At 37.2% G+C, this 144,179-nt stretch overlaps 2 protein-coding genes and 2 long non-coding RNA genes across 4 annotated transcripts; 2 read left to right on the top strand and 2 right to left on the bottom strand.

Moving 5' to 3' along the window:
• Positions 1 to 19,623: 19,623 nt before the first annotated feature.
• Positions 19,624 to 20,295, bottom strand: LOC119690532. The gene is made up of 2 exons (XR_007267533.1): positions 20,199 to 20,295; positions 19,624 to 19,759 (listed from the first exon to the last, which is right to left on the bottom strand). It is a non-coding gene; the product is annotated as an uncharacterized LOC119690532 (long non-coding RNA).
• Positions 20,296 to 39,342: 19,047 nt separating this feature from the next.
• On the bottom strand, positions 39,343 to 142,431 carry LOC105388952 (hemicentin-2). Its single transcript, XM_011559999.3, has 7 exons — positions 142,208 to 142,431; positions 116,986 to 117,133; positions 76,570 to 76,748; positions 57,279 to 57,489; positions 52,052 to 52,151; positions 45,328 to 45,485; positions 39,343 to 39,862 (listed from the first exon to the last, which is right to left on the bottom strand). Exons 2-7 carry the CDS (start codon positions 117,023 to 117,025, stop codon positions 39,627 to 39,629), a joined length of 924 nt encoding a protein of 307 aa, XP_011558301.2. The 5' UTR covers positions 117,026 to 117,133; positions 142,208 to 142,431; the 3' UTR covers positions 39,343 to 39,626.
• LOC119693818 lies at positions 53,775 to 55,933 on the top strand. Its single transcript, XM_038118484.2, has 2 exons — positions 53,775 to 54,731; positions 54,768 to 55,933. Exons 1-2 carry the CDS (start codon positions 54,221 to 54,223, stop codon positions 55,430 to 55,432), a joined length of 1,176 nt encoding a protein of 391 aa, XP_037974412.1. The 5' UTR covers positions 53,775 to 54,220; the 3' UTR covers positions 55,433 to 55,933.
• LOC125490240 lies at positions 66,040 to 66,798 on the top strand. Its single transcript, XR_007267563.1, has 2 exons — positions 66,040 to 66,210; positions 66,544 to 66,798. It is a non-coding gene; the product is annotated as an uncharacterized LOC125490240 (long non-coding RNA).
• Positions 142,432 to 144,179: the final 1,748 nt, after the last annotated feature.

The raw sequence follows: 144,179 nt of genomic DNA, 5'->3' as shown, positions 1-144,179 counted from the left end.
TTTTGGATTGAGCTATCTCAAAAGACATCATCAGCCAATAAGTATCCACTGCTGGACATAGGCCTCTCCCAAGGAGCGCCACAACACTCGATTCTCGGCCTTCCTCATCCAACCACTACCGGCTACCCGCCTAAGGTCGTTTGAAAAGACAGTAGATATTTATGTAGCATATAAGTAATGAGTGAAACAACAGAGACACATAGGTACACCCACATCTTAAAACACCTCTATTGCCTCCTAACCTATCCTAAACACGCCAATTGTATCATCTATGTTTTGTATTTCCTCGTGTAATTTCTGTGTTTGTGTGCAATAAAGAATTATCTATCTATCTCTATTTTCCGTCCGAGATTATCATTTAGAACTATTTAAGTACCAAATTAAGAGCATATCACACCAAACACAATCAATCGTACAGCGCTCCCAATAATCGGAAATAGCGCTGCATTTAGTCACCCGTGAGACGTGAATAGTGAGCACATCCAGATTGAACCTTCATTGAAAACCCGACTCTAGTGAAAGGTATTACGATTGTAATCGCGAATAATGGGTGTCGGGATCATAACCATACCCGGAACCAAAGACTCATCACCTCGTTACGAGCTTGTTATCGGCTCTCCAATTTTACAAGCTCCAATATTGAGGGAGTTACAGCAGTAACTTGAACAGATGTGGGGGATTTCAGGAGAGGTGAACATCGTATGGATTTAATTTAGTTTAATTTGTATTTTAAACTGAATTGAAATTGGTAGAGTAAGTTTTTAGATAATTATAATATTTTCGAGGCTGTAATCCCTGAAGGGGCAACCGTGCCATTTTCAATACATTTTCGTGATAAATAGGGTGCTGGTACCTTATCGTCATTAAGGGATGAGTGATCATGATCTCTTACGAAAGAGATTCAAAAGTCATATCGGCCTTACATATTATGCATACATATTTATAATGCAGGCACATTTCTTGTATCCGATACTGCTTTTGAAAATAAAATCAACAAGTAGGTAGGTATATTTTTTGTTCAGATGTGTTTTCAGACAAAGTCAAACTGTGTTACTGAAATACCACCAGCACCAATAGCACCAGTCCAATAATTGTCAATTTCCGATAACAAATGCCAACAGTAGCAGTCGCAGACAGAATCAACTTATTATTTGTAAAACATCGGAAAATACAAACTTGAATATTTATGGAGGCGGTGCTTGATCAGCTCACTTTGCTCCAGAAGCAATCGTTTTCCAGTCATTTCACATATCGAGGAACAATATTTTCTTTGCGCTACTTTCCTTCGACAAAAGCTCTCTCCTTTCATGTACTGTCTTAAGAAAATTATTAACTTGGCACCGCTTTTCTCCGAAAACCTTGAAGTTTACTTACTCGCTATGTAACTTCAAACACGTTTAACATATCTTTATTCTTTCGCGCTGAAATGGAGACATGCATTTCTGTTCCCACGGTGAAATATTTCATGGGACAATTCGCACATAGCGTCACACAGGGCTGCAGAGTGTAATACGACTCCGATTTATATTCGTGTAATTTCGGGACAATTGCCGTAGAGCAGAACGACTCTGAGCATTCTAGACGCGTCTCCCTCTAATTTATGACATGTAATATTCCCGCACGGGCCAACTGTGTAAAATTTCGTGCCAATTTCAAACTCATTGTGAGTGTGTAATACTAATAATATCGCTGTCTAACTATGCTCTGGTTGTAACTCGGTCAAATCTGATGATTAACTTGATGAAGTATGTGAAATCTACATAAATGATTACTTATCTTATGCGTAGGTATATCTGTAGAAGTAGATGGTTGGTTAGGTTGCTTGATATTTGATGTGACGGTAAGCTACAGAGTACTACCGCCATTTCACCTGTTCAAGTGCTGGTTTAGAGGACATAATCTTTATCTCTCGCGTCGAGATCTTTTATTTTATTCGTCCTTACATTGTGCGTCCTAACTTACAGGTATATTAAATGCGGGGCAAATTCTGTGAAGAGAAACAGATTTATGGCTGCGTGGTTTTTTCTGTTCTGTTCGTTTGCTTTTATGGTGTTGTGCGCTGTTCGGAGTAATGTGTACGAGTATTTATGTGGTCACGGGAAGTAATGGTCGTATTTTACCTCGTTTTTTACCCTCTGTGGCAGTGGTAGGCACGTGGTAGGAAGTACACGGTAGGTTCTTTTTCTCATAATTAAACTTTGATTCGATGATAGATTTTGATTATACTATTATTACTAGTATATATTATATTGAGTAGTTTGACCTGAAATTAATTCCTTTAGCAATAAAATAGGATATACTTATTACTTAACTTACATAACTTTTTTTTTTGAATACTCCAACTGAATTAATTTTGGTACTTATTTCTAGCAGTACCTAGTACTTATTTCTTTTGTTGTGGAATTGTAAATCTAATCTATCGGGGGCATATAAACTTTGTAATAAGCAAATTTTCATTCACAACTTCTAAGTTAAGAGGACTTTTCCATTTAATTTTCATACTTGCGCCACCATTATGAACTGGCTAAATTGACAAATTTTAGATCAATTCGACCATCTGCGTCGAAGTTTTGAACCACCTCCTACTTTGATAAAGTTGGACTTACAGTACCTTTTAAAGGTCCAATAAAAAACCAATTAGCCAAGAGGAAATGAGTTCTTTCAGATGAAAATGTTTAGGATATAATAAATACTTTTAAATAACAGCCAATAACTTCCACAGATTTTAAAAAATAGTCCGCAGCCATCCTTTTCAAAAAATATATACCTATTAGTGATCTTAGTTGCATCTTATAGTGTTCAAAGAAAGAATGAAACAAGAAAATACATTTATTTGGTACTGCAATAAATATTGATCGGCACACAACAGTATATACATGGAGGAGTATTAAGCAGCCCATTCACTTCACACACCGCACTCGAGCCCCGAGCCGTACTATTCCGTGGACAAATCCGTCATCGCCCACACACTACACAAGCCCCGAGTTGCACTCTAGTCGATTGTCAACTTTATTGAGCCTTGCACAAGGCACTTAACCTATTTGACACGTGGCGCCCGGTCGGCGAGCGCCGCGCCGTACCGCGAGCCGCACCCACCTACCCATTCACACGCTGATTTCTCCGCGCACTTGTCGCCAGCGACAAATCCCGCGGATTGGTACGGCCGTGAATGGGAGCCTTTAGACTTAAGTAGGTATATACAGAAGGCCTAGAACGGGTAGCAAGACGTGAACGTCAAGACGTGACAAAAGTTTTGCGTGGTGACATCGCCCGGCCTCGGTTGCGAGCGCAAAGGATAACTTTTGTTACGTCTTGATGAGCGTGTCTTGCACCCCGTGCTACGCTGGTAGGATGTTATAAAACTGGTTTAAAAACCGAAGGGGTCGTAGTCGTAGAATCTTAGATTACCGATATACAAACGTCTAGAACTAAATTTGTTCAGAAGGAGCTATGTTCCACCCCTTTTCGGCTGAAAACCACTATTGCAACACCCTGTAGAGTAGCCATTTGCAATTACTGTAGGTAATGCTACCAGGAAAGCAGTGATCAGCGGTGTCCTGTATTAATTAATTAACCCGCACGCCGCCAATCAGCTCTAATGGTAATAAACTTAATTATAACATAATTGGATACACAGGGAGATGGCGAAATTATAAGGTGGAAAACTGGTCATTTTGCGAGCTAACAGGAAAACATATAATTATTGATAGTAATTTTTGAGAAAATCTATTGTAAATACTTAACATGGTTCTGAAAAACTAAAGAAGTACATGATCTACTTTCTGTGAATTAATCTTTATCTAAAAAGAACAAATAAGCTCAATATCGCTAGTACTTTTATTTAAATGCAATATGTGTTCCTCTATTAATCCATAAGTCCTTAAATCCAAAGGTTGCCTGGAAGAGGTTGCTTTTAGCGATAAGGCCGTGTGCCATTGTGCTTACTCTTTCTTTGTTATGTAATGTATGTTGTGTGTTTTTCAATAAAGTTATATTGTATTGTATTTTAAGTTTATTTTCTGGTAAATGAAATTCTTTGCTTTTTTATGCTTTGGCAACAAAAAACAGACATGTCAGTCAGAGGCATAGACTTAATACTAAGTCTATGGTCAGAGGATGTAAATGTATTGAAATGTATTAATTGTATTAATATTATTATAAATTCTTTATTGCACATAAAAACATTGTACAAAGGCGAACTTAATGCTATAAAAAAAAATGCTATAAAAAAAAACAGAATGGTAGAGAAAGCTACTATAAAAAAAAATTATAGTAGCATTCTCTACCAGTTAACCTTTAAAGTGGTTGGTAGTGATAGGCTGAGAGGAGAGAAGTTTATCTACTTATTATGAACTTTATACGAGCAAAAAAAGTAGGTAAGTACCTAAGTATTACTTAGCTCAAAACGAGAAGTATTATATTCCTTGCTGAAAACGCTTCCACTCATTTAATTCTACACTCGCCTACAGACAACTCCTGCGAATTTTCTTTAATGTGTGGGCGGGAACCGAATTCTCTGTTAAACTGACCCGGTGGCCTGAAGCATGTAACTTATGAGATATCGTTGACTCTCTTTGTGTCAAGTTACTCGCTTCTTTTCCCTTTCAAAAAAGTTATCACCTAATTTCCTTTTGAAACTTTGTCAGAGGCAACGTTCAAAGACACACTTCATGTACTCATTCTGGCGCAAAATCATGCAATAATGGCCATTAAAAGGAAAAAGCGTAGTTTTATTCACATTGCCCTTTCAGAGAATCGAGTTTTGTTTGAAAATATTATTATTATTATTTAATTCATTATTTCACAAAGACTAGAAATGTCTATGTTCCTATAAATTAGTATTTTATCATCATCACGACCCATCACGTCCCCACTGCTGGGGCACGGGTCTCCTTCCCATGAAGGAAGGGGTTTAGGCCTAGTCCACCACGCTGGGCTAGTGCGGGTTGGTGTACCCCAACATAAGCGAGCCTGTGCTGATTTTACACTGCCGGGCAATGAAAAAGTTCCACTCACAAAATGCCGACAACAAACGAGCCCAGTTTTTTCAAAGATTTAATTTAAAATTGCATCATAATATTCACGATTGCAGTTCGTATTATCCTGATGCTCTGTTAAATGTACTTCAATGTTGCAGAAGACGGCGTTAAGCTATCCTTTTCCGTTTAGAAGTAATTTGGTGCTTTTCTCAGTGGAACCTTTTCATTGCCCGTGAGTGTATTTTATAATTTGAATTAATTATTAAATTATCAACAATTATGATTTAAATCGTACATCAGCTAATAAGTATGTAATTATTATTTTTGTAACAAATGCAATCGAAAACTACTCAAATGCTTTCACGGAAAAGCCAGTGAATTGCTTCAATAGGATTAAAAAGGAATATTATTAATACAACGAACGGTGACGAGCTTTCTCGTTACTAGTAATCATTAAAATCAGATTTATAAATGATTGAATCAATAAGTCATTGCATATTTTAAGTACGAGCATTTAATATCGATGCTTATTATCTTCACCGAAACTATGTTTAAAAGCGATAAGAACTGAAAATGTGGAACCGAAACCAGTGCTATTCCGAAAGTGTTTTAACACAGAAATACCTCCACGAGCCACCGCTAAGCAAGCAATTCCGGCTATAGGTAAAGTACTTGAAGCAATTTGGTGATAAGTTACACGAATTTGGCAGCCACTAGTCCCCTAATTCTAAACTTTGGCGTCACCTCCGCCGCCACCGCTGGGCCGCTTCGGCTCAAATAATTACCTCTGGGAACTGACCTGGAAATCACGTTACGTAATCGCGCCACCGAATAGATATATCCATTAATTACTTTGCGTTTATCATTGAATGTCTAATGATTGCATGCGAGTTTTATTTGGCTGTGATAGTAACTGTCGATGACGCTGGACTATATATTATAGTGTCAATAATGTACCATAATATTTATATCTACAATCTACCATCGTATCTGCTATCTCCTATAGTATATGTATGTCGCAGTAAGATAGTTATAGCCGTAATATAGTTATATCCCTAGGGATATGATAGGAAATTCATACCCTGTTTTTACCCCTTTACCCACCCTTGGGGGAGAGATAAAATTCTGAAAAAAAACAAATGGGACCACCTGGGAGCTCAACCCAATATAACAAAAAAAGATTTTTCAAAAAAAAAAAAAAGATCCCGACGAATTGAGAACCCCCTCCTTTTTTTGAAGTCGGTTAAAAAATCTACTTTGTGTTTCTGCAGTTAGTTACTTTGTGTCATTAACACGTATTAAACTAATTTTAATTGTAATTAAAACAATCATATTTTTTGGAATTTAAGCATTAACAATAAAATCAAAACTAAAATAATTTTAAAAGTCTTTTAAAGTTAATCTACAGTTTTGAGATATCTTTATCTCTTATTAATTATCAACTAAGGCGAGATCATGGTTTCATTAAAAATATTTTAAAGTTTTTTTTCGGACAAGTAGAGGAATAGTGACATCTAGAATAACATAGCACTGGATGATTCTTACAGGCACATCTTTTAGTAGAACACCTATTCGTTTTATTACAGGAACATTTTCAATAACCTTGCATCAAAGCCAAAATGTTTTATCTTTATTCATAAAAAAATCTACATTATTTATGTAGGTATCTTACAGTTACAATACTTTGTGGCATGAACAAGTTTTAAAGTAATTGAAATTATAATTAAAACGATCATATTTTTTGTAATTTAAGGCATTAACAATAAGTACAATTAAAACTAATTAAACAAATCTTTTTAAACTTTCAAATATATTTATACGATGAATAAACATAAGTAGGCACTATGTATATACACAATTAATATACATATAAAATCTATCTTAAATAAATAAAATAATCAACAGTTTTGAGATATCTTTATTTCTTATCAAGTAAGGTAAGATCTTGGTTTCACTCAAATAGCTATTTCACTAAACTTAATCTAGTAATATAAATATATCACTAAACTTGGTCCGTTTTATAGCTATATTCCTAGTGAGATAGTAATGAATCGCTTTCGTATAACTATGTTCCGGTATATAATCATATCCCTAGGGATATAACTATATTACGGCTATAACTATCTTACTGCGACATGTATATCTACAATACATAGTATATACTATCTACCATGGTTCTTACAATATACTCGATAGTTCTCAAGTCGAGATCACGGATAGTCAATTTTCGCAAGGGCAGCTGTTTGGCATTTTGGGCTGACGATATTGCACCTGTAGCCAGGAGTGGCTGAATGAGGACAGAGTATTGTATAGCCTGTACTTATATGTAGTAGAAAGGCTTAATTCCAATCAATCAATTATTTAATACGTATTTAGAGTCATTTGTATCTACAGACCGATTTACACACTGTGTAGTACCAGTGTTAAGTAGACGTACATTGCTGGGCTTGTTGTATGGTATTTGCAAAACTTTTGAATCGGCTTTACATACTCAGCTACGTCTACTTTACACTCGCACTAAACAGAAATGTGAATCAGCCTTAAGGCTGATTGTACCGTTGAGATTCATTTGTTGAAGTCATAAAGAAAGTGGTTTTGTAGGTTGCTCAAAGTACCTGAACTTCCAAATAAGCTCTACAAAGATTGAAATGCAATTTTGTCACCCGCAATGACAATCAAGTAAGTTTCACAAGTTTCTTGAACCAAGACATAGTTTAAAAGTGAAGTTTGTCGGCGGAAAACTTCCACTACCAAAAGTAAGTAGATAAAGTAACTCAATTTGTATCTCAGTCTTTCCTACTGCGATCATTATACACTCACGAGCAACGAATAAGTTCCAGTTACAATAGCAACAAATTACTCCTATAACCAAAAAACGAGCTTAATGAGCCATCTGCAATATTAAAGTACATTTAATTTAACTGTGCAACAAAATATTACCGACTAAAAACTTAAATATTTGGATCAAATTTCTAAGTATATCGTGAGTGTATCAAATATATATATCAATATCAGCGAGTTGTGGGTAAAACGAAATATCCACGTAAGCAAGCACCGCGTGAGCGCAAGTCACTTTTTGTGTGCGCAGCCGGGCAGGCAGGCGATTGAACAAGTGAATTCTAGTGAATATCTGGCCTAGCATAACGGGTTGCATGACGCGCCAAAGACGTGACAAAAGTTTTCCGTTGCACTCGCTCTCGAAGCTGCGTGATTAGAGTGAGCGACACCCGAGTCCGCGTTGTTCTATGGAGTGAGCGCCTTCTGGATCGTGTGTGCAAGAGAGTTTTGGTGTGGGGCCGAGGCGAGCTGGCGCGTGGGGACATGGCCCGGCTCGGGTGGCTGTAACTCTGAGTGTGAAGGTAAGAGAAAGAAAGAAAGAAAGAAACATTTATTTGTACGCTTTGTTGAGAGCATTTATATTTACTGTTCTCTGTATTTTATGATTGATTTGAAGTTATGCTTACATTTACCCGTTGCGACCATCTGTCCGCAGACATTCAATTGTAAAGCTATAAGGAAAAGTCGAACATTCAGTGCCAGGCAACATTCGTACTAGCGAAAAAAATGAGCTTGGGGCCACTGGGGACCTCCAAGAACATCAGTCCGTCCTTGAGAGTGATTGGAACTCACATTGTATTGAATATTTTTTTTTGTCATACATTCCATATTCAGTTAACTGCCTTGCCGTGATTAGTAGATACACACAGTTCAGATATTCGGGATTACCTATTCATTATTTTTAATGCATACGTGACAAGGTTTCTACGTGTTTCTTGAGGATAATTTTGGCACCCAAAGCTACATAATAGATAGGTGTAAAGGCAGTTTTACATGGGGATAGTAACATTTCACACTCAGATACTATATGACCAATTTAAAAAAAAAATTAATCTGTGGAAGTATTATGTTTCATGAATTGCCGCTCTGGGCCATATCACCATACAGACCATTCTCCTTTTATAAAATGCACATACAGGTCCAATGTACAAAACAAAGTAGCAAAGGAAAGGTACAATTTTGAGCAGAAATAAAGGTTTCTGTCGCCATCTTGGCCGTTCCGACGTACAGTCCGACACAAGTGACGGTGAACACAGTGAAGGCTTCCGTTGTACGTCGGATGTGGCGAAATTCTGACAGCCAGCTTTCTTCCTGTGACTAGTTCTGACGTATGATATTTTTTTAAATTTTGTTTCGTGCTGTTTGAATTTATTTTATCCCAGAATCTTTTTTTAATTATTTGGAACCGTATGTATCTAAATTATAAGATCTTTTAATTTATAAAGATCTCTCCAAAGGGTCACCACTACCACAATACTGCCTTTCTCATTCATCCACTACATTTCTTATGTTGTAGATTCAGAGGGCCAGTGATTACATGAAAAATAATATTTTTAAATTAACTAAGAGTATTTTCGAAAAGTGATTTTTAATTGTAACGAAATCGTCCGCACTGAACTTTACAGAACAATACGGTTATTGTTGTTCGCAACAACGATAAACTGAAATACGAGTTGTTAAAAAGTTTACAAATTTATGACGAAAAGTGATTGCCACTTTATTTAGACTGCGGGTCAAAAATATAAATAACACGATTCTGGAAATTCTATTTGGAAATTCACTCATATTTCAGGATTATAAGCTCTCTTACACAACAGCGTGATACTTACTTATTCGTAGTGTCGATAATAGCAAGTGTTACGAAGTCGAGAGACAAACACTGGAGAAAACTAGGGTTTGTCACCGTGGTGACAGGATTGGCTAGTCAGTCGCTGTCGGCGTGCCTGACGTATAAGATATTTTTGCCCGTGAAATCAGAAACAATTATGGATTACGAATGTCTCACCGGGAGATAAGAGGATTAACACAATTACAATTTATCTATTTTAAGATCTAACTAATTGACATCTTAGCGTATATCCTACATAGGTAATCATGTTATTTAGCGCTAACTGTAATTCCATCTACTGGCATTATTTATGTAGGTACCAGAGTTATGTACTTACATTAAATAATTCGGCATTCATCCTTCACGCCGAAATTACAAACAAACGACATAAATTGACTTGACTCGCGAACAAAATTCGTTAAAAAGAGGTAACAGCCATTTATTAAAATATATAATATCGTTACAAAAGTGTTTGTGTTCTGAATAAATTAAATCATGACTCTATGATGAGGTTTTGATGAAATCTGCTTCAGAGGAAGCAATTAATTATGTTTTTGGAAGACGCGGGTTGTGTGAGGAATAAGTAATGCGTAAGCTTCACGGCGAAACGTTACTTTAGAAGCAATTTATTAACAATACCTACTTGATATATTGCTTTGAAGAGTTACAAGAATTGCGAAAATACAAAAGTATATTTAATTATAATTAAATGTTGCGTTATATTTGTGTACCAAAGCTGATTTAATCACAATGTAACATAATTCTATATGACATAACCTATTCAGCGAATCAAAATGAGTTTTGTTTGGATAACTTTTTATAACAAACCATAACTATATTCTGATGAATATTTTTTTGTATTTTATTTGTCAAAGCCGATTATAACTTACTGAAAATATGTGAAAGTATAAAAAATACTCAGAAAGACAAAAAGCGAAATACAATCTATTGTACTTATAGTCTCCCGTCTTTCCATAAGCTTGTAGCATGTCATGTCGACTACCATTGGAAACTTTCATAATGCCATAGAACTACGCGGACTCGGGGTGTTTCATAATGGCATCGATTCCGTGTCTAAACAGCGCTTTGAATTAATTTAATTGCCAAGATTGTGAGGTTCTTTTTTACCAACAGTACACTACTTTTAGTACCATACACACACAAAACAAACTTATAATATTCCTAATGGTCTTGGTCATAGGTTAAAAATTTTGCAAACAAATAGTGAAACAAAACCGCTATGAGAAGTTGAGAACCAACAACTTATGCCCGAGCTACCTACATTGAATGAACGAACATCTTAGTCGTCGCTACAACTTCGATATTAGGTATTGTAACTAATTAACTTCGTAGTTGTACATAGCTTCTTCTCCGGCTCATAGCGAACTATGTTTCTAAGTAATAATAATAACAATCACGATATTACTTCCATAGATATTAGATAGATAAAATATTCTTAGGTATATATTAGGTACTTAGTACTCAGGATAGAAAAGATACCTAGTTGCTGCAAAAAGGTATCGTGGCGTTGAAGCTACAAAAAAACAGTACACACGACTATACAATATATTTCTTTAATTATTATTATTTTGTAATTATTGTTACACACATTGTGAAGAAAGCGACAGACAGTGCAATCAATAAGAGTGCTTAAAATATATTATACTCCCATGTACTCACTGGGATTTCATTTCAATATCTCTTTATAATTGGAGCTCTAGGTAAAAGCTTAATTGGTAGATACAATGGTGACACTATAATATCTATACTCGTGATAAAAGTTAAATTTGGATTTAATTACCTATATGCAAAGAGAGTACCTACACTATACGAAACTCGAGAATACGGGGGTTTAAATTATTCTGCTCATTTTCGTTGATAAATAATTTCCACTATTTGCTGATTGAATTCGCTGATCCCCTGTAATTAATAAGCATTTTCAGAACAAACTATAATTACACAGAATGGGAATGCATGTTATTGGGTAAATTACGAAATTAATTATTTTGTATTGAAATATTATTTACTACGATAATGGGCTAAAATGAAATAAGCACGAAAAAAACCTTCCCGATCGATATATGAACTATATCTTATACAGGATGTCCTTATGAGGATGTGTGGCTCTTTCTGATAGTAAGTAAGTAGGTCTACTTACCAATAACCCTGTATATGATAACTCTTATCGAGTTAAAAAATTATTAACAAAATATATTCTACCAAGTACCTTTCGAACAAACGTAGTTAACAAAGACTAGTTAAGCGACTTTATTAATAAATATATTACTTTTGGTCGAGGTTAGGAAATATCTTCTTATCTAAGTACCCACACAAGATAGGTAGGACAAACTACAAAAATAAAGAAACATTGCAAAATATTTTTTAATTTGTTCTCCCTCACATTGCAGCTGTAGCAAAATTACGCGAATGTACAAAAATTTTACAGTTATAACGGTGCGTTGCATGATGAGAATTTTTACAGGCATTAAGAATACTTAGCTTTTTATAGCTATGTAGGTGAAGACGTGCTTCCGCAAATCTCTCGCTTCAGGGTGAGTACTCCGGTTTTTCAATTACACAGTAAAAATATTATTTAAAAAAAACACATTGTGTGTCGTGAATTGGGAAATGATCAGTTGCGATCACTGGCTGAGCCAGCTCGACTACGTTACTAAAGCAATAAACGACGAATGGCGTAGTGGTTAGTGACCCTGACTGACTGAGCCGAAGGTCCCGGGTTCGATTCCCGGCTGGGGCAGATATTTGTTTAAACACAGATATTTGTTCTCGGGTCTTGGATGTGCCCGTAAAATGGCAATAGGCCCGCCCCCTATTACATTGGGACTAACATAACACTCTGGCGAAAAGTGGGTGCAGCAATGCACCTCTGCCTACCCCGCAAGGGAGTACATTAGTACAAGGCGTGAGTGTGTGTGTGTGTGTGTTTCAAATAGGTAAATAAATAAATAATGAAGCTTACTGCTGTAGATTTATGACCGTATTGTATACTTAAACATAGATATTATATTTTCAGTAAACCAAAGTAGGTAGTCCCAGGCTTGTCGCGGATATTCTGTGAGCATTCGGCATTCCATCGGCCGTGGCCCGGCATTGTTCGACGTTCATTGTCATTTCTCAGTGTCGTTTGGCGTTTTTAAATTAATTTTCTTCTAATAATTTAACAGTATTTAGTTGTAATACGACAAAAAGTGTGTTTGAAGACGGTTTGAAGCTGTGAGCTGGAGTGTATTAGGCAGCGCGATTTTACTTTATGTGTGAATTAGTTGTTGTTACCTAATCGGTTCATTAATTACTGAATCGACGTGCCCTTTTTGCAACAACATTTTTTTATTTTTTCATTCAGTAATTAAATTATTAAAACTTAATATTTGTACAGACGGATGGCAACTTAAATTCCGAAAAAGCCCTAAAGCCCGAAAAATCTCATACAGACAACTTTTTGGACTACCATGACTGGTAAATGGTAATATCATAAATAGTCACTAAAACCGAATACCTAACTAGGTAAAATGTATGAAATGTACAAATAGTATGAAAACAAACAACAAACATGATGATTACAACAAGCAATCAAAGTAGGCCGTTACTTGCGTCGGTCGGTTAAAAATGAAAAGAAAATGATTCGTTATTTATGTGAGCGCTTTCATTTTTCATGCCTTGTTATATTAAAAGGAAACAGCCAATGTGCTGGAAAAGATGGCACAATGAAATTTTCGTTCTTTGTCGAGATATTGTGTTTCTAGTTTCCCGCTCGGTTGACGTGGAGAGAGGAATAAAATGTTCTGCACCTGAATGTAGGGACGTTGTTTTTTTTTAGAAATAGTTTGTTTAGTGAAGACTTTTCATTTGCAAACTCACTGCAATAAGGTTTTCTAAAAAAGTAGGTCATTTTTATGTGTGAAATTCTCAAAAGCAGCTCTTGATGTACAGTCAAACTGAACATCTTTCACTATGGGATTAGGTCGAAAATCTAATAATAATATGACTACATTAACATAAATGCTAGGTACCTTCTCTGTATGACTATAGGTACTCATCTTTGACTTGGTCATGTTAACGATTTAAGTCTATATTAAAATTAAAAAATATATATTAATAAATGAGATAAAAATCTCCCGAAAATAGCAATTTAATCCTATAAAGAGGAAACGCGTCAAACAGAATCAAAGTCTTCATCCAATTACGTTACTGTCAATTTGTGTATCAGGAAAACGGGGGTTTGTTCGAGGAAATACCTCAAGTAATTCGGAGCTCCACACGCATTCACGAAAACCACAACATCAAAAACCACAAACGCACACCGTAATAAAATATGTGTGTTGCCATATCAAAATTAACTTACGGTAGGTCTTACGCTGCCTCAAAAATGATATGAAATTGTTAGTTACTTTACTTAGTCCGTCGGAATTTTTTTGTCAATTTATAACTATTTTATTAATCAACCAATACGATCTTTATTATTCTTAGATAACCAAAATAATATCTACATATTTTTCTTATTTGTTATATAAGATCTGATACGAACTGATATTTATATCGTGATGTTCTTCTTGTTTTTGCTGACGCATTTTATTTGAATGCATTTTGTCGATTACGCTTTATGATTACTTTAAAAAGAGACGGCCAACATTTGAATTTACTTATTTTATCCAACCTTTGAATAAACAGATAGGTACTTCATTCAAATTACCAAAAGTAGTAAAACAAAAGTGGTCCAGAGCAATCCCCCGAGTAAAAAACTTTTGGCTTTCAATACCGCTTTTTTAACATCCTGTATACCTACTGTATATGTCGCAGGCAACTGGTTTAATCTCCTGTTTGATTGAACCACTAGCCCGTTCATTGGATGGCACTATTCAGTTGTATGACTAAAGGACAACTCGTCAAGTCGTTGATTGTAACGTTCGACGTCTTGACTGAACGTCATTCAGCGAAGTCGTTGAATGGGATATAGTATAGCAACTTTGTAATGTCTGGTTAGGGTGAACATCACCAGACAAGAGTCAACAAAAAGACTATGTTACAAAGCTCTTATCTCACAAATTAACTAAACAATAACAATAAACGTTCCTTCATATTGTTGTTCATAATTATCCAGTTTCGCCACTTTTTTCCTTTGAAACTATCCGCCCGCGGCGTAATAATAGGTAAATCCATGTTGGCACACTATTTTAACACAAATAACGCACTTTAAAGCTAATTTATTTGCAAAAAACTAACAATATAGGTGCTTTTTGAGTCAGCTGTTAGCTGTTAGACGCCATATTTGTTTTATTCACCACCTGACTGATTTTAAGTCAGCTAACTAGTTGGACGTTTTGTGACGCTTGTAAAATCAACGTTCGGCCTAGTCATACAACTGAACAGCGCCATCCAATGAACGGGCTAGTGGTTCAATCAAACAGGAGATTAAACCAGTTGCCTGCGACATATACACGCTGACTAAGCACATATTCCTATCATGTCATTGCCTCGTTCCAATGAGCCCTACACGGGAAGACTTACTCCAGGCCAACCGGAATGCTAGCAAAGTTGCTTCTTATTGGTCAGGACAAATATAAAAATTCACATGTTCACTGACACGAAAGAATAAGAAGATGAGCCCTAGATTACGGCCCCAGCAGCTAGATACCTGGACATATTAATAGTTTAATTTAACATGCACAAAACAGTTATAATGCTTCAAGAACTTGTTATTGAGTTCGGAACTCGTATAGAACTATGAATGCTTTAACTCCTCACAATGTACCACGTAATCGTTGCGAATAAATGTTATATAGGTACATGATAGTTACTGACCATTTCTAAATACACTCCCGGGCAATGAAAAAGTTGCACTCACAAAATTTAGACTCCAAATAACCCCAATTTTTTCAAAGATTAAATTTAAAATTGGACGTTAGCTTTTTCGGTTTAGAAGAAATTTTGTGCTTTTCTCAGTGGAACGTTTTCATTGCCCGTGAGTGTAGATTACATTAGATTTCATTCTATTTTGTCTTATATTCGCGAGCAATGAAGAAGTTCCACTTATAAAATGCCGACTCCAAAATTTGTGTTTTTGAATAATATTCTGATACGCTGTAAAAATGTACTTCAATATTGCAGACGGCTTTCCGTTTAGTAGTAATTAGATTATTTTCTCACTGGAACTTTTTAATTGTTTGCAAGTGTAGGTATTTATAACCACTTAAATTAATACTTTGATAACAATACGAATGGTTTCTGGACCAGACCAGAAATTATCGTTATTACTTTCCTACAGTTTCGTATTTCGAAACCAATGAATTAAATTTCGTAGAAATAACGTGTCAAATAAAAATTATTTCATACAAATCCCTCAAATGAAAATTATTTCATGAAAATGTGTCAAATTATGTAAAAAAGTAACTGAAATAAGAAAAAAAAATCAGTTTGGTTAAAACAGCCACGTATGTTAAAATTACATTATATGTTGTGGTATAACTTTACCGGTAGGTATTTGAAGTTTTCAGATGTGTCACTCCATACCCAAAATTCCTTTATGTGACTGAACGCTGCTGAAATGAAACTATTATGACGAACTCTGGTCATTAGCAACTGTTTTCACACAAAATATTGATCTTTCCGAACCTTTCATTCATATTACCAACCCAAAATACAATGCGGAGTTAATGGGCAATGGCCGGACAAAAACCTTGCACAATAGCAGGAAAGATGATAGCCAAATAATTGTCAATTATAGCTTCGGTTATTAACCTCTAGCCTAGGTATGTAAATAGGAAACGTAATTAGCGAATAGGTCTTAGAATTGATGATCGACGACAACAATCGTGCTTTGTTATGTGAGTCAATAGGAGATGGATACGATTCAAGATATACACATATGCACACACACACATACACACACACACGTGAGATGTAAACAGCAGATGCATCCTTTAGCTACTTCTGTAAATACGGAATAAACTTCTCCTCAAGTCCTCATTCAGCCTCTGGAGGCTTTTTAACACCCTGTATGGCAAATTATGATTATGTTTGGCAATCGCTATTGAAAATAATCGAACCTTACCAAAGTGTTTGAAACTACCGACAGTGAAGATTAAAGAACACGTGGGTTTTAGAAGACTGAATAGATTTTAGAATAGAATAGAATAGAAGAAATCATTTATTTGACACACAGCAAAAAAAAGAAAAAACAAAAATACTGTTACTTTCAAAAACAGCTAAGTAAGTAAGAACTTAAGTAATAATTAAATTAAACAAAAAAAAAATTATATATATATATATATTGTAAAAATAGAATGTACCAGTACAAAACAATGCACAATATGCTGCGTGTCAAAAAGGCACATCCACTCAGCTATTGCTGCGCCTTAGAGGGACTCGAAGGACACAGCACTGGTGTTTCAGTGGATGCCCAGCGTGACGCACGAAACAAATACCTACAAATAATATTAACAAAAAAAAAAACAGTTATAGCGCGAGCGACGCCGCAGCGAGATCACGTGTACTCCTGAAAACGGGATTTCGCACCGCCAGGGCAGAGAGGCCCGCCCAGCTGCGCTCGTCGCACGCGCACAGGTGCCAAATAGATATAACAAAAAAGAAACAGAATAATTTAAAAAACAAAACATGACTTGACAATAACTTGCGATGCATTATTAATGGTGAGTGTGGATATGTATTTTCATAAAATATGCCCAAGACTTTTCTTACGGGAAAACTACTTACAAGGGGATGAAGTGTTTTTAACTGAATCATTAAAGACTAAAGATTCTACAATAGGCATTAAGTTACTCTTAGTAATACAAAGAAAACTAATCGGAATATAAAATTACACATTTAATTAAACTTGATACCTATCACAGTTTTTATAGCGCCATTTCTCTTTAGAATCTAATTGCCGAGACTTGGATTACAGAATCTGATAATAAAACAACCATTTTAGAATGTTATTAGATTCTAGATGAATTGGATATTCATCTTGCGTCCTTAAAGGGTGATCATTGATTCATAGTGGGGGTGGTTTAATAGGGAATGATTTTTTTTGTGACGTTTATCTATTACGACTCTTATGTTATTTGTTTTTAACACTATAATATATCGACTTTGTAGCGTCATAGGATCCACGCGAGGACGGTAGGTGGACCACGTGGATCATGATTATCAATTTGTCAAAATGCACGTTATCAATATTCCAACGATATAAATTGATAATTATATTGTTATTATTGCTTGCGGTTAGTCGATGGGAGCCAGCCTTATTTTCAATTTGCGGAGCTTATAGTAGAATACAGATCTGAAACCGCATATTATTAAACAATACACATATAAGTAGATATATAATAGGTTTATATACCGATATTGTGTATAAAAAACTGTTCAATATGTACATAATAAAATACACTCACGGGCAATGAAAAGCTTCCACTGAGAAAAGCACCAAATTACTTCTAAACGGAAAAGGCAAGCTCAATCCCGTCTTCTGCAACATTGAAGTACATTTAACAGAGCATCAGGATATTACCAACTAAAATCGGTAATATTTAGTTTCAATTTTAAATTTAATTTTTGAAAAATTTGGGGTCGTTTGTTGTTGGAATTTTGTGAGTGGAACTTTTTCATTGCCCGGCAGTGTATATTTAGTGAGTGCGTATTTAACTTTACTATGAAGTAGCAGGTTTCAGATTGCCCCATAGTGAAAGTCGTTCAGAATGACAGGGTCAAATACCTGCCAACGAGAATGTAAGAAATAAAATAATCATAGTAAGTACCTACCTGTATAGAAATAGCTATTAGTGATAAGATCTCTTTTTGTATATACCGTTATGTTAGAATAAGATCTATAATTGTGTCCTGTTTTTGTGCAAATATACAATATATATGTAGGTATCTGTCTTTGTATATTGAAAGTAATAAAATTAACCTATACCTAAGCGTCGTACCAAGTTGAGGTTAGCATTACATTCGCATCGCGTCGTGGATATCGGATCGGGAACAAGTTGTGCCTCGTTGACTGTGTGCTTATCTGAAACAGCTAAAACTACTTCACTCACTTATTCAGTACTAAACGTTTAAGGCAGCGGCACCGCCCCTACCGCCTTTACAAAACGACTAAGGCCGCGTCCACCACCGTGAATTTTACATAATTCTCCATCATAAAGTAAATAATACTAGTAGAGTTACATGACAAAGTACTCTGTGGTTACGTGCAATGCAATGCATTGCAATGCTTCGCCCTAAATGCCCTAAGAGGATACCTATACTTGCAATAACCGGAATACCATTTCTAGTGATGCTGTTGGTTTTGTTCTACTAAAGGTTGACTGGAAGAAATCGCGTTAAGGCGATAAGTCCGCCTTTGTGTAGTCTGTCAACTGTAATGATCTGTATGATTTTGTATGTTTCTATGTGTATGCAATAAAGTGTTCAAATAAATAAATAATAAAGCAAATTATATCAAATAATGGACTACTCACGCTACACCATGCCTGGTCCGAGAGAGTCGGCCGGGGCTCGGCCATCACTCGGTTGTCGCTCGGTATAGCATGATTGGCTCCTTACAAAATATGTCACAATAATTGACTGCATATAAAATAAAATAATATAATTTACCTAGGTGACCTTGTGACCTAGGTAAATTATTATACAGTATTAGTTGACCGAGTTACGGATGACGCTCGGCCGATTAGCTCACTATAAAAAAAACTCTCCTTTACAGTTCTTCTCCTTTAAAAGGAGTTTCAATTTCAGTAACCTCAAGTCATTCACCACTGAACTTCCATTTTGATAAGCGGAATAAGGTTCAAACAAACATGCGAACAGTACCAATGGGAGCGCTTGTGAGTTTGTTTCAAAAACGACTAGCAAACACCCCGGGATCAGAAATGTAAATGTGACTGGAGCATCCCACAGTTGTCTCGTGTAATTGTGTTTTTACGACTTATACACAGCGATGCTGTGCAATTGTGCATTCAATCAATCTTTGTTTGTGGCTGTATGCCGTGTGTGACTAACACAGCAAATTCGGCCAAAAAACGATTGTGTTAAGGTACACACTATGTAAATTGCTGTCTTTACGGTGGAGATTTAAAGATATTTACAAGGTTAATACCTGAAACAAACAGACGGACACAATTTATACAGGGACATCACAAACAGAGGGTTAGTATATTATAATGAACACAAACAAATTTATAGTTTAATATTGTTAGTTTTGAAGAATTTATACAGGATGTTAGCGATTGGGGTATGTACAAGTGTTAGTAGGTAATTGATATTTACAGGTCTTGGGATAGAGGGAGGGAGGAAATCATAGAGGGAGGTTTGAAGGTTAGGACACTCAAAGAAAAGGTGGTCGACAGATCCTTCGCTGGTGCCGCAGTCACAAACCGAACTATCACGCACCCGAATCCTAGCCAGGTGCACAGGCGTGCACGCATGACCAAGACGGAGTCTGCAGATTGTCGAGGTGGAGGTTTTATCTAGGAGTCTTGCTCTAAAAAACCATGGCCTTTTGGGAATATGAGGTTGGATTAAGGAGTAATACTTACCTTTAATATTCCTGGAAGCTTCCCAGTACTCCTTCCAGGAATTATCAAGCCTCGGTCCTGCGAGCGAGGCAAGGTCGTGAGCAAAATTATGGTAATGTGTATCCAGGCCCAAGCTAACGGCATCCTTAGCGAAGGAATCTGCACACTCATTACCAATGATGCCACTGTGGCCAGGTATCCAGGCAATAGCCACCTCTATACCCTGAGTCTTGCAACGGAAGAGAGTTTGTCTAATTTGAAGAATGATAGGAAATTTAGATTTTGATTTAAAAGGAAATGAAATAATTGAATGTAAGCAGCTAGAAGAGTCTGATAGAATAATAGTTTTGTTGAGTTTGTGAGACTCAGTGTACAGAAGTGCCTCCAGAATAGCGGTAGCCTCGCCCGTGAAGACCGAGGATTCAGGGGGGAGTTTGAAATTAAGGGTAATTTTATACTTAGGAAGCCAGACAGCTAGACCAACATTGCTCTTATCTGAAAATTTGGAGGCATCTGTGAAGACTGGGAGCCAACCAGACCACTCTGACTGGAGTTTATGAGTCAATGTTTTCTCGGCCCCTGGAGCGTTTTTCGCAATGCCCATGTCCATAACAACATTGGGCTGAAAAACCAGGGCATCATAAGGGACACTAAACAGAGGGTTCATTTTAAATTTAATTGAAGGATGAGGAAGGTTGGAAGCAAAAATGAATGATTTGAGAAGGAAGGAAAGGCCATGGGTTTCTTGAGCATGACATAACCGCTTAAGGGTATCGAGCTTGGACAATAGAGGGTGAGACTCTGATTGCCAGATCCCGAGGAAAAACCGGTCACACAAGTACTGTCTCCGCAGCGAGAGAGGGGGGTCGACACACTCAACCTGAAGGGCATTGGTGGGGGTAGATTTCATTGCACCAGACACTATTCGAAGACACTTGTACTGAACCTTATCAATTTTTTCTAATGCAGCCTTGTTACAGGGGTCCAGGATAAATGAGGCATAGTCAAAGTGGCTTCGAACAATGGCATTGTACAGTAGCTTCTGGGAGTATGGATGTGCGCCCCACCAGACACCTGACAGTGACCTGAGGACGTTGACACCCCTCTCGCACTTCTGAGCCACGTAGTTCATGTGATGGCTACCCGACAACCTGGAATCCAGAATCACACCCAAAAATTTAACTTTGTTTGACACAGTGATTGAATGCTCTCCGATAACAACATCCAGATCTGGGATGTTTCTTTTTCTAGTGAAAATCACTGCTGTGCATTTAGTGGGAGAAAGAGATAACCCATGTCTATCCAGCCAATCCGTGAGGTACCTAAGAGCCAGGTTCAGCTGGACATTTGTCTCCGCTAACGAGGGAGAAGCATAATAGAGGGCCAAGTCGTCAGCGTACTGTAGAATGTCGCAGAAGCAGTCAACGGATTTATCTAGGTCGTAAGTATACAGACTGTAAAGGAGGGGACTTAAGACCGATCCCTGGGGGAGGCCTTTCCAAACAAATTTTGGGGAATCAAGGGAAGTGGTAGGGGATTTTATGTAGATGGATCTCTCCATGAATAGGCTGCAAACCAGACGGGTAAGCTTCACTGGAATGCTCAGCTGGCGCATTTTCTGCCTGAGCACAGGAAGAAGTACATTATCATAGGCAGACGCTATGTCAAGGAAGACACCCACAAGGTATTCTTTCCTCTTGAATGCGATGTGAATATCTGTTGTAAGTATTGCAAGGCTGTCTAGAGTACTCATCCCTTTCCTAAACCCAAACTGGGTTTTGGCTAGGATTCCTCTATTCTCAATTAGCCATTCGAGCCTGCATTTAATTAAGTGCTCTAAGATTTTCGCCAAAGCAGAGGAGAGGGCGATAGGACGTCGGGAGTTAGGATCACGGGGGTCTTTTCCGGCCTTCAATATGGGAACAACTATTTGCTTACTCCAAGAGCATGGAGTAACTCCGTACTCAAGGAAGTAGTTTATCAGCTCCAAGTAGGCCTGCTTGACCTTGAGGCTTGATTTTGAAAGGAAAGAGTATGGGATGCCATCAATACCTGGAGATGAATCAGTTAAACCGGATAAAGCAGATTGGAGTTCATCCATAGAAAATGGAGAATCCAATCTATCTGAAGATGGTAGGAGAGCTGGTGGGGGACGGAGAGCACTGGAGTGTGGGACATAAGGTGGAGCCAGTTTATCGCTGAACCCTTCTAGCCATAGAGAGGGATCATTGCTCAAGATATCTTCGGCGTTAAGGGAACCGCGATATCGGCGAATGTATCTCCACACCAGAGAAGGGGGAGACCTAGGTGAAAGGTTTTCACAAAATCTGATCCAGCCCTGTTTCTTTTTTTTCTTAAGGAGCCGTTTGGTACGAGCCGCTATCCTTTTGTAGTTGATGAAGTTGTCCATGCTCATATTAGCAATGTAAACATCCTCTGCATTTTTGCGTTCGACGATAGCCACGGAGCAGTCGGAGTCCCACCAAGGAGGCGAGACTCTTTGGCCTTTACGCGATTTTCTATTTTTGGCAGAGGATGTTAGAGCTTTTTCAAACTGGTCATAGATGCAAAGAAAGTTGTCACTAGTACAGGGTTGGATCAGACTGAGTTTATCTTCCACAGAGGTGATAAAGTTGGACCACTCATTCCTGCCTATCATGTACCTTGGGAAGGCACATGTATCAGCAAGAATGCTGGTTCTGGTAGGAAGAGTAATAGAGATGGGAAAATGATCACTTCCAAAAGTATTTGGGAGGACCCTCCAGAATATTGATGTTGAAAGAAGAGGAGAAGAGAAAGTGAGATCAACAGCACTTTTCGGGTTCTGACGAGGGAGGACTCGACGGGTAGGAGACCCGTCATTTAAAATACAAACATCTAAGGTATCAAGCATGTCTAAGAGGGCGATTGCAAAAGCGTCAGTGTGGTATGAACCCCATGAGGTATGGTGGGCATTAAAGTCCCCCATGATCAGGAGAGGTTGCGGGAGAGAAGAAATTATATTATAAAAAGATGGGAGGTGAGAAGGGTGGGGATCAGGGAAATACACGGACACGAAAGTAATGTCTAAAGCCCTAAGGGCCACAACATTAAATTCCTGCCCGTGGGGAGGGGTAGGGATAGAGGAGAAGGTAAGGGAACGCTTCACAAGTAAAGCGCACCCAGCAAACCCGTCATCCCTGTCATCCCGCAGACACGAGTAGCCCGGAACTCGGAAACGAGTACCCGGCGCTAGCCATGACTCAGAGATGGCAACGATGACGGGCTTGATGTCATCTATTAAGTTGAGTACTTCATGTTTTTTACTTTTAAGGCTCTGAGCATTCCACTGAAGGACCCGGGTCGGGTTCAGAGCCATTCTGGCTGAAGGATGAAAGTTCTCTAATCTTAAGTGCAACGTGGGGCGGTATTGTGTCGCTGAATTTAGACAGCAGACTGACAACTAATGAAAGTAAGTTATCCAATAAGTTGTCATTGGGAGTAATCACATTCAGAGCACTTCCATTAGGAAGTGAGGAAGATGGTGATGAGATAATGGCCTGATGGGCAAGTCTGTCATAGCCAGGAGAAAGAGGAGACCTAGGCCTGCGTTGAGTGGTCACAGTCTTTTTGTAGGATTTTTTAGGAGATGGGCCATTAGGTTGTGAAGATGCTACTTCAGCAAATGATTTTTTGCTTTTAGGAAGTCGAGCATCGGCTTCAGCAAACGAAATACTGTCCTGAGACATAATGACTTTTATGGATTTTTGTCTAGCTTGTTCTGGACAGTTCTTATCTGTGGAAGCATGGCTTCCTGAGCAGTAAATGCAAGTGGGAGGGTCTGCATCGCAAGTCTCACCCAAGTGTGGTTGGGCACACTTGAAGCAGCAAGGCTTTGATCGGCAATTAGCCTTCACATGGCCAAACCTGCAGCAAGCATGGCACTGGATGGTTGGGTAGGTGTATCTGTCGACTTCAACAGCAGCACGGAAAGAATAAATTTTTTCTGGGAGGAATTGTCCCCTGAAAGTGATTACTACGCTTGGAGTAGGGACATATGAAACGTTTCCATTGCTGATCACTTTGCGACTAAATCTGCGAGCTTTCAAAACAATACCGCATCCATGTGGGAGGTCCAAAGAACCGACAAACTCATCCATGGAGAGATCCACTGGGACTCTCCTCGCAACACCCATACGAGTGATGTGGTAAGTTGGGATAACTGCCTTAAACTTGTTTGGGGGCAGAGCTGGGTGGTTGATAAAGTCGTTGGCCGCTCCTGCAGACTTAAATTCCACAGTAACACGGTTACGACCTGTCATTTTTACACCATCTCTGGTGATGTCATTCACTTTGTGATTGTACAAGAATTGACCAAACTTAATAGCCCTAAGCGGGGTCCCAGAAGTTGGACTTCCTGAAGAGCTATCCTGAGAAACGTGGACGATAAATGGTCCAGGGTCGCTGTCATCGTACACCTTAGTGGCGTCGAGACTCGGGTGCGTATAAATGGTTTGAATGCTTGCAGACGCGAGGTCCGGGTTTACGATAATTCTCTTACCTTGTTGAGAAGGTTTGTATATCATCCCTAGGGCGCTTTCGCGTCTCCTGGGGAGTATCCGTCAGCATTATATCCGGCGAAAGATCTGAGTGGAACTCCATTTCGGAAAGGGAAAAAGGGTTTAATGACAATCACAACACTCACCAGTTACCACCACCACAATAACAACAAAAAACAGGTATTAACTATGTAAATTGGCACAGAAAAAGGTCCGAAATCGCGATGATTGTTAGGAACACGTGGGTACCCCAGTCACGCACGAAACCCTCCCAATTGTGCATTACTTAATAGTTAAAGTAAACAAATAGGTAAGGTAATGAATCCATACACTGCGGTATTCAAAATTTAATAGCGTCCATACCATACTTATTTTCGTGATTATTACTCGTTTTAATAAATTTGGATACATTAAGATTCATCCAAAAAAAATTTGTCGTTCCATGTGCCAAACACTCCGTATCAATCGATCAATCATCACGGCCCATTACGTCCCCACTGCTGGGGCACGGGTCTCCTTCCAATGAAGGAAGGGTTTAGGCCTAGTCCACCACGCTGGCCAAGTGCGGGTTGGTGGACCCCAACACAAGCAAGCTTGTGCTGAGAGAGTTGTCGGGTAAGTGGGCAAGACTGGCAGATGTTTTCAAGCCGCCCGAAGGCCTCTAACTAGGCTTAACGACTGCTGCCGAAGCAGAGAATCGATCAATAATTTTATTTATATGCACATTACCCGAAAAAAGAAAAATTACATATTTTTTGAAAAATATATTCGATTAAACGAACAACGTACGGCTAGATCAATGAAAAAAGTACCGGTATTAAATGCCATCCGTGTGTAACACTAGCAAAACGTGGTTACACCACTGAAACTAAAAATAAAACTCATATTTTCAGCGGTACGCTAAAATGAAACAGACAAACTCAATCAATGATATTTTGTATTCAGATTTCGTTTCAGTAACAAAACATTGTATGTTTCGTCAATCTGTGAAATGTTTGTGTAAAATAATAAAATGATGATAAATATATACGTAAATATTAGTCTTGAATGGCCCTGCCCAGCGACCATGTTTTATTTTGCAATTCAATAACCAAACAAAGTAAAGTTGACTTAATAAATATGTATATGACTTAATACATTTTTTACATTATAGGTATACTAAAACGGGTGATGGACGTCGGCGTCGCGGAAGACCCAGACGGAGATGGCGGGACGACCTCGACAGGTTTTCGCCTCAATGGCCGAAAGAAGCACAGGATCGGGAACGGTGGTCATTTTATAAGAAGGCCTTTGCCCAGCAGTCGGACACGATACAGGCTATATAAAAAAACAACTAAAACGGGTTCTTTTTATATTTTGACAAGGTACAAAAGAAGATATTTATGGAGCCGACTGTACCAGCCAAAGCCCATGCACAGAATATAAATTTATTTTCTAAATGAAGAAGTAGCTTACTTGAACAAGGTGGTGAGTAGCAGCTAGACAATTTACGCAATGAAGAAGTGAGATAAAACAATAACTCTATTCTGAGGATCTCTTGCCCAGAGCGTCACAGTTACATTGTGTGACTTAAACCCCTTGAGGCCCCACGGCATTTGCATATATACGAGTACATAGGTACTACCATTTTACATAATATTTCACCAGCACTTCAGACAATAGTTCTCATTCACTTCGGCTCCTATTATGATGTACTTACTTAAAACCTAATTACAATTTAGTATAAAATAATGGTATGCCGAAACGTGGAAAAGGATAAAAGCTTTCATCGGAAATAACCGGAATTGTTACATAGAATGCTTTGTGTCCCAGACACGCGGGATCGGCACAAAGGGTGTTGTAGCTAGGGGGTCACTCTATAAATCGATGAACGAACCAACCAAAAAATTCTCGCAATCGGCACAATTTAACACCATGAGATAGAGCCATAGTACGCGCAGGTGTGTAGTGGGGCGTCTTGCAGCTACGTCTCTATGTTTCTGCCAGTCGACTCTTTAAGGCTTAAGGGTGGTAGTCACTATCAGCTGCATGCGGCCCACAATCTCTCACCAGTGGCTCCAAGTAGCTGTAGTGCATACAGCGGCCACACTCCGGCAAACCGCGTCGACTCGCGGGCTAAACCTGGTTGAGGGGACCTGATGCTTTAGCAGATGGGTTAATCCGCGGACACCTCCCGCGCTATGCACTAAGTCTGCTTCGGCGAGAAAGGCAACCCACCGCAGATATGCAAGAGGGCATGGCTGTCTCGGCGAGGTAGCAAGGCAAGGTGGATGGCCTAGGGCGACGGTAGAGGGCATTAGCAATCGTCGGCCAGACACATCATCCAAACCTCTCCCCGGTCGTAGCGGTTCTCCGTTCCATCGGATACAGAGAGGGGGGGACGAGTGTGTGCACTTGTGTTTGCGCGTACATCTGTGCACCTTAATATATCCTGCGTACCTGACTGCTTCCATATAAAAGGACTCCGTTTACGTCTGAAAGTCCTGTGGCGATGGACCGAGGTAGAGAGGTCCGGATTGATGCAAATCGGGCTTTGTCTGAAGTCTGCACACAGGCGGCTCTGGGGGTGTCTATAACGCCGTGGTCGCTTTTGCACTGCATTGGGGTGACAGTGCGAATTCGGCAGCACCCAGAGTGACAGAGCAGCCCTATTCAGGGAGGCCCTGCTCTCTCCACATGGGGAAGGGGCTAGAAAAGGTGCCCTAAAAAAGGCTTAGCCCTAAATTCAGGATGGTAGCAACCGCGGCTGCCTCCGCATCAACAAAAATCGCGGTCGAAGTAACAAAAATAAACTGTACCAAAAAAAAACACCGGTTATGACTTTTGGGGCGTGAAATGTGAGGACGCTTCTTGATCGCAATGACAACGCCTGTCCAGAGCGTAAGACCGCTATTGTAGCAAGAGAACTCCGGCGCTTCAACATCGATGTAGCGGCCCTCAGTGAAACACATCTTGCTGATGAGGGGGAGCTTACGGAACACGGCGGGGGTTACACATTCTTTTGGAAAGGTACCACAGCCGCTGAACCTAGACGGTCAGGCGTTGGATTTGCGATCAAAAATCATCTTGTCAGGAAACTGGGGCAGTTCCCAGTCCATATCTCTGACCGCATCACCACATTACGCTTGCACCTATTAAACAACAACTTCCTTAATATCATCAGTGTCTATGCACCTACGCTGGATAAAGCTGATGATATTAAGGACCAATTCTACGAGGAATTGACACAGTGTCTCAATGGCGTGCGCCCTAGAGACCAAGTCCTTCTCATGGGCGATTTCAATGCCAGAGTAGGACAGGACTACGAGGCATGGCCTGGGGTCTTGGGTAGACACGGAGTCGGTAACATGAACAACAATGGACAGTTGCTGCTGAGTCTTTGTGCCCAGTTTGACCTTGCGATAACGAACACCATGTTCAGACTTCCCGCTAAGCACAAGACTACGTGGATGCACCCAAGATCCAAGCACTGGCACCTGATTGACTACGCTATCGTTAGACGAAGCGACGTTTCCTGTGTCCACATAACTCGCGTCATGCGCAGTGCACACTGTTGGACCGACCACCGCCTGGTTGTCACCAAGATGCATATCCGTCTCTCTCCTCCACGAAGGTCTCAGAAAGCGAAATGCTCACGTCTTAACGTAGACAAACTGACCAGTCTTCAAGTGAGAAAGAGTTACAGCGAAGCCTTAGCTAAGAAACTACCGTCACCGCGTGAACAGACAGGTGACATTGATGCTGACTGGAGTGTTTTGACATCTCGTATCCTGGATTCAGCTACTACCGTCTTGGGTCTAAAGGTTCGAAAGAACGAGGATTGGTATGACGAGAACGACGGAATGCTCACAGAAGCGATCGATAAACACCGACACCTGTTGCGGAACCAAAAGGATCGAAATTCGGCGGAAATAAAAGAGAGTAGCCAGGCACTCAGAAGAATATCTCGGGAAACTAAAGATAGGTGGTGGCTCAAAAAAGCCAACTATATCCAGTGGCTTTCTGAAACAAAACAGCTCGGGGAGTTCCACGCCGAGGTACGTAAGCTGGTCGGCACATCGTCTCACATAAAGGTAGGGTAACGTAACGTACCTTGGGACGCTTGTACCTCGGGACATTGATTGTATTTTAAAAACCGGCTAAATAAACACATTAAAATTCTACCCTAGGCATAGTATTTTACTCGCTTGGCAAAACTAGTGAGTCTCGTGATCATATCAGGATCGAGTGTGTGGTGAAGACAATTTGAAGTTTTTTGGAGTCAAAAGTAGCTTTTGTATAGTTTTTTGTGTTGCTTTATCTCATTGAGGCATGCTCAAAATAAAGACATGGATGTCACGTATAACTTTTCAGTTATTTAATTTTATGACATGGCAATTATCTCAAAGATTCCTATTAATTAAAAATAAAGATATTTAAATTTTGGTTAAATATTGCTTTTTTGTACCTTAGGACACGATTAAATTTGTACCTTGGGACACTGTTTCCTATGGCTTTGTACTATGGAAAATGCAAACATCTAAATAACGCCTTATATCTCTGTTCTTATTAGTGCCAGAGTGAAACTAGACAGAAGAAAGATGCAGTAAATCAATAAGAACAGAGATATAAGGCGTTATTTAGAAGTTTGCATTTTCCATAGTACAAAGCTGTAGGAAACAGTGTCCCAAGGTACAAACGTGTAACGTACCTTGGGTCAAAACAAGCATTTTTACTTTTATCTTAATTGAATAAAATCTGGCCACACTAAAGCTTTAGCACAAATACTAGTGATAATAGATTATATATCCTACCGAATAAAGAAAATTTCGCATTAATATCTTAGTTGTACGCTGCGATAGCTTCATTCAAAGTTGGGGTAGTCGAAAATGTCCCTAGGTACGTTACGTTACCCTACCTTTGCGATCCTTAGATGGGCAACACCTTCTTACAAGTAGAGATGATGTGTTAAACAGATGGGCACAACATTTTGAAACACTGTTGAATGTAGATCGAACAGCCGATCTACGACATATTAGCTTACTGCCGCAACTTCCAGTCTGTGAGAAGCTGAATAGGCCACTGGCACGCGAGGAAGTTGTCCTTGCTATTAAACAGCTCCACAACAAGCGCGCGGTGGGCATCGACTGCATACCAGCGGAGTTGTTGAGGTACGGCGGTGAGGAGTTACACACGCAGGTATGGGAGCTCTTTGTTCGTATGTGGGAGCTGAGGCGAGTCCCAAATGACTTTCTAGTGTCACGCATCAGCACTCTCTACAAGAGCAAGGGCGATCGCTCTGACTGTGACTCTTATCGCGGTATCTCTCTTCTCTCAGTCTGTGGAAAAGTCTTTGCCCGAATACTTTTAAACCGCCTTATGACATTATCCGAACAATTCCTGCCAGAAACCCAGTTCGGCTTCCGACCAGACCGAGGGACGTGCGAGGCAATTTTTGCAATCCGCCAACTACAGGAGAAGAGCAGGGAACAGGGTCAAAACCTATACCTTTGCTTCGTAGACCTGGAGAAGGCCTTTGACAGTGTCCCTCGTGAAGCCCTCTGGCTGGTGTTGCAGAAGGTGGGATGCACGGAGGATTTCGTAGAGCTTCTCAGACTACTACATGACAACATGCAATGCTGTGTCACAGTGGATGGCGAGCAGTCAAATTTCTTTCCCGTCACCTGTGGGGTGAAACAAGGTTGTGTTATTGCACCCACACTGTTCGCCATATACTTTGCCGTAGTTGTCCAGGAGGTTCTGCGGAGTTGTTCCCAAGGTGTCCATATAAGGTTCCGCACAGACGGGAAATTGTTCAACCTGGCTAGACTCAAGGCATCTACGAAAGTGTCGTACGCTATGGTTACTGAGGTCATGTATGCAGACGATCTTAGCTTTGCAGCAGATTCCCCAGATGGCCTGCAACAACTAATGACTGCTTTCCACTCTTCGTGCAGTAAATTCGGCCTGAAAGTCAGTGTTAAAAAGACAGAAGTGATGTCCTTGGACATGCACGGTCACGAAACACTGGCAATACATATCGGCGAAGATTTGTTGAAGCAGGTCGATAAATTTCGTTATCTGGGGAGCACTATTTCATCCAAGTGCGACCTTGACGCTGAAATTAACAGTAGGATCGGGGCTGCTGCCGCAGCATTCGGCAAGCTGAGTTCCAGGGTCTTCTGCTCACATGACTTGAGACTGGCCACAAAAATTTCGGTGTACATGGCTATCGTGCTGCCGAATCTGCTGTACTCCTCCGAGACGTGGTGCGTGTATCGTCACCACATTCGCACGCTAGATCGATTCCACCTTAAATGTCTAAGAAGTATTATGAACATCCAATGGTCTGATCGCGTGCGAAACACCGAAGTACTGCGCCGAGCTAATGTTGGTGGCTTGGAGTCGTACCTAATGCGGCGACAACTTCGGTGGTGTGGCCACGTGGCACGTATGGCGGAGGAGCGGGTCGCGAAACGCATCTTGTACTCGGAGCTGAAAGAGGGCAAACGTAAGGTCGGTGGTCAGCTCTTGAGGTACAAGGATGTCCTGAAAAGGCACCTCAAAAGATGCGATATCGAACCCGCACATTGGGAGAGTTTGGCAGCACGACGTCCCGAGTGGAGACGATTGGTGAAGGCTAGGGTGGCTGGTTACGAGGAGCGCCGCAAAAAAGAATTAAATGCAAAGCGTGATGCACTGCGAGACCGGCCACCTGCGGCCATCATCTACAATTATGAACGCGGTGTTCTTACTTGTCCACACTGTGCGAGGAAGTTCACCGCCAAAATTGGCTATATTAGCCATCTTAAGGTGCACCAGCGCCAGAATTAGGTCTTGGCGCTGGTGCGCCTCAGGCGTCACAGTAAGTTAGGAGTCGATGGCAGTCGCCATGGCCGAAATCGGTCGGAAGGTCATCATCACACGCAGCGCTCCGAACCTTCGAAAAAAAAAATGGAGCGCGAACCATGACTCTATCTCGCTGTTTAATACACTCACGGGCTATGAGAAAGTTCCACTCACAAAATGACGACACCAAACAACCCATTTTTTTCAAAACATTTAATTTTAAATTTGAACAAAACATTACCGTTTTTAGTTGGCAATATCCTGATGCTCGGTAAAATATACTACAATGTTGCAGAAAGCGTCGTTAATCTAGCCTTTCCCGTTTAGGAGTAATTTAGTGAGTTCCTGAGTAGAACCTTTTCATTGCCCGTGAGTGTACCTGTTAGTTCGTTCGTCAATTGAGAGAGTGGCCCCCCTGTGTCCATCAATAACGTCACCAATTCCAACAAACTGTCTTCTCCGCATCAATACAAGCCCTAGGGAAATACCATCTTGAGCGATGGCATTGCATAGCAAATCTGCAATTCACATGATTTGCATACACTTCGCATACGAGACGTGCTGGAGCTAACTTGTAACATATTGAGTCGGATCGCGATGCGGGGACACTAATGTAATACCACATACTGGAGCACACACCAGGTGACACTGTGTGCAGCTATGTAGATGGTTCTGTTAAAAACAGCATAGTCTATGCTAGTAGCCTATGCGAGACTGTGTGTTCTATTACACACACACACACGTACTCACGCCTTGTACTAATGTACTCCCTTGCGGGGTAGGCAGAGGTGCATTGCTGCACCCACTTTTCGCCAGAGTGTTATGTTAGTCCCAATGTAATAGGGGGCGGGCCTATTGCCATTTTACGGGCACATCCAAGACCCCGAACGACGTAGTGGTTAGTGACCCTGACTACTGAGCCGATGGTCCCGGGTTCGATTCCCGGCTGGGGCAGATATTTGTTTAAACACAAATATTTGTTCTCGAGAGTCTATTCTCCTCTTTAAAAGACAGTCGCAAACAAATCTCGTTCTCCCTCAAAGTGAAAATGACAGTTTGAACCATGTAGACCTCAAATATACGCGACGTTTTCTAGGGACCGTAAAAAATGTTTATTATACTATTATGCCATTCAGTAGTTAGTGTTTGCGACATGAGAATCTAAGCTCAGGTTGATAGGTCACTCGGTAAGGATATCCTTTCCTTACTGTTATCTTTCAATGTGAAACGCTGCTATACTTACCACCACACATTAATGTAATTAAAGTACCTAATAATAATATAATTTGCACTCGCCAAATTTTGATTACCATCTCAAATTTAGCATGATGGAAACTTTGCGAAATGGAAACAAAATGTTCATATTTGATGTTTTAAATTATCTCCGGAGTATTGCTCTGGCAAAATTGAACACAAGCAAAGATCTTAAAGTTTTTAAACTCCACTTAAACTTCTTAAAATACTAATTGGGTAAACATTTAAGATTAGATGTTGACTTTTAGCGGGAAATTTGCTCTTAACAATAATCTCCTGATAATATAAAATTTTGCTTTTGTTAATATTTGATGTACCTATAGTATCTTGATGGATAGTTTCGACCGAAAAAATAATATTCTATCATTCGTAATCTAAACTCTCGAAGATATTAACTTTGGGAGTTTATTTCTATGTATTAAGAATTGATTTCTATTCTTATTGCCACTGTATTATTTTTAATATTTATAACTGTCGTCGTTTGATACATAATCAGTATTTTTTAGGGTTCCGTAGCCAAAATGGCAAAAACGGAACCCTTATAGTTTCGTCATGTCCGTCTGTCCGTCTGTCCGTCTGTCCGTCTGTCCGTCTGTCACAGCCGATTTACTCGGAAACTATAAGTACTACAGTGATGAAATTTGATGGGAATATGTGTTGTATGAACCGCTACAAAAATATGACACTAAATAGTAAAAAAAAGAATTGGGGGTGGGGCCCCCCATACATGTAACTGAGGGATGAAATTTTTTTTTTCGATGTACATACCCGTGTGAGGTATCAATGGAAAGGTCTTTTAAAATGATATAAAGTTTTCTAAAAAACATTTTTCTTAAAGTGAACGGTTTTTGAGATATCAGCTCTCAAAGTCGTAAAAAGTATGTCCCCCCCCCTCTATTTTTATAACTACGGGGTATAAAATTCTAAAAAAAATAGAGGTGATGCATGCTAATTAACTCTTTCAACGATTTTTGGTTTGATCAAAGTATCTCTTATAGTTTTTGAGATAGGTTGATTTAACCGTAAATTATATTTGCTGCTACGGAACCCTTTGTGCGCGAGCCCGACTCGCACTTGGCCGGTTTTTTGCGATTTTAATGTTGGTCTTAAAATTTAGAGATTAGTTTTGTATGTCGGGCACATCAACCTTCCATAAAGTAGTTTATGGATAAAATTCGTTACTGAATTACACTTTACTGACGGACGGATTCAATGTAGAATAGAATAGAATAGAATAGAATATATCTTTATTGAACACCACAAATTAAAATATAAAAAAAGAGAACTTATAAACTAGGAACAATGAACAATAGGCGACCTTATCGCTTAGAGCGATCTCTTACAGGTAACCTTAAACATAAAGAAATAAAACTAAAGAAAATTTGAGGGCGGTGTACCTACTACCTAACTACTTATAATATAGCTAAATAAACCATACATACTATAGCTACATAAATACTAACATAAGTTACATATTCTAACTAATATACCTACATACCATTATTTACATACATACAAACATACATACATCCTATATATATACAATAAATACCTATATTCATACAACATCTCGAAAGTAGGTAAGTAACTATTGAGACAGATAATGTTTTTTAACAGAATTTCAATGTATTTCAACTTAAATATCTGTTTCATTTCTTTGTCAAGCGAACCGCTCTACCGCCCTGCATTTAATGTGAATGTACAACACTGAACACTGCAGTTATTAAGAATACCTGGAAATGTATTCAACCGGTCTGATTGTAAAGAAAATATATTACATAAATGTAAGTAGCGTATCGAAAATAGCAATATTTCAACGGAAAATATCTTATCAAAGTTGGAAACATGTCAGAGACAGACCATGCCTTCGTACGTAAAAAATATGTTTTTTTCATCTATCAATTACTTACCTACTTTGATTTATTCCTACCACAAAAACCTGTAACATTTGCTGCTTTGATGTGCATAATTATTTATTTATAAATGATAAAAAAGTTTTATAGATTTGTGACATTCGTCTTGTGAAGCGTCGTAGGTATTTAGGCCTTGGTCTCCTATTTACGCCGTAGGTCGCGTCTAGCGTCACGCCGTAGGCCGCGTCACGATGCTCACTATAGAAATGTACTGATGCGGTCTCCCTCACACGCCGACGTTGGCGCGTAGACATAATGAGCATTGTGACGCGGCCTACGGCGGTGACACTTGACGCGACCTACGGAGTAAATAGGAGACCCCGGCCTTAATGAATATAAAGGTGATTGTGTCATGCTGGCGGTGGAATGACTTATGGCTAGGAAATGTGTTTCAAGTCATTAATTGGAAAAAACTATGGGGTAATTCGTAAGAGTACTGACGTATACGCGTGCGAGTAGCTCGGTAAGTCTGAAAGCTGAAACGTCAGTGGGCCTGTCCTCTGTCATAATTATATGCCGAATAACCAATGACGAAAAAAAATTTTCTTTCCTTTTTGCGAATAACATAGGGAAGGGGTATACTGTGTGACAATTACGGAGTGATCATGAATCAGTCAGGTTTATCCACAGACCTGTGTTTGAATAGACAACGCTTGTCTCATTCCTTGTATAGAAACCAAGCGTGCCATTATTTTTATACCTACTGTCACGTCAGTCACGTCACTTGAACGATTTAGTTTAGGAACGTCCCTAATGACACTGCGCTAAAGGAAGATAATTTCACTCCCTTTTTACACGCGAAGTACATGCACTTGCGTTGTCTACTCAAATACAGGTCTGTGGGTTTATCTAATTTTTCCACACCATAAATTTACGTACATACATACATACATATGCTCACGCCTGTCTCCCAGAGGGGTAGGCAGAGACTATGGATCTCCACGTGCCACGATCCTGACATACTTCTTTCGCTTCCTCCACATTCATAAGTCTCTTCATACACGCACGTCGGTTTCGGAAACTCCTAATTTGGCTCTTCTTGAGTATGTCGCCTATCTGGTCGACATACTTTCGCCTAGGACGTCCTCTACCGACACAACCATACATCTCCGCACAATAAATTTCTTTCGTCAATCTTCTTTCATCCATCCTTTCAATGTGACCAAACCATCTCAACATTCCCTTTTCAATTTTGGTCACTACGTCTTCTTTTACTCCAACTCGATCTCTTATAACACTATTCCTTATCCTATCATTCAGTTTCAGTCCACACATACTTCTTAGAGAGCGCATCTCAACAGCATTTACCCTACTTTCATTCTTCTTCTGCCAGACCCAGCTTTCACTTCCATACATTAGTGTAGGGACCAACACTCCCCCATGAACAGCCAAACGAGCCTTTTGAGACACGTTTTGACTCCTCATGAAAGAGTGCAAGGCCCCATTTACCATAAATTTAAGTTTGGTAAATGCTAGTAGGTATAATTTGTTTTCGGGATCAGCTACAGTAGATAGATGGTAACATCCGATTCCTCTCTGTCAGAATCCGTAATTTTAAACAAAACGAAGTTTTCAACTTTCAAGTCCATAAACACAGAGTAGCGAAGTACTAAAGTTCAGATCGGATCCTAAATAATGGATATTGTTTTAAAGTTATAACAGCATATTCTCAACTAAAGTTTATTATTGATATTTGCTATTAATCTTTCAAGTTTTGTTGTTAAGATGGTAAGGTAAGGTTGGAAACTGTTACTGTAATAATAAATACATACATAATTATATTTTCATTTAATCCGATTTGTAGGTATCATTAGTAGTTGTGTTACGCTGTTTGTAGGTGAAAACAGGTGTTCACCATTCAGGGTGGAAGTTCCTAACTGACGTTACCAATGATTTCAATTTAGCACCAACTTATGGCGAAAAAACCCAGCTATTCCATAGTACATACATACATAGTATACATATGCACTCACGACTGTACGAGTAATCCCCGAAGGGGTATTCAGAGTCACAGTCATAAGTGCATTGTACTTATTCCAAAAACGGCGATATGGTTCGCAACCTATCACGTGAGTACAAATGTGCTGCGAAAAGCGAGTGGCTCGCTTTGTGAGCCACCTCTGACTACCCCTATTCCATAGTATTTTTTCAAAATGTTGAAAAGAATTGTTTTGGAATGTCTGAGTAAATAGTCGAAACTCACAATATGGCCTAAACTCGGGTCAACCTTGAATTTATGCGTCGTAGATAAAAACCAAAGAAGATGTAGGATGGTCTGGATGATTCCTGAACAAAAGTGGTCCATATTGATGGTGACTATTATCCCTTGGAACGAGCGGCTCTCAGGGTGTCTACATTAACCCATTTTACCCCATTCGTCTCAAATTTCCTAATCCACTAAGAAATTTTCGAACTTCTGTGTTATATGAATCTTTTTATGATAACATAAATATGAGATTTTATTTGTTAAACTACCAAAAAATACTTAGCTATTAAAATGACTGAGAATAAATATATGGCTCTCTCTGTGCATTCTGAAATTAAAAATCCAAATTATCTTTATAACATTTTATTATCAAAATAACCATATTTACAAATGGAATGATAATGGTACACCCTATTCACAATACTTTGATGTTTAATGATAGTAAAGTTACGGGATAATACGTAAATTATTATTATACCTTATAGTTGCTCTAGTTTAAATATAATTATGTACAAATAGCCTGGCCTAATCTTCTAATGCCATTTTATACATGCAATCAAAATGAATGATAGTTAGGTACCTAATTTATCGACGATACATACATAAAAAACATACATACAGGTATGAACCTCCTCCTTTATTTGAAGTCGGTTAATTATATCTGTAGGCCAAATGCAAACTGCAGACTAGTTGTCAAATATTTACATAAGGTAATTTTATGTGTAGTCAATGGAAGACAAGTAAAGCAAATGTATCATGTAAAATATATGAAACATTGATCGAGAAAACATATAAGTATTTGAATAAGCTAATGGTTTTTATCAGAGTAATGTCTCACTTATAAATTAAACTGGTTCAGTACTTTAGTACCTACATCAAGATCATAATATATTGAAGAGACACATTGGAAAATTCCATTGAAAAAACATGTTTGTACATAGAATTGACCGACATTTATAAGTCATCTGAAGAAGCCGGCGTCATGGAAACGGTAGTAAAGGAATTTATTCATTTCAATATGTAATGAAAGTCGTTTTCCTTTTATAAGCACGTTTATGTAAGTATCACGTTCAAAATATATTTGTGATGTTAGGTACTTATGTGCGTAAGAAACATTTACACTCGACTGATGTTTTTAAATCCAAATATATTCCGATATAGAATTCCGAATAGAATTGAAAACAAAAAGAAGACTTATTTTTTCTTCTTAAAAACTTTATTAACTGCTAAATGTGTTCAAATTATATGTATAAGTCACACAAGGTATCGGACAGCTGATAATATCTACACAGAATAGATACATTGATACATATTACACCCAAAACCTGAGCACAAAATATACATAATGCATATATTATTATGTTCTTTAAATACCGGTGTTCATTTTTTACTTTATACTTAGATAGATAGATAGGTAGAATAGAATACGCTTTATTTGCACACCAACAAAGAATCATATTAATAACAAATTACAACTTAATTAGGGTACAAAAGGCGGTCTTATCACTAAAAGTGATCTCTGCCAGACCACCTTTACTTAATTGAGATTCTGATTCGGCCTCGTTTATAATTGTTATAATAATATGAGCTTTTGTACAATTATATGTAATGAAAACAGACTGATATTAATCTACGTAAAATAAGTATCATAATACATATAGATATGATAAAGACAAACTGAAGAATGTAGAGGTCGATAGGTTCAATTTAACGTTGAAAAATTGAATCTAATTTTATCTGACACTAGCTGCTGCCGTCAAAGTAAATAATCAATATTGGCAGAGCAATCTTTTCGAAGCAATTAAATTTTGATTACCTCTCTTTGAAGTAAGTCACACACAATTTATTTGAAAAGTACAGTGCAGCGAGCACATGATTCGATACTATTTTCGAATCTACACGAAGGGTCACTTTTACCAAACGCTAAACGTATTTAAATCAAATTTCAAATACATTTTGTACTAACTGACAGACGTATGACAGGCTACTAAATACGTTTAGCGATTGGTGAAATTCCACCTAACATATGGAAAAAGCAAATGTCACTTTTGGAACAAACTTTGCCTTACATTTTGACAGTGACAGTTGACGATACGCAACGTTAACGGAGGTTCGAAACTTGTGCTCGCGACTCAGGTCTTCAGACTAGATGAATAAATACAAGTTTTTATTAGCAACCCCTCTTATTTTTTTTAGACAAAGTATGTATAAGTACTTACATAATGCTTCGTCTAGAACACAATTCCTTTACTAGTAATCTCCTTTTGAATACAATAAATCAGGCTCGTTCTCTATTTTTAAATGTTTTTTGTAAGTAGGTTCTATAAACACGAACTGAATTTAATTCATGCTGTTACGATATTTCCATTAATACTGAATTACATTTGCGAGCAAGAAATGTAAAGCAATGAAAAAGTCAAGTTGCTATGTCACAGGATTTTTTTCATGGCTAACGTATCATAGCCCATTTCTTTTTAAGCCACCAAATTGTAATCATACTCATTGTTTTTATCGACACATATATTAAATAAGTATGTACATATATGTAGGTAAGTAGGTACTATTTACATTCACGAAGAAAATCTCCTAGACCCTTAAACTATTAATTCGTTTTAAAATGTAAACACAATGATATCTTACACACATAACATCAATTACGTATTAGCATTTAATGCCTCTTTACAAATACATAAAAGACTTAATTTTCTGGTCATCTATTTTGGCACAAGGATTTCTTGAGAGCATTCAAATTAAAATTACTGATGAGTTCGAAGAATGGCACGAGTAAGTACCATAGGAACGTGTTGAGAGGGAGAGTGATAGAAGATTGACTGGTGGTGCTGAGAAGTAGGATGAGTGAGAGGGATGGCGCTAGTTTCGTTGTGTCGCTCTGCATTGCAGCCGGTCTCTCGCCGCTGACTACGTGTACCACCACCGATGCTGAATCTGCTTGCAAAGAAAATGGCAAGGTTAGTGCTGCCTGTATCTGAAAGACAGACACTGGAATTACAGCTAATATTATGTTGTACGTTTGGGGAGGTTCCAAGATAATATGGCTGATTTCTCATAAAAGTTGTCAAAGTTTACATTTGATGCGCTGTAAAGTTGTTAGAAAAACATACTGACGTTCAATTGCCTATAACTTAAGTATCCCTGGCTATTTCAAAAATAACGTAGTGTTTTATTTAACACAGTTATGTAAAGTACCTGAAAACATACAATAGGAGCAGACAGAATTCCAGATTGAATGAATGTACCTTTTAAGGTAAACAACGTTATCAAACGAGCGCGAATCGCTGCAAAGTTAGCCGGGCTGCAGATGGCTTAACTTTATTTTCCTTTTCTTTATTTCATTTATTTCCTGCAGCGCTAGCACTACTAATAACTGGATTAGCATAAAAAAGGGGACGGGCGGCGTGACTTTATGAAGTTGTTTTAAACCAGGATTTCAAAACTCGATTAAGCGCTGCAATATAATTATTTTTTGCTTGAGACAAGTTAGAAACGTGAAGCAGACTCGAGGGACATTTCATGAGTACACGACATTATTAGTACGCTTCATCTGACTCGAGGCCTTAGATGTTTTCTTTAGACGGCATTAATTACGTTAGGATTGCTCTGGTATATTGGCACAGGTTCCTCGTCACACACACAAATAATCAAACTTTCCGCTCCACTGCTCCCACCAGCCGATGTATCGATTCTCCAAGGACCGTGCTTGAGCTGAACAGTAAAAGATGGTGGCAATTCTACTCTTTCGGTGGTCTTCTATTTTTATCGCTGAATAAGGTAGGCGTGTTATAGGTTTGATGAGTGTATCTATGTTTAAACACTCTAATCTAAACCATTCATGCAATGCATTTTTTAGAAATGACTTGTTTGATCAGGAATTAATAGCTTTCAATCAGTTAGGTTATAATAACAGCGCCACACTAATTATCTAGCATGATACAAAAAAATACATATGGTATCATTTTGGATTTTGAATTAAAAAATAGTCTCAATAGTTTATGACACCTACAACTCAAAAGGTACATCCATATGCCATTGTGTGGCTTATTTAGTAGACTTGCCTCCGAGCGTGGCAGAAATCAAACATAACATGCCCAATTAACGAGCAGACGCTCGCGGTATCGGGTATTATTTACCAATTTCTAGGTTAGGACGAACATGCCGTATCGAGAGATTCTTGTTTGCTCGAATAAGCCTTTACAAATATGGCTGGAGATGTTTGTTTGAGGTCCTTGGCATTGCTTATATTGCGCGGTTATTAATATAACGTACAGGTTCGTCGTATTTTGCTGTATTTTATTGAATGTACATAGGACCCAGGTCTGGAAGTTACGATTATGATACATAAATGATGAAGTTTGACATGTTTATTATTCAGCTCGGCAGTTCCTTACTTGCACGCGCCGATACGATCATACGAACCCTCTATAAAAGCTCTTGATCGCTCATAGACAGTTCGCTTTTTGGCAGAAAAATGTTTATTTCAACTCTAGCAGGTAAAGTAATGGATTTTCGAAATTCAATTTCACATTTGAATAGACCCTAACGAGGCTCGAGCCAAGGTGTGCTGGCTATAGGAGTTACGCCGAAGTTTTTGCGCTTTACCTAAGTTTCGATTTGACTCATATAACGAATATCTCACTAGACTTGGCAAGTGATTGATGTATCTTCTTCCACTTTCGTATTCTTTGATAAAATGCTAAGCAATTTCATACAAGTTTAGGGACAAAAGTAATTGATATGCCGATAGTTTTTCTTCTGCACAATGTTTCTTTTCTTGTGTTTAATGTTGGTCATTTCGCAACAATATAGGTGTATCATCTTTCCTTATATTTAGCCAATCTAGCAAAGTGACTTCCGACCTTTGCTGCTACAGGATGATCTATATTATGTTTGCTGGAATGTTAGGCGCTGTTTCCGAAAGTCATGGTAAGTGTCAGGGATGCTATCTGTAAGATAAGTGCGCTAACTACAGTGTGAGTCTTCATAAAGTGCACATATGAATTGACGTGATATTAAAACTCATTTTATCGATAAAAAAAATATTTAAAAAAATCCTAGATTTTTAGTTTTTTTTATATTCATTGTTAAACCTTTTTTTTCAGGCACTTTGACCTTTGGTTAAAAATACTTAATAACTTTTAAACCAACGACCCTATTTTAACAAAAAAAAACACTTAAACAATCTCAAATTATTGGCAATACTGATAAGTGTCAAAAATACGCAATAATATACAGAAAAACTGGAATAATAAAAGAAAGAAATAAATAAATTCATATTTTATTGTGATTTTTTCCATTGATTGCCTATTATTTACAAAATATCATAGATATTTTATCTTATTTTATATTTATTTATTAATTTACAGTTAATTACGATTCAAAAACAAAAAATTCTACGTTTCTAACTCTGATACAACGTTTGCTATGAGCGGTTAAAGAATGTGGGCGCACGTGCTACGCTGGTCCCAGGTAGAGTCAGTTCTTGTTCCAGGTAAAGACCTTTGTTCAATGGTTCAGACTAGTTCAGAGTACTTACCTATATCGTTTTTTTGCTATTGTTAAGATGGTCATTGCTATTGTTAAGACCAAATTGCGGCTCCGAAAAGAGATGGATGTGTCACTAAATAAAGAGGTGAGAGTTTTTGTAAGATAATAAATTTTTAATAATACATTTCTGTATTTTTATGTACTTCTGAAAAGATACCCATTGTTAAATAATGGCCCATCATAACGTGCTGTTAGTTTCCATTTACAAAACTTTATACCATACGCATAACGTTTAAGAGTTAGAAACGTAGAAATATTAATATTATGGAATAGAAATAGTAGTATTTTTGTTTTTGAAAGGTAATTAAATGTAGATAAATAAATAAATATAAAATAAGATAAAATATTGTTGGTATTTTGTAGGTAGTAGTCACTAACTCTAATGCTGCCTTGTTTTTTTAACAGACGTTAAATTTATTATAATCCCACTCTCACCCCTTTATTTAGTGACACATCCATCTCTTTTCGGAGCCGCAATTTGGTCTTAACAATAGCAATGACCATCTTAACAATAGCAAAAAAACGATATAGGTAAGTACTCTGAACTAGTCTGAACCATTGAACAAAGGTCTTTACCTGGAACAAGAACTGACTCTACCTGGGACCAGCGTAGCACGTGCGCCCACATTCTTTAACCGCTCATAGCAAACGTTGTATTAGAGTTAGAAACGTAGAATTTTTTGTTTTTGAAACGTAATTAACTGTAAATTAATAAATAAATATAAAATAAGATAAAATATCTATGATATTCTGTAAATAATAGGCAATCAATGGAAAAAATCACAATAAAATATGAATTTATTTATTTCTTTATTTTATTATTCCAGTTTTTCTGTATATTATTGCGTATTTTTGACACTTATCAGTATTGCCAATAATTTGAGATTGTTTTAGTGATTTTTTTGTTAAAATAGGGTCGTTGGTTTAAAAGTTATTAAGTATTTTTAACCAAAGGTCAAAGTGCCTGAAAAAAAAGTTTAACAATGAATATAAAAAAAACTAAAAATCTAGGATTTTTTAAAATATTTTTTTTATCGATAAAATGAGTTTTAATATCACGTCAATTCATATGTGCACTTTATGAAGACTCACACTGTATACCATAATGCAAGTACTTAGATAGTCCGCTAATTTATTTATAGAATTTCAATGAAAATCATTGAAAAATTAATGGTTTAAAATTCTCGAATACATATTTTATATGAAATATCAATATTTGAGCAAATGCTAAGCGAATACCATTTGAAATAGTCATCATTTTGCTGTGTATATGCTGTGTGTACATACAGTCATACATGCAGTTATCATTTCAGCTATCAATTTTTTTAAAGCCACGGATGTAAAAAGGATCACAAACATTGTAACAGTCTGTAACTTGAGATATCTGAAAGTCCATGTTCATAAATTAAAATTAACCTTTAATTCCATGAGTAAACTTTGTATATCCTATTAGGTACTTTAGACTAAGACTCAAATCGATATTGGCTTAATTGTTACAATTGTATAATAACATTATTTTCTGAAATTAGAACATTAATTTCTAGGTTTTCTGTGCAAATTTTATGCTGTTTCAAAAGTCGAAATTATAATTCAAAAATACTCTAGAATTATAACTGGAATAATAGTTAATACATAAATAATTAATGCAACCGTGTATGTAAACAAACTTTATGTACAAGTTATACCTATGTACTCACTATGTATGTACATACATGAATAGTTGAGCCATTGCTTTAGCATGAAATTTTATTTTTGTAACTTTCCCTGAGTCCTGGCCCTTCATGCATACAGAAATGAGAGCATTTGGTATGCATAGCTTAAAAAGGTTCTCTTTTAGAGACTTAATAGGAATTGGGTGTTTGGTGTAAACGTACTTTTAAACATAATATTGTGTAAAGTTATTCAAGCCACGACGATGAGGTATACCAAACTAAGAGAAGAGATATTCAAAAACAGTTTCTCACTTCATTCTTTCATCTTCACACAAGATTGCTTGATTATAATTTTTCAAGTTTTACCCGAGTTAAGTGTAATCGCAGCGATACCGCGACACTGGAGATTGTCTCCGTACACCTTCGGTCCAAACAACTTGATAGTACTGAACTTAGCTGCGATTACTCTTTTGTGCTTTGACAAACTGACCAACCAACCAATCTTTGAAACAATGTAGTGGTTTGTTAGTTTGTCAAGGTGCAAAAGTGTACCACTGAAATCGAGCTGCAGTGGGCCAAACTTACCAGGAGCTTATGACAACAAAAGAGAGTGTCCAACTGTTCAATATGCCTGAGCTACTGGGCGCGCAGGTTTAGTTGGCCGAGCTGCAGTGGGCCTAACTTACCAGGAGCTCATGACTACGAAAGAGTGTGTACAACTGTTCAATATACCTGAGCTACTAGGCGCACAGGTGTAGTTGCCCGAGTCCCGCGGCAACTCCCTGGCTATGAGCAGCCGGCTGGTGTGGGTCCGCTGCTCGGTCTCCACACTGATGTGACCAGCAGCTCATGAGAACAATAGAGAGTGTCCAACTGTTCAATATACCTGAGCTACTAGGCGCGCAGGTGTAGTTGCCCGAGTCCCGCGGTGACGCCCGTGCTATGAGCAGCCGGCTGGTCTGAGTTCTCTGCTCAGCCTCTAAACTGATGCGACCAGGAGCTTATGACTACGCAAGAGTGTTCAACTGTTCAATATACCTTGAGCTATACTCGGCGCGCAGGTGTAGTTGCCCGAGCTGCAGTGGGCCAAACTTAGCAGAAGCTACCTGAGCTACTAGGGGCGCAGGTGTAGTTGCCCGAGCTGCAGTGGACCACACTTACCAGGAGCTCATAACTAAAAAAGAGTGTTCAATATACCTGAGCTACTAGGCGCGCAGGTGTAGTTGCCCGAGTCCCGCGGCGAAGCGCGTGCTATCAACAGCCGGCTGGTGCGGGTCCGCTGCTCCGTCTCCACGCTGATGCCGCCGCGCTGCGCGTAATTCACCACGTTGGTGCCTCGGTACCAGTAGATGAAGCTGTTGAAGATAGAGAGGTAAGGTTCAGTTATTGCTAGGGGTATTGTAGACTAGTCGCTGGTTGTGGTTGAGGAAGACCGAGGACAGAGTGTGGTGTTACAGCCAAAAGTTGATTAAGTTTAATAATTTCCTGCAAATATACCTACCCGCGAGCAATGAAAAAGTACCAGTGTTATAACACCATGTCAATGGCAGGTGGAACATTGTCATTTCTCGCGTGTGTATTTTTATTATAATTCATTTTATTTAATGTTTTTAATTTAGTGGGATTTTATTTATAATGTTAGCAGTGGGTCACTATCCAGGCTACATAAAAAATACTTATATAGAAATAGTGGTTTATTTCAAAATACATATTTAATCCTCAATAATTATGAACACCATTATCCTCGTTAAATGTCTTCATTACACCGCCGTATTCCATTAAAAAGGTCCACACTCCACAGGTAAGGGCGACACTTGATTTCTTACTTCCGCTTGGGTTTCGCCAATCTGAATCCCTCTTTATATAGTTGAGTAGGCTTTAGTACCCCTTCATCGATTGATCATGCTGCCCAAGGGTCTCATGCGGTTGAAAAGGCTCGAGGATATAAGGGTTCGCGGTAAGGCGGAACGGGTAAGGCCTGATTTTGTACATCCAAAATGGCAATAGGTGTAAATCTTAACGACCGATTTACCTCGTATTGTTGTGTTCGTTTTAAATGTGTGGTGAAATTTATATTCTCATAGGCCTGTACTGGGTGTTTACATTTGTATACCTACTTACATACATATAAAAGGATTTGTAAAAGGTACGTAAGCCGGCTTGAAACACACGAATTTTGAGCTGATATAGGTTTGGTCAGTAGTCACCGTGGTGATTTTAGTAATATCTATACTACGCGATAGTTTGACTGATACATACTCGTAGATACAAAACGGTAGTAGATTGAAAAGACAAATCATACACACATAATAATTAAGCCCTAGGCAATGCAATAGTGGTATTCATTTAGCCATTACTTATCTCGTTAACTTAATAACCGCCAGCATGGTTAATGTTCAAAGCAACGATGCTATGCTAATTACCAGAGCAAGCCTTGTACCTAAAACCATTAATTTATAATTCTGTGCCATGTTGACTTTCCTGATTGGATTATCTGACCGCTAAGTGCTAGTTACAGATTGTCGATGTTATTGTATTGTATGTGGGTATGTTAAATATTTGTTGTGTGCATTGTGTGTCTCAAGAAGTTATATTATTGTTAGTACCTATGTAACTTCTGTATATAACTCATTATATGTAACACCCTATCAAGTTAAAACTGAATCAAAATGTAATACCTTAGCAGAAATTAGAAGTATTATAAAAATACATTACTATTGTATTATTATTAGAAACCCCAGTAAAATTATTGAGTCGCAAGAAATCGCGACACTAAAAGTCTCTCGAAAGTAATGCTTCTAGGTATTGGGCGGGCGACACGAGCCTGAAACTTTTTTTTAAGTCAGACATAAGATTGACACGACTGGCACAAAAAGGCAATATCTACTCAGATTTACTGGACACGTAAGAAAGTAATATAGGATTACGCAACTATCCGTAATACCCAAAGGTCAAATTGACCAGTTATATAACAGACACGGACCCAATACCTACTCAATAACTTTTTAGCTTTATTGAACGGCGGCGACGGTTGTAATATTATTACTTTCCAAATTTACTGGCACCCTGTGAGTGTGTTACTTTTAGGTCTTCATATATACTCCCAAAGTTAGGTACTGGTTCTTTCGATGAAAAAGGGACATGATTTTAAATAATACTGTGTTTAGGTGCAACATTTAGTCTCGTGCAAAATTACACGTATAAAACGGAAAACTAATTTTCATGAAACATAACCGAACTTGTAAGGGTATCATGAGCACAAATGTGTACATTATACCTATTCTATTCTATTCTCTGTGGGGGAGTAAGTACCTGCACCTGGCTCTCTCGAGTGGAACCTTTGTGCATATCCCCAAGGTCTAAACTGCCTTCCTAAGCTTGGACCATTTCCCACCACGCTGGTCCACTGCGAGTTAGTGGGTTCACATATCTAGATGTGCTAGATCTAGATATGCAGGTTTCCTCACGATGTTTTCCTTCACCGTAAGAGCGATGGTATACATTGTACTTAAGTTAAAAGAACTCATTGGTACATGTCAGCGCCGGGATCAAACCCGCATCTCTGGCGTGAGAAGCGAGCGCTTACCCGACTGAGCTACCACCGCTCGCTCGACCATTACATTACATTATACCTAATTAGTTAATACATCCTTAATATAAATAGACTGTAGAGTAGTCTTACATGATAATTCATAATATAATCTGAAAAATCATTACGTATAGACCTTTAAGATCTAACAAATTACGTCAAAGTAAATACAAGAAAATCTTATAACAATCTAGAGCATTGGCCAGGTAAGTTTACAGAAGCATAGAGGCACTGAGCAAACTCGGTTAGACTGTTGACTTAGGTGATTGGACAGTCCTTCGGCCATATGTGCCCAGGGACAGGGTACTCGCTTATACAGCTATGAAATGCTCTTATACAGCTTGTTTATAAGGGAAAACATAAGCCTGTACTGTACTACTTAGTAACCAATTGTCGAGTTATCAAGTAGTTTAAAAAAAGGTTTGACCATTTTGACCTTTCAATTTTGGTTAGTAGACTCTCAAGCTGTCAAGTTAGTGTAAAAAAAAGCACAGCGGGTTCAAATCCTGACCTGTACAGATGAATTATTTAGTACCTAATAAGGATAATCCATTGCCTACAGTTATGGACACCACCTTGTAAGCCGGTGAGTGGGAGATATTCCACTTTATGTGCCTACAAAGTTAAATGTGAAAAAGCAATTATTTACGAAAAAAATACTAAAACAAGTAACAAATGCAACACTGACTTCCGCGAATAAATCAACTCGAGAACATTCCCATTTACGAAGGTGCAAACGTTTTCAACAGCTTATTGAATTTTACCGGAGTTTCTGAAGGAGACTACTTCTCGAAGATTCCACGGAAATAATGCCCATTCACTTTGAACAGTATTTGCATCCCTAATTGGCTGCGAAGATATTTCCCAAAGTCAACAGCGGCAGATGCCGGTGCAGTTGAATCTGATATCTCACTGACAATTTCTTCGCTTGTTGGCTACGATTACTTTACTTTGCAATTATTTGTTTATTTAAGAATTCAACAGCGTCATGATGAAATAATACAATATTGCTAGGTATACCTACACATAATATTAAATAATAATCTCGGTGGTGTCGTACTTAAGGCCTTGCGAGCATTATACTCGTATACCTACTTGTAAATAAAAATAATACTTTTATCTTTATTCTAATAGGAACAGAGAAACGAAAGTGTATTTTTTGCTCGTTACCAACATCGTAACGCGTTCCTATTGTGTGACTGCTCCTTGAAAACCAAGCACCAATCAAAGCTGATTAATGGTGGCACTCAACGCAACTACTAAATTTCTCTTCGTGTTTTTGCCTTGTAAACATTAAGCCTAAGCAAAGTAGAAGTTAACACGCGAAAAAAACAATTAAAACAAAGTGTTGGACTCAAAATTTAATCTTAAAGTTGGGACTTGACCTAGTTGAGGTTCCAAATACCTACATTACTCTAGCTGCAGTCAGCCAAAAGTAAAATATTATACATGTTTATGTTTAGCCCTCAAGCAAACTCTTTAATTTTATGATACTGGTAAGTGGGACAACACGCCTCGGCCGTGGTTTATGTCTAGCAGTGGGCGAATATGGGTCGGTGATGAATACTCTTAATAACCTAACTAATACTCACAGGGTTGTCACCGAGCACGCACACACATGCAAAACTCTTAATCAATAGTATCTACAACTAATAGCATATATCGTATTACTAATATATTATTTGATTCATTCATACCTTCCACCTAAGATTCTCAGGATCAAACTGTTTATTTATTTTTTTATTTTATTTTATTTATTAGGGACAACAAACAATTGTACACATACATTATGTAACACGTATATATAAGAAGAGTAATTAGGTGTACAATCCACACCGTTATCCACAGATTAAGTTTTTAAATACAATTGCAAGTACTTACAAAGAGTGACTAAATTAAACACAAAGACTAAACACTAAACAACCCAAGGGAAGGGACGGGGAGGGGGAGAGGAAAGAGGATTGAAGTGACATTTAAGTAGTATGTGTGTGTGTATGAGTTACTACATGTGTAAGTTATTGAGTGTTTCAGTTATTTATATACACTATTTATTTATATACACTTTATTGTACACATACACAAGCAAACATAAAAGAGAACAGTTACAAATCAAAACACAAGACGTATACAAAGGCGGGCTTATTGCCAAAAAGCAATTTCTTCCAGCCAACCTACGACTGGGTGAAAGATAAATGACATTAGATCCTTTAACTAATTTGAGTAGGTACAATTAATAATTATCAAACAGAAATTAGCCTATGGTTTAAATCTAACCTTAAATTAACAGTGCATGATTACAACATAAAATAAACATAATATTATAACATATAACTTATATAAAAATATATAACTTATAAAAATTACATCATACTTATATAAATAATACTACATAAATATAAATATATATACCTATATATCTATTTTACCTGCCAACCTAATGATTCAAAATAGTGATGTTTAACTTATATGTTTCTTATAACAATAGGGAGTAAGAGTGAACACGTCCGCGTCATTAAAGAGTTGATTATAAGTTGCTACAAGGCGATGCAGTGGCGCGCGCTTGCCGGCGTTGGTGCGGCAGCTGGAGGACGCGAACAGCTGGTGCGGGTTCGCAGCTCGCTGCCGGCCGCCTCGCCGCGGCACGCGATAACTAATGGAGTTAATTAGTTCCATGGAATCGAACCGATGTCTACAAAGATTATATAGCATCATGGCTCCGAGAAGTATCCGCCTAGATTTAAGTGTAGGCATTTTAAATTTATCAAGTAAGGTAATTTTGATTTGAAAATTTTATAAAAGGTTGAACGAAGGAATTTATGTTTAAGCTGGGGGTGGGAGGTTATCGCTATTTTTAGTTGGGTATCAAATATCAATGATTTAGCATATTTTTCCTAAGAGAAGCTGACGCAGGTTATGAGAAGTTGTCAGCCTCAATTAATCTCTAGTGAAAACTTTTATGTTAGTCATCCATTCACTAGATTTTTATCTTCATCGTAAATATTTTTATCAGAACTTAAATGTCAAAAACATACAGTGTCGATAAATGATATTTGTGATTAATTATTAAATTAACAAAATATGAGTAAAGATGTAGGTATTTACTTATAATTTTTAATATACATATTTGGTATCATCTTAGTCTAGTATTCTGAATTATTCTTATTAAACGAGTCTTGTAGCAAACAATATGGCGGCCACCTCGTTGACAAATAATTCAGTTGCTAAATGAAGTAAGCAGCATCACCAATACAGAATGTGAGCAAATAGCGACCTAATCAGCAAGCTATTTCATTATTGGATCGTTAATTTAGTGTAGTTGTAGAAAAATGGTAAAAACATATGGACTTGGTATGAAGCTTATTTATTTTCATCTAACCCTTAGGAAAATCGCTATAATTTATGTAGGTATGCAATGTTTCTATCATGAAAGGCTATGGACGAACCGAGCATTCGCTACTGTTTCCGAGAAACAATACACCGAGTACAGGCGCACACTAAATAATTGTAGTATGTGCAGTATTTATTCAGACATACCTTGTTTTTTTCGTAACAAAATATTGATAATAAATAATATAATGAAGTTATAATTTACATTTCAAGAATTCAAGAAAAGCTGACGGCAACGTCATGAAGGCTAACGAAAATAGAACTACCAGTACAGAAAACTGCAAACTTCTCGCAATATGAAGCACTTGGACATATTAAAGAAACAAGATTTGTACCTTTTAAAGCTATTTCTTTTTCCAAGAATCGTAATATATTGAAATAATATACCTAAGTATCACGAGTACTAACTACTGCATAAAGATAAATGTAATGTTTACTTCATATAAACTGCGTATCCTTTACAGTTGAATTTCTATATTATTCAGTACAATAATTCATAATGTAAGTACTTACTTAATTAGTTTGTGCCAGGATCTATTGTAAGTATACGGTAGGTAATGTTATTGCTCCCCAGAGAAAACGATCGATTCGAACACATTCATTCTTAAGAATTACACACATCGAAAATCTACAAATGAAATGCAGTTAATTTCAGACTATTTTCTCTGATTATTTCATGATGAGTACGGTTTTATACAATAGTGAGCTGTAGAAGCGCATATCCTAATTAATTATTATTTTTCTAACTATCCTCACCGATACGAATGAACCTTTACGGTCAAAGGTCCCGACAGACTACATACTAGTTGCCGGACGGAAGAACGGCACATACCTTAGACAGCATCCACATTCATTTAGACAGATAAGCTTCACCGTTCAAAGTGCATTCACGTCGTCACTGCAGGCGTTGTCTCAAAGACTATTAATCTAGATAAACAGACGTACCTAGGCGGGTCCGGGGCGTGCCGCGCGATGCACGTCAGGTTTATGTCGGATCCGGCGCGTACGAACAGCTCGGGGCCCGAGAGAATCTCCGCCTTCGATACTGTAACAAATAGAAACGGTTAGTGACGTTATTTATTACTGTTGTTTGGACTGTTGAGAATAGAATGAAATAGTTTATTGTGCACTCAAAACTCGGGCTACAGGATAAAGGTGCGTTTCCACTAGAGATGAGCTATGCAGGTAGGTATGCTGCGAATGTCTGTAATACTAAGCTTTGTTGTAGTACTAGAAAGATCATGCGACTTTGCGCTGCCGAAAAGTAGTTAAAAACGGCGCTACAATACTCGCGACGACCTAAATCACACATAGAAAACATCCTTCTATGTATGTTGCTAGCTATGTGTATCAATGAAAATGATTGGTGAATATCAAACGCATCAACAGAAACTTAGCATAGCACTTCTCTGGTGGAAAAGCACCCTAACAGACTCTAGGTTTAATATCTACCTGTTTTAAACCACAGACTTCATATTAATCTGTCCATCCCAGTACTAAACCCAGAACTATCTTTAGACTACGCTATGTAATGAGAGGGACTGGGTAGAATTTCATTAACTTTAGCAATGTTTTGAATCTCTTGTTAGCAGATATTGCACGGTTGCAGAGAGCTACAAATGGGACTTTAAAAATTAAATGATGTTGTTATTGTTATCTCTTTTATGTAAAAGCTTTCAGAGTGTGCCTTTTTCAAATCTGTGCTATAAATACTTGAGCATAGTTAAGTATTTTTGGTTATAAACAATACAGTAAAATTACTGGCTTTGGAAATTATTTTATACATATTATTAAATATAGATAGATACATAGAAAATATACTTAAATAAAACGCACGAATTATCGTTATTAAGGGTCTGTTCCACAATGTCTGGTTAGTGGCTACCTGACGGATAAAATACATGCTGTCACTTTCTGTTATTATTTTTTAGACAGTGACAGCATGTATTTTATCCGACAGGTAGCGACTAACCAGACATTGTGGAACAGGGGCTAAATCTTCTAAGACAGCCAATTGGCATTGGGAGTCGTGACATTATTGGTTTAGCCAAAGAGTTAATAAAATCACACAACCATACGCAAAGAAATATGAAATCCAAGCTCATCGTTCAAAGCAACAAAAATGGTAGTCATAAAACTGACATGCAATTACTAAGCTGTTGAAATATCACAGTTAACAATCGGTTGGTGAAAAATACGGAGTTTCACAGTTACAATAGTCAGCGAAAAGAACATCCAAAAACAACAGTCTGGAGTTTGAATAGTGGTTGTAGAGATGGGGAGAGGTGTTTCCACCAGCGTTTAACTGTAACTACTCGTATTGTATGCTATCCTTACTGTTGAAAACAAGATACATACATAGGTCCTTGGCTTTATAGTAGGTACCTACATGCTAGCAGGACTAAGGGGCGTAATCCGTGGATTGAGTCCAAAAGCCACCTATCAGTGCAGAAAATGCCGTCTATTTAATATTATGCAGCATGAGCCTATTTGTATTAAACGAATAGAAGCGTTCGCCTGCAGGCTAGTTTAATAGCTTCAACTTGGGCCATGTCAATGGCTGATAAACAATACTTAACTCCATCGAAAGTGATATCAAATATTGGGAGACGGATAATACAAAAGTGTTATTAAAGTAGAGTACAGTATGAAAAAAAACATGTATAAGTGTAGGAGTAGGAACATAGAGTAATAGATTATAGAATTATTATTGGTTATGGTGTTCCCTTTATAAACTGTCTCTGGTAAATATGGCGTCTAGCACGAAAGATTGTTCTCTGTTTCTTGGGTGTAAATAAATTAAATAAAGATTGTTTAAGTGCATCGGCGGCTTTAATTTTCATCCCACAACTTTTGGGGGCTCGTCCGGGATGGAAATAAGCCAAAGGTGCTGAAGATGTACATAAAGGTGTAAATAACGTTGTAAATACGGGTTCATGTTGGTGAGGGATTTCACACACGGAAAAGATGGCGGCGCGCACTAAAGCGAAATTATGGTGAAAATTAAAAATTAATAATGGTGAATTAAATTAAGGTGAAAACATAGAAGGTGATAATAATGTAAATACGGTGAAGGTGAAAAGAAAAAGGTGAAAAATTTATTACTAAGACGACATGATGATGGCGGCAGCGACAATCCCACGGTTCTCGGGAGCAGACCCGACATACCCGGCGGCAAGGTGGGTGGAGGAGATCACCGACAATGCGGAGGTGTTCGGCTGGTCACCTTCACAAAAGCTGCTGATGGCGCGACGGGCACTGACTGGTGTGGCAGGTCTGTGGCTCCGTACGGAGAATACATTCAAGACCTTTGAAGAACTGCAGCGGGCTCTGCTGGAGGAGTTTCCCTACGATGTCAACCCGAAGGTGATCCACGAGCTCATGACTAACCGCAAGAAGAAGCGCGAGGAGAGCTGTTATGAGTACATGCTGGTGATGAAGGAGCTGGGGAAGCGCGGTGGATTTGAAGACTACGTGGCCATACAATATATAGTCGATGGTATCGAAGACTGTGTGTTACACAAAGCCATGCTGTATGGTGTCACCACATATCCGGACCTGAAGGAAAAGCTGAAAATTTACGAATATATGAAAAGAAAGATGGAGATGAGTGCACGAACGAGAAGAGAAAGCCCAGCTAGATGGTGTTACAGCTGCACAGGAGGCGAACGACCGATAGACGACGTGTCGGTAAAGCAGGACCCCGAACAGCAACAGAGCAGCGGATGCGGAGACAAGTCGGTGGTGTCGGTAAAACAGCACTCGAGTATGTTCGAAGTCAGGATGGACGAGGCCAACAAATGGAATAATGATTATTCGAAGGAAACAGAAGTGACAGCGATAAAGAACGAATACGAGAAATGTCAACGTCAGACGGAAGTTGTAAATAATGTAAATAATAAGCAAGTTTTACAGAATAAAAAGGAGAAAAGTAGCAAAGAAGTACCAATAGAGCTGGAGAGTATTAAGGAGGAAAAGATTGTTGAACATAAAGTTGAAGAGGTATGTGAGACAAAGATTGTGGAAGAACAAGTTGAAAAGGTGGAAGAAAAAGTTGAAAAGGTAGTTAAAAAGGAGCATTTTTCAGGCGAGTTTCCTAGTTTGGTGAAGGAGAAAGATGGCTCGACAAGGAGATATATCGATAATAGGATAATGAATACGAAGGTGTATACTGAAATAAACGGTATAAGACAGCCAATCGAGAAGGAAGTCATGGTGGCAAGAGCTATGGAGATAGAAAGAGCAAGGAGAGTGGGCGAGAATTGTAATTTCTCTGATAGGATTATGAAAGACGCAATGGAAAAAGATTACCATGTACTACGCTGAGTACATGAAGCCATTGCCTAGATATGACACTGAGGAAGGTCTAGGTGATTTTTATAAGTTTTTATTTGTGTGATGATGATGACGATGAATGAATGACGAGGAATGAGTATATTTTTATTGAAGTTGTATTTTAGTCTGGGGCACATTTTTATTTTCAAAGAAGTTATGTAAGTTGTTGTTTGCGTTAGTTTCGGTGTTGTAATGTTATGTATATTTGTTTGTTCTGAAGTTTACATTATAGAGTTGTTATATTGTCTTAAGAATGTAGTTAGTAAAGATTTTTATGTTGTTAAATTTTCGATCTTTGTAATAGTCTGAGGGCAGACTATCTGCAGGATGGCCGGGTTGTAGGAGTAGGAACATAGAGTAATAGATTATAGAATTATTATTGGTTATGGTGTTCCCTTTATAAACTGTCTCTGGTAAATATGGCGTCTAGCACGAAAGATTGTTCTCTGTTTCTTGGGTGTAAATAAATTAAATAAAGATTGTTTAAGTGCATCGGCGGCTTTAATTTTCATCCCACATAAGTACTTGTTCATACAATTTCCTTGAGGCAGTCGCTTGTATTTCTCATGCGAATGCGTTCAAACTAAGCACATCCCTAGCAAAAGCACTAGGATTTACGTGAGCACTGACACCGCGACTGTGCACAATAAAAATAATTGGATAATTTATGCTTTTGCTTTCATATTCGCGAGAACAGCAAATCGAGAATATTTTACGAGAGTCCCCGAAAACAAAGATGCTGGCTGATATTAATCAGTTTTATTGACGTCCCAATAAAATTTATGTCTAAGTATGAGACAGAAATTGCACTACTATAATTCGAAAAAAGGAGGTTCTTAATTTGTCTGTATACATGTATCTTATCAGCTAGCATTTGAAAATCTTTATAGACAAAGTGTCAATCATTCATACTCGCTATGCACGATTCTACTGCATTCGTAGAGTGAAACTTCCACTAAGCCTTCAGGTTTAGCTGTCCCTTACAATTTTACAATAATTAACGTAACTAGCGCTGACAAAAGCATTCCTAGTTGCAAATGTTACAATTCGAACATTTGAGCGATGCGACAATCGACAAGTTTGCAAACGAGCTCTGGACATTGTCCCTGTTTTGGGAAATCCCTTTTTTCATCCACATACGTGAGTTTATTTTTCAAGTGGAAACTAACACAACAGTTGCCATGTATAGATCTGCAGAAAAACTAGAATAAAATTTTCTATTTTAACAAAATAAAAGTATCTGTGTAATAATTTTTCAAAAGTTAAAACTATCACTTTCAATCCAGAGAATGTACAATATCGCAATGAATTGTAACAAAGTGGATGCGAACAGTTGGTTTTATTGGCTCGTAAATATTTAAACAGCTATAAATTGCAGAAGCACCACACTCGAGAATACATGCATTCGTCGGCACATAACTTAATATTGCAGAACATCTATGTTACACTGCATTTATTGCCATTTAATATGTACAAAGCTGGGCACCAGTGTATCTCCGCTTCTGTGAAGTGCTGACTACACACGAGTAAATATGATACATAGGTTGTTTATTAATGGGAATATTAAATACTATTTAATAGAGGTAAAATGAATATTGCAGTAATCGCTGGTAGCATTTCCGGCTTTGGCAATTAAGATAGCTAAGTGTGCGTAGAACATCAATAAGTTTTTTTAAATACTATTGTGGGGTAGATACTAGAATCTGAGTTTTTTGTGCCTTCTGAAACAAACCCGTGCTAGACAGATTCAAACAGCTCTTTATTTCAGTCCTAAACACAACGGGCACCGGCACAATCATATGAATTTACATAGAAACTATAGCGGCCAATCACTTACCAACAACAGTGAGCCGGAACGACAGGCTGATCTTCGGCTCAGTCGACACCTGGCACTCGTAAGCACCAGAGTCCCTCGGCTGCGCCGGAGCAACGCGCATGGTCCACACGTCGGAGCCGTCCGTGTGGAGCGCCGCGAACCGCGCGTCGCTGCTGTACGTGTGCACCCCGACTGTGAGGATGTGCAGGTCACGCTTGCGGATCCAGGATACCTGGGGGAGAAAGTCAAATCAGCTTTTATACATCGTATAAAATTTCATATTTATAGTATAAATATGAAATTTTTAAAGAACGTTATTTTTTAAATGCTACGAGTCCTTTCCTTCGAAAAAGGGACTCGAGAAGAAGGGTTTATAAAGGCCAGTGGGGTTACTACCACCGAGCATTAGTAATTAATAGTTGACAATCCATAAGCAGCGTCGCTTACCTGTCAATTCTGAGGTAACTTGGATCTGACAGATGTTTGACAGCCGAGCGACACTGCTTAAGGCAATGATTTCAAAAGGAAGGATAGGCCCTTCAGAACATTTTACTCAAACCTTCTTCATACAAGCAAAATAACTGTTATCTGTCATAATTTGTTTGAACTATGTCAGTGCCTAGCAACTATCTTGACGACGTAACCTTGTACTTACGTGCGTTAATAATTTACTATCCCGGACATTGTTTTATTATTTGCAGGCGCCATATCAATAATTTAAGACAAATCCAACTACTAAAATTAAAACTGTTTTGGGCTGTAGACCTGTATTAGAGCGTCCCGTACAAATGGACTAAAAATCACGCTCCAAAACGTAAGTGTGTGCAACAAGAAAATGTTCTCGGAGGATAGTCAACAAAAAATGACGTCCGCACAAGGTTACAGCACGCGGCCACTGTAGACTTTGGTAGTAAAATAATTATCACTTTATAATGTGTTTATTACTTAATTTAATGGTAATTACCGATGATACGATATTCGATGTTTCTTTTTGACCTTCGTATAATTGTTTTTGCAGCCTTTCACAACACAACTACATATTTATCACAAGATTCACAAGACCATCTCTCGGCCACAGACAATTGTCGACTGAGGAGCGTTGGCCCTAAAATTACGATTTTAGGGCCAACGCGCGGGTGCCATTTTTTTGAGTGGGAGGCCCTGTCCTTACGCTAGTAATATATATGTCAATGGCTTAAGGATTGTTAAAATAATTGCTAATGTGTCGGTGGTGGTTGCGGTAGCTATTTCACTATGCCTGAATAATGGACACCTGTGGGATAAAATATAAAATATAGCACACACTAAAAATATTGATTTCAATGAAACGAATAGCTACAAAACCATTTACCAACACAATAACAAGTAGGTAGGTACCTCCTTATGACAACATTTTCATTGGTTTTCAGCACGGATTGAAAATATTGGTGATGCAATAAACTGCCGAAGTCAGCCTTTATAATAGCTTCTAATAATTCTAATGCTGACTGTTATTACTTACTTCTCCCATACACATGAAAGTTATAGCCTTTTTTACAATTCCATTATTGACGTTGAAATAAAAGCTATAAATATTTGATATTGCTTTGAAAAATCGACTGACCCAAAAGTAATGGGCGCTCGCTCTAAATGACTTTCAAAATTGAATATGAAATACTTGGCATTGGACAATATGAAAACAGTTTATTCTGTACTAGCACTTCACTGTGTCAATATAGAGTATCAGCCTCCCTATGTACAAAATTAGATAAAAATTAGTGCATCAATGTAACATCAATATATCCCTACTTACAATCTTTTGGGTTTTTAGGATTACTACCAATATTATAAAAACAGTAAAAAAGGGTAAATACCTACGTATTCAGTAGATGTATACTATACATAGAGTATTTGACAGAGCTAAACGTTGTTAACTTATTGGTTTTTGGTGGTTTAAAAAATAAAACATAATAGAATTGTACCTTGGTTCACAAAAAATAGGTTATTTATAGCGTCACCGCTAGACTCAACTTTACTTCACAACTCGTTGATATAATATTCTTGCCCACTTATTAATAAATAGCAATTTACGACAGAGTTACAGCAAAACTGTATTCAAAGTTTGCTTTTCATTTATAATTGAGATTTCCCTGGCGTCTGAGGTCACGCAAGTTTATATTTCAGCACAAGATTTACTTCTGAAAGTACTCACGTAGGGAGCTAAGCTCCGGGGAAATACTCGCTGCTCATTTAGGATTAGATTTGAATTATGATAAGTATGACTTTGTTATTCCGAAACGTTTTCGACGTTGACACAGTACAGATTCTTTGTTAACTCACAGCGGGCAAAGTGATTCTAACTTATCTATCCATGCATAACAACCATAATCACAAAATCCCCAGGATTCACCTAAATCGAGCCACAACACTATCGATTTCATAGCCATGTCAAATAAACGGGGCCGTTATGTACCCGTCTTCACTATAGATAAAGAGGCCCTTACCGCTTACCCGACGATCGTAAATTCAACCACCGTCCAAACTTGGTGAATACGCTAAAGTCATAAAGTTTTAGTTAACCGAACTATAAAAGTTGCACTACACTGTGATAGTTACTTGTTACGGGGGATTTAGTACTTACGAGGTTTAGGTCTTGTTGTACCGGTATCACTATAAACATAATGTAAACTTACAACATACTAAAATATATAGATGTGTAACGAAGTCGTTACAACAACGGCCACACACCTACCCGCATCTCCGAGCCAACAACAAGAACGCCGCGGGGTGGGGCACCGCACAGACCACTCCGGGTGACCAGAGGGGAAGCGGGACGGCACGGCCGCCGCACCTATAAAGCACCGCAAGACCGCCGCTCCGGCACCATTCGTCAACTCCAGCTCCGGCGTCTGATCAGCTCCCATCCCGTGCTTCCTTCCCACTCACCCTTATTGTATTTATGTATCTATAGCCTGCGTCGCGACGATCTGGTCTCGATAGGCGCAGCTTGGTTACCCCCTCGTTGTGACTGAGGCTTCGAGCGCGGCGCGGCTGCAATTATTAGCCCAAGATCCTGTACCCTTTATCCTTTCCTACTATTTGCTATAAATCCGCGTTTGCCCCTTCAGGGCCCTGTTTAAATACTTAGATACTTAATAGATATCCTTATTTGTGCATTTGTGTGGTGGATATATAGTTACAAGCTGTAAGTACTAGACATATAAGTTATTATTGTAAATAAAGCGGAGCCAGTCCCGCCTAATTGTTGTATATTGTAATCCGTGTTATTCATTTCCATCCCGTACACCTACCGAGGTTATTTCTCTCCAGGGGCCTCAGGAATAAGGATAGAATAGCTAGGACCGCTTCACGGTCATATTATAATCCCCCAGGGTGACCGGAGACTCCTTCAGAGGCCCGGCACCGACTTGAGCTAGCCTAGGACCGCTTCCCGGTATACACCATTCGAGAGACATTCAGTACCAGCCCTAAGCACTAGGAAACCAGTAGTCATTAGGGTAAGTACATATTTAATATAGCATCCAACCCCTACTCTCGGGGGAGGCCAGAGAGGTCGATTCACCCAGGGGTCGCTCCCCGGTGGTCCAGACCCGCTCCAGCTGAACTGCTACATTACATTGGCGCCCAACTTAAAATCCACTTACTTTCATCACTATTTAATATTATTTAGCCCCCCGTAATAACACGTAATTACCAATAGAAATAACCAACCGACCGACTTACCGTTCAATTTAACTACCTACCCGCAATCATTCTAAAAATAGACCGGCAACCGACCGACCGACCGACCCCGTTTAACAAAAATTACAATTCCAAAGTAAAGAGCAAATAAATTTTTGTTGGTCATTTTTATAAAAAGAATATTAACCGATCGTAAACTGGCCCCGTTTTATAATAGAGAAATATACTTGTATAAAATCAAATGCCAACTTCTTGGATTTATAACCTTAGTAAAGAGGAATTAATAAGGGAGAGCAAGGAAAGGAAGCTACCGACCGTAAATTTAACCGTAGACAAACTAAGAAAACAGCTAGCCGACCACACCAGAGAAGAAGAGGAGGAGACCTTCGAGATGACATCCGAAGACCAGACCAAAACCACGAGCCAGCTGAACCTGTCGTCCATCGTGAGGGAATGGAATATATCGTTCGACACCGCATGCGACCCGGTTGAGTTCATCGAGCGTTTGGATGAACTGACGTCATCAGGTGACGTTCCGCAGGACCGATTACTCCAGGTACTACCGAAAGTGCTGAGAGGAAAACCGTTATTATGGTATAGAAACAATTCCGACACCTGGGACAAGTGGGAAGACTTCCTAAAAGACTTCAAACTATTCTACTACCCGGCGGGATACGAGAAGAACCTGCTCGAGATGATCATCGCACGCAAACAACACCACCGTGAATCTTTCGTCGATTACCTGACCGACATACAAACCCTGATGAGAAGATATGGGAAAATGACCAAAACAGAAAAAGAAGAAAGAATATACGAGAACATGAACGCGAGTTACAAGTACTACATCAAGAAGCAAGACTTCACCAGCCTCGGGGAACTAATAAGACAGGCAGCCGAGTACGAGCAGATCACAGAAGAATCCTCATCTCAACAGTGGAACGACCGACCAGACCGACACCGCCAGACACCGAAAACCTATCCAGAAAGATCACCAGAACCGCGTAAAATACACGAAAAATACGACAAAACCACGTGCTGTTGGAACTGCGGCAAAGCAGGCCACTCACACAAGGAATGCCGGGGCAGGCAAGTACTGTTCTGTAGCCAATGCGGAGTCCTCGGGAGACTAACGCGCAACTGCTGCAGAAGAGAAACCAAGTTCGGAGACACGAACATAACCGCCGAAGAAAACCGACCAGAATACCGAATATTCGAAGACGTGAAAATAGGGGGAATCACATACCAAGCACTAGTTGATACAGGCTCCACCAGATCATACATCAGTAGAAACATCTATGAAGATAACTCGAGAAACGCTGATAAAGAAGAAGCCACAGGGATGCGAGTAACCCTCGCAGACGGCAGAGTCATGGACGTGAAACTCAGAATAGAACCAGAGATTGAGATCCGGCAGAGAAAAATAACACACGAACTCTTCGCGCTACCACCTTACTCACCGTCAAACCTAATCATCATAGGTATAGATCTCCTTAGAAAAGCTGGAGCCACAATAGTATGGGAAAACAACACCGAAAATACACCGAAAGAAATCCAGGAAAATAACCAACAGAAACCGCTAGTCGTCGCACAAGAATCAACAGCACCGAAAAATAATAAAATCAACGGCCCAAGTAAGTCGAAATCCCGCAAGCACAAGAAAATACCTAGTCAACAACATCCACCGAGGTATCCCGACACAGCTTCAATCCAGGAACGAAAAGGATGGTTCGAGAGGAAAATGTTCGAAACCCAAAATTCACCTGAAAATGACCCAACATTTACGATTAAAAACGGCTCACTCCAAAAACGAATTGTAATTCCAAGGTACGGGGTCAAGATAGACGCACAATCCCAATGGAAAATATGCGTTCCGTCAGTGAAAAGAAAGTCGATTATCGAACAACACCATAATGGACAAGCAAAAACAAGATACCTAAGCACCACAAAATTATTAAAAAGTATTGCCGAAACATACTACTGGCCAGGGATGTACAAAGATGTTCTTCATCATATGAAAAAGTACAAAGAACGACTAAAATCATCGTCATCAAACTCGCCGCAACCAAATTCCACCGAATCGAAGCAATAAGTTACCTACCGACGACGTCATCACCCATCGCCAGATGTGCCTAGCCGCGGTACTCATGCGATGCCGAACGAACCGATTATTCCAAACCTACCCTCAGTCATCAATAATGAAGATCGAAGATAAATAGCCGTAAAAAGTTAAAACATTTATATATTTATGACCTAGTCATTCCGTACCGTACCGTATAAATCTTATTAACTGTGTATAATTAGTAATTTAATTAATTATAGATGTACAACCGAAAAACCACAATCTGTATCAAAAATATAGAAATAGGTAAAAATGTAAACGCAAATGCACACATTTAATACCGTCCGTCCGTAGTATAATATAATATAAGTAAATAATAGACACACAGATATGTTAAACGTATAACAACCACCTTTTTACATCCAAGTCACAGGTAAAAAATTTTGCTCAGACTTAGAATAAGGATTGTAACATTTTTGAACGCAGCCCAATACGTTACTCTGTGAACGTACAGTCAAGTGCAATTAATCCTGATCCCCTATATAGCTATAACTACAACCCTCCCACATAGGCGCCACCTATGTAAAATAACCTTGAACTACATACACCTTGTTTCGTTACTAAGACTTCTGTATGTGTGTTAAAATATGGCGCTAAATATCGACTTTTATTAATTTAAGCGCCATCTTAAATCAAATATTGGAACTAGCTTCATAAAGTTCATGCCAGAATGTTAAAACCTGTGTTGTTCACTTTTAACTATTGCAAGCCAGCTCAGTGTGATACGAAGTGATTGCATTTTTCACCAGTTTAACTACTTGACGGTGTGGTGTAATCGTTAAGGTATTCGGCTTTCAATATGGAGGTTCAGAGTTCAAATCTCTGGGAGGTGTGACTTTTAAAATTTATTTTTATGTTTTACTTTGTTAATCATTATAGATAGGTTATTTTAGACTATCTTTATCAATATGAACAGGAAATAAAATAAAAACATAATTTATAAGAAAAAGAACTTTATTTCACTAAACAAGTAAATATTATTAGTCTGTATGCAGAATAATTATGACCAAAAGTAAACAAATTCAAAAATTGTAGAATTACAACAATGAGAACCAACATGTTACTAAATTTCACAATTTACATCTCTTGTTGTTTTCTACAATTAAATTATAAATAAGCAACAATTTTATTACTAAGTAGTTACTTATAAATATGTAATCAATTATCTTAACAGTATGAACAAATAATTATCTTACTACTAAATAAATTTTACTCATTTTTAAACTGGGGACCCGTTAAATACCTACTAAACGTATAATAACATAGTTATAATGTTCCATTTCTTCATTGCGAGTTGTGCTGTTATCGTGTAGAAGATATTTCTCACGCAATGCAAACAGCAACCATAATATCATCCTTAAAATTCTCAAATTAAATCTTGTCATGCGTTAGTTATTTTATAACAGTTCTTCAGGGCCCATTATAGGACATCCATCTTCGGTAACCTTTAAAAACAATAATTTGATCATGCCTTAATGAATATAATAATTGTGACATTATTACTATAGCGTAAAAAGTATATTATGATAATCTATAAGTAAAATAAATGAAAGCCAATAATATATAAAGTAACCAATAAAATTATAAAGAGAAAATACGAACCCAATGTTGTCCTGGCACTTAACTCAATTAATAATGATGACCTTGTTAATAAATTCGTTTGTCATCGTTACAAATCAATAATTTTGATTATATTATAGGTATAAATATAAATCAGATCAATCAGATGGAATTAACAAAACACATCTCAATGCAACAAAACATTCTCTTCAAGTCTACAATTTCAAATGAGAAATAAATTCAAAATACCCTCTGCGCTTATAATATTTCATATTGTAAACAATTATCACTATTCACTACATAGACTATACTTTTGCTAATGAACCGCAACATATTCACTATTTTGCAAACGAGTTCAATAAGCTTCGTGGCGTAGCGGGCAAATGGTTGGTTTGCGAATAATTGGGCCGCGGGTTCGAGCCCAGATGAAAAACAAAAATAATTTAAATTTTGTATTTCATAATATTATTGTTCTATGAATTCGTTAGTTTGTGTAAATGATGGATATTATCTAAAATCTAAATGATGGATATAAATAGGAGAATAGTAAAATAGTTCTGTGTCTGTCTATAGACACGAGCACTACCGCAACATACGTCACACCGACAAATTGGCTTTGCGTAGTTTGAATTTCTATTTGAAATGCAGGGGGTCAGGTTTTTCTGCACCTGACTGTACATAGGTTAGAATTTTGGTTGTTAATGAGGCGTTTGTTAAAAAAAAAAAAAGTTCCTTTTTGGATAAATAGATGGCGTTGTCTGGGGTTGTGACCAACTTTCAAACCCTCAGAACACACTCAGATCACAATATGTTATTCTGTGAGGCTAACGAAATGTGAAAGTGACGTAGGTAGGTAGAATTGTAGTATTATTTTCTCTATGATGTCGATGTCACTGTTGCTTCAGCGTTCAGTGCGATTGTGCGTACAGCCGTTCTTTTCAAGTTTTCTCAGTTTCCTTGTGTTTCTCCTGTATTAATTGAGTTGTAGTTGAGCTATCTGCTCCTCCTCCCTTGATACTGTAGAGTTAGTGCACTTGAGATAGTGACTCTTTTGAGATAGTGACTCTTGTGATAGTGACTGCTATACTGTAATAATGCCTAAGGACTATGGATCATGGTCCCTTGCCAATCTGAAGATAGAGTTACGAAAACGGAATGCCAAACTAACTGGACGGAAAGCCGTATTCACAGAATACTTAGCACTATCCCAAGCCACATGCAGTCTGAGCCTCGGAAGGATGGCTCGCGCTACCACCCGACATTTAATCACAACTAGTGAGTTCTTATTCTGAGTTTAGTACTCTTTGCTCTCTATGTAATTTTTGACAGTTGGTACACTGCGTTTTCACGCCATCTATCGGCTTACCCAAAAGCTCAACTGACAGCTGTCAAGGAAAACGGCTCATTCATTGTCAAGTGTCAAACCGAGTAAATTTCAGCAGCGCAAGGGCACATGCGCCGTATAAATTTTAACTTTTAATTGATTTGCAATGTAAAGAACTTAGTAAATTGCATCAGTAAATAACCGAAACTATATTATATAAGAAGGAAAATGTATACCGAGTACACAATAAGTTGTACATAGCCTACAATGTAAGTAAAACCAACCGCGCATTTTATCCTTGCTCATGCTCATAAAAACAAAATATTCACAATCTTTTGTATAGAAAAGAATACCGAATACACCGTTTCCGTCCGAATTTACCTGCACTAAGCAAAGATGAAATGCTCATGTACTATTTACCTTATAATCTTGTTTTTTTTGCTAAAGTAAATAATAATGCATACTGCATACCGAAATAATATAACTTGTAATAATAGCATAAAGATATAATACCGAATGCACAAATAATCCCGTAAAAATAACCGTTTAACCGCATAATCCCCTTTGACAATATGTATACAGATCTTGTGAATTTTTATCAGGTAAAAATTCTACTGTTGAGGGGGGAGAATGTAACGAAGTCGTTACAACAACGGCCACACACCTACCCGCATCTCCGAGCCAACAACAAGAACGCCGCGGGGTGGGGCACCGCACAGACCACTCCGGGTGACCAGAGGGGAAGCGGGACGGCACGGCCGCCGCACCTATAAAGCACCGCAAGACCGCCGCTCCGGCACCATTCGTCAACTCCAGCTCCGGCGTCTGATCAGCTCCCATCCCGTGCTTCCTTCCCACTCACCCTTATTGTATAGCCTGCGTCGCGACGATCTGGTCTCGATAGGCGCAGCTTGGTTACCCCCTCGTTGTGACTGAGGCTTCGAGCGCGGCGCGGCTGCAATTATTAGCCCAAGATCCTGTACCCTTTGTCCTTTCCTACTATTTGCTATAAATCCGCGTTTGCCCCTTCAGGGCCCTGTTTAAATAGTTAGATACTTAATAGATAATTATCCTTATTTGTGCATTTGTGTGGTGAATATATAGTTACAAGCTGTAAGTACTAGACATATAAGTTATTATTGTAAATAAAGCGGAGCCAGTCCCGCCTAATTGTTGTATATTGTAATCCGTGTTATTCATTTCCATCCCGTACACCTACCGAGGTTATTTCCCTCCAGGGGCCTCAGGAATAAGGATAGAATAGCTAGGACCGCTTCACGGTCATATTATAATCCCCCAGGGTGACCGGAGACTCCTTCAGAGGCCCGGCACCGACTTGAGCTAGCCTAGGACCGCTTCCCGGTATACACCATTCGAGAGACATTCAGTACCAGCCCTAAGCACTAGGAAACCAGTAGTCATTAGGGTAAGTACATATTTAATATAGCATCCAACCCCTACTCTCGGGGGAGGCCAGAGTGGTCGATTCACCCAGGGGTCGCTCCCCGGTGGTCCAGACCCGCTCCAGCTGAACTGCTACATTACAGATGTATTATGTAGTTGTACATTATACATTTTAGTATGAGGTAAAATTTCATGAAAAATACGTCAAATACTTTATTGGTTTGTTTGCAAAGTTTAGTGGATTGATAAAACAGTGATAAAGTGTAATTAATTAATTACACATTCATTTTTATGCAGCTTGTGTCTACGTGTACTTACTTACTTACTTATTCCCAATCTCCGCTGGGGAGCACAGGGCCGAAGTAAAGCGCCGCCATTGTTTACGATCTTGGGCCAGCTCAGAGACCTGTCTATGAGCTGGTCTACGTGTGTGTTACAAAAAAACCTGTACCTCACCTGTGGTAAACAGCTCCATTAAATAAGCAGCCCTCATAAAATTGTTTGTGTGTATACCTGCCAGAGTTTTTAACCCACGTGTTTATTTTTCATTTGGAGGGTTCTGTATCATAATCATAATACAAAAAATACCATAATGTAGGTACTGGGTAAGGGGACAAACGACTAAAATTACTTATACGCATAACTTTGAAATAGTTTACAGTTTGTTCTTACTTAATTTGTTACACTACAGATGGGGACATTGTAAACTTTGTAAAAAAATATGATACATATATACAAGATACTTGTAGGATATAGTATGCTGACTTACGAACAGACTGAGAGAACCTTCAAAAAGGGCCTTATTAGCTGGCTTACGGGACCCAAAAAACGAACACCTGTGTAATAAACACCCAATAGGGCGAGCCAAGCGAGTAAAATTCGCGCGGTTTTTAAATTTAAAAATGGAATAAAGCCGTTATTAACCGCGAAACAGCCAGTAATGTCATGGCGGCTCTACCGCTGGCTCACTTCCAAAACGTACAGATTTGCGCCCTCGACCTCTTCCTACGTTGTTTTATTTCGGAGTGACCAGAAGGACCTCTGCACTACGCTTGTTAAATTATTCCTAATTCAAATAAAGGTTTCGGTAGTTTTTTTTATAATAAATAACGGGGAAGATGTTATAGAGGTATACATAATACGTTGTACCTATTGTTGTTGCTGTCCTAAGGTACCCCAGTGGTACAGACGTACCACTACATACGTTTATATACGTATTGATATAGACATAGGTTGTACCTGGAAAAGTTTTAATAAACAAAAAATAAATCATGAATTTCATCAGTGAACCTTATGTCGGGCCTTTGTAGCCTGAAATCACAAAATGTTTTCATTGCGGTTCGATAAAAAAAACTTTTTTAAGCATTTAGTATTCCTTGAAAGTGAGCTCGACGAAAATTATTCCGAGGCTGAAATAAAATCAAGTCTTACACACACGCACATGTACATACACACAGCTTCTACATACATACCTACTTTACTAGATACAGAAGTATACCAGTATTATGTGCCCCGCTCAGCTCCATTAACCAATAAGAAGCGAGGAAACGGTTGTGGCGAATTCGCTTTGGCGCCAATTCCACTGCTTACTAAGTGGTTTTACTATTTCTTTGCACGGGAATGGTTTCATTAAAAATAATGTAAGTTTGCTTGTTTGTTATACGTATGATTGTGATAACGAGATAGGTGAAGTAGGTACTAAAGGAGTTTATTTCATAAAATGCGTTCGAGGTTGTTACACTCATGATATCTATAGATACAAAGCGTATAACCGTAACCGTTTATGTTTACATACTATTAACTGACGATGTGTTATCAATGAAATATATTAAAATAACTCTTGTGTCTAATGAACACTTTCGCAAACAAACACAAGTCTCTATTCGTCGCTCACGGGTCAAAAACCACAGTTTTCCACAAATAAACATTATGAAACTCTTTACAATATTACACATAACTGCGATTCCCGCCATAACTCTGGCTGGAGGGTGGACTATGCGCTGGCACATCCAAGTGGACAATTTATTTTCGTTTACAGCACACCCGCCCGTGTTACTTGCCAACGGGCTGTTAGTGGCCAGTTCGCGAAATAGGTCAATTTACGCCATGTAGAAAGGTGCAGCTCCGTATTCTGAGGAACGCGATGTTTTCACAGTGAACTGCGTACATCACCCGAGTCCGCGTTGTCTATGGCATAAATACATCCAAAGGTTGTCTGGAAGCCGTCTCGAACCGTCTCGTACCCTAATTAAGTTACAACTTGTTAATTTTCTTTTTGGTGTGCAATTTTTTTTTTTAATCCTTTATTTTTATAGAAAGCTTGGTACTAACAAAGAAAGACCATGTCGCCTTCATCGGAACATAACACATATAACGATAATAAGAAACTATTTTACTTAACTCTAGGTTACAACTTCTGTAAAATTAACATATATTAGATTCAGAAACTTAAAAACTAAAAGGAACTCTTTATCTGGCTTTAAGGCCCAGTTGCACCATTTTAACAATGCAATGGTGTGCAAATTAATAAAGAAAACTCTTTATAATTATCTTCATCTTCATCATCATCATATATAATTATCTAGGAATTCTTAATCTTTGGAATAGCATTCAAAATGACGAGCTGAATCAGCCCTGAATTAGTGAGCAGAACTGTAACTTCATTTAAGTAGATAGGTACGAGTATCTGTTTTATACATAATCCGCTTCGTAGCCGGGATCACACCAGCTTAGGCAGCTAACAGATTAACCACCAAATAATAATAATAATAATCTATTATTTTTCGATGGAAGGGTAGAATAGAGGCGATTTGCCGCTGGCTACAAATTGACCCCAAATACGTCTTAAGTAGAATCATGGGATTTAAGAGGTTTAGTAGACCGACTGCCCCAGACAGGTGGTTGGCAGAGCTCTTGGGGCTGTCTTATAGGTATTATAGGTCTAAGTGTGATAGGCCTAGTACAGAGTGTTGTGGCGAGTTGAGGATTGCTAAAGGCTTTATTTCAGCAATGTGTTGGTAGGTAATATTCATGTAAGTAACACTACGTATAAAGTAAACGGGTTTAAACAGATCACGGTGTAAATTACATTTTCTCTGACAATCAATTTCATTTGTTTGTATACAGTTATTTATTTTTCATATTTTATGAGATTTGTCATAATGTTGTTCATAATTGCGTAAATCATTTAATCAAACTGTAAATATCTATGTTCACAATACAATCTAAATAACTTATTCTAAACTTTAGAAAAACTTATGACTATAGGTACCTATAGCCTAACTATAAACAAAAAAAAACTATGTTTTTTGCTCCGGAACGCAGCAGGAAGGCGCTGGCAGCGTTGCCTCGCTGTACAGCCAGAGAGATCCTCTGCATCAGAAACGTTACAGAGCGGATGTCTAGCCCGCAGTGCCTCATGCGACGGCCTATGCTTTTGATGAATGTTTTGCCGTCATGACCCCAGATTCCCGTAGCCACGGGCACAAAGATGTAGTTGTCCATGAGGCCGCTATATTTGGCTATTTTCTGTTTTGCTGCTAGTTCTGCTGCGGCCTCGGGAGTTGCAATGGTGGATGCTACATGTGAAGGTGCAAAAGTGCAAACACATGTAGCATCCCACAGCAAGCAGCGCCCCTTCTCCCAGGGGATCAATGTGAGGCCATCTGGCCTTTTCCCGTCGTTTCTGCTAAGCCCCGGGGGCTCTAATACATATAGACGGGATATTGGCGAAACTAAGCTCTTCGGATGATGTCGTTGATGGCGTGATGCCGCGACAGCCTTCCCCCACTCCGGACGCAATGGAGACCATGCCGTCCTTGTGCATCGACCTGTGCACCACACCGACATATATGGTAGTGGTGGTAGTAGATTTTGCAGCCTAGCCTCAGTCCGACAGCCACACGCAACGAATCGTTGTCCAAGAGGGTTCCCAGCTGTGGAGAAGGCAAAGCATGTAGCCAAATACCCGCCTCAGGCTTGGAGACCGCCCGCAAACGTGCCAGCTCTACGCCTTTGCTTTCGTCCAGACTTGCTCTAGATGCCACATCGTCCTCTTATCAACGAAAGGGATACGAAACCCATCACCATCAATGTTAAGAATATTAGTGACGAGTTCCAATGCCCCATGCGATGAGGCCAGGAATGCGGGAAGCTCAGTGCCCCCACGATATACATGCTTTTGAAAAACAAAATTGATACAAATGGATAATATGACGTTGGATTCATAAAATACAATCTTATCTCCTATTCCCTCCATCCAAAGGTTGTCTGGCAGAGATCACTTTTAGTGATAAGACTGCCTTTTGTACCCTAATTAAGTTGCAATTTGTTATACCTATGATTCTTTGTTGGTGTGCAAATAAAGCGTATTCTATCTATGTAGTATATATCTATCTGATACATCCGAAATATAAAACACTTTTTAAAAACATCGTACGAGTACCTAAGTGGCAAAAAATAATTTCTAGAATGTTACTAAAAACAGTGTATCATTGTGATAGTTAATAAAGAGCCTTACATAAAATTGTTATGGAATATTTTTATTCGATTTCAGAACTGGAACATATGTTCATGAAATTATTCTTTTCCGTTCCGTTCAACGCGGTGGTAAAATAAATCCATTGAAATTTTATTGAAATCGTTTCCCACATAAAAGGAATCGTTAAAGTTCAAATTAGCTGGGGGTAATAATAACATAGGCAGAGGAATATGGCATATGCATTATTCAAAATAATAGGGAAAATATTTGGTTTAAAATATCTGATTTATTGTGTACTAAAGAAAATCGCGGTCGTCTTTTAAATTTAACTTCTAATTTAGGGTTAAATAGGAAAGTCAAAACTCACTATAATGCCTACAACGAGTGTTGTCCTCCCACGGAGAAGACTATGTCCTTATCCATATCCACCAGTGGATGATTACAGACTGATGATGATGAAAATGATGAAAGAAAGTAGTAAATTATTTCAAAAAGTAATGAAATGTGGAACCGAAGACGGAAATTGAGGAAAAGTTACTCTATCATTCATATTCCTTTGCATACGCTACTTTACCCACAAAGCAAGGTTTTTAAACTTTACTCTGTGCTAATAGTGCCTTGGACACCTAAAGATAACTTAACTATTTACAATTTACATTTATAATATTATGTAGATTTAAATCCAGATTTGCAGCAGAAATTATAGCGTGAATCTAGTGTCGCGGTTTTAGTATAATTTAAGATAAGCATTTGCTAACTCTGTAAGTCTAAAGCGTAATATTATTACTGTGTACTACTGGATTTAAGACTCAGTTCCTCACTTCCGTAAATCTGCTTAGTCAGGAACTTAGGTCATAGTCATAACCTACAGCCAATAACAGCATTGCATTCCATACTAAAGTTTTGTGAAACTGACAGTTTTTTTTGGTCATTAGAAGAAATACTACATGCAGTGCAGGTGAGGTTTGTAACCATTAATTTTAAGTTGTTAGTAGACGGAGATTCTTTCTTCGATTTCAATTCTGAACAACAACAACAACATACCTAGAGAAGTTTAAAAAAAACAGGATATGGGTCGAAAGCTACTATTTATTTTAATGGCATTCAGTTTAAGTTGTAAGCATCCCAGAGGCGCTCTGTTCTCTCTGATACGGAGCATGAAAGAGGGCTTTTCCATTCCTTAGATTTCCCTTTGGGAGACGTTAACTCTTCTATTTTCTTGTGAATGTATTTGTATATCCTTGACGAAAACTAGTTTTGAAAATCACTCCCCAGATAACTTAACAGTGAAAGTTTAAATAGTGTGTAGATATCAAACTACTTCTGAATAGAAAATTATTAACGGAATTTTTAATTGAATTTCCTATCAAAAAGGTATCTTTGTTAGGCTCAACTGAGTTCAAGGTAGATATAGGATAACTTTGTTTAGGAGAGGCCAAATTTAATGATTTTTTATTTATCTAGTACGTGCAGATGTACCCATATAAAAGAGAAAAAAAAACTGATTTAACCGACATGAAGTTCTAACCCACGGCCTCCCATGCAGTAAATAAAAATTACTTCGTTTGTTCTGCGCTAAACTGTTTTGTACAAGAAAGCGACGGAAGAGTCTAGCCTTACGAAGGAGAATGGCACTGTACTAAGTAGAATTGAGGTATTAAATATTAATTATTATGCTGCTAAATTAAATAGGTTACGAATTTCAGTGCGCAATGACTGCCTTACTTTTGGAAACCTTATACTGTAATAATTACACACGAGCTAATTACAAGGTAGGCACGTAGTAATGAAGCAATTAATTAGTATGGCTGCGTCAATTGTTACCAACATTATTATAATGATTATTTTAAAGGAGAATTCTCATTTTTGTCTAGGAGATGTACCTAAGCGGTATACAATACAGTCGAAACATTTTTGACATTTTATGTGCCAATTTTTCCATAGTCGGTTAGAGAATAACCAGGTATTAGTGGTTGACTTTTGACACATCTGCCAAGAATTTTATATGGAGATGACGAATAATTGAGTAACCAATCCCTGGTCGATTAGATAACTGACTTTGGAGAAACTGGGGCTTAAGATTACAGTTAACATAATCTTAATAAACAAACCCCCATTCCACAGAGTTTTCAAGTGTTTTTTTTATGTGTCATGACATGAACACAGGAGACTTGACACACTGCTGACTTAAATCTACGTTTATTTCCGGGATTTTGTCGACGGCAAAACAAATGACTATCACGGCTTCATCCCTCCCCATGCGTGTATGTAAAGGGTGTGTATTTTCCCTCAGTTGACTATTTCAAAGATGTGTTCTAAAGCCTGCCGGGAGTCCCTCTGGCAATATCCCCTATTCTCATGAATTATACATTGAGTTCGAAGACGGGATTGCAGCCTGCAGGTGGCGAAAGTAACTTGAGCTATTGTTCTGAGTAAACTTAGAGCTTTTTATGCAGAAGAAAACGAATTGTTCTCAGGACTGAGCGGCGTAATAAGCGTTTTCATTTTCAATATCAGATTTTATAGCTGCAGTAATGGACCGCTGGTTGCATTGTATTTTTCTCGTTCCACTCTCATTACTATTTACTGGGTTTTATTTTGAGATCTATTATGTGCTAAGGTACGCAGCTATAAAACAAAGAATTGCCGACAATTTTAGTTATTTCTGGCTATGTATTGTTCAAATGATGTTGACGATGTGTACTTTAGATCTCACTGAGATATCATTTAAATCGATCTAGTAATGTTTTGAAATAAACGTCGTTTTAGTTTTGTGTGAATGGTTTCCAAAAAAATATTTCGCTTGTGTTAATGTTTGTTATGATAGTGTAGATAAATTAAATCAAAATCTATTTCGAGTAATATCCGTTTTACCTACATCGAAAATACGCTTCGTCCAAAAATACCCTGGAATTCATAGAAACATTAATTTTATTCGTAAACTTTGTTTTGATATTGGACCGTTTACTGTAACTTTCCGGACCAAATTATTAACAATAAGTTTAACTTTGTTGTTGAAAAAATTAGAATATTACATTATTATTTCACAAACTAAGCGGCTTTAATGCTACTTTTAAAAATAATCACGTACTGACGTTATCTGAGGAATAAAATTGTTGCTGTTATACATCTGAATGTTTGTATTAGACAATGACAGCAACAATTTTATTCTTCAGATAACACTTATCTGACCATTGAAAAAGCAGCCCTAACTTGGTACTAACTTTGAATAAAAACAGTTTACAAATACTGCAAACGTTCCTTGCTGGTGTTGTGTTTAGATCTCATTCATATCACCACAGCGGTCGGAATTAAAAATATATATGTTTGCGTCACAGATACTAAAGAACCTATTTTAAAACTATATTTATCTCGATTCTGAAGGCAGAAATTCTAATTTTATCACTGTCAAACAAAAAAAAAAGCTAGTATAAAATGAGATTTCAGAAAACAGTCATGGAGTCGAATTTTAAACAAAGAATTTAAGGTTATGACAGCATTAAAATTAGAATTTCCACCTTCAGAATCGACATCATTATCCATACAAATAGAGCATGATTAGTAGAGAATTATCTGAGAAAAAAGGCCCTCAATAATGCAGGTTGTTAATAATATGCTCTTATTGAGCACTTCATTCCTCTGGAGCACGGTTTCTGCATCTAGAAATAACATAAAATAATCTCATACTATAAAAGAGCCAAGCGCAAAGGAAAATTACTATTTATATACTTAAACATAAAAGCGTAAAAGGTCACGACTCACGAGGCGAAATGCATACGGCGTGTACTGCCGAGTTCAAAACTCTTTGACACAAAGAGACTAGCGGACTCGCCACAAATGACCATTTACGTTCTATCTCCACCGCTCTAACTAACACTGTAATATCAAAACCACAACTGTATAACTCGCCTCGGCAGAGACCGCGTTTAAAGGAATGTCACTACTTTCAGTTTGGACACTTAAAATGATTGTACATTTTAAAAAATAGGTTTAGTGCCAATTTCTCCATTCTCTGTTAGAGCATAACCAGGGAGTAGTGGTTTACTTTTGACACATCTGTCATGAATTTTATATGGAGATGACGTTTAAATTTACATATATTTTTGTATTTAAATTATACCTACCTAATTTATTAAAATAAGATAATTATATATTTTAAATCAATCCAACATGTACAGACTAACACTAACTTACTAAGTATACTCGTAGACTGTATAAAATTTTGTCAAATAAATTCAAATAGGTACATATAGAGAGTTTTTTTGTTTTATGCATCTAGTATCTGAAAAACAAAAAAATCAGTTTTACAAAAACTAGCACACTACGTAGTACGTCGTAGCACGGTGTAGCTATACTACGGCGTAGCATACTTACGGCGTAGCACGGCGTAGCAATACTACAGCATTGATATTAGCGCGTAATAAAAAATATTTTGCTTTCGTGTTAAAAACTTAAGTCGTATCGTTCTATTGGCGGAACAATCGACTGTTGATGAACAGTTAAGAATCTACCAATTTAGTATCTGAGATTTAAAAACAGACTTTAGAATTTTTTTTAGCTTTTAATGTTGTTTTTATAATCATCGCTGCAAAATAAACTATGTTCAGGCTACAGTGAAGCCACCATACCCACTGAACTATACAAAACCAAAGTCATTCATAATATTATCAACAGTGAAGCCACGATTAAGCCCACAGAACTACACCAAAAACATAGTCAATTATGATAACATAACAAAACTCACAGCGCGATCGCCAAGATTCTTCACCCTGCAGTGCAGGTACGCCGGCTGTCCGACCGCGGCGGTGTACTCCCGCTTGGTCGCGTTGTCGAAGTAGGGCTGCGACGACGGCTCGGGCTCCTCCAGCGCCGGGGTAGTCTCTGTAGTGGAGGACACGTTGCCGTCGCCGCCCACTGACATCCCTGCGGGAGAAGGATGGCATGAGCGAGGATTGTATGTGTGTGAAGCGATAAGCTATATTATGTTGGTCAAAAATTGATATGTAATTTTTTTAACAGCAGCTCGTGGGGTGAAAATAGTGAATGTTTTCATCCACACTATTGTTGTTGCTTAGATATGTTGATGTTGATGCACTGTTCAAATTTAACTTTCGCAAACATGCTCTCGCTAATGGTTTTTTGCGACGTCTCATACAAAATTTCTAAAGTAGGAGGTAAAATTGTATGGTAGATCCAATAAGTTATTTGCTTACGGTATGTTTCTAGTAAAAATATGTTTAGTCTGTCTGGTAGATCATCAATATAAGGTGCATCTTTTCAGTAGTGTTGAAATTATTTCTATCAAACAGTCTTTATACCTACTAAAAAGTAATTAGTTAATATTCGTTAAGCTCATTTAAAATATTAGAAGATTCTAGAGACAATTGAGGGTCCATTGTTATCTTCAATGTACTTCTAAAGTCAAAAGGATTAATGAACGGAACAGATTACAAAGCGAAATACTAAAATGATTTATTGTTAAGTACAGACTTGTATAAATTGGTTTGCCTGAAGTCTTTGTAAATTGCGTGGAAGCTGCTCAATGAAAATATGGCGACGAAAATTTCGTCATGAAACCCTTTACATCTTATAACTCCTTTAATTTCTACGACGCAATAATTATTATAATTATTTGCCTCTTCAATCTGATGTTTTGGAAGGATCTGGACCAGTCTTATCTATTGTTTGCTAGTAAATATAACGTAGTGTACGGTAACTGAGCTTTAGAGATAATATTTTCGCCTTCACACTTAGTATGATACATATAGGGTTCACCTATACATGCACAACCCCATAAATACAGAAAATATAAAACAGACACTTCAACAAACATTCAAGTCGCAGCTTGAAACACAATCCGCATTATAATTAAAGCAGTTCAAAAGCGCATGCACCTCGCGCGATCCACTCAAAGAGGTGACGGTAATTCGAAGCACAAAAAGCCTGACCTATTTGCTTAGTAGGGGCGCGTGAAAAAGAAAGATAGGAGGCATTACCCCGACAGACCTACTTTGTGCTGAGAACCGACTCTCAAGGACGCTTTTGTGCTATTCGATAGTATCTTGGATGGGTGTTGAATAGTTCTGACGGCTGTTACGTTGTTGTTGATATGTTATGTTGTTTCTGTAAGGGCACAGAAGGGAAGTGTCTTTCTTGGTTGTTATGCTTTTAACAAGAATGTGTGTGTGCATTTAGTGTAGAATAAGTTCTACACTTCCCTTATATAATATAATAATAATATATACTTCCCTAGCATCTCAATACTAACATAATTTTTACAATAATAAGAAGTTCGTTAAGTTTTTGCAGAGTTCTTATGATTTTATATAATACTAGCTGTTCAAAAGTTTTTCCGTGGGAATTCCGGGATAAAAAGTAGCTTATGTTCTTTCTCAGGGTCTAGACCGTATGTATACCAAATTTCATTCGAATCCGTTCAGTAGTTTTGGCGTGAAAGAGTAACAGACAGACAGACAGACAGACACAGTTACTTTCGCATTTATAATATTAGTTAGGATGTTTACATAAATGCCAAATATTTGGGATGCGGAATACAAATAACCGTATTCATGTCGGCTTTGGTGTTGATCACCCTGGAAGATAATTCAAACCCCAATGGATCTTCAACACTATTATCTGACATGATTCAAATGTGTCTTCTATTTGGTAACTTTCAAACAATGAAAATGGTTGACGCGCTGGGATGGAACGAGTTGTGTGAAAGACGTATAGTACCTACATTATACCCAACTTATTAAATTAAATGTTCAGCCAAAAGGCTCGTATGACTCATTTAGGCTTTTTACTCTGTTATGAGGATTTATGATAACATTTACATATTTAAATGACATTTATATATATTTGTGCCTATAATAAATCGTATTTGCTAGAATAAAGTATGTTACCATACATGTAAACCAAATCTATTTATGTTATGGTAAGTGTCGTGTACATATTATTATGAAAACATACTTTCCATCTCTTGGAAATCCTTCAAAATTATTTATATGGCTATAACGTTTTATCGGATATTTTCCTAGTGTGACCCAATTCTCTGACGACAATTTTCATATTTTTCTATAGAACGGGAAAGGAACTAGGCAACCAAAAGCTTTATCAAATAGGCAGTGAAGATGAAATGTGGCCATGATTTTCAAAGTTGCTTTTGGTTTCAATGGTCCATGGCCTATTTTTTTAGTTTTAGCTTATCTTTTCCTTGCAAAGGTTATGCGTGATAATCTGAAAAATATAATGACTCAGATAATTTAACTAAATAATTAGGCTATATAATAGGATGCTTTCTATTATATAGCTTATGTATGGCTATCAAAATTCTATTTAGACCTGGTTTCTCATGATTCTGTTAGTTACAGTCTCAATAACGGATTTGCTGACGACGCGTTTAAGGATTATTACCCTTGTTAATTGGATGAGTCCCATGACGAAAATCTAATAGACCATTCATAAATCAAGCATTATGTGAATCATTCACTCACACTTCATTCAATATTCTGTCATATTCATTGAAATTGGTGTCTATGTCTCTATAATGTCAAACAACTCAAACAACCAAACTTTTTGGTTTTGAGGTTGCCATGGTTACTATTTCTATCGAGGTTGTTTTTTGACATCCGTCATTGAAAATAATATTATTACGCCATGCCCTTTGAAAAACAATACAACGAACAAGATGGAGTGTCAGTGCAAAAGAAACTTCGCGGGAAATAACATATCAATTTCCAAGTAAGGTCTTATTTTAAATTATTTTGTTAGAAGGTTTTTGACTTAATTCAATAATTGTCATTACGTCATTAGGTTAAACTTCTTGAATCTACCTCTGTGGTCTAGTGGTAGAAGCTCAGCTTCATCACCCATGGATCCCGGGTTCGATTTCCAGGTAGGGCCATCAATTTGTGTTTCTATATTGCGGTTCCAAGTTAGGTTAGGACATTAAATTAAAACTTTTATCTCGGTTTGACAGTATATAAAACCCGTATATTGTTTATCAAAGGCTCTGTTCATTTTTCCATCTTGAATTCTTGACAGATGTGTCAAAAGTCAACAACCCGTTGCCTGGTTACCGGTCTTAACCAAGTCTTAGCGGAACCCCACAGCAGCAATTAAGTTTATCACCCGATCAAGGGAGTTAACCCCTTGATCTAGCATGGTGGGACACTCACTAACCTTAACGGTCCAATATTTATCCAAACCGAGGTATTTTTAACCTAACCGAATGGTGTGAAATTAGGCCTTAGACCTGGTTTCTCATGATTCTGTTAGTTACAGTCTCAATAACGGATTTGCTGACGACGCGTTTAAGGATTATTACCCTTGTTAACTGGATGAGTCCCACGACGAAAATCTAACAGACCATTCATAAATCCAGCATTATGTGTATCATTCACTCATTTCCCTCACACTTCACTCAATATTCTGTCATATTCATTGAAATTTGTTGTCTATGTCTCTGTGATTTCAAACAACCTCAAACAACCAAACTTTTTGGTTTTGAGGTTGCCATGGTTACTATTTCTACCGAGGTTGTTTTTTGACATCCGTCATTGAAAATAATATTATTACGCCATGCCCTTTGAAAAACAATACAACGAACAAGATGGAGTGTCAGTGCAAAAGAAACTTCTCGGGAAATATCATATCAATTTCTAAGTAAGGTCTTATTTTAAAATATTTTGTTAGAAGATTTTTCACTTAATTCAATAGTTCTCATTAAGTCATTAGGTTTAACTTCTTGAATCTACCTCTGTGGTCTAGTGGTAGAAGCTCAGCTTCATCAGCCAGGGATCCCGGGTTCGATTTCCAGGTAGGGCCATCAATTTGTGTTTCTATATTGCGGTTCCAAGTTAGGTTAGGACATTAAATTTAAACTTTTATCTCGGTTTGGCATTATATAAAACCCAGACAGTATTTCGCTTCATTTTTTATGTCACACAACATCTAGTTCGTATATTGTTTATCAAAGGCTCTGTTCATTTTTCCATCTTGAATCTTGACAGAATGAGTGACAAGTAAACAACCCGTTGCCTGGTTACCGGTCTTAACCAAGTCTGAGCGGAACCCCACAGCAGCAATCAAGTTTATCACCCGATCAAGGGAGTTAACCCCGTGATTTAGCATGGTGGGACACTCACTAACCTTAACGGTCCAACATGTAACCAAACCGAGGTATTTTTAACCTAACCGAATGGTGTGAAATTAGGCCTTAGTCTATAATTATTAGAATGAAAAATATGAGAAACGTTAAAACCGACTGTAGCAACAGTAATGTTAATAGTATTAATAAGTACTTATGGACCCGCCGAATTTCAGTAGGCTTTAACTTTACGGTATAAAGTAACTTATTCTATCATTGACCTACAATAGCAACAAACACGTCTTAGAGAATGACTACTTATCTAAAAAAATTGACCATAACTTTTTACAGCTAGACCTAACGACCCTGTTAGTATACTTTACCACCAAAAATATGTAACAAAATCCGCCTATAATCATATTCGATAATAGGGTATCAGAGTGTGTTACGTAAATAAGGTTGAGTTTTGCTTGTATAGGTACAGGTTTTGAGGAAAAGACGTCTCTAAGCAACGATGATTTATTTGCAACTAACTGACCAACTTCATACACACTGAATTTGATGATACAAAATAAGTAGATGAGTAATATAGCCGCACGGGGCGTTTTCAAATTTATACAAGAAAGCTAGGCACAAATAGATGAGTAGGTAAATAGTTTAAATCACAATAAGTATAAGATATAACAATCAACATGCCGCCCACCAAAACCTTACATAAAGGTTTTACAAAATCTCTCTTAATCCTATTTACTTTGGAAGCAATTAATTAAAATTTCTGCAAAGTAAGCACACAATAAATTTAACTGGTGATAAAACTAAATATCGATTGACCATGCTTTTATGTAAAATTACTTAAAACTATCATGCATACCACTAATCATTTAAAAGTTCATCAAATTAACAGTCCACTTAATCTCACTCACAGTTCACTGGCAGTTCGCACAATTTTGTAACAGATCGCACTATCACCTTTCCACGACACTTGACACTATAGACTCGGCACGCGCCGTCCTGGCCGGGATGCTTCTGCACGACGCGGGCCAGGGCCCACTTGGCCGGGGGCAAGCTCTCCTCCTTCAGGAGCACGATGTCACCGACTTCGTATTCTGTGCTGCGTCTTTGCCATTTCGGACGATTTTGGAGACGGGTCAAGTATTCTGCTTGCCATCGATGCCAGAAATGTTGCACTAATCTTTGTGTCAATTGCCATCTTGTTAATCGGTTCAAGTTGGTATCACATAAATCAGGTTCTGGTACGTTTATGGGAGCTTCGCCGATCAAGAAGTGGCCAGGCGTTAACACTTCAATGTTGTCTACATCCACGGTATCAATGGGACACAGGGGCCGGGAGTTCAGACAAGCTTCAATTTGACATAGTGTTGTCGACATCTCTTCGAAGGTAAGATTGTGATTTAAGGTTCTTTTCAGGTGGTATTTGACAGACTTCACCCCTGCTTCCCACAAACCACCGAAATTAGGGCTATAGGGTGGTATAAAATGCCACTGGGTACCTTCTTCAATGAGCATATCTTTCACATGATCTGGCATTTCTAAATTGGCTTCCTTCCATAGTTTTGTCAATTCCTTGTTGGCTGCCACAAAATTCGTGCCATGGTCGCTCCACAAATGACTGCATTTTCCTCTTCTTGCCACGTATCTTCTGTATGCACCGAGGAATGCGTCTGCAGTTAGGTCTCCCACGAGTTCCAAGTGGATCGCCTTTGTGCTCATACAAATAAATATGCAAATATATGCCTTGAAACATTTCGTGCCTCTTCCTTTCGCCATCGATACATTGAGCGGTCCAGCAAAGTCTACGCCAGCGTGCAAAAACGGTCTCGTTGGGGTCACTCTGGCCCTTGGCAGATCGCCCATTATTTGCGTTCTTTGAGCAGCTCTTTCCTTGGCGCACGCTAGGCATTTGTGAATATGTAACCTTACTATGCTCTTCACTCTTATGATCCAATAACGGGCTCTCAGATAAGCCATCATCAGTTGAATGCCTCCATGCATGGTCTTAATATGAGCATCGGCCACGAGTAAAGGAACCAGTGTGTTCTTGTGTCCCAAGATAATCGGGTGTTTTGTGTTCTCTGGTATATCTGCATTCCTGAGTCTACCGCCCACCCTGAGGAGATTTTCAGTATCCAAGTATGGAGTGAGTGGTCGTAATGCGCTCGTGGTGTGCACTGGTTTATTCTCCTTCAATGCATCTATTTCCCTTGTAAACTCTATTTTCTGTACTGTACTTATTATCTTTCGTAATGTTTCTTCCAACTCTTCAGTGGTAAAAGATTTTTCTGTATCGTTGTGTCTTTTGAAATTTAGAAATCTTCTGGCATATGTCACGACTCTTATCAGTTCTTGCAGAGTGTCATATTCTTCAAAGTTTGGTATAACGTCCATTTCTTGTGTTGCATGTATCTTTCTCTGTTCTTCTTCTGTTTGAGTTTTCGGTCTAGTGAATTGTATTTCTTTCTTCTGTAGCCACGCTGGACCCTTCCACCATAGTGTGTTGGACACTAGTTCTGTTAGCATTAATCCTCTACTAGCTACATCAGCTGGATTGTTTTCTGATGTAACGTGATGCCATCTCTGGTTACCAGTGTTGTCTAGGATCTCAACAACGCGATTACTCACAAAGACATTCCAACGCGCAGGATCACCAAATAGCCATGATAATACAATTTCAGAATCAGTCCAGGCAAATATACGGCTACTGGGTATTCTGGTGGCCTCTTGAACTTGCTTTAACAATCTAGACAGCAGCACGGCACCACACAGTTCCAATCTTGGAAGTGACACTGGTTTGACTGGTGCCACTCGACTCTTTGCTGCTATGATACTGGTCTCATAGTTGCCTTCAGCGGTTTCGACTCTCATGTACGCTACAGCGGCATACGCCTTATTGGACGCATCACAGAAGCCGTGAACTGTTGTGTTTTCTGCTACGGCTTCACAGGTATGTTGCCATCTCTCAATTTCAACTTCCTTGACATACTCTAAACTTTCTCTAATCATTAACCATTCTCTTTTTCTTTCAGGTTCCACTTCTTCGTCCCAGGAGACTCCATCGCGCCACAGTTTCTGCATGACTATTTTTACAGGTATGATAGCAGGTGCAAGAAAACCCAACGGATCGAATAGTCTTTGAGCTTCAGCAAGGATTTTTCTTTTTGTTATTGTTTCAGGAGGAGGAAGCAGATGCAGCTGATAGGTAAGTACATCTTTGATTCGATTCCAGGTCAACCCGAGCGCCTTTATTGTTCCTTCTGTCTTGATATCTATATTTGTTTCAGAATTTATTTGTTGTGGTCTCAGTTGATTTAGTAATTCTTCACTATTTGACGACCATTTCTTAAGAATGAAACCTGCTCTTTGTAATATTTCTGTTATAGTGATTGCTGCGTGAAGAGCTTCTTCTACATTGTCTCTCCCAGATATAAGATCGTCAACAAAGAAGTCTTCCTTTATTGTTTTAGCTTCCGCAGGAAAATCTTTACCTTCATCTTCAGCTATTTGCATTAAGGTTCTGACAGCAAGGAACGGTGCTGATGATGTTCCGAATGTCACTCGTAACAACCTGTAGTCCTTTGCCTCATCTGATGAGTTTGATCTCCACAGTATCCTTTGGTAATCAGCGTCTTCTTCAGTTACCATAACTTCTCGGTACATTTTTTGTACATCGGCAACCAGACATATGGGTTTCATTCTCCATCTTATGATGAGGTTTCTCAGATCTTCTTGTAAAGGTGGTCCTACGAGTAAATCATCATTGAGTGACACATTGTTCGTGCCCTTGCAACTTGCATCAAACACAATTCTCGTCTTTGAGGTGTCTTTTTCTGCCTTTACCACGGCGTGATGTGGCAAATATACAGCAGGTTTATCCATATCCCTTTGTGGTACTTCTTCCATATGGTTCAGTTCTATGTATTCTTCCATAACTTTTCTGTATTCTTGGTGTAGCTCTGAATTTCTCTCGAACCTTCTTTCCATCTGTTGTAGTCTTTTGAGAGCTATGTTTCTTGTTTCACCTTGTGTAGCTCTTGGCTCGTTGTACTTCATGGGTAATTTCACTATGTATCTTCCTTCTTTGTCTCTTGAGTGGGTTGTTCTATATATCTCTTCACATAATCTCTCGTCTGCTGTGAGTGTGCGCTGTTTATTTTCATCTAATTCCCACATAGATTTGAGCATGTCGTCCATATCCACATCAAGGCAATGTAGTGAAATTAGTTGTTCATTTTCTTTCTGTGTATCTACATTTCCAAACAAGATCCATCCCAGGCTTGTGTTTTGTGCAATTGGGGAGCCTGGTGGGCCTTTGATTACATCATTCTTTAATATCTTGGCATAGACTTCGACTCCCAGCAACATGTCGATTCTTCCTGGTTTATTGAAGCTGGGGTCAGCCAGTGTTATACCTTCTAAGTGTTTCCACGTTTCACATGGTATTGGTTTGTTTGGTAGTTGCGACGTTACACTTGTAGCCATGACGTATGCTCTCACGTTGATGTTGAAATTATTTTCAGTTCTTGATCGTAGCTCTATTTGTACGGCATGGTTGATTTGCGTAGTAGTTGAACCAACACCCTTTACAGTTCCTTGAACTTGTGTTCTTTTTAGTTTGAGTAGTTGAGTTGCTCTTTCACTTATTAGCGTTGCTTGAGACCCTTGGTCTATCAGTGCTCGTAGTACAGTAGTCTGGCCTGCCTCATTTCTCACTGGCACAAGTGCTGTTGCCAGTAGTGCTGTAGATTTTTTGCTCACGAAATGAGAAGATATTGCGACTTCATGCTCTTTGTCTTCTAAAATGTTATCTTCATCCTCCACATCAGTGTACAAGGCTGCCTCTGTTGCATTTATTTGTTCCTTATTACCAGTGACATCTTGTTTAACTCGTTCGTGTAGAAGTGAATGATGGTTTTTCCGGCATATTTGACATGAGGTTTGCAGCTTGCAGTAGAATATAGGGTGTCCCGGTAGCAGACAGTTGTAGCACAATCCTTTGTCTCTAACAAATTCACTTCTGTTCGTGGGTGTCAGCTTAGCAAACTCTCTGCAGTGTGAAAGCGTGTGATTCTCTTTATTACAGAATACGCATGTTTTATCTTCTGTGCTTGCCACGTGGAATGTGCGTTCTTTAATCGGCTTTGGAATTGCCACGGTGAGCTCTAAAGTGTGAATTCTGCCTTCGAGAAACGTCAAGAACTCCTTGAATGTTGGTAGTTCATCTAAGCTTGCTGATGATGATGATGAGCTGACATGCTCTTCCCACTCCTTATGAGTTTCAGTATCCAGCTTCTGTGTACATATGAATAACAACACTGGATCCCATGTGCTTGTTGTTATGTTCAAATTCTTCAACCCGCTCAAACATTCTCTTGTTATATCTAAGAAGACCTTCAGTTGAGTTGGGGACTGTGCTTGTACTTTCCTCTGCATAAATAAACGTTTTAAGATTGTGTTGACTATAAGTCGCTTGTGACTGTAGCGCTTTTTTAATGTTTCCAAAGCAGGTGCGTAGTTACTCTCTGTGACTTGGTAGTACTTCAATGTAGCACTGGCTTCACCAGTCAGGCATGCCTTTAAATAATGTAACTTTTGAACACTACTTAACGCCGCATTGTTATGTATGAGCGAATTGAATGTGTCCTCGAACGATTGCCAGTCTTCGTAATTACCGGAGAACTTAGGTAAATCAATCCTCGGTAGCCTCACATCCACTGATACTCCTGCTCCTTGAATTCTAGAATGTTCGCTTGTCATTGAAATGTTCGGTGTTTCCGTGCTTGTCAATATGTTAACCAAGTCTTGCATGTCCGATTTTAGTGATAGGTAAATATCTTCACACTCGCTGTAGCTTTCATTCGTAAAATACGGTAAACAAGCCCGTTCTTCCCTTTTAGTAGCTTTTAACAATGATGTGTGCGTGTTTTTAAATGTGTCCCAGTACTCGTCTATACATTGTATTCGTACTTTTAAATAACCAAGTGTTAATCTGGCCTTAGGTGCTTTCTTGAAGTTTGTTTGTGCCTTCTGAATTAAAATCGCAGTGTCCTCTTGTTGATCAATGAGTTCCTCCATTGATGTCATGATAAATCACGAAAATTACACAGCCGATTTGTAGAAATAACACAAATGTTCAAAGTTTTCAAAGTAGGTCCGTCTGGACTCACGTACACAAATTGTTAAATGTTCACAATTTAATATTGTCCGTATTAAATTAACACTTTTAATAACTTTGTCACAAAATGTTCACTTTTATTAGTCTATTTATAGCACAAAAAATGTAGCCGGCCGGAGGTTCTTTTGTTCTCGGGCGTTATCTATTTCTTCGATTGCGCGTAAACAACTTTGTATCAGGCTCGATTATGGACCAATTTGTTACGTAAATAAGGTTGAGTTTTGCTTGTATAGGTACAGGTTTTGAGGAAAAGACGTCTCTAAGCAACGATGATTTATTTGCAACTAACTGACCAACTTCATACACACTGAATTTGATGATACAAAATAAGTAGATGAGTAATATAGCCGCACGGGGCGTTTTCAAATTTATACAAGAAAGCTAGGCACAAATAGATGAGTAGGTAAATAGTTTAAATCACAATAAGTATAAGATATAACAATCAACAGAGTGAAATGACGCCGAAAACGACAGGTTGTAAGCTAGTCCAAACTTTAAGTTTACGGCCTTATTAAGGTCATTTATTTCATTTCAATTTCAAAACCAATTTATAACTCATAAGTGCATACTTGATTGCATATAAGTATATTAATATTTTTATGTCAGTGGAACCAAAACATACAGTTAAATTTAGAGTAAAAAAACAAATACGCCCCGAAAAAATAATGTTTATATTTGACATCTGTCAAATGTGGCTCATGACCTTATTTATTGACTATATTGCTGCAAACCATCAGTACCCTTGCGGATATAAAAGATGGCGTCGGTCGCCATTTTGTTTTTTGCATTTTCTAAACCCTCGGTAAAGGCTTTGTTCGTGCCGTCTATGCAAATCTTTTCACTATTCAGAGCCATCAGTGATGTAACCAACTGAGCTGCTTTTAAATCTACCTCTATTGTGCGAAACACAACGCAGTGTAGCCCTAAAAGATTCCACGCTAAGTGCTATTTTTGTACTTACAAATTATTCAAGTTAAGTATACACTTAGGTTGGGATAATCTCATAATCGACTTCCCTTCAGAGAAAAATAAGGATCAGCATCTCAAAAATAAATAAAAATCAGTGATATGGGAACGGAATTTAAAATCATTTGTTTGTAATTATAAAAATAAATCACATTTTACTTTTACTGTTTTTATGTTCATTCATGCATTATATAGCTACATCATTCTTTTCTTTGGTTATATTCTTTAAATCCATTTAAAATGAATTAATGAAAACGTCATTATAAGAATCTAAACTATGAACGCTACTTAGTAATATTACCAAGTATTAATATAAATAAGTCACAGTTGAACCTGCTCACTGAAACTTTTATTAATTTTTTCTCTACATAATAAACATAATATCCACGGAGGTTCTTTAATCTATTTCTAAGGTCTTCAAGTTATTTGGTTCAAGGTTAAAAGCTATCCGTTTTCAAAGACCATTTTATTGCGTGGATCTATTTCTAAATAAAAATCCCAAGTTGGTGGAACGAAAGGTTAAGAAGCAGACAAAACATTTAGGATCCGGACGTGGCCCTCATATTAAGAAGGGAAGCCTACGTACTACGTACCTAAACACATTCTGTAGATAAGTTTTTGTGAACTTGCAAGAACAGTTAGGTGTAGACTTTTAGAGCATTTTTGGACTGTTACTGTTGGAATAGAAGTGTTAAAAAAGTTTTGTCACTAAGTTTAGTTTTTTTTTTGCTGTGTGTGTAGGTAGTGGTCAAAAGCATAGACAGCAACGCAACTCAATTTAATCTTTAGGTAGGTAATTATGTCTGGTTGATTCAATCATCTTTAAGATATAGTTTTCTTGATTTTGAAAGTATTGTTAATTTGTTTCAGATGTATATAGACACAGGGTGTTGCAAAACTGATATAGTGTGCCTATACTGCCTATGTATTTATATATATTTGACACAAATTAACAATACTTTTAAAATCCAGGTCATTCTGAAAAACTTTTGTTCTACGACTTTTAGAATTCGCCTTACTGTAGGTGTCACTTCTGCAAAATGCCAAAAGTGACAAAACCTCGTTTTTATTCTATCTTATTGTCAAATTCATCGGCAGGTAGATATTTATTATAAAGAGGTAGTGTAGGAAGTTTATGAGGTGGCATGGGCTAATCTCTTGACGTAGTGGACCGGTTTAATTAAATTTAGGTATAATAAAGTTTGAGTGGTGAATTACAAAGGCTGACCCATGGGGAAGCATTTTAATGTATGCTTAATTAGAAATAAACACAAACGCCTATTATTAAATGTAGGCAGGTTAATAATCTTTTCAGTCTTTAGCTAAAACCTTACCATATACGAAGAACATCGCACCAAATTTTCGCGGAAAAAAGCAATTTATATCGTATTTACACAGCAGGAATTTTCACATCGTACCCGAGATATTTTATGAATCTAACACGGTCGACTTTAGGTCGGTATTTCATAGCCACATACCACGTACGATCTTATGTGCAGCTCTACACATAAGTTCTTAAAGATTCCTTAGTGACGCAAAAAAATGTGTAGCGCCAACACCACTGATATTACAGTCTATTTATATCAATGGTATTTGTAGGTTTGCGAGCACCCATACTTTTCTCAGAATTTGTCCCAAGGACAAATAACAAGGAACTTCATCGTTCAAATATAAGACATGAGGTAAACGTGAAAAACGTACGTTTTTTCCTATTTGTAAGTATCTTTATTATGCGATCCTTGCACATGTAACGTTCACCCTTGGGCCCAATCAGTATTGTTTCACAGTTTCAAACGTCTAGTACATTTAAACGATAAAATTCCTGTTTAGGCTACATAATTACCTAGTAACTAAGTGATTATGTAGCCTAAACTAGTCCTAGTAGCACTAAGAGTAATCATAATATGCCATGTTCGAGATAATTAATATACGAGTATGACACGATGTGTATCGTGAGCGCTTCGCGGCGAGGTCAGATGGCGAGGGGGTCAAGTAGGCCACCTGCTTGTTCACTCTGATCTCTTAAAGGTGCCAATAGGCTGACGACGACATGTAGTTAGTAGTAGGCTAGACTGAGGCAATAATGTCTAAATTCAGCACTGTGACATTCATACATTCAAAAGTTTTTTCGTTAACCGAGCTAATGATAATTTATCATAATAAGTAAATACTACAGTCAAAATTATATACCTACCTACACAAATACTTAATCAGTAATCATCAATTTAGACTTCTCGAGTGAACCCTGGCATGAAAGATTATTTCCACTCTACCGAATATAACAAAATCCAGCGCGACAAATTTTCAATTTAAACTAAGGAGAGTTTGGCATGAATTCTTGCCAATAAAGAATAGAGCAGCCACAAGAATAAGTAAATATCACTGAATTTATTGCTTTATTAAGAAACTAGCTTTTATCTACAAGCTTTGACTAAAAGACGGCTTCATTGAGCTAGTCTTTTCCATGTATGAGTAGGTAATTTGGTGCTTTCTTCACGGGAAGTTTGTTTCCACCTTTAATGCTAAAAGGCAATAACACAGAGATCCATTCTGACAGACGTAGAGTTTGTGCTCCCTGGAAGAAAGCCAAATTGATAGCCGAGCACGGCAACGTCTGGCGGATTCAACGTCATCATTGTAGCTACAACGACGACTATGTACGTGTAAATTTATGTAGTTGAGTCATAGCATAACTCAAGACTGTTATCCCCGAAAGGATAGTCAGTGGTTGTGGTCAGTGGTAACCACAGAACAGACTCGTATATTATTACGGATGGGGCAAAAATTAATCTGTCCGTACAAAGAAAATTCAGCTAGGTGATGAAGGAAAACCAACAGGATAAGTACTTATTTTTGTGTGAGTCTATATGATTTTACATAATATTTTCGTAATTAACAGACTAGATTTTTAAAAGGAGGCTTTTCGGCAGAATAAGTAAAAATAGGTACAAATACTGATTTTAAATTCGGATTTTTTAAATCTGAACGGAAGTTGGTAGGTAACTTGTAAAGAATTAAATGCAGTGCCATTGAATAATTAAGAACCATACGAAGTGTTTCCTATATGAGCAACCGGCGCAGCGTTGCGGATAAATCTAATTAATTAAGCTAAATTAAATACGTAAAATTTAGTTTCAGTCTAATGTAGTCAAACAATTTCACCACTATCCTGGCCCAATATTTGTCATTTTGTGAATACCAACATATGTAATTTGATGATAGGTAATAATAACATATGTATCTATATACATGATGTTTTAGATTGTGTTAAACAAATACAATATTGTTATTTCTGTTGCAATGGCCGCCCACTCTGCATTGGCCCGTAATTAATTCATAACTTCTGTGTTTGAGTTCACTTCTCATGATAATTATGTATGGTTATAATTAATTAGGTGGGCTACTAAAAATGGACTTATGGCAGTAGTATTTATCGAACAACAATGTAGTATGTGATATCTTTATTAAATTCAATATAAGTTTTTCACATTGAACACTAAACACGAAGCGCATTGTTAAAATAATTGACAACCACATTTTCCAGATTCCAAGTTTATGATTATTCTTCTTAAAAGCTTTTTAAATGTACATGTCGTCCATTATTATCTGTTTTTTTCCTCCTAAAATACGATTCTAATAAAACTATTAACCCGCAAATAACGAATTTAGTGTAGTTCACATACCGGACGAATCCGTTTGTGTGCCCCGAGGGACAGCCGAAGGGTTATTACAAGCTTCTTATAAAGTTATCCCGAGCTCCATGAAAATACAATAAAAACAACTCTTTGCCTCCTTCAGACGCAAAAAACCAAAGTTTCTTTATTTGACAGGGTTCTTTCATGCTGAAAATAACACAAAACGTAACAATTTGAAACTCTACGAGTTTTTGCGCTTTACAACAAATTGAACCCAAAAAGTTTACATCAAACTGAGTACCTACTTCGCATCTAATAAAATAAAATATATAAGTTTTTTTCTTTAGGCTGGCTGACGCGTCGGATGAAAAAGTAGATTTAGGATTTGTTATGAAACTATGTAGACTCGAATTTCATCTTGTAATTATAGCATTATATTTTTTAATAATTATATTTCCTCTTTAGAATGTTATTTATTGATTATGTATTGTTTAAGTTAAGAGTTACGTTAAATTAACCGGAAAAAGGGTAATGTGGTTAATGTAGGTGCATTTTTTACTATTTTTTTATTATTTTACAATTTGAGACGAAGATAATACGAATACTTAATTTTCTTTCTTACCAATCTAGTCCAGACAATTTTCAATGACCAATCATTTCAGAAGTAGCACTTGTAAGATATAACCATAAAATTCAACGTCTGCAAGGGATTGATGTAAAGATTGTGTAATAGTAATAAAATATGCCGGCCACACAATTTTATATTCCACTCCGAGGCACGTTCAGATTTGAGCAAGAAATTCTATTACTGGAACGACAACATTACAAATCTCTTGATAACCGCTCTCTCCTTGGCAATAAAAATTCTGAGTACATTCCATTTTAAGCAAAAGAGTCTTTGCTTGGTAACTTCATTTTATCTGTTCTGTCTGCATTCATTTAGTAAATACCACTTGTTTTATTGTCTAGCTATAAAGTTAATTGTTTATTGTTTATTGTTTATTGTTCATTTATTTATAATAATTCTTAATAATATATACAGTGCTCTTAAACCTATTAAGGTTTGAATGGGCATTTGATTATTATCAAAACATATTACATCTATGCATGATAGTTTTCTTTTATACCGTAGCTTTTAAAGATTGAAAATGAATAATTCTGAAATCGAATCAAATTATGGTTGCCATAAAAAGACAAAGAAAAGCGGGTGCATCAACTCTACATACGTTTTTCTGCACACAAACTATGAGGACCTTCTAATTATCACTTCAAACTTTAGCTTGTTTCATGAAGTGGTATGGATTGGACCTTGATTAGGCTGTGACTGAGTATATACATATATGTAGGATTTATAATATTTCAATGATATTTCAGAACGAATCATAGAATTATTACTTGTCTATGATGTTAACTTTTTATGAGGGGCTCTTGCAAATATGGCGCTTAGGATGAAAGATTGTTTTTCATTTCATGGGTTTTAATAAATAAAATAAAGATTGTTTAAGTGCATCGGCGGCTTTTATTTTCATCCCACAACTTTTGGGGGCTCGTCCGGGATGGAAATAGGCCAAAGGTGCTGAAGATGTATATAAAGGTGTAAATAGTTGTAAATATGGGGTCCGTGTTGGTGAAGAAGTTCACACACGACAAAGATGGCGGCGTACTAATGGTGCAAATTCTAAATTATTAAGGTGAAATAAACTAAAGGTGAAGAATGTGAAGGTGATACATTATAAGGTGATTTTTATTTTAAAATAAAGACGACATGACGATGAACGTTGCGCAACCCTCGTTACACAACATTGAGGTGACAATCCCAAGGTTCTCGGGAGCGGACCCGACGTACCCGGCGGCAAGGTGGGTGGAGGAGATCAGTGACAATGCAGAGGTGTTCGGCTGGTCACCTTCACAGAAGCTGCTGATGGCGCGAAGGGCACTGACTGGGGTGGCAGGTCTGTGGCTCCGCAGTGAAAATATATTTAAGAGCTTTGATGAGCTGCAGCAGGCTCTGCTGAAGGAGTTCCCTGACGAAGTCAACCCGAAGGAGATACACGAGATGATGTCAAACCGCAAGAAGAAGAGCACAGAAAGTTGTTACGAATACATGTTGGTGATGAAGGAGCTAGGGAAGCGAGGTGACCCCGACTATGTGGCCATCCAATACATAGTCGATGGCATCGTCGATTATGAGATTCACAAGATCATGCTGTACGGTGTCACGACCTATCCAGATCTGAAGGAGAAACTAAAGATCTACGAATATATTAAAAGAAAGATGGAGACGAGTGAGAAAATGAGAAGACAAAACCGGGATAGATGGTATTACAGCTGTAGAGAAAAAAATCATGTAGCATCAGAGTGTCCCAATGGCCAGACTATCAAGTATGAAAGCACTGTGGCGACTCCAAGCGGCACAAGAGGTGAACTGCCGATGGATGTGTCGGTAATGCAGGAACCTGAGCAGCCACAGAGCAGCGGATGCAGATACAAGTCGGTGGTGTCGGTAAAGCAGCACGCGGTCATGATCGGAGTCAGGATGGACGATGCGACCTATCGGAGTGATCATTATTCCAAGAAAAACGAAGTGACATCCATGAAACGTCAACGTAAACCGGAAGTTGTAAATGTTGTAAATAAACAGGTCATGGAAAATACAAAGGTGAAAGAGGCACCAATCAAGGTAAAGAGTATTAAGGAGGAAAATATTGATATACAAAAAGTTGAAGAGGTGTGTGAGAAAAAGATTGTTGAAGAAGAAGTTGAAAATATGGTTGGAAAAGAGAGTTGTCCAGGTGAATTTGATAAGAAGGAAGATGGCCCAAGAAGGAGATATATCGATAATAAGAAGGTGTTCAAAGGAAGATGTGCAGAAAAAGATACACAGTATCAACATGTTTTGATGGAGAGTGAAATACCTTACGAAGGAATCGAGAAGAAAATTATAGTGCTGAGAGCTAAGGACAAACCAATTGCGAAAAGAGTAAACGAAAGTTGTAATTTCGCTGAAAGAATTATGAAAGATGCAATGACTAAAGATTACCATGTACTACGCTGAGTACATGAAGCCATTGCCTAGATTTAAAGAACACTGAAGAAGGTCTAGATTTTTATAAGTTTTATTTGTGTGATGATAATGATGATGAATGAGTGACGAAGAATGAGTACGTATTTTTTCATTGAAGTTGTATTTTAGTGTGAGGCATATTTTTATTTTAAAAGAAGTTAAGTTGGTTATGTATATTTGTTTGTTATACTTAGGTATATGAAGTTCTGATTATAGTTTTATTGTGTTATGAAGTTACTGAAAGTTTCGGGTTTAGGATTTTTACTTTTCTTTTCATAATGATGTTTCCATGTAGAGTCAGTAAAGATATAGGTTATTTGATTTTTCATAGTCTGAGGGCAGACTATCTGCAGGATGGCCGAGCTGTAGGATTTATAATATTTCAATGATATTTCAGAACGAATCATAGAATTATTACTTGTCTATGATGTTAACTTTTTATGAGGGGCTCTTGCAAATATGGCGCTTAGGATGAAAGATTATTTTTCATTTCATGGGTTTTAATAAATAAAATAAAGATTGTTTAAGTGCATCGGCGGCTTTTATTTTCATCCCACATATATGTATGTAGGTATGTACAGTACACAGAGGTTGTACCCCAGAGAGGGTTTCAATACAGATAAAATGAGATTATGGAAGTTATTTCTTGTGTAAGCCGTGACTTTGTAAATAGGCCTTGTCAAATACAGTACCCCTCAAATACGGATTAAGTTTCTAAATCAGTACTTATAAAGAGGAAAGTGGGGTTAAGTTAATTGAGTGAGAATTTTTGACGTGAGTTTGGCTAATGGATAGAAGGCTAGGTATACGAAAAAGCTTTAAACAAATGCCTACCTAAATTATAGTAATAGTAATATATTAGTTATAAATTTAAATCTGACTACATGAAGCATAAAGGAACAATATTATAAGAGTTAAAATATTAAGTACGGGCAAAAGGTCTCCCAGATATTACGCGCACCGTTTATTTTTACTGCTACAAAATGATTATACCTCACACATGAGATGGGGTGGGGAATGGGAATGCGTAATGCATACGTGATAGCCATATCATTTCAATTGTTTTCATTTTCATGTCACTAAGGGTCTGTTCCACAATGTCTGGTTAGTGGCTACCTGACGGATAAAATACATGCTGTCACTTTCTGTTATTATTTTTTAGACAGTGACAGCATGTATTTTATCCGACAGGTAGCGACTAACCAGACATTGTGGAACAGGGGCTAAAAGTGTCAAGGGACGCTTAGATTAATATGCACATTAACCCTTTAAATGCTACATACCTAAGTATACAAAGTCAATTTACATATGGCTGGAATTTGACCCGGGCTCTTGGGTAAAGCGTTAAGGAGTAATTGCTGAACTGCCACAGACGGATATTAGATTTTCATGAAACTGAAATATGACAGCCGAATATTTAGTTCGTGATATAACCTTGTGGCTTATGGGCAAATATCATCTCGCATTGCTGATGGGTACATTTTATCTCAGATTTTTGTATGTCAAGAAGTCGGAAATTAATGTATCCATACAATATACATTTCCATTAGGACTCTGAAATCGATAAGTAATTAAAGTAAATTCACAAAAAAAAATGAACCATGAACATTTTATATCTAGAATAAAAAAGTAAAACAGGCTTAAAATTTGCTGTATAAAATTTTGTAAAATCGTCTGTGTCACTAAAGTGGACCAGTAATAAAAATTGTAAGGTGATTTGGACGCAGACTATTAAACAATTAGACTGGAACCTACCTAATCTAATTATGTTTTCTGCACAAACAAGGACAGTCTGCGTTCTTGTTAAGTTTTAGTCATATATTTAGAAACAATAAGGCATAAAAAGTAACTCAAGGTAGACCGTGAATCGAGGCACTGGCCGAATAGGTCCGAATCATCAATTCCATTATTACCCTAATGATTCAGAGAAGGAAACAAATTTCACGTTTCTTAAATAGGTCAACAAAGTATACAAGTTATAGGTACATCCAAGGGGAAAATAAGAGTTACTTATAACAGACAACAAGCAAAATTCGTGGCGGGGTCAACAGCAATTTATGTCCACTGGCATTTTACTGACGGATGGGACTGTAATAATGGCGTTACTGGGCCTGAGTTCATGTTAATAAATGTCACGCATTGTAACGCAAAAGTTTTTTTTTTTAATAATTATTTTCTAATATAAGTTGACTTTGTACACAAATGGAGCAGCCCTTTCACTCTAAGGGCCACTTGCACCAACATATTAAATCTAGATTTAGTGTTGAATCTCGATTTAGTGTCTAATTTTATATGGACTGACGTTTCTTAAATCGAGATTTGACACTAAATTGGCATTAAGTCCACCTTTTGTACACTTATATCTCATATTTGTGCAATAAAGTATTAAATAAATAAATAAATAAATAAATAAATAAATAAATAAATAAATAAATAAATAAATAAATAAATAAATAAATCTAGATTTAATATGTTTCTGTAAGTGGCCCTAGGATACTTACCTAGTTGCATTATAGTTGGTTAAATAAATCTTAATAACGATGTGTAATGCAAGTATAACTACACCTACCCGAGACATATCTTTATTTCCATCGACGAAGTTCAAATAGAAAAATACATTTCATAATTTCGATTATGAAATGTATTTTTCTATTTGAACTTCGTGACAAGTCCAAAGTACGGTCAAGCAAGACGTGTGGAAATTTATGTTTCCTCTCGTTTTGACAGATGATACAATTCGTGAAGAAAAACTTTAGGGTATCCAACTGTGCGACGATGCTCCAAGGTGGAACATTAGTCTATGACAAACGAGATTGATGACTTACGAACTAAGTCTCTGACTGTCACCAGGCAGAGAGGAATTCCCAAATGACGGTAAATCGCACTTCTAAGACTCGACAGAGTAATATTTGCTTGGTGTCACACATTATTAATGTTGAAGAAAAACTGGTTTTTGCTCGACTCGCATTAAATCAATTTAATAACTACAGTAATTATGTAGAAGCACGAAACCTAATTTGGTAAAATAGGTATCACGACATTGGCTCCCAAATTATATGGATACTTGAACCGTTTCCATAAGTTATTCCGCTCCCTAAAGTTTGTGTAATACTTTTTGAGAGCCGCAAAGTTAATAATGCCAGGAGACCTCGGAAAGTCCTTATCGGACAAAGTAAAGTAGTCGCGAATAAGGGAATTGCGTAAATATTGTTATTTTTTACCAAACATCCTCAGAATAGACTTTCTCAAGTTTTATTTGATTTGTAGATTTATCTATTGTTTTGTAGATGTGCGTAGGAACATAATTCGATCGAGCTAAATGTTCCTAACTGTGCAGCGTGCACCGGATTCGATACTATTTTCGAATCTACACGAAGGGTCACTTTTACCAAACGCTAAACGTATTTAAATCAAATTTTAAATACATTTTGTACTAACTGACAGACGTATGACAGGCTACTAAATACGTTTAGCGTTTGGTGAAATTCCACCTAACATATGAAAAAAACAAATGTCACTTTTGGAACTAACTTTGCCTTACATTTTGACAGTGACAGTTGACGATACGCAACGTTAACGGAGGTTCGAAGCTTGTGCTCGCGACTCTGATAGGTATCACCCGCACCATACTACAGCGCTAACAGTTTAGTGGTTAAACATACTGAGAGGTTCCGGGTTTGATGAAAGTTGCCACAATTGCTTTGGGATCAGCAGCTCTTCTAAAAAACCATGAATAAGTTGGACTAAGTATACACATACAGGGTTTGGCAAAAAGGGTATACTAAGCCGAAATCTACATGTGCAGCATGTTATATCTAAGCCCGAAACTGAAATCAGAATTTGAAAATTCGCGAAAAAAAATTTTCATTTTCCATAGAAACTTTGTGGGTCACGTGACTTTTACTATGGAAAAAAAAATCGCGAATTTACAAATTCTGATTTCAGTTTCGGGCTTAGCTATATAACATGCTGCACATGTAGGTTTCGGCTTAGTAAAACAATTTTGCAACACCCTGTAGATGCTGTCTTTCGAAAGCTTTCCGTAATCTTAAATTTTGACACTTTCTATGAAGTAGTTTACAAAGTAATGCGTTGACTGTTTCTGAAACAGACAGGGCCTCTAGTACGGGTTTTGCAAATTACGTAAACGAAAAATGTTTTGGTTTTCTTCTGTCATCTGCATACATTATCAGTCAAAAGTCGCATGATAGTTCCCGCTAGAGGCGCCACTTTGTATGCGATAAAACGTAAACTTTTATAGTTTCCGACAATCTAACAAACCTATACTAGACCTACTGATTAGAGCCGTGGCTACTTGGCATTCCCTGGCAACGGGTAAGTCACTGATATAAGTCCACAATGTATATTTTCGTAGGGTGTATTTTGATTTACCAGTTGGGGTAAATAAATTACGATTAGTTTCCTTTATTTCTGTCTTCTAATGGAGTTTGCTATTAATAGAGGGGCGATATTAGGGTGAGATCGAAATGCAAGGACGTGCAAATGAATGCCAAATATATTTATTGTGTATAAGTAGTATATTTGGGTATGATGTCATTTTATTAAATAGGGGAGAATTTTGGCAATTAATGAAAGAGGATTTTATTTCTGTGCACGTTTATTGTTAAATAAACTGATGCATGCCGTATAACCACATTTTATAACCTATTTGATACATAATTCAGGTAATATGATTTGCGAAATTCCTACTACAGCTATTAACTATCATTGTATTGGTTAAATACCCGGAATTCCCAAAAAAAATCCAATTCCATAGCAATTAATTAGGCAATTAGCTAAACAAAACCACACTGAATGATTTGTGTTCTCAGTAAACACTCGTCGTACGCAAGCAAATTCGTTTTTCTTAAATTACCCAGCTTCTCCTAATTATACTTTGACAAACAATATCAGGGGAATTTCGGGGAAGGTGGGTAAATTCGTACATGTAAATCGTGCTGATGTATAATTCATAATGCTAAAGGAGGAATCTTGTACTGTTTCCTTATAAGTAACATTCCTGATTCGTGGGAGGCGAGGCGGAATATCTGCGTTTTGATTAGCAAGGGAGACGTCGGCTTACCGCCGTGTAAAGGGTTTCTTAGCTTTAATTTGTAAACATTATAGAACCACTTACGTATGTATACATTTGTTTATCTACGCCACGCGTGAACCGAAACCGAATTGCGTCCGCAGTAAATTTGTTTTTTTGGACAATATTATATTATTACAATAGATTTTTTGAGGAACCTTATTATAATAGACTGGAATGAGATGAATTTAGGTGATTATCACACTGCCCCTCATCTTGCTCCGTGTTGCGTGAACGCGGGTCTAAACGTTGCCATAAGTATATCCGGTTGTATAAAAAACACGCTCAGTCAACACACTGAAAATGCATATCTCCGTGCGTTCATAGATACGATTTTTGCAAAAGGGTGAGTGTTGCTAGGCAGAGTGATACTGCCGCTGCCGTAGGGGTCATTCTGAACAACCTATAGAATAGAATAGAATAGAATAAATCTTTATTCAAAGAAAACAACTTATGCTATTACATACATCCCACAAAAATGCATAACCATTTTTTTTAATTCGTGAAAAAAAAGTTACTAGCTATAATTTTGTACCTATTGATTTACTGTGGATATTTTTGTGTTTATATTTGCCTCATTTGTTATTGACGACCGAATGGCGTAGTGGTTTGTGACCCTGACTACTGAGCCGATGGTCCCGGGTTCGATTCCCGGCTTGGGCAGATATTTGTTTAAACACAGATATTTGTTCTCGGGTCTTGGATGTGCCCGTAAAATGGCAATAGGCCCGCCCCCTATTACATTGGGACTAACATAACACTCTGGCGAAAAGTGGGTGCAGCAATGCACCTCTGCCTACCCCGCAAGGGAGTACATTAGTACAAGGCGTGAGTGCGTGTTTTTTTTTTTTTTTTTTTGTTATTGATCATAATGATATAATTATAATATTAATTAAATTATTTAAAAAAAAATGACTGGACTTATACGTTGGATTATACACTAACGGGCATTGAAAAAGTTCCACTTGCCATTGACATTTCATAATGTGACTGGAACTTTTTCATTCACAATAAAGTTGAAGTTGAACTTTTTCATTGTTCGTGACTGTAGGTACAGTCAGCTGCATAAGTAGCTATACACTTTTGTACCTTGTCAATCTGAAACCGCCTATCAATGCATTGAAACATTTTGACGGTTCGTCATTTTGACAAGGTACAGAAGTGTATAGCTACTTATGCAGCTGACCGTACATTGATCGGCCCTTCTTATTTATTCTAGTGAAACTTCTTACTCATAATAATTAATATCGTACATCTTGGCTCCTGTCTGGTATCAACAAAGTTGTTCATATCACATAACTATTAATAACAGACTTAGCAGACAAGTTGGGACGACATCCATACGAGTATCTCCGGCGATATTAGACCAAGTCTCTGCGTCATGTGTAAGTACCTGAAAGGTCACTCTAGATTACGAAAAACAAAGTTTCAGGGGGGTTACTTTTTAAATCGACAAACGAACGAATGTGACCTGTCACGCAATTGCGTAGCTTAATACAACTAGGTTGAGTCGTGGTTAGCGCCGCAATTTGTTTTTCTGTAGATTCGCTGTGCGTGCCATGGCTCTATCTTGTAGTATTAAGCTTGCCAATTACCTGAAATGTTCGTTCGTTGATTCAGAAAGTGACCCCCCATAGCCCGGCTGCTCTTAACAAGACCTATGCATTAAATGTACAGATTGCATGACAACTAGGTAGGTAAGTGCTGTAATAAACATATCGTTAACAGGGTCAATACATGACTTTTTCATAGTTATTATTATTAAGGGCCCGTACAGGGTGACGTGCCGCGCCAATTTTGGGTTTTCAATGCTCTTCACACAGCACACGCAGTGACACGCACACATATAAGTTTGCACAGTGGGTCGATAAACTTTTACTCGCCAACTTTATTGACAATTATGTTCAAGTACATTTTGGGTGATTTTAGGGTAAGTAAGTATAATTCTTACTTACACTGGTAGGCACCAGGAAAGAGTAGAAATTAATAGGGGTGCCACTTTACTCTATACTCGGAACCCGATTAGCTTTCTCCAACAAATGTGGTATTTACTTGTAGAAAGGTAACTAAAAGTATTAAAGTGTAGATAATAAGTTTCGGGCATCCTCCAGCCAACTGAACCCCGACGACAAAGCAAAGTAAATACATAGTGTCGCAAAAGGGCTATACTAAGCCAAAAGGGGATGACTCAAGGGGTCATTCTGAACAACTTTTCTTCTACGAGATTTGCAAATTCGCGAAAAAAAATATTCGTTTTCCATGGTAAAAAGTCACATGTCCAACAAAGTTTCTATGAAAAAGGTTTTTTTTTGTTAATTTCCAAAACTCGTAGAGCAAAAGTTCAGAATGACCCCCTGTCTTACTCCTTTTTACCCGACTGCCGAAGGAGGAGGGTAATGTTTTTTGATTGTATGTATGTATATATGTATGTTTGTCTGTTTCTTTGTTCCCTCCTGTAGCCTAAACGGCTTGATAGATTTTGATGTATGAGATATTGTTAGAAGCGTATTGATGGCGCGATGGCTATAGGCTATGTGACGTTCCATTAAAATGTACATAGCGCCCTCTTGAGGACATAACGTGATGATCGAAAAAATAATAATTGAACTTTGCCGTGTAAGGTATCAAATGAAAGGACTTGATTTTCACATTACAAAAATATGCATATTGAAGGTATTTAAATAACAACACCAAAATTATTGAAATAAAAAATGATCATGAACTACCTACCGACGTAAAATTTCATAAAATAAAAACAACTAAAAAGTTACAAATAAAAAAATACAATTATAAAAAACTAAAAACCTGACTGTACGCTAAAAACATGAAAACGAGTCCCAATGTTAATGGAAAGTATTGCAGGCGGGGACCAACTTGACCGCCACTCAAGGCCGTTTTCTAAGTAACATTCAGCTAAATGGTGAACCCTCTGCTGGTATAATTTGTTTATATACCGCTTTTTCAATACCTGTAAGTACATTTTTTGGCAGCATAATATTTTTACTTAATTTTAGGGTTTCGAACGTCAAAAGAAAAAAAGCAACCGTTATAGGATCTCTTTGTTGTCCGTCTGTCTGACTGACTGTCTGTCACCGCCCTTTTTCTCAGAAACGGGTAAAGATATCAAGCTTATATTTCGCATAGATGGGGAGTACCCCAAAAAAAATATTATGGTACTCCCTGTCCCACACAAGTAAATTGGGGCTTATATTTTTTCCAGTTATTTTGATGTGTATCCTTTTTTTTTCTTTGTTGTTTTGTATAAGTATGTGTTTCTTTTCTTTAAATCTGTATTTTTTTTGTTGTTGCTGTCTATGTGTCGAAAAAATGTATCTTTATCTTCAAATCACGCCATCTATCGTTTGTTTTTTTTGTGGCTACTGTCTATAGAAGAAATTCCGTCATTGACAATTTTACGTTACGAATTTATTTTTATTTATTTTATTTTTATTTTTACATTTTCGTGGAGAATCAACAGCATTTTGTTAATAAATAATTATTACTTATGAACACATAACAACTTGATGCCATTAACAGAATGAACTTAGTAAACCCAGTAAACCTAACACATCCAGAGGAAAAACAAAATCTCTTTTTATTATTTGTTTTATTATTTATTTTTTGTGTTGTTTCCGTGTGTGTGTGAAATAAATGTATTTTCTTTCTTTCTTCTTTCTTTCTTTCTCTCTCTCTGAAAAACATACTTAATAGCCCAAACTCGATGCTTTTAGCTATTAACATCTTTGAAATAAAATTGAGCCACCACCGTGTTACTGCCCTCATCAGATCCTCACGAGACCATACCTCAACCAGCACCAAGAGACTGTATTTTTGATACCTAACCTAATGTTCGTGCGTATTGTCATCACTTAGATCCATTCGCTATATTCCTGCTCCTCATCAGACCTTTACGAGACTGTAATATCACGAGAATATTGCACACTATCTAATTTAATTTAATGTATTGAATATACTGGAAGAATTATGCTTCCTCAATTTCAAATCAAATTATGTTGGTGTCATAAAAGTTGAAAAAGTGCAATGACAACCAATGTGCAGTGATTTTGTATCTGTACACGATAAGATCGCGAGCTGTCAGTGCTGCCTAAACCGACGTGACCCTTCTTTGGAGGCCAGCGGCCAACTGAGTCAAGCGTCACTTGTGTTTATGATTTTATAACACAGAAAGCCGCCATAGATATTTGTATGAAGATTTGAGGGAAAAAAATTGCTCAAGTTTGGGATTAATTTACACAAAATAAGTGTGTGTTTATTAAAAAACAAGGTATTTAGCGCCTAGTCCAAGCCTTTAACTTTATAATATGATAAAAATCATATGAAAATTCTTTATAATTACGACACAGTTGTTACAATACGGGAGTGTGATTGACTGGTTTTTCTTGATATTCTGAAATTAATTTACAGTTATCCATAATCATTTACTTAAATTCGAATGATTCAGCACCTAGCTAGACTCTTCAACTACCTGTGTGATTTTTTTCAAGGCTGTAGAGCATCATTTACTACATAATTCTATGACAATGCCAACCCTCGATTCCCTATTGCAGACCCTTAAACACTTAAGTATATTAATTTATGATGTATGTTTATGACATTCAATCAAATAAAATCGTTCAGCACATTCAGCTATGCGACTACCATGTTTTTTATTATCCTTGGATTTACCTCTGAAACGACGAGTACTTATACTCAAAGTCTTTAACATTACTATGAAATAGCTGTCTTAAAATCTACGGCAGAATTCCAAATACCACGTTAACGGATGAGCTTTGAGTTGTTGTATATGCGCCTACCTACAAAGCTGATACACTCTTGGTTATATCTACACGTGTGCCGATCACTCATGGGAACGGAAATCGAATCCACGTCCTGGTTCCGAACCCCTTGTAGACGCTCTTAATATAAAGGTGAGACCACAGTGGCAAGCGGCACGGACTACACATGCTGAATGGAAGGAGGGACACTCTAGAGTCTAGCTTTAACAAAATGAGGTTTCAGAGATCTACTATAGAATCGGTAGCGGTACCTACGTTTAATGCTTAGAGTACCAGAATGGCAGACTGGCTAACTTACCAGAAAAAATAAATACTATTTAATTTGTCCGCTTCTATCCGTGTCAGTATTTCTGGGTGTCTCGAATAATGGTCACAGCACACATAAGCGTAACGTAAACGAATCAACCTTCTTCTGTCAACGGGGCAGGCGTTTGCGAGCTCGCGACACACGAAAAGAGAGGCGATCCGTTTACGTTACGCTTACATATGTGCTGTGACCATAAAGCTTTATGATTTATATAAATAAGTGGTTAGCCAAAAATAGGTTAACCTAGTTGCATTTACTTATACGATACTTTTGCTTTAGTGTATTAGTAAATAAAGACGAAGTTAATTACTTGGCTCGCAGTCAGCTTGCTCTCCGTTCGTGCCAACGATTCGCTAACTCAGAAACTTAGCTAGTTAAATGCCACACCTGTGTTCTAGTAAATAACAATAATTTTAGCAATATTTATTTTCTGGTGCAGTGGTGCAGCCAATGGTCATGTTCGTGAACCCATTTTGACAACCATAATCGTATCTAAAATATATTTTTAAATAAGAAAACTAGTCTTTTAAATACAATGACTTTTAAATAGGCTTCCTGGGTAGCCCTTTCCTCAAGGCACAATTTTAGCTTCGCTATAGATTATGTATGTGCCTACCTATAATCGTAAGCAAGTTCACTTATGCATGCAACTACACGGTAAGCGAACACATATTCCGTCTCGGCACTAATCGAAGTGAGAAATTGTGGGCACGCAGATTATAGTTTCTGCTATACGAGTACAGTGTGCAAATCACGAATACTGTCGACTCAAGTCGATAGCAATTTGTATGAAATCTTGATCAAGCGCCCCTGTCGGTAACGTTAGAACTAAAATGCATACGAATTCCAGTGATCTGCTTATCGCATTACTATGAACTAATGTCAACAATACTTTTGATACGCACACAGTGTAGATATTCATAAGTGGTCGAACATAATTGGCCCCAATTGAAATTGAGTATTCGAGGCGTCTTAGACAAAATCCATTACAAAATAGTCACTAATTTTGATTTTTGATTATGTTTTATGAGTTTTACAACATGCCAATTGCCGGGGATTTGAAGGGTAACTGAGAATTGTCTCTCGGCTGGACTCTCTGGTCGTCGTCACCAAGATACACAGAGCTTATTGTAGTTGCTTATCTCGGACGCCATAGAGCGATAGCGAAGCGAAGAGATTGTTATGCAAATCCTATTTGTGTTCACATAATCACGTCTACAAGGTACGGGAAGCAATTAGAATAGCTCTATCTATGCATTTCGTTTTTGTTATTTTTTGTTATGATGTAATTAATTATAATAATTGATGTAACTTAATCAACAGTTACATACAACAAGACTATTATGCATATTAATGATATCTGAGTCTGAGGTGACTCGCAAAGAGCTACCCGCCTTTTACTATACATTGCACTCAAGCCTGTTTCTGAATGAGCAGGTACGTAGGTACCACGCAATCAAGGTAGACATCGAGAATTTAGATGTGCAGGTTTCCTTGTGATATTTTCCAAGGCAATACGTGGTTTAAATGTAAGTATGTACTTACTCAGGATCCTGAATTGAAAAAAAAAAGAAGTTTTTACATTGAGGTGCAGGAATTTAGCCTCATTGAGTGACCTATCACATGCTCATGATGTATTCGTCATCTAACAAAAAGCGTCACAACATCCTGTCCATACCTTTCCTCATCGTGCCACTATCCTTGGATTTTTGTTCAATTCATATATTCCATCACGATATTATTACTAAACAAATTAATCAAAAAATAAATCAACCCTCTAAACAAGTCTTGGTGTTGATGGTAGTGCAAGAAATAAAACAACAAACAGCTTCTGAGCACTAAACTAATGGTATACAATAAAGATAATGAACTCTAAACTGCTTCTCCCCGCCATTTTAACTCCCATTTCTTTCGCCACGGGACTAAGAAATCCGTTCTCTTTCAACCTCCATTCCCTTGAGCGCACTTTTGTAATTAAAAGAAAATACTACTTACTTACAATTCTTAAAAAGATTTACTTTTAAAAGTCCCGTCTTCGAAACTAATTATTAATATAACTATTAACCTAGTTCTGGACGTAACGTAATTTCGTATAAACGGAAGTCATTTTAAATTACTTCCGTTTCTTAGAATGATGTGAATTATTCACATTCATAACACAACAATCATTTTTTTATTATTTAGGAAACCGATTTCAAGTTTGTGAAATTTGTTTGCAATAACATAACCTAGTTAAAAAAAGCTAAAATACCCAGGTTAATTATTTTAGAATGGCTAAAGTGATTTTAATTTTTTGCGCTACAATGGCTTAACATTAGCCTTAAAATGGTTTAGTATGAGTGTATTTAGTTACTTTATATAATTCACCGCACATGCTAAAAATAGGTTGGTAAATTTATGAACTTTTTCATATCAAAAATTTCACATTGTACATAGGTAGATGTAAATAAACAAAAAAGGCATTCTTTGACAAATTCCTCATGTCTCGAAGATCCGCTATGCATAAAATTGCATATTATACGTTGTTTCCGTCAAAAAGTTTACCCGTTTATAATGTGATTAAACAAACATCTTGATATCACCAAAGGTTAACTGGTAGAGAATGACAGTAGCTTTAAGTTCGCCTTTGTACTATGTTTTAATGAGCAGTCAATAATTTATAATAATAATAACACGGTTGGTAATGTACTTATAAAGGTTCTGAGAGTCTTTCTCGGGTGAAACATTAGCACATCATATTATAATACTATTTAAAAAAGTTTAATTTGTATTACCTTTATACTGAAACACCGTATTCGGATGAAAACAACGAAGTTCCACAAAGATTTGGGCCAACCCTGGCCCAACCCTTGGCCAACGTTGAAGTACTCCCATCCATATTGCTGTCACTCTGAATTTCATTATGAGTTTCCCCCCCTCCCCCCCCCCCTCACAATAAGGGACGATACGGTGCTTACGCGGAATGATATTTGCCAACTCCTCTCTTCGTCACATTTAAAATTAATTACATTGTAAAAATGTCTCACTGTCAACAGATGAAGATTGACGTCGTCGTCGTTACGATTATTTGTGTAAGTTGTTTAAAAAAAGAAATACAGTCCATCTATACCTAAATGAAAAACAAAATGGATCCTAAGTAATTGTTTAGCCGACCTTTATTTAAGCACAAATCTGAAGATTATCAATCGGTATTTTATTTTTTACATGTAGGTATGTAAGTTGAAGTAAAAAACTAATATTTTCTTCAAAAAGTCTGAGAAAATTCGCACTGTTAATTTCCATGACTTAATAGATGGGCTGTAGAAGAGGACATCACGATGTACGTATTTGTACACATCTTGGTGTTTTTGGCAAGAAAGTTAGACATGAACAGAACGTAACAGCATTATTTTACACTAAAAAAGGTTTATGCAAAAAATATAAGCAGTACGTGTATTGCTTTCGGTGTTTTCGTTGTCTTTCCATGTAAGATTGTGAGTTTTATAGCGAAGGCGTGACGGAGATAAGCTACATTTTATGAGTTATAAAATAAACAAACACCCTGTACCTGTGCCGTGCTCATTAAACGGCTGCCTCGTTTAAAAGTCTATTAAATGCTTAACTTGAAACACGATTTGCTTTACATTTCGTTAACGTGATTATAATTACCTGTAATAATTATCATTATACGAAGGAGAAATTTATATACGTTATAAGTATTGATTTAGGTGATTTAACATTTTCTTTTACTATTCGCATTTAGGTACCATTTCGTTCTATGTACAAGTATCTACATAAGGTAACGCGTCCATATTCCGAGGTAAATCACAACATTTGAAAGTAAGTAAGAAAAATAAGCATTTGTAACCATCAATATTGATGTGAAATATTGTCTTCTGTAAGAATATACGTTAAATTTTATATTTCTTAACACAGATTCATTGATAACACATTTATTATACTTAAAAAAATATAATTTATTACACATGTCGATTTACCCTAATACCGAGGTAGGATTATGGTTTCTTCCATATACCGAGGTAGCCTGTTCCATATTCCGAGTTAGTCCTGTCAGTGGCTCCATGAGTGTGGCCATGAACGTAAGGAAACTACAATCGAAAATATCGATATACTTTTTTAACCTTAAAGTACTCCAAATAAATTTAATTATTCTAAATAGTAGTTGAAAATAATGAAAAGAATTAAATACTCTCCATTTATAATGGTTTTCGTGATAATTTATATTATTTATGTAACATTTTCATAATTCACTATTGCAACTGGTAACATTGGCTAGAAAAAATATTCATAATGCTTCTATGATGATCTATGGACTTTTCCGAGCGATTAAAAAAATAATAATAGAGTAGAGATGGGGTAAATTGATGAAATAGTGACAGTAATCGAATATAATCGATTATTGAACTCGAATGATTTAAACATTTTTTACTATAGTTTTTATCTAAGTAAGGTCTAAATTTTTTCCACGATATTTTATGTTCTTACTTAAATGTTTAATAGTTGATGATACGTAATAAAAGTAGATGTGTACGGGATGAGGAAAAGCACAAATACCTTATCAGTACTAATTTCCGATGAGTACCTAATGTATTTACCATAAACGAATATGATTATAATAAAAGTAGGTATCTACCCAGGAATCGATCCAGCATCGATTATTTTTTCATTCAAGCATAGGTCGGAAGCAAGGAACATTGCACTAGGTACATCTCTATGGCGCATGCGCGCTGGACTGGAGGCGCGCCGGCGCCATGTTCAATTTTCCGCCGAAAAGTTTGCCGCTATTCTTTGAAAGTATTTTTGTTAAGTCTTTACATTAGAAAACAAACATCTTTTATTAAATTATTATGTTTGTATTTGCAATATGCAATTGGAAAATCGATAAGGTAAGCTTGTGTGCGAATTATTTTAGGAAATTACGTAAAATGGAAATATTTTTATGTTTTTATCAGTAATTTGGCATCAGTTTAGTTACTAACCTAGGTTTTTGTTCTAGCGTTTTCGTTTCTAAACTCACTAAGTTTTGTGAAAATGGGTACCTACTTATAAGGATAAGCTTAATTCTGTCAACTATCCATACAATTTACCAACTTACTTTATTTTTCAGTGACAACAACAAGAAAATGAAAAGATCAACCAGACCCCTAAACCAAACATGAAAATGCAGTATACAGGACATTCATTTAATCTGGGAATTCTGGGATAACAATATTACAACGGCCATCAGACCACGAAGTAGAAGGATAATGGAAATAAATAAAATACAGAAAGGAAATTAGGCAATTGTGTATATAAGTGTTATAAAAACTCAACCGTCGTGTGTTTTATTTTATTCACCCAAATAAAGTTTTACGTCTACAAATTTCTTTCTTTCTTCTTTTATAAAGAGTATAATAAGTAGTATCTAGGGGCGCCTTCAAATTAGTCGCTAATTGTCGCGCGGAAGCAGCGCGGCTGCAGCGCTGCAGCCGCGCTGCTGTCAAAATCCATATAAATTTTGTAATTTAAAGGATGCGCGACTGCAACGCCGCAGCAGCGCTGCAGTCGCGCGTCAATAATTTATATGGAATTTAGACAGCAGCGCCGCTGCAGCGCTGCAGCCGCGCTGCTTCCGCGCGACAATTAGCGACTAATTTGAAGGCGCCCTAGTAGTAGTTTTGTAAAGTCAGGCATATCTATCCAGACCCCTTTTAAATTTAGGAAGAAAGTCGCTAATTTATCTTGATTTTATGGTTTGATGACGGCATCGGATGACACTGCGAACGTGTGATGTACAGTCATATTCCGATTTCCGAGGTACCTACCTATGTAAAATGTCATACTCCATATTAAGGGTTCAGCAAGTATTTTAATAATCCATATTTCGAGTTATCAAATTATCGATTTAGAAACAACATAGATATGTTACTCAAATCATACTTACATAAAATATTGGTAAAAATATGTATCACTTACGTAAATAGCGATAAAATAACACTGTTTTTTATCATTTCAAATATACATACTAAGTTAAGGTTTTCTAAGTAACCATGATTTTTGCGTCAACAATTATCGTGTCATATTAAGATTCCTAGAGGATATTTTGTACCGCCGAATTAGGTTATAAGCTTGTCACGTTTATCATTATTATTATGTAATCAAGCATATACTTCAAATGTTATTATTTGTAAAGTTATAAGCTAAAAATCATGACATAATATTTTTCCTTATACCGAGGATACCTCGGAGTTAGGAACAACGTATAAAAATCAGGCCATTATACCGAGGTATTTTGTTTTTGAGTTTAAAGGGGTTAGATTAGTTTAAAAAGAGTTAAAATTTAAATTTTATGTAAGTATAAGAATATAATAAACTAAATATAAACTATTTACAAAGTTGAACGTTGTATAAATATTAAAAAACACAATTATTAAATATGGCTGGCCTTACGTAAGCCGGGTCGCGTTTGTATGAAAAACATGGCGGCGTCGCCCTCACGGCACATTACATGAGTTTTTAGTAATTTTAGGCAATTTTAAACATATTTACTACATCAAGTAGTTTCAGTTAAAGATAATGAAAGATTAAATGTAATTTTAGAGTATCCAAACCTATTAAAATGAGTAATAATCATGAAAATAAATATAACTCGAAATAAGGACGCCATTTTGAATACCGCGAAATATGGACTCTCTACCTTACATAGCCACATAGGCTGGCTGAGTGTTCACGTTAAAACAGTACATACGTTTAACCGACGGAAAAGCCAAATGCTGTGCTTTAGAAAAATAGGTTAATGTATACACTCACTCTGCCAGGGTCTGTAAAAGAAATGAGTGTTCTAAATTCATTAGGTCAGGAATGGAGGGATGCATGCCTGTGTGTGTAATAACTTTATTATAATGAATCGTATTTTCTCTGAAAATAAAAAAGGAATTGCAGTATAAAAAGGCAGAGCTATGAAAGATTGCAACGAGTGGAGGCGGGATTCTCTAGAGGAAATTACTAATGTAGAAGTATGTTATAGTAATGTACCTTTGACGTTAATCGTCAGTTTTTTAAAACGGTAGAAGAGCAACAATTTTCACAACAACATAATATATTTAAGTTACCTATATATTATTATGTTAATTAAAATGTAGTCATGGGGGCCCGGACGCCAAAAGTTTTTACAGTGAATTGTGCTCATTCAAAACCCTATCTACCACGTGGGTACAAATGTACCTACAGCAAAAACCAATGCGAGTCTCCTCTGACAACCCCTTCGGATATCACAGTCGTGATGATAATTATGTAAATGTAGAGAGAGACAATAATTATATTCAATAACTGTGACCGTTGAACAAATGACTCCGTTATTAGTGCCTCTCTGCAAAGGTCGGTTGTACATTCGTGTACAATGGTTATGACAAACGTGCTTCGTTTGCTTCAGATGCGTATACACATAATGTAGATTGGGATAACAGCTTCACTTAAAAACGGTATACTAACGGGAATATTAGATTGCACTTACTGATTTATTAGATGTAACCATTTATTCAATAAATACACAAACTGAAGATTTTACAACAAGCGCTGCTTTTGGCTGAATTGTCCTTGATCAGGACGTAAGTTCATGGGCGTACTTAGAATATACGTAGCACAATATTCGTAAGTTAATTTATACTTAGTTACATTATTTAAAGTCTTAAAAAGTCTCAGATTAAGATATATGTGAAACTTATACCAATTTTGCAAACTTTTTCTCCGATTCTCGTAAATCACGTCTACCGTCCCGCCACCGCCCGCCGACGCTCGGGAAATAATAAAGAGTCCCATTTCATCGGTTACCAATCGTGATTGCGCGCTATCTCATTCTTCCCCTGCCTCTACACCACGCTTTCCTTTTTCGACCCAATTTTATTTCTCAATCAATTCCCCCGCCATCGATCAATAAAGCAACATAAATAATTGAAAAACAGTTTGCATATTTCCGCGAAAATCAAAATGTAAAACATATCCGAAAAAGATTTACTCCAAGCCCGTACACACACAAAACCTTATTTATTCAACAAATAAAACATTTAATACAAGTATGCAAGCCGCACGGCCGGCCTGTTTTTCTTTTACTGAAACCAAAAACGTGTTACGTTTATCTCTCTCCTCATTTCCTTCTGAAAATAAAATGTTTCCGAAAATTCGTAGCCGGGGATCACTATCCGTCGAGTACATTTATCGATTACGAACCATGGGGGCTTCAAATCGTTTATAGGCGTACGTAGAACAGCAGTGGGCGTTGGATGTGGGTAGGCAGGGTTGGCACGCACCGCACTTACATCTATCACTTCATACGCGGAAATTGACCGCCGCCGTTTCCTGAATGATACGACTTCAGACGTTAGTGGAAACCCTCCAAGTGAATAAACACTCTGTTCAGCTTTCGCTACGCTTGCTGACTTTTTGGGGTAACCTAAAAGGTGGAAATGGATATGTGGAGTCACGTCGATTTTGTGGCTATCGCAGTAGCAAAATCAACGTAGTTCATTGCACGCATCATACGGTTTTGTAGCTGACAAATGTGATTACTGCGGCGGGTGTCGTGGGGCCATATTTATACGCTTTTTATCTCCCACTCCCATATATCGTATCTTTCGATAGTGAGTGACGCGTGACCCCGCGTCGATAGCACTTGTGGCAAGTCAATTTGTCAGGCCAAAATGCCAAGGCTATCAAAAAGCATTCCACAATTCGCACAGTCACGTCAGTCCTTTCAGGCGTTTGATAAAGAAAACGCTGAGACGTTTCAATGGAAAAGTAATGAGAGCGTTCTCACAAACGCTCAGCCGAAATATTCATATAAATTCACGACTTTATCGCTATCCTGAATATGTTTTCACGGTCTAAGAATTCGTCAATAAATTCTTTCGAGTGACGTATTCGGGTAGAATTGAGGTACTATGTTTGATTGTGGAATAAGTAGCGCTTCTACAACGGTAGCTCTCAAAATAAATAATACGAGTTGTAAACACGTTTAATTTAGTGGTTAGCCTGTCGCCTAATTTATCAAGTTCTTTATTGACTTTGACAATTTACATCGTGTTGTTTGCTGTATAAAGTACGTAACAAAGTCAGGAAATCTGCGTTACAAAGGCACCCCCGAACTGCTGAACTTTCAACAAAGATTAACCAAGTTAATTTACAATCTAGGCTTCTACGGCTGAATGACATTGTCTTGTGACAGTAATCAAAATTTCTGTACTGTGACAACGGAAGTTACTTATAATATCGTGTTACGATGTTTACAAATTATACAAGGCGTAGTAAAAATTTAATTCGTAAGATAAGTTGTTCAGAATGAAGCCCTTTTCGGGGTATTATACCACTTCTGGAACAACCTGTATAGTGAGCAGAGCAGATCTCCTTCATCTGTTTTAGATAAGAACGGTGTATATTCCTACAAACGTTACTGAATTCCGCATGAACACGTCTCTTTTTTGTTTCATACATTCTTCCTAAGAGACGGGTTTAAATTTCACATAATTTGGTATTTTGTAGGACAATTTGCCCTGCTTTTTGAAAAGTCGTGAACATAAATCAAAATACTTTTGAATCATAGCGTTTCTAACCAGATTTAATATTCTGTAGTTATTTTAATTCAAAAGTATGGGAAAATTTACATGATATTTTATGTTCGCGACTTTTAAAAAAAGCGGGGCAAAAACGTCCGATATCCTAAGGTATAATTAATTATACCCATATAACGGATCCCTAATCTATAGTCATTTATAGATATATCTTTAGTATTGAAGTCAGCTTTATAAGTATCTTCTACAAATGCACGATCAAACCCTTTGCAGTCCCGAGATGCAGTCGCCCAACTGAAATGTTTATAATTATGTAAACCGAAACTTTAATTTCATAATTTATTTCCACGTAGCAAATTATACATGTTTGACTAAGTATATTACCATTTTTATTATACATAATAATGTTAAACACCAACAAAATGTTGTGACAAGCTTGCAAAGTTTTGAGCCCTGAGGCCTGTTATCAGGATGGAAACAAAAAATATATGACCTCAAATGTCTCTTTTGGGAGCGATTTAGCATCATTTATACGGTGAACGTTACAAAGTTTGAAAAATAACTTTAAATATGTTTTTGCAAAAGCATAAAATTAACTCAATTTAAATTGGACAGCTGAAACCCTCTCATTGCCGGTGGGATCCTAAACTTTATATACAAACTTATTTTTCATAATTATGGCACAATGTTACTTTAATTGTTACTTTACTTGTAATTTACTCTACCAAAATAAGTAAGTGCATAGAGTAGGCTGGAACTAGTTAACTCTAATATTAACTGTAATTGTGAACGGCAAGCTTAAACCCTTAACAAACTTTAAGGCCTATCTTTTAATAACGTCAATTTGCATTAAGATTTTCTCTACAACAGATTTTAACTAAAACACTTGCATAGTAAATTTAACTGTCACATGAATCCTTTTATCTCGCACATTCGCTAACCGCAGAGCGTGACAAAGAATAATAAAACAGTGTTTCACCTACACACTAACTTAAATAACGTTAGAAAATACGGAAAAAGAGCAACACAGCTATGCTAAATGGCCGGCGACTCAAACAGAAACCGCACTTGTTTGCGGACCACCCAAATTACTGAAACGCTTATAAGTATATTTGGTAATAAGAGACAAAATCCAGTGTACCCGGGGTTTCTTATGTCTTTGTCTGGCACACTTTGAATATGAGTATAACACCGTGTGAGTGGTGCAACCATAATTATCAGAGAATGGTTTAATTACTACAATATGTTCTTGATGAATAAGAGTTTCTCAACTTGTAACAGTGAAAATGATCATCCGTTGTTTATAATTTAAATCTTAATGAACTAATTTATCCCGTTCTGTTCTGCAGGTTGTTTATAGGATTTCCATGTAGTATGGCCGATGAGATAATGTGGTTTTGACATTTGAAATCCCATAGGTAAATATTTGATGACTGCAAAGTGCTGCAAAGGAAAACCAACTGTACGTAGCTGACATAGGCATACTTCAAAAAGGCATTCTCTCATCGGTCGAAGTATACATAGACCAAAGTTAGTCCGAACTGACGTCACCCCATTGCGCCCGTTTGCAAAAATCAATATACTATAGTAATATTACTTAGGTATATTTCCAAGAATATCTCATCTATTTACTCAAGAGACGACAACGTCATACGTCACCTTCTTCAATGATAAAATATCAGTTGCGGGTGTTAGCAGTTTTTTTTTTAGGTTGAGGTCAAAATCTAGTTCTACCTAGAATAGGTATAATCTACAAATTGGTACCATTTACATAACCAACCTAGGTAGAAGTTCAGACAGGGTAAATTAGGTAAAGTTACTAGTTGTAAGTTTGTTCCGAGATAGAATTCTCTACTCTACCTTATGTTTTTGTAACAAATGGATTTATGCACGAAAGTTCGCCGACTCCTTTCTATCTCAGGTTATAAATATTCTGTAAAATATGTATTCTCTTTGGTATTTTAGACAAATCTAATAAATTTGTGTAAGCTTGAAATGTAAAGGAAGAGAGTCAGATTTTATAAAATATTTAAAGAGCCTTAGCTATTATTAAAAGGCTACGATAATCATTTTGTTATTTTGGAAGTATGTTTTGTTAAGTAAGCTTTATGCACTTTACAACGTTCGTTTATTATTCGTTTGTTCGGCAGTGAGATAGTTTTGAGTAAAAATTGATAGTTTATTTATTTGTTTGGTAACAAAAGTTAAAACTTTCATCATGGTGACAAACCTTACTCCAATTTTACTTTTGTAATCGACAACTATAGGAAACTAAATTGTCATAACGAAGTTCTAAACGTTGAATTAGTGTATTTCATCCCAGCTCTGTACTTTCTACTAACTGAAAAATGCTGTGGGCTATGTTACGTGTTGTAAGATGTGCTAGACTAAACAACAAAATACTAATTTAATTAAAAAAATATGAATTGTTCTTTTCACTACTTATACTACTTCACGAAAATTACGAAGAAACTTACCTAAATATGTAAATAACCACACTAAAAGCGGGAACCACATGTTGGTCAGTTTTTCACATCACGGTTTCTAAGGCATTCCTTTGAAACACTGCCGGTCAAACCACACGTACGCCGGACGTGACGTCACTCCATCCCTCGGTTCATCGACCTGCCGACAAATACGACAAATTATAGCAATAACATTAACAAGAAAAATGTTTATCAAACAAATAAGAAACGCAACTATGAAAGGGAGGTTTATTGGACTATACCGACATATTGGATTTGTAATGGCAGCGCAAACAAAATATGTAATAATACAGTTTATGAGAGGAAAAATAAGGAAATCCAGTGGCCAACAAGTTCTGCCAGCTCTTTATTCATCGTTAAAGAAAACTTCTGCTAACTTGTTTCCATTTGCTTCGAAGAAAGACGGGAAAAAGTTACGGCGGCGCCAATTATTTTCATCCAATAATTCTTACTTTTTTTTATTCACTTTCGTTGGTGGCAGAAACAATGAAACAAAAAAATATGCCGTAACTCAAGTTTATGTCAACGGCGGTGTCGTGAAAGAAAAACATGATATCGTGAGATTCTTCGGCGCTTTTTAAATGTTTTTGATGCTACAGATATTCGAGGGAAGTAAGTAAGTTAATACGCAAGAAATTTAATCGTGTTTTTTGATGAGGATAATAAGTAATTTCATATTAAATATCTGCATATAAATAGTTCATAAACTTATATTCATATATACTTTGCTAGACTTGAGAGATTTTGGAAATTAAAGAGTTTATGATAATTTTAATTCAATTCCAGACGAAACCCCCTTATTCTCCAACTTTGGGTCACGTTAGGTACATGTTACTGCGACCATTTGAGCGTAGTCTAGTACCTACCTTTATAAACAACACACGCAACAGTGACCCTTAAAATAAGGGTTAGATAAATCTAATTACTAATCGTAGTTTCCAACTCTTGGCGGAGGAAGTTAGTTCCAGGGTGAGACGTGCTAATTGCGCTAAACTCTGTTGTGTAATGAAATTAATTAATATATGGGCTAATCTCTCAGTGCGTGTGCTGTGTTCATATTGTACCGTCTTTGGGCTTATCTTGTGTTGGTCAAACATTTTATGAGATTAACCTACTAGGTCTAGATAGGATGAAACAACATCGTCAATAGGGAATATGCTTGTATTTTTTTTATATTCTTATTCAATAGTTTTACATCGCTTTGTTATAGTAAAAAAACCAAAAGAAGTTATTTAAGGTATTTTAAATAAAGTTAAAAATTTGCAACCGACACGACCACTGTAAAAACCCGTCATGATGGCGCGCTAAGTGTGACGTCACACTCTTGTTTCACGGCTTAGAATGATGACTCCCGCCAGTCGCGCCTACCCTCAGTTCTATGGGCATAGATTATTCTGAGATTGACATATTATACTACCGTTTTACGCCACTTCCGCCCTAAGAAAATTCGTGACGTTTCTAATGTTGGAACTTACCGCAGTTTTTTTCTACTTTTCAACAATTAATTACTTGCTCAAAAATAATAATAATCAAAAATAGTGATGGAGTCTTAATTTTGAATTAACAAAGTTTATTAAAAATAATATTTGACCTTTATTTGAATCAAATGCATCATATTCCCTTAAACTCTGGCTTTGGCTGAAACCACGCCTTAACTAACATTTTGCATATTTTTTATAAAACGGCTGACTCTTGTAGTGGTTAGTGACTAGTGACTGCTGAGCCGAAGGTCCCGAGTTCGATTCCCGGCCGGGGCAGATATTTGTTTAATGACAGATATTAGTACTCGGGTCTTGGGTGTTGATATTTATTTTTTATTTTTATTTTATTTTATTGAACAATATGGTACACAAAACAGCAATTAATCGTAACATGAGAAGAGGTATTCATATATAAAATTAAGAACTAGATTAACTACCTAGGTATGTATACACATCATGAAAATCTTAAGCTAACACAAGTTTATAAGTATACAGCAGCAATGCTTATACAAAATTAAATAATAGTAAATCTATATTATACAAGTAATTATTCAAGTTTTAAGCTTCGAACTAGCGTTTTAAATTTATATAAGTACTCTTGGATCGAAGACATCAACATCACAATCTTTAGAGCAGGCAAAGTCATTATACAGACGGCACATTCTTACAATTGGATTGAAAAAAGATATATTATTGTTACAACTTTGGATATGGAATGGTTTAGGATGACGGAGGTTGGGTTTTGCGTTAAATCTTATTAAGGAGATCAAGTTGGGAGAGTTTATAAAGGAATGTATAATTTTGTGAAGGTTTATTATATCATGCTGTTTCCGACGAATATAAAGGGGCGTTACATTAAATGTTGTCATTCTTTCATTATAGGATGACAAGCTACGGCCATAGCCCGATTTGTGACTTACAATCCTTAGCATTTTTCTTTGCACACCTTCAATCCTTTTGGAGTGTATCTCGTAATTTGGTGACCATATAGTAGAGCCATACTCAAGCGTGCTGCGGACAATGGCATTATAGAGATAGATGAAGCTGTGAGGATTTTTAAAGCCTTTTGACGACCTAACTATGAACCCCAGCATACTATACGCTTTGTTAATTATATAGTCATAGTGATCTCTAAATGTAAGTTTATTGTCAAAAAGGATTCCAAGATCCTTCACGACAGTTTTACGTTCCAAAGTCTGGCCCTCTATCGCGTAATCATATTTGATGTGACTTTTTTTATTAGTAAATGTTATAATGCAACATTTACGCACATTGAGGTGCATAAAGTTTGCATTACACCATTCTGATATCGTATCAGCGTCATTTTGTAGCAGGGTACAGTCAAAGTCTGTTTTGATGCTATGAAATACTTTTAGGTCATCTGCATACAAGAGACACCTACACGATAACCTATCTATGAGGTCGTTAATAAAAATTACGAAAAATAAGGGGCCTAAATGAGATCCTTGTGGAACCCCGGAATCTATTAAAACGGGTGAGGATTTGTAACCCCCCAGAGCAACCAACTGGCTTCTTTTGTGTAGATATGATTTCACCCAACGGAGAAGGCTACCATGGACTCCATAACACGACAATTTGACACAGAGCAAAGAATGATTAACTTTATCAAATGCTTTTTTAAACTCGGTGTATATGGAGTCCACTTGTCCTCTTTCATTAAACGCTGAAGACAGGTAGTCTCTATACTCCAGGAGATTACTCAAAATGGATTTACCTTTAACAAAACCATGCTGCTGTTCATGCAAGTAAGGCTTAACGTGACTAAAGAATATATCATATACGAGCGATTCAAATAACTTGGCGATGCAGGATAAAATACTAATTGGTCTGTAGTTTTCACAATTGGTGCTATCGCCAGCCTTGTGTATAGGCACAACATGAGCCAACTTCCAGCATGATGGAAAAACTCCAATTTTAAGCGAGCGGTTAAATAGTAAGGTAAGGGGATAAGACAACTGATCACAGCAATTTACAATGAATTTAGAAGGAATGCCGTCGGGCCCTGCGCCTTTATTAGGATCTAGAGTTTTGATTTTATTAATGACTTCAAATTCACATAATTTAATTGTAGATAAAGTGTCGTTTATAATTGTTTTCAGCTGAAATTCCGGAATAGGTAAGTCTGTTTTTTCAAAGACAGATGTAAAGTATTCGGATAAGAGTTCAGTAATACCCTGGCTATCTGACGCAGTTTTATCACCAAGATGCATACTAGGAGGTAAAGTCTTTTTACCTTTTCTATTGTTAATGAACCTCCAAAAAGACTTAATGTTGTTTTCTAAGGAAGCTTCTGTAGAATCAATAAATTGTTTGTAACATGATTTAATTAATGTTTTAGCCCTGGTACGGAGCAAAGAATACGTATCATAGTCCCTTGGATTGCCGTACTTTTTATACAGCCTGTGGTATTTAAGTTTTTCATTCAAGCAGTGTTTCAGAGAAGGACTAAACCAGACTGGATATATGTGAGAGTCATCTTTGCTAAGGGGCGTATATTTGATAATGGTGTTATGTATTACTTCGTAAAAAGATTCTACGGCTGAATCAATGTCATCATCAGACAGTACGTCATTCCAGTCAATCGTTGCTAGTTCAGAACGTATTTTATTATAGTCTGCTTTTTCAAAATTTAAGCAAAATCGTTTTTTAGGTTTAATGCTTTTAGGGGGTAATGAGATATGATTTAATTCGATTAAAAGAGGGGGGTGGTGTCTATCTACTTTGGAGATTGGATCCGTTTCAGTGACTGTAACAGACTCTTCATTAGACAGAACCAGATCAAGCCATCGGCCATTTTTGTTGGATATGTTATTGAATTGGAACAAATAACAAAGAGATAAAGTACTAAGTAGAAGATTAGATCTAAAATCAGAAGGACTTGAGGGGTTTAATATATTTGAAGAATTTGACTCTTTATGCCAAGATAGAGTTGGTATGTTGAAGTCTCCTATTATTAAGTTGATATCCGAGGCGCACCGATCAAGTAAATTATTCTGTAATTTATTATAGAACGACAGTGATTTATCATAAGAAAGATCAGGGGGTAGGTAACAAACACATAAGTTAATTTTTTTGATAGTTGGAGAGTTAGGGAGGATAGTTATCCATATATCTTCAATTTCACTACTCAGACCTTGGTGTTGTATAACATTTAAGTGATATTTATATTTAATATGTATCTATCTATATTTATGTGTCTTTGTAGATATATCAGCTGTCCGATACGAATATCACAGGCTCTGCCTAGCTTGGGGTCGGATGGCCCTGTGTGAGATGTCCCCACATTATTTATTATTATTATAATATTAAAATAGTACTTACATTTAAAATCTGAATAAACCCTAATTATTAATTTAAAATCGTATATTTAAAATTGTATTTCCACACTGCCATTTCATAACTAATGTCATAGAACAACGCAGGCTCGGGTGACCATTCATACTCAATAACAAATGTACCTACTACATTAATATACAAAATGGTTATTAGTGTCAAACTCCAAAGTTCCAATTGAAACCTTTTATATTCGATTAGTAATTCGGCGAGCTCAATTCGATTAAATTCGATACTGGAAGTCATTAATTTATTAGAGAATCTGTAGTAATTTAATTAATTAATTGGAATCGGTTTCCACTTGTAAATGATGCCGCCAGCTATTTGTATTTATACAACGCTATATACAGGATGTTGCAGAACAGGTATATTTTGCCGAAAGGGGGAAGCGCCTTTGTTGTACAACATAGTAAAAAGTCACGTACATATCAAACAAAGTTTATACTTATGGAGAAGCTAAAAAAAATTAGAATTAAATATATTTTTTTCAGAATGAACCCTGAGTCAACTTTTTTGGAGAATTTTATAGGTACCTGTTTTGTGTTAACACACTGTTTATAATGTATAGATATAAATATCTATCTGTCTAATCTTGAAATAGTAGCTCCTTTTAATTTCATTAGGTTCATCTAGAACGTTAACGTATCAATACGTTAACAAACTATTCTCTACTTATACAATGTGCAACTTCATTGTCTGTTGGTCAATGAACGAATTTCGCGTTATTAAAGAAGTTAACTACTACTACTAAACATTTTCCAAAATAGAAAAACCAAAAATCAGTAAAAATATACCTACTAAAGAAGGCAATATTTATTAGGTATATAACACTCCGTATACGATAAAAGTACCTAAAAGAGATTAAAAAGTTGGATTGTATTGTAATCCTTAATACCCGCGCCTACGAGTAGAAAGTTCCACATCATAATATATTATAATTATACTAGCAGTTCCCGCGAGCTTCGCTTAGCCTTAAAAAAATCCTGTGGGAATTTCGCAATAAAAAGTAGCCTATGTTCTTTCTCAGGGTCTAGCTAGACCATATAATATACCAAATTTCATTCAAATCCGTTCAGTAGATTTGGCGTGAAAGAGTAACAGACAGACAGACAGACACAGTTACTTTCACATTTATAATATTAGTAAGGCTTATAATACACATAATAAATCTAATACTTTTCACAAAATATCCTCGCACGTGGATGTTGTACGTAATACCTCATCTCATATGAAAGATTAGTGGATATCGAGACGAATGCTAAACCGAGTCGAAAGAGATAAGTCCCCATCTATTACAGTTATGTAAATGGAAATCTTTTATGGAAAGATATCGGATAAGCAGTGGAAAGTGATTGAGATATTTTCTTTCGGAAATGATAGTTTGAAAAGTATTACTAAAAGATTGTTTTTATTGATTGAATGATGTTTTTTTTCTATTATACGTTCATGAATTAGATTTAAAAAACAACTTTTGGAAAAGAGTAAGTGCAAATAATATTATTTTAAAACGAAACAGAAATACAGAGCGAAACTATAAAATAAAGAGTCTTATACACAATGATTCGATAACGGGGAAAGCCACTCCTTTCTCCAACACGTTTAACAATAAACATGGATACACATACCACTTGAGTGAAACGATAGAAACGCTTCCTCAATTTTGTAGTACTACTTATTCTTATACTATAATGTGTTTATCCCTTTCTTTGATATTACGCACATAAGTTACAGTCACGGGCAATGAAAAGGTTCCACTGAGAAAAGCTCCAAATTACTCATAAACTGAAAAGGCTAGCTTAATGACGCCTTCTGCAACATTGAAGTACATTTAACAGAGAATCAGGATATTAGCAACTAAACTAAATAGACAATAAAAACTAAATTAAAGATTTGAAAAAATTGGGGTCGTTTGGTGCCAGCATTTTGTGAGTGGAACTTTTTCATTGCCCGTGAGTGTATATTTCTGGTGATTCTAATTTGACTGGCTAAACTTATACCACGAGATAGAATCGTGGTTCCCGCAGCAACGCTTTGAAACTTCTTTCTCGGTCATATACAGGGTGTTGCAAAAAGAGTATACTAAGCCGAAACCGCAAATTTTGCAATGCTGATTTCAGTTTCGGGCTTAGATATACCATGCTGCACATGTAGCTTTCGGCTTAGTATACCCTTTTTGCAACACCCTGTAGACCCTGGTATGGCCGTTTTTTGACAAGCTAGAGTAACCCTCCGGCTCTCGTTATCGAGATCAATTGACACGAATCACGATATCTCCCGTATGACTTACTAAATCCTATTACGCAGTAGTGTTGTACCAATGGATAGTAAATATCGATAGATAAACGCTGCTGTAGTATAGATTGACTTTCATCAATGGACAACCAACTGTGGTTGTGGTGTGTTTTGGTGAAAGATACTGATCTTTCACCAAAATAATAATTTGTCATCTTAATTTAATTTAACTTTTCCCAATACTGGGTCGTGTGTCTTTGCTTGAACAGGAGGTACTATTCTGGAGGTATTCTATTCTATTCTAGTCTTTGTGGGGTGTAAGTACCTGCACCTGGCTCTCTCGAGTGGAACCTTTGTGCATATCCCCAAGGTCTAAACTGCCTTCCTAAGTTTGGACCATTTCCCACCACGCTGGTCCAATGCGGGTTGGTGGGTTCACATATCTAGATTGATGTGCTAAATCTAGGTATGCAGGTTTCCTTACGATGTTTTTCCTTCACCGTAAGAGCGATGGTATACATTGTTCATAAATTCAAAGAACTCATTGGTACATGACAGCGCCGAGATTCGAACCCGCATCTCTTGATTGAGAAGCGGGCGCTCACCCGACTGAGCTACCACCGCTCCTCCGACTGAGCTACCACCGCTCCAAACAGGACCTCTGAACAGGAGGTACTATTCGTGCCAGTGATGATGTATGGTGCAGAGACGTGGACACTGACGGTAGGACTGGTCCACCGATTTAAAGTCGCTCAGCGTGCTATGGAGACAGTTACGCTTGGGGTTTCTCTGATGGATCGTATCAGAAATGAGGTTATCCGTCAGAGGACTAAGATTACCGACACAGCTGTCAAAATATGTAAGCTGAAGTGGCAGTGGGCTGGTCATATCTGCCGAAAACCGATAACCGTTGGGGTAGACGAGTTCTCGAGTGGAGACCACGAACAGGCAAACGCAGCGTGGGACCCTCCGGCCGCTGGACTGACGACCTTAGACGGGTGGCGGGTAGTGGTTGGATGACGAAGGCCGAGGACAGAGTGTTGTGGCGCTCCTTGGGAGAGGCCTATGTCCAGCAGTGGATAATTATTGGCTGATGGTGATGATATGCAACTCTATCGATAGAAAATCGTGGAAAACATATCCACACCACTACAAGAGGGACCACATTCGTCAGCTTACGCAATCAGCAATCAATAAATCATATTAGTAATTAGCGGTGAACACAGAAACTCTCCGGGACCTATTCGAATTACGTCAAACATTTATTTGTGTGTGTTTTCAGATAAGTAATAAGTAGGTAGGTATATAATGTAAAAATAAGTAGGTATATAATGTAAATACAAAAGAAGCCGTATAGTATGAAGGTTGGAAATTGCCTACATTATTATTTATTGAGGTAGGTATTTTACAAATATATTTTATGTTCCAGAAAACCTGTCCTTCTAACACGAACCCATAAAATATACTTTGCAGAAAGTTAATGTTTATTTACCCTTCTCTCACACCTAGTGTGACAAACGAAGTTGGGTACATTTTGTAAATTTGTCATAAATATACCTAGATTAGTTCAAAGAGAGAGCTATATTTATTTAGGAGTTCTCCCTCGTATAAATCATTCATACGTTGTTTGCAAAAAGATAATTTCCAAAAGTTGTATAAGAAAGATAGATAGATAGAATATTCTTTATTAGTACACACACATAACTAAAATAACCTTACATAACTTAAATACTAGCACATATATGTACAAAAATGGCGGTCTTATCGCTTAAAGCGATTTTTTTCAAGACAATCTTAGGGTGGAAGGATATTTTGATCAAAGAGGGGTCAAGTGTACAAAAGAATTCTAAAGGAATAATTAAAATAATGATTTTGTTATTATAATATATATAAGGCCCTACACCATTTTTCGGGTGCGTATTGCGACGTATAAAAACGAAATGTATAATTTCACATTAATAACGTTCACAACATATAATGAACGTTACGTATAACAACAAAATCTATATTTTCATAAGGTATAAGATTCAATTGGTATAACGTACATTTCATATAATAACAAAATAACTAACACTCACGAGGACTAATATCAATTCGTATAACATACATTACGTATATCGTTTAAAATATATACTATCATTTAGTATAAAGTTCATAAAAAAAACTAACATATAATATAATCTGTGTTAAATTATCCAACACCGTCAAACCCCCTAGCACCAAAACCTAAAGATAGGTACGACGACGAGCAAAGCGAGGAGGAGCGTGTTAGGTGCACATGTTCGTCGAAACCAAAGCGGAGCGCAGCGAAGCGGAGCGGAGCGTCTCCCCACATAGCGGCAATAATAATAATAATGTCAAAACCCTTACTACCAAAACCTAAACATAGGTGCGACGACGAGCAAAGCGAGGAGGAGCGTGTTAGGTGCACATGTTCGTCGAAACCAAAGCGGAGCGCAGCGAAGCGGAGCGGAGCGTCTCCCCACATAGCGGCAATAATAATAATAATGTCAAAACCCCTAGTACCAAAACCTAAAGATAGGTGCGACGACGAGCAAAGCGAGGAGGAGCGTGTTAGGTGCACATGTTCGTCGAAACCAAAGCGGAGCGCAGCGAAGCGGAGCGGAGCGTCTCCCCACATAGCGGCAATAATAATAATAATGTCAAAACCCCTAGTACCAAAACCTAAAGATAGGTGCGACGACGAGCAAAGCGAGGAGGAGCGTGTTAGGTGCACATGTTCGTCGAAACCAAAGCGAAGCGCAGCGAAGCGGAGCGGAGCGTTCTCCCACATAACCTCAATAATAATGAAAATACGATACGACAATCTAATTAATCTAGTATAGAATGGGGAATAAAAAAAACAACTTTTTGTGCATATACATTATGATAATTATATCCTTTGTAGATTATATGTTATAAACGTTATATATTATGAACGTTATGCATTTTAATCGTTATATCAATTGAAATTATACTTTTTGAACGTTATTCTTTACGAAATTATGTATTTAGTAATTATGTCTTTCGTTTGTTATGCAGAGTGATCGTTATACTTAATAAATTTATATAATATGGGCGTATACCTTGTGAATGTTATACCATTCGTTTTTATACCTCGTATTACTTACCCCCATTTTTCAGAACCAATGATATGGGGGACGTTTTCATGACGTTTTGAGTTTGGCAGTATTAGAGATGTCCGAGAGTAAAATCCTATCGACTTGTAGGTACCTATCGATATTTGTACGGATCAATTTGTATGTGACAGATTCAACACCGACATTGATGATCAGTTCATCTTGCAAACAATCTATCCGAGCCAAATAGTCACAGTCCTGTAATATAATTCTTTTTGTTCTATCAACCAAACTCAAATGAATTACAAACTCACGACATTTCGAATTTAAAACAGCCTTTCTCGGCATTTTGACAAAAATAACAAACAAAATGACAAAAAACAGACCGAAATTTTCCAACAACAATAAGATAATAAAGCCATAAATTAAACTTTACTCAAAAGTACTTATACGAAGGATATCGATGAACTACATGAAGGTAGATTATTAATAAAATATATTAAATTTTTTATTATTCTGAGAGGCAGCATGAGATAGATATGCACTCTGATTAAAAACATCATAATCATATAGTTTGTTTTAAAGCTGTTGATGACAAAGTAAGCAAGAAATACTATATTCCTACTTACTATAATACAATGTAAAAAATTCTAATATTTTATCGATTTCAGAACGTCGACTTTGTTGTGCCCCATCTCTAGTACGTTCCATTTTACCAAAGTGTGTACTCAAGAAATATATATTATCTGTGGTCGTTATCAATAAAATTACAGATTTAACAATATTATTCATGCGTAAAACGGAATTTTTTAAAGTGTCACCCCATGTCTTAGGGGCCGTCCATTAATCACGTGAGGTAGTTTTTCTCATTTTTTGATCCCCCCCTCCCCCCTGGTGATATTTGGTGAGGTTTGGGACCAACCCCCCCTCCCCCCCTGGATCACGTGTATTTTTTTGGAAGTCTATGTAAAGGCAATTTTCGATGGGAAAAAATATAGGTCATACTACAAATCGTTAAAATTTTTGCGCCGTCCAAAATATCGGTTCAGAAATACCTAATTTTTGATAAAAAATTAATACCCGTGATGTCTAACGAGAACCCCCCCTCCCCCCTCGTGATGTTTCGTGAGGTTTTCAGTACCCCCTCCCCTTTGAGCCTCACGTGATTAATGGACGGCCCCTTAAACCCTGGAAAGCGTACAAACTAGGAAAGGATGCCCGCGGAGTCACGCCCATATGCTTTAAATCACTTTGGCAACATATTCTTCTTTATTATTTACCAGGCCAAAGGCCAATCACCAGTTTTGTAATGTTTGTAATACTTAACGTAATTATTATCAGTCAACAGAACACCCCCTATACATGGGTTAACAGACTCACTTGACTTCTATAGATCCAAGGCGTGACATTGGCAGTTGCTATGAGATTACACGGCTTATTTGTTGACTAACGATAACGATAATGGAAAACGATCAACACTTCAATTAATTCAGGCTACGTTTCAATTAATTTATATCTTAACTTAATCATTAATTAATTGGGAAGCAGAATATATTATTTTTTTGTAGAGTTATGTAAAGAATATACTTACATAGCCATTTCTCTATCTATATATTTATTTAGATTATCATTCAAATATAGGAGACAGTTTTCACCAAGTAAGAGCTAATCGGTTACTAATTTATGTTACTATTATTATATTTTCCGACAGTTTAGCCTTAAGAATACAAAACATTCAATTCATATCCATGTAGGTGTATATAGACAGTATACATATATATGGCAAATCGCTGTTTGAATGTTCTAGGTTGTTAGAGTAATCAACCCTCAACGTTTGTAAAGCTTCAGAAATATCCTGTTCACCAAAAACCACACGTATTATGTGTGCGTTAAGAGTCAACGCAATACATCTGAGCTTTCAGTGGCAGGTCTATTGTGTACTGTTATTGCCGAGGTAACAACAATTTATGAAGTTGGAATAATGTATGTGCGTGAAAGTCTTTTATGTTTGCTACAAACGATTTATTGGCTCCAGGCTTTTTTGTGGCTTCTGGTCCTTTATGTGTTATTTGATTGGCTGACTCTGTGACGCAATCAAGCGCTAAAACAAGTTGAGTCATCATTCTTCGACCATGACTTTCGATTTTCTAATTGATGAGGCTAGGATGCCCATGCGATTAGCTCGACATAGGGCTAACAAAAGGTTGGGTTTACTACTTACTACTTTGTATAAGTACTTATATACTATTCTGTAACCAAATAGATTGACCCACATTCAAATACGCACCAAGTAAAACTCTGGTTTTCTGAACAGACCTTCGTAGTTATTTTACCCCATAGACACGATTTTTAATACAGAAAAAACAGGTCACACATAATAAAGTTAAAGGTCCAAACGTAAACTGAACCAGTGCAGGTTAATTAATTCTGTTGAGATAGGTCTTCTACAAAAGAAGGTCTCACACAGCCTAAGTAAATATTGGCCTTTCGCGCTAAGAGGATCTAAATTCGAATTTCAGATTTTATTTCTCATAAGTACTTAATATATGAACTTGATTCATTCTCCCTTCAATTTCTTTTACCCCATAAAGTGTTTGATAAAAAGTATTAAAAATACATGTAAACTCAGCTATTATAATTAAAATCTCTTTTGAATATAACGTTACACAGTTTGCTTAATTAGGAAAAAAGTGTGGAAAAAAGTGACGCGTGACTTTAACGAGATTCTGTATAAGTCTTTAGGGGATCGATTTCTTTTGATCAGCGGGTGTGACGGCGTCTTTTTAACTTCGTCGAATAGGCATTCGCCACCGCCACTATAAAGACGTACGTATATTGCAATACTCCCTTGGGAAAGTGATTTTCGCACCGCGGAGGGTGGAAAGTGTGAAATAGCTTAGCATTGGGGTGACGGCTGATGGCGGGAAAGGGAAAAAAATACAGGGTGTTAAAAGTGGTATAGTAAGCAAAATGAACTATAATTATAGTTTGTTGAGTAAGGTGTAAGGGGGTGACAAAGGGGGACATTCTGAACCACCTGTTCTACATCTTTTGGTATTTCATGTTTTCAGTACAAATTAAATAAAAAATTATAAATGAAAGCCGTCCTTATAATATTGATGAATGCTGTGTTGAAATATTATGTACATATAATAGCAACAGTTATTAGTTTAAGATGTAAGCTCAGAGGCTGCTCTTGTCAGATAGTAATGTAATGTTCTCGGAATTCACAGCCAATTGCAGAGAAATACAAACTTGATTTTGAACTAATAGCGGATTTAGATACACTGGCTCAACTGGCCACAGATATGAAATTTAATGATACCTACAGATATTAATTACTCAATTTCACTTTTCGTAGAATTATACGATTTATAAGCGAAACCACAGAATAGTTGGCGAAACACAAATTATATTATTTATCCATTTTGATCTTCATCACCTAAAACAGTAGACAAACCAAACAGTTTCGTTAATACTACGTTAAAATGTTAATGCTTTTTAACTGACTTCAAAAAAAAGGAGGAGGTTCTCAATTCGTCGGGATCTTTTTTTATATTTTTATGTATGTTCATCGATTACTCCGCCGTTTATGGACCGATTTTGAAAATTCTTTTTTTGTGGTATTTGGTTGAGCTCCCAGGTGGTCGCAATTTTTTTCAGAATTTTATCTCACCCCCAAGGGTGGGTAAAGGGGTAAAAACAGGGTATGATTTTCCATTTTGGGCACCTATTAACCGATTCTAATGAAATTTAGAACGTTAATATAGTTCTTATAACAAAAAAATATGTTAGTGACCTTGAGCTGATCTGATGATGGAAACGGAAGGCAGTCAAGGGAACTCCTCAACGGTATATAGCCACTACCTCGTGTTTAGGCTTCAATGATTCGTATTGACTAGTTGGACTTATTTGAATCATTTGTATCTTACTTTTGATAGAAAATTATTGCAAATAAACTAAAAACAATAAAATAAAAAAATAATAAAAAAAAATAAAAAACTGACTTCAAAAAAACAACTAAAATGTAAGAAAATAATTTAAGGTTTACACCAATTCTATGTGACAGTACAAATATACCTAAGCAGGAACTGTTCTTTTTTGAAGTTGGTGCCATATTTCTTCAGCTTAGTTTGTCACCGCACCAACATTAAAAAAGAACAGTTCCTGCTTATGTTTATTTGTACTGTCACATAGAATTGGTGTAAATCTTAAATTATGTCTTAGATTTTAGAGGTTTTTTGAAGTCGGTTTTTTATTTTTTTAAATATCATAATGCATAGTATATGTATAACACGACCGAATGGCGTAGTGGTTAGTGACCCTGACTACTGAGCCGAAGGTCCCGGGTTCGATTCCCGGCTGGGGCAGATATTTGATTAAACACAGATATTTGTTCTCGGGTCATGGATGTGCTCGTAAGATGGCAATAGGCCCGCCCCCTATAACATTGGGTTGGGACTATCATAACACTGGCGAAAAGTGGGTGCAGCAATGCACCTCTGCCTACCCCGTAAGGGAGTACATTAGTACAAGGTGTGAGTGTTTGTTTTTATAACATAAAATAGAGTTATGTAACGACACACGACACTATACTAAAATATGTAACAATCAATCTATTTCTGGAGTAAATACTGAGGATAAGCCCCGTGCGAAAATCCAATGAATTTTTAATTGTCAGGTTGCTATCGGCAGCTGCTGGTCCGACCGCGACAAAGGGACATACATTCAAGTCGATACTTGGGAATTAAAGAGTACCAATAGAACCATGACTAAGGGATATTGGAAAAAGGGGAGCACAAGTTTACAATTTTCTGGTTACCCATACAGTTAGGTATGATACTGGTTCAGTTTTATATTTGTCATAAGATTTGCTTTTTTATCAAATTCGAAAAGTAATAAACTACCTAAACAGTTAGGATCCTATACGTGTTTATTTAATACTTGATTGCATAAATGTATTAAATATGTGGGCAAAAGGTGGGTTTGATGCAATGTTCTTATGTTACGTCACTTACAGCTAATGTTAAATGTGAACATAAGGAAAAAATATTAAACTGCATCCAAATCCTAACTGTTGAAACGCAGCCCTATTTGCAAAATCAATGCCGTGACATTTAAGTATAAGCTTATCCCACTGGTCGGCTTTTAAATAAAAGCGTCGGAAACGCGGAACACGAGGCATGTCGAAATAAAACATCTCGGGTTTTAGTACACACTAAGCCTAACCCAGGGACGGATACTGCTGCCAAAGCCGGCCCTCTCTTCCGAAGGTGTTCGCACAATAAAATTGTAACGAGCTAAAATATTCCCAGAGTTATGTGTCACACGTGGGGTCCGCAAAGGTGCCTTTTTGAATACCTACCACATACCTACTGCTGAATTCCGTATTAGTGGTAACGTTACTTTTGACAAGACTCTGCTCTTAGCATAAATAAAGATAGGATTTTGTTTGTTACAGAGGATTGTATTCGATTTGGCACACATAAATTTATGTTTGTCTCTTATTAGCGTAAAGTTCCTTTCTGCAACTCAGAGTAAGTTATACATCATAGTGGCTAAGACTTCTCCACACAGATACAGAAAAGTGATTCCGACATTAACTTAATGTTCCTTTCTGCAACCAATCATTGTATAGGTACACAACGATTTGCCACCGCCCGCTATGGTAGGTCAATTTAACGATGAAGTTTAGTTATACAATCGCAGTTGAGTAGTTTGTTTTAGATACTTACATGAAGTAAATGTGTAAGTAGCTGTTATTGCATATTACTCATAGTGAATAATACAAGGATGAATAGAGTATGTTTATGAACTACCTATATCTACGTTTATAGGTATATTTATGAGTTACTTACCTAGTAAAGTTACTTGAATAATCAGTAAGTACCAACTACGACAAATTGGGGCTTTTACGATGACAAAATACGACAACTTACCACTTCAGACCGTCCTCTCCAAATATATAATCGAAATTGACAAAGACTTTATTACTTCTATTTGAATTGTACAAAGGGATGAATGTTTTATTGTCGAGGAAATAAAGATATTTGTCCTTTTGTTCCTCACTCTTTTACTCTTATCAAACAAATCACAAATGGTAAAGCAGTTAAGTAGATATTTTCTGAACCAAAGAATAGCCAAAATGTTTTAGGTAGATAGGTATAATAAAGAAGCAATGATAAATCACAACCAATCCCTTCCAATTTATATTTAATGATAATGGATATTAAACCTATCATAACACACAAAATAAACCTTTCCCAGCTTACATAAAAGGCAACAAAATACAGCCGTAAATATTTAAACAGCCATTACATCTCCAGCCAGCGCCTAAAAGAGAGCTCAAAATTTAGTTAGTAAAACTCTGAGCGCAAAAAAGAAACAAAGTTGGAATACCTGTATGTGTCGGTGTAAATACTCGGCTTTTAGTTGAGGCGTATGTTGTTTTTTCCGGGGGAAATCTAGCAAATCTGGCGCCCGCGATCGGGCACTGTTGAAACGGGGGAGAGGAGGGTAAAGTGGGCCACAGTGGGACAGGCCTGAACGAGTGGTGGTGAAAAACGGGGCGGTGCGATGATAAAAAATTTACGCTTTCGAGAGGCGTTTGTGCAATCAGACCGGATTGCGCCTCGGTGTCTAAGCTGAGCTTAGTTAAGCTGCGTCGGCATTGACGGCATTTCGCTCTGGCAAGCCTATTATTATTGGTTTTTGTAAAGCGATTTAGGATTAAGATAGCTACCTACCTACCCTATGCGAGAGTTCTACTGGTTTTATAGGTTTATTGTTTTCATTAACAATTCAGATTCAGACCATTTGTGAAATCACTATTAATTTGTAGCTATCTCCACATTGTGGTTTCGAAGACGGGGTGTGTGAATAAGGCAATTCAATTGGTTATGTACAAAACATCTCCGCTCCGCTCATCTTGGCTCTACCTTGGTGGAGTGGACTGTTAGCTTTATCACACATTTATTTCATATTACTTAGGTCCTATACATATTGCCTATATAACTGCCTCTGTGGTCTAGTGGTAGAAGCTTCGCTTCATGACCCAGAGGTCCCGGGTTCGATTCCCGGGTGGGACCATCAATTTGTGTTTCTAAATTGTGGTTCTAAGTTTGGTTAGGACATAGAAGGCTGATCACCTGATGTCCGAAACAGTGTAACGATCCATGCTGTCGGATGGGCATGTAAAGCAGTCGGTCCTGCGCCTAGCTCTCTCCAGTCGTGTCGGTCAATCCGTCCCATTGGGCTATGAGAGTGATGGAACAGAGAGTGCTCCTGTGTACTGCGCACACACTTGGGCACTATAATCTACTCCTGCGTAGATGGCTGATCTCAATTGAGATTGGCCGCCGTGGTCGAAATTCGGCTAGGAGGACATTATTATTATTATTATTATACATATTGTATACTGCACCTTTCTTTTTCACATATGAACTAAATATTTTAGTTTTTAGTATATTTTTGTGAAACTTTATTCGGGATATTTTAGGCGCTGTATAAATGAAACTATACTAACGTTTTACCTAATTATTCGTAAAAGAGTCTGAAACTACAAAACGGAGTGCAGCAAAGAGTAAATAAAAAACCGTGTCGTTTCACTGGAAAACTAGCAGAAAAAGCAGCAGCAAAGCTTGATTTTCTTTCGTTTAGCGCTGATTTTAATTTAAACATAGGTAGTATGAGTAGAGGGCTGTTGATGACCTGCTCATGCTCTTGCTTATATTTTGATTTGAAATCGTGGCGGTTGCGGGCAAAGAATTGTGACCAAAGTATATAAAAAAAATGTTTATACCTAACTTTTGAAGAAGATAAAAGAGAAAAAAGAACTTTCTTTATTCTCCCTAGATTGGAAACTCGATCATTATTTCAATACTGCAGTATATTCAATAAACTGTTCATCCATCAAATATACACAAAACATCAAAGAATCACAAAATATATTACTTACTATACTTATGTTTAAATAACAACTCCTTTACTGATTAGTTATACGGGTTTTTTTACAATATTACAAATCGTGTAAAAAAAAACATTCAGAACAGAAAGAACTTTCAAATACATCTAGGTAGGCATCACTTACACGACCAAAACCCAATAAAATTCTATAGCTTCATAGGTATACGCCGATGTCCAGAAAAAAAGACAAGCGACTCAATATCAGAACCCTTACTAGGCATTTATGAATACAGATACTATCAATATACATGAGCCGTGCTGGCCTCAACCAGCCTTAAAAAGATATCAGGAAAACATCAAAGGGACATCCCTGGCAGGTCATGGCCCTATGAAAAACAGTGGACGCGGTGACGGCGATTTTGTGGCAACAAAATTATGATCCCTTAATCCACAAAACGGCGGGCTGCGATTCGGAAACTCATAAGCATTTCTAAAACGATCTTGAGAACCTGATTCCTAACCGGTTGCACAGCATCTTTATCGATCGACGTCGATAAACTCGTTCATTGCACAAAATTATAATTCTTCAAGTCAAATCGCCATATTTATCGCGAATTTTGATAAACATAGCGACTTTTGTCTACGTCGATAACGGTGCTGTGCAGCGGGGACTAAATAAGCATCAACGCTCTAGTTAAGCCTTTGGTGGTGTGGAATGTATCTCTTTTAATAATAGTTTTTATTTATGAATGTTATGAAATTTCAGGCTAAATGAAACCTAAGATGGTATACATACTGTACTAAAAATTATGACATTGCAATATTATTATTTAATATATAGTCTTGGACTTATTTAATATGGGCACCTCCAAACCAGCCGGGGATCGAGCTCGGCGCCCTGGGCAAAGTCTGAAGCCTTATTAGGTTTAGTGATGAAATTATCTCTAGCAACTGTAGAATATGCACGCCACGGCACAAAGTGCTGACTCACTGCCAGTTCCTTGGAAGAAGGCCAACGAGTAAAAGGTCTTAGCTAAAATATTTAAGTCTTTTTTTACAAAGATCGTGGAAAAATATAGAAAAATCAGGTGTCACGGCTTATAAAATATTAGTCTCCATTTATTTAAGATCATCCGAAGGGAATTGCAAGGTATAACGGTGGCGGTTTTCCACTCAATGGATTGAGATTTTATGATTAAGGGTCGGCAATAGGCAATCGAGGGTTGGCATTGTCATAGAATTATGTAGTAAATGATGCTCTACAGCCTTGAAAAAAATCACACCGGTAGTCGAAGAGTCTAGCTAGGTGCTGAATCATTCGAATTTAAGTAAAAGCTTATGGATAACTGTAAATTAAATTCAGAATATGACGAAAAACCAGTAAATGACACTCCCGTATTGTAACAACTGTGTCGTAATCATAAAGAATTTTCATATGATTTTTATCATATTATAAAGTTAAAGGCTTGGACTAGGCGCTAAATACCTTGTTTTTTAATAAACACACACTTATTTTGTGTAAATTAATCCCAAACTTGAGCAATTTTTTTCCCTCAAATCTTCATACAAATATCTATGGCGGTTTTCTGTGTTATAAAATCATAAACACAAGTGACGTTTGACTCAGTTGGCCGCTGGCCTCCAAAGAAGGGTCACGTCGGTTTAGGCAGCACTGACAGCTCGCGATCTTATCGTGTACAGATACAAAATCTCTGCACATTGGTTGTCATTGCACTTTTTCAACTTTTATGACACCAACATAATTTGATTTGAAATTGAGGAAGCATAATTCTTCCAGTATATTCAATACATTAAATTAAATTAGATAGTGTGCAATATTCTCGTGACATTACAGTCTCGTAAAGGTCTGATGAGGAGCAGGAATATAGCGAATGGATCTAAGTGATGACAATACGCACTAACATTAGGTTAGGGATCAAAAATACAGTCTCTTGGTGCTGGTTGAGGTATGGTCTCGTGAGGATCTGATGAGGGCAGTAACACGGTGGTGGCTCAATTTTATTTCAAAGATGTTAATAGCTAAAAGCATCGAGTTTGGGCTATTAAGTATGTTTTTCAGAGAGAGAGAAAGAGATTTTATTTTTCGTCTGGATGATGTGTTAGGTTTACTGGGTTTACTAAGTTCATTCTTTTAATGGCATCAAGTTGTTATGTGTTCATAAGTAATAATTATTTATTAACAAAATGCTGTTGGTTCTCCACGAAAATGTAAAAATAAAAATAAAATAAATAAAAATAAATTCGTAACGTAAAATTGTCAATGACGGAATTTCTTCTATAGACAGTAGCCACAAAAAAACAAACGATAGATGGCGTGATTTGAAGATAAAGATACATTTATTCGACACATAGACAGCAACAACAAAAAAATACAGATTTAAAGAAAACAAACACATACTTATACAAAACATCAAAGAAAAAAAAGGATACACATCAAAATAACTGGAAAAAATATAAGCCCCAATTTACTTGTGTGGGACAGGGAGTACCATAATATTTTTTTTGGGTTACTCCCCATCTATGCGAAATATCAGCTTGATATCTTTACTCGTTTCTGAGAAAAAGGGCGGTGACAGACGGACAACAAAGAGATCCTATAACGGTTGCTTTTTTTCTTTTGACGTTCGAAACCCTAAAATTAAGTAAAAATATTATGCTGCTGCTGCTACCAAAAAATGTACTTACAGGTATTGAAAAAGCGGTATATAGTACTAAACAAATTATAAACAAACAAAAAACCCGACTGCACGCTAAAAATATGAAAACAAGTCCCAATGTTAATGGAAAGTATCGTAGGCGGGGACCAGCAGAGGGTTCACCATTTAGCTGAATGTTACTTAGAAAACGGCCTTGAGTGGCGGTCAAGTTGGTCCCCGCCTGCGATACTTTCCATTAACATTGGGACTTGTTTTCATGTTTTTAGCGTACAGTAGGGTTTTTCGTTTGTTTATAATTGTATTTTTTTATTTGTAACTTTTTAGTTGTTTTTATTTTATGAAATTTTACGTCAGTAGTTCATGATCATTTTTTATTTCAATAGTTTTGGTGTTGTTATTTAAATACCTTCAATATGCATATTTTTATAATGTGAAAATCAAGCCCTTTCATTTGATACCTTACACGGCAAAGTTGAATTATTATTTTTTCGATCATCACGTTATGTCCTCAAGAGGGCGCTATGTTCATTTTAATGGAACGTCATATAGCCTATAACCATTGCGCCATCAATACGCTTCTAACAATACCTCATACATCAAAATCTATCAAGCCGTTTAGGCTACAGGAGGGAACAAAGAAACAGACAAACATACATACATACAATCAAAAAACATTACCCTCCTCTTTCGGCAGTCCGGTAAAAAGGAGTAAGACAGGGGGTCATTCTGAACTTTTGCTCTACGAGTTTTGGAAATTAACTTTGTTGGACATGTGACTTTTTACCATGGAAAACGAATATTTTTTTTCGCGAATTTGCAAATCTCGTAGAACAAAAGTTGTTCAGAATGACCCCTTGAGTCATCCCCTTTTGGCTTAGTATAGCCCTTTTGCGACACTATGTATTTACTTTGCTTTGTCGTCGGGGTTCAGTTGGCTGGAGAATGCCCGAAACTTATTATCTACACTTTAATACTTGTAGTTACCTTTCTTGTAAATACCACATTTGTTTGAGAAAGCTAATCGGGTTCCGAGTATAGAGTAAAGTGGCACCCCTATTAATTTCTACTCTTTCCTGGTGCCTACCAGTGTAAGTAAGAATTATACTTACTTACCCTAAAATCACCCAAAATGTACTTGAACATAATTGTCAATAAAGTTGGCGAGTAAAAGTTTATCGACCCACTGTGCAAACTTACATGTGTGCGTGTCACTGCGTGTGCTGTGTGAAGAGCATTGAAAACCCAAAATTGGCGCGGCACGTCACCCTGTACGGGCCCTTAAAGCTATTGATGAGATAGAAAAAGACTTTGACACAGATTTAAACAGTTCTTCATAAAATAGTTACCTATTTTAATAGAAGTATACTTACCGTAACCTTGTGTTTGTATTGAACGGGGTTAGCAACAAAATCTTGAGACCGGTATAATTTATATATGGAATATCTACTGCACACTTTTGTATAAATGAGTATGTTTATACTGGAAAATAATAGGAGTGAATGTGTGTTTCATTTACTATATTATATACTTTTTAATTCATAGTATTTGACTGCAAGTCATAATTTCATAACAGCTGATAGACTAGAGAGAAATGTGGCTAAAATAATCCAGGAATCTCTCTACACAATAAAGTTTCGTTAAAAATCGACAATGTAGATTCTGTCCTTTCCCAACGAATCCCTAAAAACTATCTGCAAACCAATCAACTCCTGGGAGCGCTGTAATAAAAAGGGGTCTTGAAAGTAAATCGATCGCACAACCAGACCGAGTAAAATAACCGAGGTATAAGTAGCTGCTTACTTACACGTTATGATATAGAGGCTAAAATTTACTCAGTGAAATTACACTCACGGGCAATGAAAAAGTTCCACTCACAAAATGCCAACTGCACACGAACCCAATTTGTTCAAACATTTAATTTAAAATTTGAACAAAATATTACTGTTTTGTTGGTAATATCCGGATGCTCTGTCAAATGTACTTCAATGTTGCAGAAGGCGTCATTAAGCTTGCCTTTTCAATTTAGGATTAATTTCGTGTTTTTCTAAGTGGAACCTTTTCATTGCCCGTGAGTGTATTATAATGTAATCATGAAGTAGGTGTGAAACGTGGCAGTTTTGGGAAAAACGCTTTAAACCAAAGTTTTTTTTTTATTATTTCCATTTCCATACACAGATTTAGGGTATAGAAATAGGGGAAAATTGCAGGCTGCTTGGAACCTAATCAAGCCAGAGCATAACATAGTTCTATTTATTAATAACCAACAACATAAAAAAGTTTCTTAGACAACTTTCCTGTGTAAATATAAAGGTTTGAGTAAAAAATACTGGAGAGCAAGATGGAAACTTTGTATAAATCAGGAAAAAGTTTGAGATTGCTCTACGGACTTGCATTTCTCACTTAGATCAACGCATAATAATCTTATGTGATATTATTATTACGTATACCTACACTCTAAATAATAGAATGAACTGTCAGTTTACACGAGACTTGCAAGCGACATTGTGTTACTCGATTTTTGACTTTATATCTACCACAAAGAGCCAAACTTCGAGTATCACTATGAGACATTCTAGAATTTTGACAGATTGTTTTAATATGTATAGTGTTATCGTAATGACGTAACACCAGTAATCTTTACTTTAATACCTATCTACCTACCTAAAAGCCTATTAAATTCTGCAAATGGTAAAATTACACCACAACCAACCAAAAACACACAACAAACATTTAAGTGTTGATAAACTCCGATGTAAAGTTTAATTACTTGGTACCCCATGTATATAAGTTTTAAAATTAATTTTACTCCAGTATAAATTATTAAAATTAGCCTCCTTTGTGAAGTTTTGCGGTTTTACTTTAACTCATTACAAGATAACTCATACTCACAATATGCAATTAAGAATGTGAAATGTATTTTCTTTAACTTCACCATGAAAATCATTCAAAGTCGGACATATGTACATACATGCTCAGAACTGTAATCCCGGAAGGGGTAGTCAGAGGTGACTCGCAAGCAAGTCACCCGCTTTTCGCTATACATTACTAGTACTCACGTACGATAGGTAGGTCGCGAGCCGTATCGCCGTTTTGGAACGAGTACAATGCACTTAGGCTACATATAGAATCTAGATGTGCAGGTTTCCTCACGGTGTTTTCCTTCTCCGTAAGAGTGGTATACATTTGTACTTAAATCCGAAGAACTTATTGGTACATGTCAGCGCCGGGATTCGAACCCGCGGGTCTGGCGTGAGAAGCGGGCGCTTACCCATCTGAGCTACCACCGCTCGCTCTAAAGTGGGACTACTATATAATATTCACGCTATTGCACATTACTTATTTAGGTAGTATAGACAGAAATGGATTGTCACATATTTTTCCGGTATAATTATGTTTTTCCAGACCTCGTTGCATGGATCTAACAAAGATGCACATGATAAAAAATTACACAACCTTTTCTTGTGTTATGTCCTGATTTGGTAGGTTTTTACTCTCACCTTAGCCATTTTCCGGGCACATCGAAGACCCAAAGCAAATATAAGTAACTCAAGAGCCGGGAATCAAACCTAGGGCATTCAGCAGCTATAAACTAAACCACTCCATTGTAAAAATACGTCTTTCAGATCCCTTGATCAGTCCATTCCTCCATCAGTACAAAATACTTCATTTGTCCATGCAGGTATCAACCATCAAAATCCTCTACTGCCTAACATGGCATCACCCAAAGATCGAACCCACCAATAGTCAAACTTTTGAAGTGATTCTTAATGGACAGCTAAAACTCTAGCATAGGTGTGGTCCATCGCTCGCTGCGCTGTGACATTTTTTTTAGATCTGTAAGTACAACCGTCTGTGATCGCATTTCCACACTCTTTGTGGTCCTCACGAGTGGACACACAGAGTAGTGTCCCAGTCAACTTTTAAAAAAAAATTGTGTTCTATCCATATCTGCCAAATATGTAGGTAACCGTTAATTGTTGTGGCGGAGAAGTTCTGAACTGGAGACCATGTAGAGGCTTGGTTGTGGTTGGATGAGAATGAGCACAGTCAAAGACTGAGAGACCGTCAAACTGTCATGGTCCATTAACCACAAAGATGAGGGAGGTTAATAAAATTTTCGATAGTACCTTCTAATGCGTTCAGTAGTTGATGTCCGCAAGTAAGCGCTTTTAATTTAATACGCATTTTTATTATGCTATAAAATACGGCATAAAGTCTGATCGTCTAATGATAATTTTTAACCATCTATATTTTTTAATGGCTTTGGCTATGGAGATTTTTACCAATAGGGTCCACCAACCCGCACTAGGCCAGCGTGTTGGACTACGTCTAAACCCTTCCTTCAGTGGAAGGAGACCCGTGCCCCAGCAGTATGGACGTGATGGAACGTGATGTGATGTGACATTCATTTCAAAAATAATGCAACAAATAATAAAATTAAAAACTACCTTATTAAAATAGGTGCCAATGGTGAAATATTTACCTTAAATTAAATCACTCCATAAACTCCTGTACACAGTCTCAACAAACTTTCAACCACACTTCACACATACAAAAACTTCAACAGTTTTTAATATTTAATTTTGGAATTCATCCCGACCGTTCGGAATTCAAATAGCATTGGCGCGTTCGAATTATTTCGTACGTTCAGAAATCAAGATGGCGAGAGCGATCCGTTCGGGAACGCAGAGCGCGGCTCGCGGACTGGCTGCGAGCGGCCCCGGGCCTCCACTGCGCATGTCATGGGCTTCATAATTTGATATCCTATGCCACAGCGGCTGTGACATTCCGCGGTAAAACCTACTCGTAAATTATTCAATTTTATTTACTTATCGGTTCGGAATATGACAAGGGTTACATGTTTGCAGAGCCAGAGTGCGAATAGCTTCAAATGTCTGTATTGACAGGAGAATAACATCGGAATATTTTATGGAAGGTTGACGCTTAGATGTGTTGATTTTGGTAAGCGTGTGAAGGGTTCTCTGACAAACCGAGGGTTATCTTAAATCGCTGGGTTTCCTTTGTATGCATAAACACACTAGTAATTTACATAATTAATATAGTTAATTAGCCTATTCTCTACCTAGATCTACAGCCGTAGTGATGTAACGGATACGATTCGAGAGGCCGTGGGTTCGAATCCTGGTATGCAGGTACCAAGTCTTTATTAGAATTATATAACGTGTTCGTACGGTAACGGGAAACGCCGTGAAGAAATTGTACTCATTCCAAAACGGCGATATCTGTGATCTGAATAAAAATGTGCATGTACTACAAAAAGCGTGCGGCATGTGAGTGCCATCTGCCCCCGTGGTAGCTGACTTCAGGCCTTACACATATGAGCACATACTTTACTTGTGTACACTCACGAGCAATGAAATAGTTCTACCTGCCACTGCCGTTCCATATGACACATAAAAAATAAGGTATTTAAAAATTTAAATCGTTTCATCCCATGTAACTCCTTCATCAGAAATAGTTAAAAGAGGCGGCTTACCATAAAAAGAAAAAACTCACTCAAAGAAACTCTAAGAAAATTTAAAGACGGCATTAAAATCAATGGTAGACGTTTCAATTTAATTCCGATAATCTAAACGTATTGAATTGACTGCTGAAGAACAGAAACTGTCGCAGTGAGCCGACGGAAAGCAATGGCGAGAAGAAGGAACTTGCACAGAGCAAATTATATTCAGAGAGATCTGAAGGTTGCTTTAATTGCTTATATACATTCTACTCTAGACGAAAACAAAAACATAAATATGTGGGGACATCTCACACACGGCCATCCGACCCCAAGCTAGGCAGACAGCTGATAATTATATCTACACAAATACATAGATAGATAAATATTAAATATAAATATCAACACCCATGGCCCGAGTACAAATATCTGTCTTTAAACAAAACCGAACGTTTTTTGCAACACTAGCGCTACAACAGATGATGGAACTAGTCGGTGAATTGAAACGGCATGCACGTATCCGACGCTATATCTTTGGCTTTCATTTTCACTTTCGTCTAGGGCGGAAAACTATACTGAATTGTATATGATGAATTAATGGAATGGAATAATCGTTTGGTTCAGGCAAACCAAACTCAGTTCAAATTAACATTGCAAAACCTTTAAACATAATTAACGGATCCTCAAATATTTCCTATTTAAGGCGTCGGCGTCGTTACTAGGAAATGGCTGGGTGGCAATTTTGAATTGAATAGAATTGGCCAGCTGATTGTTATTATTTATTACTAAACACAATTTAGAACATTACATTACAACCGTTTTAACTAAAATTATTAGCCAAACGAAAACTTTAAATGAACAATAACTCTACTTTTAAAGTGACTTGTGACAAATTTTCAAACTTAGTATTCTTTCTCTGTGATTATTCACTACTCTATACACGAGCCGATCGCTTCTGGCGTTCAGCCAAAGGGCTCCCTCCTGTAACGATTGT

The sequence above is a fragment of the Plutella xylostella genome, chromosome 21 (genome assembly GCF_932276165.1).
Source record: "Plutella xylostella chromosome 21, ilPluXylo3.1, whole genome shotgun sequence".
Lineage (NCBI taxonomy): Eukaryota > Metazoa > Arthropoda > Insecta > Lepidoptera > Plutellidae > Plutella > Plutella xylostella.
Note: the sequence above shows the minus strand (reverse complement) of the source record. Positions and strands in the feature narration are given on the sequence as shown.

Coding starts and splice junctions, on each gene's coding strand:
- LOC105388952 (XM_011559999.3), bottom strand. CDS start 117,025: ATGTGGTTCCCGCTTTTAGTGTGGTTATTTACATATTTAG. Junction 76,749..116,985: donor GTGGTTATTTACATATTTAG/GTAAGTTTCTTC, acceptor CTTCTCCCGCAG/GGATGTCAGTGGGCGGCGAC. Junction 52,152..57,278: donor GTTCCGGCTCACTGTTGTTG/GTAAGTGATTGG, acceptor TATTTGTTACAG/TATCGAAGGCGGAGATTCTC.
- LOC119693818 (XM_038118484.2), top strand. CDS start 54,221: ATGATGATGGCGGCAGCGACAATCCCACGGTTCTCGGGAGCAGACCCG. Junction 54,732..54,767: donor GATGAGTGCACGAACGAGAA/GAGAAAGCCCAG, acceptor ACAGCTGCACAG/GAGGCGAACGACCGATAGAC.